The 144,179-nt window shown below is 40.5% G+C and overlaps 3 protein-coding genes across 9 annotated transcripts; 1 reads left to right on the forward strand and 2 right to left on the reverse strand.

Annotated features, from left to right (window-relative positions):
• The first annotated feature begins 33,778 nt into the window (after positions 1 to 33,778).
• On the forward strand, positions 33,779 to 92,982 carry CLINT1 (clathrin interactor 1). 6 transcript variants are annotated; one of them, XM_080671648.1, is made up of 12 exons: positions 33,779 to 33,991; positions 61,367 to 61,471; positions 61,984 to 62,080; positions 63,564 to 63,672; positions 64,646 to 64,810; positions 67,839 to 68,016; positions 71,461 to 71,707; positions 74,298 to 74,367; positions 81,068 to 81,142; positions 86,972 to 87,261; positions 89,426 to 89,576; positions 90,668 to 92,408. In XM_080671648.1, the coding sequence occupies exons 1-12, from the start codon at positions 33,951 to 33,953 to the stop codon at positions 91,012 to 91,014; spliced, it is 1,875 nt and encodes a 624-aa protein (XP_080527774.1). In that variant the 5' UTR covers positions 33,779 to 33,950; the 3' UTR covers positions 91,015 to 92,408. The 6 variants fall into 6 exon arrangements, with proteins under 6 accessions (XP_080527774.1, XP_080527773.1, XP_080527776.1 ...); XM_080671647.1 differs by having other exon boundaries at positions 89,372 to 89,576; positions 90,668 to 92,403; XM_080671651.1 differs by having other exon boundaries at positions 33,808 to 33,991; positions 61,964 to 62,080; positions 89,372 to 89,576; positions 90,668 to 92,402.
• A 22,896-nt stretch (positions 92,983 to 115,878) lies between these two features.
• Positions 115,879 to 129,816, reverse strand: LSM11 (LSM11, U7 small nuclear RNA associated). Its single transcript, XM_080673834.1, has 4 exons — positions 129,363 to 129,816; positions 123,349 to 123,488; positions 121,411 to 121,494; positions 115,879 to 120,951 (listed from the first exon to the last, which is right to left on the reverse strand). The coding sequence occupies exons 1-4, from the start codon at positions 129,805 to 129,807 to the stop codon at positions 120,541 to 120,543; spliced, it is 1,080 nt and encodes a 359-aa protein (XP_080529960.1). The 5' UTR covers positions 129,808 to 129,816; the 3' UTR covers positions 115,879 to 120,540.
• Positions 129,817 to 132,068: 2,252 nt separating this feature from the next.
• Positions 132,069 to 139,773, reverse strand: THG1L (tRNA-histidine guanylyltransferase 1 like). 2 transcript variants are annotated; one of them, XM_080673486.1, is made up of 6 exons: positions 139,579 to 139,773; positions 138,215 to 138,391; positions 136,736 to 136,905; positions 135,678 to 135,766; positions 134,335 to 134,442; positions 132,069 to 133,296 (listed from the first exon to the last, which is right to left on the reverse strand). In XM_080673486.1, the coding sequence occupies exons 1-6, from the start codon at positions 139,767 to 139,769 to the stop codon at positions 133,135 to 133,137; spliced, it is 897 nt and encodes a 298-aa protein (XP_080529612.1). In that variant the 5' UTR covers positions 139,770 to 139,773; the 3' UTR covers positions 132,069 to 133,134. The 2 variants fall into 2 exon arrangements, with proteins under 2 accessions (XP_080529612.1, XP_080529613.1); XM_080673487.1 differs by having other exon boundaries at positions 136,736 to 136,810; positions 139,579 to 139,701.
• Between the last annotated feature and the right edge of the window lie 4,406 nt (positions 139,774 to 144,179).

Genomic DNA, 144,179 nt, shown 5'->3' on the forward strand with positions numbered 1-144,179 from the left:
ATCTCTGCCGTTCCAGCCTCCTTGGTCCTCACAGTGTACACCATGGACCAGCGCTGGGCATTAGCAGGTCACACAGCTACCTTCAAAGGTGGTCATAGGAGTGCCAGGAAGCCAGGCTTGTCCAAGGACATCTCGCGGAGCCTTCCTTTTATCCTCATGGCCTCAGACGTCCAGTGTGAAATGTCCAGTTAGGCAACATCGTCCCCACTTGGGCGACTACAGACAGGCTCCTTTATTACACGAGAGGTGAAGGAACACCATTTCCCTTACAGTAAGCCTTTAGTTCACAAAGTTGATTAGATTGGTGCATTGAAAAGGGTGCCAACCGAGAGAGCTGGGCCAGAGGACAGGGAAGTTTTCATGGGATTGGAGGGAGAAAACATTTTATGGAATGAAAAGCAGGCAGTTCTGCGTAAACAAATTATTGGGGGAAGAACAAGGGCTTGATATCCCAAATTTAGAAGGTAAGATGCCCAAGACTGTATGTAGGGCAGGGATATATAGGAAAGTCAACTTCTCCACATCCCTTCTTGTAGCCCAAGTGCTGCCTCCCCCAACCGGAAGGCAGCAGCTGTCTGGCTGGACATGCATATTCACGCACTCACACTGCAGCAGAGAGAGCCACGTGAGTGTTTTAAATCTAAGTTTTCTGCTTCTGTCATGAGCTTGGAAACTTTTGCAACCAAATTACGGAAGGCACGACATTTGAGGGGAGAAATCATTACCTTCCTTGGCAATAGCGCAATAAACCTTTGTTTGCACGGTCTGTTGGGTAACTGATATTTTTAAAAGGGGGGCAGGGAAAGGTGATCTATGTGGGGCTTCTAACAGGCTCCTGTGATGGGTCAGTTTGTGTGGGAAAAGAACCTAAGGATAGGAAGAGCAATATTAAATGCAGACCAGGACAGCACAGACTTTCAAAGTACCTCAATGTATAGTCATTACTTTAGGTTACCTGAAGCACCTGAAGGATCAAGTATAATTTTTATTGATTTCCATAGATGCCATTAACATTTGGCATCGAACTCTCCCATACCTGCACACCTAGGAATAAAAAGAAATAGGAGAAAGGATAGGCAGATAGATCAAGATAACAACCCTCTCCTACTGAATCTCAGTGATTTGAGAGATAAAGCTTTATTTTTCACTAGAACAAGGGCTTGATATCCCAAATTTAGAAGGTAAGATGCCCAAGACTGTATGTAGGGTCCCTCGGCCTGGCCTGCAGGATCGGGCCGAAACCGGCTCTGACATCCCCTGAAGGGTCCCGGGTTGCGAGAGGGCACAGGCCAGGCCCAGGGGCTGGGGAGGGATGTGAGAGGTTGGCCAGCCAGGGAGGGACCGCGTGGGGGCTCCAGGGCATGTCTGGCCCATTTTGCTCAGTCCCGATTGGCCAGACCCCAGCAGTAAGCTAACCTACTGGTCAGAGCATCTGCCCCCTGGTGGTCAGTGCACATCATAGCAAGCGGTTGAGCGGCCTTAGCATATCATTAGCATATTACACTTTGATTGGTTGAACAGCAGACCGGACAACTAGACACTTAGCATATTAGGCTTTTATTATATAGGATTCCCATCACAGTCCAATGTGGGACATAGTCACTCAGGTATCGATGTCCCTCCAGTGGATTCTCTCTTTGGTCAAGATGGGAGAAGGAGGGAGCACAAAGAAGGCTTTCCTGGGCTTAATCAGCTCAGCCCAGAAACGACTCATATCATGTCAAGTCACATTCCATTGGTGAGAATTAGTCGTGGCCCAGACAATGCCAGGAGCCAGAGAAACATAGTCCAGTGGGTGCAGAAGAGAAAATGGATTGGTGAGCATCTAGTTTCTACCATAGCAAGTGACATTACTTTTAGCATGTAGTCAGTTACACATTTGGTTTTTCCCTTCGTTCAAATGGAAAACAATACAAAATAAATAATATTACAGGAATAAACCTGTGTTCCACGTACTCTCAACTGTAAGCCTACTTTTGCCTACCCTGTATATAACGTAGGTATGGCTATGGGTTGAGCTCCAATTCACATGAATCAGACACATCGTCTTTCCCTGGATAGCACTTCCTTGCAGGTTTGCTGTCACTTGTTATTTCCTGACCATGGCAGACATAGCTAATTAATCATGACATTCTTCCTTACAACTCCAATCACAGCCTCACAACCCTTCCCAGTACAGAACTACAGGCAGTTAGGACCAATTGATCAGTGTCAACATACAAAACCAAACCTATTTTCATCCCTGATTTTTCCCCAATCCTTACATCTTAGAGACAAGGAAACTGAAAGTTAGGGAAGTAGAATAACTTCATGCATTCCTTGACAAAGTTATATTTTTCCCCCTACTGTATTCTAGACATTATGTTAAGCTCAGACAAGTCTACTTCAAACAAGATTCTGCCTTCAGGAACTTAATGGGGAGTGGGAAGTCAGATGAGAAGGCAGGCGGTTATGATACGGTGTGACAAGTGCTAAGAAAGGGGCAGGGGCAGAATGCTATGGAAGAACATGGCACAGACAGCTAACCTAGTCTTGATAAGGGTTAGGCAAATCTTGTTGGAGGAAAAACCATCTATGCTGGTCATGAAAAATGAATAGACTTTAGCAAAGCAGAGAGGGAGGCTGGAAGATAAGAACATTTCAGGCAGAGGAACCAGCCTGTGCAAAGACCAAGTGGTGAAAATGAGGATGACATTCAGAAAACGGTAAGAAAATTAGTCTGACTGGAGCCCACAGTGCAGAAAGACAGAACTAAGGGTGTATCAATTAGCTGTTGCTGTGTAACAAACCACTCCAAAACTCAGTGGCTTAAAACAATAACAGACTCATCATTGCTCATGAGTCTATGGGTCAGCTGAGCAGTTCTAGTCTCTGCTAGGCTCACTCACGTTTCGACAGTTGGCTGAGAGCTGGGCAGGTAGCTCTTGCTCGCATGTCTGGGCATTAGCTAGATGTAGACTGGTTTAGGATGCCCTGGCTGTGACAGCTGGGCTTTCCTCCAAATAGCCTCTCATCCTCCAGCAGGCTCGCCTGGCCTTGTCCACATGGCAGTGGCAGTGTTCCAACCGAGAGAGCAGAAGCACTCCAGGCCTCAGAACGGGCACAGTACCACTTCCAGTGCATCCAGTCAGCCAGAGCAAGTCACAAGGACAGCCCAGAGTCAAGAAGTGAGGAAACAGACTCCTCCTCTTGATGGGAGAAGCTACACAATCCTTCTGCGAAGCATGTGGATACAGGAAAGAAGAATTTAGACTTTTTTTATTATTATTATTAACCTGCCTCCAAAGGAGAGCAGTGGCAAGAAGTAAACCTGCAAAGATGGAAAGGTCCAGGTTGCAAAACATAAAGTCTAGTTTTCCAAACAAGTGTTTGGAGGGGCAATGGAGAGCCAAGGAAGAGTGACACAGTCAGACATGAATTCTAGAAAGATGTTGCTTTAACCCAAAAGATTTGATAAAGGCTCAGATCAGGGCACGAGAGAGAGAGACTGGGCAAGAGATAACTGCAGGTATTACTTATTGTGGTGAAAAAGAGGGAAGCATCTAAGGTTGCATCGCTGTTGAGTAGCAGAGCTAAGATTAAGGCCGGGTCTTCGACACCCCAATTTGATGTTATCACCATTTCTCCCCACCTCCCCCGCTCCGGGGTACAGTATTTTAAGGTCAGGATTTTTCACCCCTCCCCTACTAAGTTTCAGTGTTTCCTCGGCTGCTTTCTGAATCCATCACCAGGAAACAGGGACACCAAGGCCATTCCAAGAAATAAATCTCATTGTGATATGAAGCCCTGCTTATCACAGCTACCCTTCAGCGATAGGAAGCCTTTAGAGACAGAGAATCAACGATAGACCCTAATAACTAGCATGTCTGCCTGGTGTGGCTTGGGAAATCATTAACCATTGTTAGATAAAGAAATCACGGCTATTGCTTACCCAATTACTTACGTGAGAAGCAGCTCAGTTGCAAATCAACATCTGCCATGAGCAGCATCCACCTTTTTGACTTTCAAGGTAGGACCCATATTTGAAACCAGTTTGTTTTCTCTGCCCACAGCACCTTAATCCTTTGGCAGGTCTCTCCCAGCCAGCAGTCTGCAGGCCTCAGTTCTAGTGAATGACTTCTCCAGAGGTCCTCACAAGTGAATCCCATGTATGCCAAACAAATATTGCCTATATTTTGTCTGGTCATTGCAAACACTCCCTCCAAATCTGATAACATCTACCTCATTTTGTAGTTCATGGTGATGAACAGAAACGACTTCTGTTTATTTATAGTGGATGCTTGCCCCTAAATTTTGTACACTGACCTTTTCTACCAAGGGGCTCAACACATTTTGTGAATGTTGCTTCATTTAATATTACACCTTTGAAGCTAGGTACAAGTCATCTGTCTTTACTCCTTTTTTTGGGGGGGTGGGGTGTCCAGGGAGGTAGTCAATCTAACAAATATGTCCTCCCTAATTCCACCCGTTCCTAGTATTGCACAGCCTTTTGCAGCAACTCCCAAAAAGAGGTAGAATCTGTTTCCTCACCTCGAGTCTGGTTTGTCCTCATTACTTGCTTGAACCAATAGAATTTGGTATACGTGACCCTAGGCAACTCAGTAGGCCTTGCAGCTTCTGGGGTGGCTCTCCTGGACCTGCTGCCATGTTAATGACTGACAGCCTGCCACACTAGCCTGCTGGATGATTAAACAAGAGTATGTGGACTGAGTCCCCAGTACATAGTAGGTGTTACAGTGGATGTTAGTTTCCTGCCTCACTTTCTATGGTAATCAGTTTCTATCGAGGTAAGACTTGAATTAAATGAGCGATTTTTGCCCATTTCTTGTTAAGAATAGCAGAACAGTTTTCCCCCTCTTCCTCGATCAGAAATGTACTGAGAGCCTGGTGTGATGGTGGACAGTTGAAGTGTCTCAAATATAATTATCATCTGGAGGACAGCCGCAGAGCTCTTCAAAAACCCAGTGCCCCTTACTGAGAGAAAGGGTACGCTTTGTAATCTGTTCTCAGGCAATGAGCACGCAGAGTACTTTGAGTTCCGAATACTAAGTATAGTTCAAAAATCCAACTCATTGGAAAGCGGAAAGGAAAATCACAGTTTTTACAACAAAGCCACTCTTCAGGTTCTCGGAATCACTTGAAAAGACCGATTTTACTGTCTGCCTGCCAACACAGAGGTTTTTGTCCTACGGCTGCTAACCAAATAGGTCTTCGCGGGTCACCAGGCCTCAGAAGCAGAGAGATTGGGCTGCTGGGGCAGGAAAAACCAGTTCAACTGGTGGAGGGCAGCGCAGCAGGTGGCAACTTGCTCCTTCCTTGGAGTCCTTTTGAAGTTTACAAGGAGAAAGAGGTGTGGCGGGTGAATGGGGGCATAGAGAGGGCGGTGTGACCTTCTCTTGCCAAGACTCTGTGTGTGACTGCAGCAGCAGCAGCAGCAGCAGCAGCAGAGGGGACAACAGTCCAAAATCTGGATGGCCATTAATAGAAAAAGATAGGGTGCCTGCTAAAACATCCTGACCACCATCGGGAAATGCAGTAAATCAGGGTCACCATCTTTCTAAGGCACCCTTCCAAGACTGACACGTGCTCTTCTATTTCCGGAGACTGTGCCAGGATATAGGTTCTGTGGGTACTGGGGACTGAGTAGAGAAGGAAGGGAGAAGTCAATATCCCTGCAATCCGGTATTTTAGCTGGGGCGGTAGGGTGGGGAAGGTTATTCTTATGCCATATGAGTCAACACTTGCCAATACTTGCAATGAATTGAAGTCTGTTTGAAAGTTATTTTAATGAGTAGAAACTGTGACTCAGTACTCCAGATTTGAGCAGTGTCACCTGTTTTTAGGTTTCTAAACCACATAAAACCCACCTTCCAGCCCCAAGCAATGAGGTCAGTGAGAAGATTCGCATGCATCATTTGAGTAGCGTCCTCTCTCTGCCTTGGTTTGAAGAAGGTTGTCATCACAGCAGTGGAATAGGGGAAAGAACCCAAAACTCAAGCTTGCCTGCCCTTCTTTGGATATGAATGGAAAATTTACCTGCTCACTCTTTTGCTCTGAGTTTATCACAATGAATACAGCAAAGCATGAGCTGAAAAACTATTAACAACAATCTGCCTGGTTCAGAACCATGGTCATTTCTCTGTCCTCCCACTTTTGGTAAATAACCTTTATTGATAGTATAACAATGCAAAGTCACTTACACAACTTGTTCATGCTTTCTTGTCCAAGATAAGCTGGTCTCTAAGGCAGTGAATTCCCACAGAGTCATCACCAAATGCTTACTTTTCAATATAATTACAATATGATGCACACGAGGTAGTTATTTATGATGATCTCTTCTAACAATAATTATCATCATCATTATCCTATATTACCATTAATTGGGAGCTTATTTTGTAATAAGCACTATTTTAAGAGCTGTACATGCATTACCTCATTTTATCCTCAGAACAATGCATTATTGTCCCCATTTTCCAGCTGTAAAAATTAAAGCTCAGAAACATTAAATTGCACCCATCACCAGCTAATACATATAAGAACTGGAGTCAAGAACACTTTATCTGACTTGAAAGCCCAAGCTTTGAACCTCTTTCTACCACATCCTGGGTATGTCCAAGAGTGGCTTACTAAGGCCCCATGATCTAGCTAGCCCCTACCTACCTCACCAGACCTATGTAGTGCTATACATTACATTCCAGGTCCATCAAAGAGCTTAAACACCCTGATCTTTTATAGATAAGAGAGAATCATTGATTGCTGCCTCCTACATGCCTCAACTGGGGATCGAGCCTGCAACCCGGGCATGTGCCCCGACCAGGAATCAAACCATGATCTCCTCCTGGTTCATAGGTTGACACTCAATCACTGAGACACACCAGCCAGGCCAGAGAAGTTATTTTAATAAGTTCTTATTTAAAACATATATGCTTACATAGACATTGTGTGTGTGTGTGTGTGTGTGTGTGTGTGTGTGTGTGTGTGTGTGTAGTGCTTATAATCTGGCCACTTAGTATATATATATTAGAGGCCCGGTGCATGAATGTGTGCATGGGTGGGGTCTGGCCAGCCTGGCCAGGGGGAGGGGACATGGGTGGTTGGCCGGCCTGCCTGATAGTCGAAGTCCTGGTTGAGGGGACAATTTGCATATTAGCCTTTTATTATATAGGATATACACTGAGGGGCCAGATTATTATGCGTTCAGAGATCATAATAATCTGGCCACTCAGTGTATATTTAAAACAGAATGCTACCTCCTGGGAAAAGAGGGAACAGGATAGAAGGGATAAGGTGAGAAACCAGACATCTGAATATAATTTGATTTGTATATTTGACTTTCAACCATATAAATGTTTAAATGATTAAGAAAAATAAAAACACTCCCCATGAAACAAAAAAATAACAGTGTATTGAAAGGAATTCTTTCACATGACATTAAAACATAGTATTTTGACTGTATAATGTCCAGTGGAGAAAAAGAACAGCAAAAACTATCCTAAATTATTTTTATTTCTTAAAATTGTTATTTATTGATTAGAGAGAGAGAGAGAGAGAAACATTTATTTGTTGTTCCACTCATTTATTCATTCATGGGTTGCTTCTTGTATGTCCCCTGACCAGGGATTGAACCCACAACCTTGGTGTATCAGGACGGCACTCTAACAAACTGAGCTGGGCCAAGGCCATCCTAAGCTATTTTTAGTAATCATACTATTAGTAATATTGCTATATTCTGAAACTATTACACTCAAAGCAAATAAGTATTAATGTTGTTAAGAACCAAAATTTTCAGAATAAGAGAAAATAAATAAAAATATTAAAATCAAAGAATTTAATATGCTATAATAATAAATTTTGAATTATTATGAACTCATAATGTCTTTTCATTTATAACAAATTTTTTTAAAAGGCTCTCCAAGCGCCGAAACCGGTTTGGCTCAGTGGATAGAGTGTCGGCCTGTGGACTGAAGGGTCCCGGGTTCTATTCTGGTCAAGGGCATGTACCTTGGTTGCGGGCACATCCCCAGTGGGAGGTGTGCAGGAGGCAGCTGATCGATGTTTCTTTCTCATAGATGTTTCTAACTCTCTCTCCCTCTCCCTTCCTCTCTGTAAAATATCAATAAAATACATTTTTTTAAAAAAAGGCTCTCCAAGCTCTGTCCACTGAGAAGTCCTAGAAACAATAATAAACCCAATAGTAATAAACACTGCTCATCTTCAGATCATGGTCTCCAAATACCATTTCCTTGGAGAAATGGCTGACTCTAGGTTGAGGCTGAAAATGTAAAAGATAGCCTGGATATCTTGTCATAATAAAAAGCAAGGAAGCAATTAAAGAATTCGGGTGTGGTGTCAAAAGGAGCCATAATGAGAAACCACTCCCTGACCAAAGCTGAGATAATCTGAACATTAATAAGAATGACAACTTATTTTGAAGTTTGTATATGTTTGAAGTTTGCTGTAATTGAGTCAAACAAGTCAAAATGCTCCATGAGTCCATTACAAAAAAAAACCAACTGGGCTGTTGTGGCTCAGTTGGTTGGAGCATCGTACCATACACCAAAAGGTTGCAGGTTGGATTCCCAGTCAGGGCACATACTCAGTTGAATGAAGAAATTATAATAAAATTGGAACAAGGCCCTTTTTGCAAACCCCAAATGAAATAAATCTAGGCAGTGCTCATCAATGGCAGCTAATATTACCATAGAGACAACCCCACACTACGTGCCTCCTGCTGGGAATCTCCAATACCACCTGTGTTAGTTTCCTGGGGATGCCAAAACAAAGCACCCAGGCTGATGGCTAAAACAACAGAAATTCATTTTCTCAGAGTTCTGGAGACCTATTTATGAGATGTTGAGAAATCTAAACATGGAATAACTGCATTTTTTACATTATTAAAGAATTTTGTGGTTATGCTTTTAAAGCAGTCCTGTCCTTTAGAGATGCATATTGAAATATTTACAGATGGGTGGTATGACATCAGGGATTTGTTTTAAAATAATCCTATGGGGACGTAGACAGAGAGAGTATAGATGAAACATTGGTGGCAATGAGTTAATGATCATATCTGGCTGATGAGTACATTGGGCTTTATAATACCACCCTCTCTACTTTGGGGATATGTTTGGAGTTTGCTGTAATAAAAAAAAACACATAAATATGTAAATGAATGAATGAATGGGGGCGGGGAGATCATGCCATGCATCCCACTAGGCAAGAGCAAAACTACTGAGTTGAAAATAGGGAAGACTAATGTACTAAGGGGTGTAATAGGAAATCAAATTTGGCTGACAAATAATTGTACCTACCTCCTGCAGGGCACCAGCTAGATTCCAGGACAGGCTCTAGGCAACATTATCCATCTGTATATATAGTCACAAATTTCTACTGCTTTTCATCTTCTTAACATCCCTGGAGTAGTGGGGAAATTGAGTCATTGTACAAATAGGGAACCCAAGACTCAGAGATGCCTGACACCACAAGCTGCTAAGGACCTGAGACAAACCAGCACCCGGGACTTGGGTCTACACTTGTGTGTCCTTTCCATGAGCTCACTCTGACTCTGGAGTCAAAAGGGAAAGAAAATAAGGCCGAAACTTGAGTCAAGGAAGAGTGACCTCGATCTGGAAATAAGCCTTCAGTGTTCTTTCTTTGTTCTTTAAGGAACTTGTTTTAGGAGTTTGCTTTGTCCTCTATAATGTTCTTTATTTAAAACACACACACACACACACACACACACACACACACACACACACACACACACACACACCACTTGAAATGGCCCTTATCCAACAGAAGTGCTTGCAGTACCATTTCTTCTGCAGGTTCATTTTTACAGTAAAGGATACCAATCCTCTTCTTTATCCCCATGATGTCACAGGTTGAGGTATAACACTGACATGAAAATATGAAAGATAGGGAGATGGTGCGAGAAATGTGTGTGCATTCTTTACCCTCTGCTTGAATGTCTCGGTAATCTTCCACAGTAAAATGAAACTCCTCGGTGTGATTCCCATGAACAAAGTATCTCTAACTAAAGGGCATCCGTCTTTTTCATTTGGAGAGGATGTTTGGGCTCTGTGTTTTGTTTTGTTTTTATTTTCACTATGCTCTTTTTAACAATGTGGGGAAGCAGACTCCATTTTAGAGAGATTTCCATTGAGAGAGATGAAAGTGAAAGTTTCAGCCCACAAAGCTGGAGCTGGCTGGCCTGCGATGCTACAGGTATTGCTCAAGCTACTGGAATGTCCGTTTCTCTGTCTGACCAGAATTTCACCTCCCTCGTGACTATAAGGGAAAGAGCTGAGGTGGAGGTGGACACTAATGATTTGTCCCTCCAGAACCAACCTCTGGCATTGCTCCTTCAAGCTACTGTTCTCTGGCCACGTCCCTCTCTGCCAGGGTGGAGGGAGGGGGCTGGGGAGAGGGGACTTTATGAATCCGCCTCAGGCTCAAAGAATTCTGGGGAGAGGGGTGCAAAAGGGCCTTTGGTCTGGCCACTCATTCCTGAAAGGACTAAAGTTTGTCTTTAAAGTGATTTGCAAATGTGTTTATGTAGAAAGATAGAAGGACGGCTGACAGGCCTGGAAGATATTGATGTCTGCCTTGCAGCTCAGGCCTGTCTCCTATCCCTGAGCTAGTGTCTGTAGTATGCAAATTGTGTGCTGTGTATTTACACCGTGAAGAGCAAACATTTATTGCTGGTGTTTCTGTGTGTATTGTAAAGCATCAAATTGTTATATATAAATGTTTAAAGCATACCACAATCCTTTGCAATCATATTTTGTAATTTCATTTTTTTAATATACTGGTAGCCTCAAAAAATGGAAGTGGCGCCCTAACCGGTTTGGCTCAGTGGATAGAGCGTCCACCTGCGGACTGAAAGGTCCCAGGTTCGATTCCGGTCAAGGGCATGTACCTTGGTTGCGTGCACATCCCCAGTAGGGGGTGTGCAGGAGGCAGCTGATCGATGTTTCTCTCTCATCGATGTTTCTAACTCTCTATCCCTCTCCCTTCCTTTCTGTGAAAAATCAATAAAATATATTTTTTTTAAAAATGGAAGTGGCTCTGGCCTCTCTGGCTGTCTGAGAGGCATTGAGAAGAGGAAGAGGAGAAGGTATAGTAATAACAGTCACAGCAACAGTAACATATACTGAGTACTTTTTAATGCTAGACACTGCCAAGTGTCCTAATTTAATTCACAATAATTAGCACATTAATTAATGTATGCTAATTCACTTAATATTCACCAATGAGGTAGGTATTTTACAGGTAAGGAAACTGAGGCACAGCTGATAAGTAGCTGTGTATCAAACTTTACTCAAGGGTTGGAAGAAGCAAAAGAGAATTAGAGAATGAGAGTGTGAGGGAAATAATATAAAGTATTTCACCTCTTTCATTTCAAAGATATCAAGTTATACTACAAAGCCACTGTAATCAAATCACCCTGGTACTGGCATAAGACAGGCATATGGATTAATGAAACAGAACAGAGAACTCAGAAATCGACCCAAGGCAGGAGCATACAATGGAGTAAAGACAGTCTCTTTAATAAATGGCACCAGGATCACTGGATAGGTTCATGCAAAAAACTGAAACTTGACCACCAACTTACACCATACATAAGAATAACTCAAAATGGATAAAAGACTTAAATGTAAGTCGTGGAACCATAAAGATCCTAGAAGAAAACATAGGCAGCAAAATATCAGACATCTCACAGAATAGAATTTTCACTGATACACCGTATAGGGCAAGAGAAACAAAGGAAAAAATAAGCAAATGGGACTATATCAAATAGAAAGCTTCTGCACAGCAAAAGAAACCACAGCAAAATGAAAAGGGAACCCACTGGATGGGAGAAGATATCTGCCAATGATACATCGATAAGGGGTTAATTTCCAAAATACATAAAGTACTCATATAACTCAACAAAAGGAAGACAAACAATCCAATAACAAAAAAATGGGCAGAAGACTTGAATGACACTTCTCCAAAGAGGACATACAAATGGCCAAGAAACATATGAAAAAATACTCAAGTCACTAATCATCAGAGAGATGCAAATTAAAATGACAATGAGGTACCACCTGACACCTGCCAGAATGGCTACCTTCAATAAATCAACAAGTGCTGGTGTGGATGTGGAGGAAAGGGAACCCTAGTACACTGCTGGTGGGAATGCAGACTGGTGCAGCCATTATGGAAAACAGTGTGGAGTTTCTTCAAAAAAGTAAAAATGGAACTGCCATTTGACTCAGTGACCCCACTTCTAGAAATATATCCTAAGAAGCCTGAAACACCAAAAAAAGAATATGTGCACCCCTATATTCATAGCAGCATTATTTACAATAGCTAGGATGTGGAAACAGCCCAAGTGCCCATCAGTAAATGAGTGGATAAAAAACTGTGGTACATTTACACAATAGAATACTGTGCAGCTGTAAAAAAAAATATTGCTCTTGCTGGATTGGCTTAGTGGTTAGAGTGTTGGCCTGTGGGCTAAAGGGTTTCGGGTTTGATTCCTGGTCAATGGCAGGTACCTCGGTTGTAGGTTTGATCCCCAGCCCAGTCGGGACAAGTACAAGAGGCAACCAATTGATGTGTCTCACTCACATGGATGTATCTCTCTCTCTCTCTCTTTCTCCCCCCATCCCCTTCCGCCTTCCTTTCACTCTCTCTAAGGATCGATGGAGGGAATATCCTTGAGTGAGGATTAAAAACATACACACAAAAAAAATCTATTTGAAAACTTTGTGGTGAAAGGGAAAAGCACCTAAAAGTTAAATCCCTTATAACCTTGACTGAGGATCCCTGATGATGATGCCTTACAGATCCTAATCTTGTTTCTGGATCCTCATCCTACATAATAAAAGCCTAGGTGGCATCATGCCCTCGTGCGACATCATCACAAGATGGCCACCACAATATGGCCGGCAGGGGAAGGCAGTTGTGGGCGATCAGGCTGGCAGGGGAGGGCAGTTGTGGGCAACCAGGCCAGCAGGGGAGGGCAGTTGGGGGTGACCAGCCTGGCAGGGGAGGGCAGTTGGAGGTGACCAGGCCTGCAGGGGAGGGCAGTTGGGTGCCATCAGGCTGGCAGGGGAGGCAAGTTGGGGGTGAGATCAGGCCGGCAGAGGAGGGCAACTGGGGGCGATCGGGCCTGCAGGGGAGGGCAGTTTGGGGCAATCGGGCCGGCAGGGGAGGGCAGTTCGGGGCAATTGGGCCGGCAGGGGAGCAGTTAGGCATCAATTAGGCTGGCAGGGGAGCAGTTAGGGGGCGATCAGGCAGGCAGGCAGGTGAGCAGTTGGGAGCCAGCAATCCTGAACTGTGAGAGGGCGGGATCGGGCCTAAACAGGCAGTCGGACATCCCTCGAGTGGTCCCAGATTGGAGAGGGTGCAGGCCGGACTGAAGGACACCCCCACCCCATGCACAAATTTCATGCACCAGGCCTCTAGTCCTATCTAATAAAAGAGTAATATGCAAATTAACCATCACTCCGCTACAAAAATGGCGGCGCCCATAGCCACAAGATGGCGGTGCCCAGTCCTCTTAGCCCCGCCGGAGTCCCCCAGTCCGCCCAGCAGCGGCAGTCCGGGGTGTCCGGCTGGGAGGCGCCCACCCCCCATGCAGCGATCCCCGCCCAGCAGTGGCAGCCCAGGGTGTCCGGCTGGGAGGCACCAGTGCCCAGCACGATCCCCGGCCACAGCCTGGGCTGGGGTCTCAGGCCAGCAGGGCCTTGCACCCAAGCCTCGCGATCCCCCGGCCATGGCGGCAGCCTGGGCTGGGGTTTCAGGCCAGCAGAGCCGCGCACCCCCGCCACACGATCTTCTGCCACAGCCTGGGCTGGGGTCTCAGGCCGGCAGGGCCTTGCACCCAAGCCACGCAATCCCCCGGCTGTGGCGGCAACCTGGGCTGGGGTCTCAGCCTGGCCGGGGTGCACCCGCTGTGGCGCGATCCCTGGCCAGCAGCAGCAGTCCAGGGTGTCCTGCTGGGAGGCACCAGCGCCCGGCACAATCTTCTGCCACAGCCTGGGCTGGGGTCTCAGGCCAGCAGGACCTCGCACCCAAGCCACACAATCCCCCGGCCATGGCGGCAGCCTGGACTAGGGTCTCAGCCTGGCCGGTCTGAGGAGGCAGCCTGAGCTGGGGTCTCAGCCTGGCCGGGGAGCACACCCCCAGTGGCGCCATCCCCGGCCAGGGGCGGCAGCCTGGGCTTGGTGGGGCACGTACCCCCAATGGCGCCATCCCCAGCCAGGCTCATATGGCAGCCTGGTTGGGGCGCACACCCCCCGCGGTGCCATCCCCGGCCAGGCATGGCAGCCTGGGGTCTCAACCATTGAGTCACACCAGCCAGGCAGATATGGAGGAATCTTAAATGTTTCTCTTTTTTAAATATATATTTTATTGATTTTTTACAGAGAGGAAGGGAAAGGGATAGAGAGTTAGAAACATCTATGAGAAAGAAACATCGATCAGCTGCCTCCTGCACACTCCCCACTGGGTATGTGCCCCCAACCAAGGTACATGCCCTTGACCAGAATCGAAGCTGGGACCCTTGACTCTGCAGGCCGATGCTCCATCCACTGAACCAAACCAGTTAGGGCTGTCCAATATGCTAAAGAAAAAACCCTATCTAATAAAGAGGGAATATGCAGGGGAGGGCATTTGGGGGTGACCGGGTTGTCAGGGGAGGGCAGTTGGGGATGATCAGGCTGGCAGGGGAGCAGTTAGGCATCGATCAGGCTGGCAGGGGAGTGGTTAGGGGGTGATCAGGCTATCAGGCAGAAGTGGTTAGGGGCAATCAGGCAGGCAGGTGAGCAGTTGGGAGCCAGCAGTCCTAGATTGTGAAAGGGATGTCCGACTGCCTGAATTGGGCCTAAACAGGCAGTCAAACATCTCCCGAGGGGGTCCCAGATTGGAGAGGGTGCAGGTTGGGCTGAGGGACAACCCCCCCCCCCCGCAGTGCATGAATTTTGTGCACCGGGCCTCTAGTATTCTCATATGAGAGTACTGCCGTCCTCTCTACTGCTCTCTGGAAAATTCCAGCCTTCCGAGGGCTGTTCTTGCTCCAGGCGTATCTATTCCCCAACCAGGTCATGTGTTCACTATGGGTAAAAAAATCTCAAAGTCTGAATAACTCTCAGAAATTTTGGGGGGATGGTGGGTAGTAGGGGAGAGGATTGTTGGTGTTCTAGGTGTCTGGTCCTCTTTGATGTCTCTCTGACATAGTAGGTGAAAGTTAAAGATCTTCATTCAATCTCAGCCTGTCAATAACTGTTGGATCTACTTGTATCTTCCCAAGATTAACATTAACTGTCAGAGGAAGTTAAGTCTAAACCAACTCACAGGGATGTAGAGAATCATCCCTAAATACTTCATAATTTGCAAATGTATCTTTCTCAACAATGGAGTTAGTACTTTGAATTACTATGGTTTGTTTACTTGGTTCACTGTCTCCCTGCTCTAAAACTGGATTCCTTTGGGCAAACCACCATCCTCCCTGTAAGTGCCTGGGGAGAATGGGAGGTGGGTGGGTGAGGGTCTGAAGGCTTAGGTCTTCTAGCTTCCAACAGTGTAAATAAGGTCGTCGGAGACAATTTTTGAAAACACACTTCCACTACTTTCTAAGTGATCAGTAAAGGACTGTGGTTGGTATTCTTTGGTCACATCTTATCCCCGCACCAGAAGTATTTATTGAGAGTCTCCTGAGGGCCCAGTTGTTATTAAACACTGTTAAATACTTTCTTTGAGCCAAGTACCAGGGCTTGGCCCTTACCCAGCTAAGTGATGGGAAATCTTATGTTAATGTTTTATTATGGTAAACATTGCTTGGGGCTGGCCTCAAGCAGAGGGATAGACTGGTACTATAAACAATTCAAAGGCAGTTTTTAGAATGTAAACTCCATGAATTGCTTGTAATGCCCAGAATAACAAGTTAAGATTTCCAAAGCACTTTTACACTTACCACATTGTTTCAATATCACAATAACACAGAAAGGTCATTAGACTTGGCATTATTACCTACACTCAATAGACAAGGAAATTGAGAGTTTAAGTGATCGGTCAAGGTCACGCAGCTAGCTAATAAATCACAGAGTAAAGCTTTCTTTTGGACATCCTAGTCCAACTCTTGCCAAAGATTTGAAGTTTGACCTCCTTATATCTGTAAAGCAGTTCAGTTGTTCCCCCTAATGTGTAGCTCTATAGTTTAATCCTGGTGACGGTTAATTTTATGTGTCAACAAGACTGGGCTAAGTGACGCCCAGATAGCTGGTAAAACACTGTTTCTGGGTGTGTCTATGAGGGTGTTTCCAAAGATTATCATTTGAATTGATGAACTGGATAAAGCATATGGCCCTCCCCAATATGGGTGGGCACCATCCAATCAGTTGAGGGCCTAAATAGAACAAAATGAGCTGGGACAGCCATCTTCTGTCCTCAGATATCAGCACCCTCGGTTCTCCAGCCTTTGGATTTGGACTGGGACTTCCACCATCCCCTATGCCACTTCCCTTGGTGTGCTCAGCGTTGTGTTAAGAATACAAATTTGAGGTCCTGGAATAATCTCTGAAACAAAAAGTGCTTAAATGGCAGGAGACAAAGGCTCTTGATGTAAACTGGGTGCCAGCAATAATTGTAATCATTATTAATGACACTTCTGAGAGTTATCATCAATGGAATTCAACAAGGTACCAAAACAGTTAATTAATTGGGGAAAGAATAATCTTTTCAACAAATGGGCTGGGACAACTGAATAACCACACGCAAAGAATAAAGTTGGGTCTCTACCTCACACCATATACAAAAATTAACTCCAAGTGGATCAAAGACCTGAATGTAAGAGCTGAAACTATAAAACTATTAGAAGAAAATATAGTATAGAGGTAAATCTTCGTGGCCTTGGATTAGGCCATGGGTGGGGAACCTTTTTTCTTCCAAGGACCATTTGGATATTTATAGCATCATTCACAGGCCTGCTATGTTTATCAACTTAAAAATTAGCCTGCTATGTTTGGTCAAATATTTAATTAACTCACCCCCAAAGCCTTGGCAGGGCCAGACCAACCCCTGCATTAGGCAATAGTTTCTTAGATTAAACACCAATAGTACAAGTAACAACAACAACAAACAACCCACAGAATGGTAGAAAATACATGCAAATCATATATCTGATAAAGGACTTTTATCCAGAATATATCAAGAATTTTTACAACTCAACAATAAAGACACAAATAATTCCATTTAAAGGACTTGAAAAGACAATTCTAAAAAAAACAAAAAACTACACACATACACATGGCAAATAACTGTAAGCATATAAAAAGATGTTCAACATCATTATCAGAGAAATCAAAACCACAATGAGGTACCACTTCATCCTTACACAGATGGCTATGATCAAGTGCAAATAAAAATGTGGAGAAATTGGAAACTTCGCACGAAGGTGGCAATGTGAAATGGTGCAGCCACCTTGGAAAACACTTTGGTAGTTCCTCTAAAAGTTAACCATAGAATTACCATATGACGCATTAATCCCATTCCTAGGTATATACTCAAGAGAACTGAAAACAATTGTCTACACAAATGTTTGTACACAAACGTTCATAGCAGCATTATTCAAAGTCACCAAAACATAGAAGGAATGTACATCATTCAAATGTATATAAACTGATGCATGGATAAACAAAATACTGTAAATCCATACAATGGAATAATACTCAGTCATAAAAGAGAAATGAATTACTGATATGTGCTACAAGAAGATAAACCTTGAAACATCATGCTTACTGTAAGAAGCCAGACACAAAAGGCCACATATTTTACGATTCCATTTATATGAAATGTCCACAATAGGAAAATCCATAGAGACAGAAAGTACATTAGTGGTTGCCAGGGGATGGGAGGAGACGGGAAAAGAAAATAAGTGCTAATGAATTCAGGTTTTGTGGGAGATGATGATAACGTCCTGGAACTGGTGGGATGGTTGCAAACCTTGTGACTATACTAACAATCATTAAATTCACACTATAAAAGAGTGAATATTATGGTATGTATTATCTCTCTCTCTTTTTTAAAAGAATAACCCCCAGCTTCTCACAGGTGCTGCATTAAGGAAAACAAATAAATCATCTACTTCAGTGCCCCTAAGCCCATCATCAGGGAGCCAAGTGAGAAAAGAACAATGCTTAGAAAATCATCAGGGAGCTCAGATTGGTTGCTATGACTGTAAAGTATTCTAGTAACGTTCCATGGAAGTCTCCACAGAATCTGTATTCATGCTTTATACCATGAAGAGACGCAAAGTGAAACCGGCCTTAGGACCAAGCAGGTCTCTTTCTCATTAACCTCCATCTTGCCATCTGTCAGGTGCTTCCTCTGTGGTATCAGAAAGAAAGAAAGTCAAGCATATAACTGGTTCTCATGGAATTAAACTCAATTCAATTCAACACATTGAGCACCTGGGATATGCCAGGCACTTGCTAGAGCCAGGGACGCAGCTGGGATCAGGGTGGACACTCCCCTCCCTAGAAGAAATTTATAATCTAAGATGACAAATGGATAATAAAAAATATGCTGGTTCTTCCTCAATGGCCAACCCACCCCCAATCCATTCTATGGACTTTTCTACCTGCTTTGCATTCTGGAGAGATAGGGTTGGCCTCTGTGAACTGCATCACCCAGGCTCCCTTGTAATGGCAGGAAGTTAGGCAGCAGGAAGAGAGAGATCAGGGTATTTATTCTGCTGCTCTCTCCCTGCCTCAGCCCCATAGTTCTGGCAGTGGATTTCAAATACCACATCTCCTGTAGGCCAGACATTCCTCCATAGCACCAGATCTCATTGGAAATTCTTTTCTCCCACTGTCTTTTCATACTGAGGCATGTGTGGCAGATTATCTGCCAAGATGGCTACAAATGATTCATGTCAACTCTATAGTGAAGCTGGACTTGCCGTGAGCCTTGTTCTGACCAGCGGGCTATAGCAATTGTGATGCTCTGTCAATTCTGTGACAAGTCCTTAAGAGGTCCAGCAGCTTCCACTTTGGCTTTCTTGGGGTCTATCCACCTGTGAAGTGCTCAGACTAAATTGTTAAATAATGAGAGACCACATGGAGCAGGCGTCCTCAAACTACAGCCCACGGGCCACATGCGGCCCGCCGAGGACATTTATCCGGCCCGCCGGGTGCCGCTGCCTGTCCTGCTTAGCAGCCGACTCGTTCCGAGCCTGCAGTGCGCATAGGAATTTGTTCATAGGTTTGTTTTTTTAAACTATAGTCCGGCCCTCCAACGGTCTGAGGGACAGTGCACTGGCCCCCTGTTTAAAAAGTTTGAGGACCCCTGGTCATGGAGAGAAAGAGAGAGAATCCTACCCCACCCCTCGCCATCCCAGCCACCCAAGCAGAGGCACCAGATGTGAGAGTGAACCCATTTTGGATCTTCATCCAGCTCCTGTTGAGTTGCCACAGTCGACTCCATCAAGTACAGAGTGGAGATAACCCACTCCTACCAAGCCCTGACCAAAGTGAAGAGTTTTGAACAAATAAACGGGAATGCTTTTCTAAGTCACTAAGTTTTGGGGTAGTTTGTTCCACAGCAATAAATAACTGAAACTGAATGGCCCCTCATCACTGCTAGTGCAGTTGCCCTATTAATACCTTTAACCCTGACCTTGCCACCATCAGTGGCCAGTTCACTTCATTCTCTTCATTTAAGCCCTTTTGAGTGCTGTTTTCTGTTTTGAGTTCTGCTTAATACAACAACTAAATAAACAAGACAAGTGCAGATTCTTGTTGGTACCATGATGAAAATGAACAGGCTGCTATGAGAGGAGATAACAGAATAGGGAATTCTTCCTATTGGGCTGAATATTTGACGTCAAAGAAAAACAAACAAGAGGAATAGCTCTCTCCCTGCCATGCCTGCCTTACATCTCTCAACATACTTAAAAGTGCAGTTTTGAGGGGTATGAGCCATACTGATCAAGAAGAAACAGGACCGAAAGGTGGGAGAGATGTTAGAAGAGCCTGTGGTAGGAAGCATGAAAGCATAGATTTACCTCAGAAGTACTTGGAAATGAAGGAAACATGGTTTTATCAATCCAACTGGCAAAAATGCAAAAGAGCAATAACTTCTAGCACTGATGAGGATGTGACAAAATGGCCTTTCAATGTGTTGCTTGGTAAGAGTAAGAACTGCTATAATCTATTTGGTATACATTCTGCCTATATCCAATTAAATAAAAATAAAAAAACACATATCCTTCCCTGTTCCCACTTTTTAAAAAAAATATATTTTTATTGATTTCAAAGAAGAAGGGAAAGGGAGAGAGAGATAGAAACATCAACGATGAGAGAAAACCATTGATCGGTTGCCTCCTGCATGCCCCACACTGGGGATCAAGCCCACAACCCAGGCATGTGCCCCCAACTGGAATCAAACCTGGGACCCCTCTATCCACTGAGCCAAACCAGCTAGGGCCCTATTCCCACTTTTGAGAATCTAAACACCATATGTAAAGATAGGTGTACAGAGATTGGTTTTATTGTAATACTGTTTACAGTGGCAAAAAAATTAAGTAGAAACAACCTGGCTGCCCATCAGTAGAAAAATGATTCAATAAGTTATGGTGTATTTACAGTAAGGAATTACACCAATTCCAAAAAGAATGCGTTCGATCTGTATTTATTGAACTTGAGGACTATCCGTAATATATATTAAGCAGACATTTTAAAAAGCAGACATCATGTCCAGCATAATCCTAAAGCAAAACCTACAAAAGCGCACATGTATTTGTTTATATTTGTATGAGCATGGAGAGAGTGTGGAAAAGTACACACTGAGCTTTTAACAGGATTACCATAGTGGGGTGGAAATAAATAAAAAAGTACTAACTTTTCTTTATGCATTTTTGGATTGTTTACTTGTTGAAATGAATATATATTACTTTTATTTTCATTTCTCCTGTTCCCACCCACCCCCACCCCCTTCTACCTCAGGCAACAATGTTTCTAATTTATTTCACCTTAAGTTAATTTTGCCTGTTCTAGAATTTTATATAAATGGAGATAGAACTTCTGTGTCTGGCTTCTTTTGCTCACTATTATGTCTAGGGGATACATCCAGGTTGTTGCATATATTACTACTTCATTTCTTTTTATTGCCGAAACATATTTCATTCAAACAATGTACCACAATTTGTTTGACCACAACCTGTGAATAAAGGTGCTATGAACATTCTTGCCTAAGAATTTTGACACAGATTTCAAACTGAATTTATGGGTCAAAGGGTAGACATGTGAAATATATGTATACATATTTTACTTTTGTAGTAAAAAACTAACAAAAACATTTCAAAGAAAAAATTTTGAAGAAAGAGAATGAATCTGTATTTAAGAAGATAATAATACTTTCTTTTTCTCCAGTCCCTCCTCTCAGTAGGTATTTGTCAGATCTTAGGCTTCCTAGGCCAAGCCAGCGACCCACCACTTTTCAAGGTGAATCATCAAAGATGGGGAAATTCTAAAGTTATGCCTCCAAAGAGGAACTAGATTTAAATATCACCCACCAGAAGGTGTAGATTCAAGTGCTAGTTCAAGAGAACTGCTAACACACAGGAAAAGTAGCTCCCACAGACAGAAACCACTTGCAAACAAAACGTATGACACTCCTTTTCGATAATAACAAGCGGTCACTGGAGTAGATACTTAGCATTAAAGAGAAGAAGAAAAGAGTAGGTTCTGAAAGTAGTCAAACCAACACGTAAAGAAAGAGAGTAGCAGAAGTAACCTCACCGCAAGGGAAGGTTTATAAATAAATTGTGAAGCAAACCTTGGTAAATTCCAAATCTAAACTGAAAGTCCAAGACTCTATGAAAATCCAATCAGTATCACAAAGACCTATTCTTATGAAAAATTGGCTGGAATATATATATATATATATATATATATATATATATATATATATATTAAAGATTTTTATTTATTTCAGAGAGGAAGGGAGAGGGAGAGAGAGATAGAAACATCAATGATGAGAGAGAATCATTGACTGGCTGCCTCCTGTACACCCCCACATTGGGGATCAAGCCCACAATCTGGGCATGTGCCCTGACTGGGAATCAAACCATGACCTCCTGGTTCATAGGTTGACGCTTAAACGCTGAGCTATGCCAGCTGGGCTATTTTTTTTATTATTAATTAATTAATTAATTTTTTAATCCTCACCCGAGGATATGTTTTTACTGATCTGATTTTGGAGGGAGAGGGAGAGAGAGAGAAACATTGATCAGTTGTCTCCTATATGCAACCCAAACGGGGACTGAACCCGCAACCTAGGTATGTGCCCTGACAGGGAATCAAACCCAGGACCCTTTGATGCATGGGATGATGCTCCAACCAATTGAGCCACACTGGCCTGGTGGAAATATACATCATTTTTAACTATTAAGAAAAAAAGAAATGATTAGTATGTAGAGAACAAAAAAGAAAAGAAAACAAACAAAAAGTATTGCCATTCTGTCAATGAGAAATTTTAGGGTTACCTACCATGGCCCCCACCACACTTTTTTCTTAGAATTGGCTAACCCACAGGAGGGCAACAGTATCAGTCTTCCTTCTAGGATACAGCTGTTTGGACCAGGGATAGACTCCTGATAGGTCAAGTCTGGGTTCTTCTAGTAAGTGCCATGGGAAGCCACTGAAGCATTTTTTAAAATATATTTTTATTGACTTTAGAGAGAAAGGGAGAGGGAGAAATAGAAACAATCAATGATGAGAAAATTATCAATCAGTTGCCTCATGCATGCCCCCCACCAGGGATCAAGCCCACAACCTGGGCATGTGCCCTTGACCAGAATTGAACCCAGGACCCTTCGGTCCGCAGGCCGATGCTCTATTCACTGAGCCAAACCAGCCAGAGCTCACTGAAGTATTTTGTGCAAGTAGTAACATGGCCTCGTTTATGATTCAGAAAGATCTTGGAAGAAGAAATTAGGAAGCATTTGCAGTACCTGAGATGAGAGATTGACAGTGAAGGAGAGAAGTAAGTCCCGGCTACACCTACAATCCAGGGAGAAGAACACAGGTTTCTGAAGGAGCCTAAAATGCTAGAAGAACTGAAATACTGTGGGGGGGGGGGGGGGAGGGAGGGTCAGGAAAGCTAAGAGAGAAGGGAGTTTTGAGAAGGAAGAAGTTCTCAACTGTGGCTTGAGAAGCAATGAAGAGGAGCCTGTGTGTGAGGAAGACAGCCTTCTGTAAGGGGAGCAGAGAAATGGGGCTCCCGGTGGAAGATGAAGTGACAAGGAAGTGGCTACTGCATGTTTGGAGCTTCTTGTTGCACTTCAGATAAAACTCTAAAAGGCCATATCCTTAACTTGACATACAGTCCCTCCGTGTTGCAGGACCCCTCGTATCAGTCAGGGTCCCAGCAAGCAAACACTGGCACACTCAGAGGTTAGCTGAAGGGAGCAAGACGAAGGGGCAAGTTTTAGCAGTGCAGGCAGGGTGAGGAGGCTAACCACATTTGGGAACCACCTAGGGGTTACCATCGGAGTGAAGAGAGCTCGAGCTATGGAAGGAGGACCCTCTGACACCAGCAGTGGTCACAGAGGGACTCGGTTACTGCCAAAACCATGTTCCTGAAGCAGGGAGACAGGGGAAAGAAATATCACGACTTGTCTCTCTTCTGCCTCTGATCCCACCTCCCAACACTGACTGAGCCCACAGGAAGCTAGAGACCATGAGAATGCAGGTAATGGAGTCCATGGAGGTCAGGAGGAAACAGAGCAAGGTTCATCTCTTATGATCCTCCCCCTCTCCCTCCAGGCTCACTGGGCCACCTCTCAGATCCTGGAACATGCTGAGCTACATCTTATCTCAGGCCTTGGCACAGTCTGGTCTCTCTATCTGGAATGCTCTTTCCCTCTCTACCGCATTGACTCAAAATTATCTTTCCATCTTCACCTTAAATGTCACTTTCCCAGAGAGGTCCTTCCTGGCCCTTGCTCCTACTTAACCTGAACAAAACACCACTGTTATAGTCTCTCACAGCATCCCATTCTTGTCTTCCACTGCATTCATCATATTTGCAGGAATAGATTTATCAAGGTGTTATTTGTTTAAAATCCATCTCCTCCCTCAGACTGACAACTTCATGAGAAACATATGTAAAACTTTCAACAATAAAGAATTTAAAAAAAACTTCCTGAGAACAGGAATTGTGTCTGTTTTTCACAGTATACTTCTTGACAATGGGGTAAGTCATCAAATACATTTTTTAAAATAAATCTTTATTCAGATTATTACAATTGTTTCTCCTTTTTCCCCCCATAGCTCCCCTCCACCCGGTTCCCACCCCACCTTCTGCCCTTACCTCCCCCCTACTGTCCTCATCCATGGGTTTATGATTTTTGTCCAGTCTCTTCCTGAACCCCCCCATACCCCTTTCCCCCTGAGAATTATCAGTCCACTCCCTTTCTATGCCCCTGATTCTATTATATTCACCAGATTATTCTGTTCCTCAGGTTTTTAATTCACTTGATTTTTAGGTTCACTTGTTGATAGATATGTATTTGTTGTTCATAATTTTTATCTTTACTTTTTTCTTCTTCCTCTTCTTTAAGAATACCTTTCAGCATTTCATATAATACTGGTTTGGTGGTGATGAATTCCTTTAGCTTTTTCTTATCTGTGAAGCTCTTTATCTGCCCTTCAATTCTGAATGATAGCTTTGCTGGGTAGAGTAATCTTGGTTGTAGGTTCTTGCTATTCATCACTTTGAATATTTCTTGCCACTCCCATCTGGCATGCATAGTTTCTGTTGAGAAATCAGCTGACAGTCATATGGGTGCTCCCTTGTAGGTAACTAACTGTTTTTCTCTTGCTGCTTTTAATATTCTCTCTTTGTCTTTAGCTCTTGGCATTTTAATTATGATGTGTCTTGGTGTGGTCCTCTTTGGATTCCTTTTGTTTGGGGTTCTGTGCACTTCCTGGACTTGTAAGTCTATTTCTTTCACCAGGTGGGGGAAGTTTTCTGTCATTATTTCTTCAAATAGGTTTTCAGTATCTTACTCTCTCTCTTCTTCTGGCACCCCCATAATTCTGATGTTGGTATGCTTGAAGTTGTCCCAGAGTCTTCTTACACTATCTTCAACTTTTTGGATTTTTTTTTCTTTTTGCTTTTTCGGTTGAGTGTTTTTTGCTTCTTTGTATTTCAATTCTTTGACTTGATTCTTGTGTTCCTTTAGTCTGTTGTTGGTTCTCTGTATAATATTTTTTATTTCAGTCAGTGTATGTTTAATTTCTAGTTGGTCCTTTTTCATTATCTTCGAGGGTCTCGTTATATTTATCGGCCTTTTCTAGGATATTCTTGAAAAGCCTTATAACCGTGGTTTTGAATTCTATATCCAGTCATTTGTTTTCCTCCATTTCTTTTGTTTGTGATCTGTTTCTTTGACGCCGCATTTTCACTGCTTCCCTGAGTTGGTAGGGTAGATTTGTGTGCTAGGTTTCCTATATGGCCCAGTGGATCGGCCTCCCCAGTTAACCTGAGGTGGACACTCTTGGTGCACCCCTTTGTGGACTGTGTGTACAGCCTTGTTGTAGTTAAGTCTTGATTGTTGTTGGTATCACTGGGAGGAATTGACCTCCAGGCCAGTTGGCTGTAAGGATCAGCTGTGTCTATGCTGGGAGAAGTTCGGTGTTGGAGACAGCCTTATAGGATTAGACTTGCCAAACTGCAATAGCCTCTGTGCTCAGCTTGGATGAGGTGGAGTCTCAGGGCAGAGCAGACAGTCTTGGCTTCCAGTCAGCCTTGTCCTTGCGCTCGTGCGCGCCTGCAGACCTTTGCCTTCCCCGGCTCCCGAGTCTCTGCCCGAGAGTCCAGATTCCCCCCACAAGAGCGTGGGTCCCCAGGGGCTCGCCTGGAACTGGGGTTCAGTGCAGTCATAACCGGGGCTCAGTGCAGTCAGGAGCTTCAGACTCCCTTCTGCTAGGGAAAGCCTGTGGCAACCTCCACAGCCTTTGTGCACACTGGCATGCACGCGCCTGCAGACCTCTGCCTTCCCCAGCTCCCGAGTCTCTGCCCGAGAGTCCAGATTTCCCCCCCCCTCCGTAAGAGCGCGGGTCCCCAGGGGCTCACCTGGAACTGGGGTTCAGTGCAGTCAGAATTGGGGTTCAGTGCAGTCAGGAGCTTTGGTCTCCCTTCTGCTAGGGAAAGCCTGTGGCAACCTCCACAGCCTTTGTGCACACTGGCGTGCGCGCCTCCAGAACCCTGCCTGCCAGGGCTCCCCCGGGTTTCCCCCGGGTCTTCGAGTCTCTGGGTGCCTTTCTCTCTACCTGACAGTCCAGACTCCCCCTGTATGAGCCTGGGTCCACGGGGTTTCGCCCGGGACTGGGGTTCTGTGCAGTCAGAATTGAGGTTCAGTGCAGTTGGGGGCTTACTTCCCCCTTCCGCCAGAGAAAGTCAGCCAGGCTCTCAGCCGCCCTTCCCTCTGCGCTCACAAAGACCCTTTGCCGTACCTCCAATTCTCTGTGAGCTTTTCTCTTTCCTTCTAGTTGTAGAATTTTCACTCAGCCAGCTTTCCTGTGGTTCTGGATGGTGTCCGTTCTGTCTTTTAGTTGTAGTTTTGAAATTGTTGTGCGAGGCAGCAGTTTAGGTGCTTACCTATGCTGCCATCTTGGTTTCTCCCATCAAATACATATTTATTGAAAGATCTGACGCACCTGTTCTAACAGCCTCTCCCACATTGCCCATGCTTTCTGATTATGAACAGTTTAGCAATGGAACTAGAACTTATTTAATCAGTCCTTGTTACATGTCAAGCACTGTACTAGACATTTAATGTATGTCATCTCATTCATGCCTCACAACAACCCTATGAGTCAAGGACTCTTATCAGCCTCATTTTCTCTAAAAAGGTGCAAAGTCCTGAGAGGTGAATTAACTTAGTCAAGGCCCCACAGCTATACGGTATGAACCAAGGTCCTGATGATAACACAGCCAATGCTCTGACCTCTACCCAAGACTGCCCTGGCTCCTTAAAGATCTCCCTGTGGTTTTTGTCTGTCTATTTATGTCTATCTTCCATAGTAGACTTCAAGCTTCTTGACTGACAATAGATTTTAGTCATCTATTTCACTCCACTTCACATTGAATGTTGACTCCTTCCCACCAGGAAAGCATGCCTTTTGCTGACTGACACCCCTGCCCTCCCCTTCACCAACTCTTTAGCCACATTCATTGTATTTATTAAAGAGCAGAGGTCTGTCCATCAGACTTCTGATGCCCACTGAAGCGAGCTTTCCCTCGAGCATAATTCTTTTAATGAACCGATAGACTTCAAAGACCAGCAGAACCTCCATGTGAACTCTGGACACCTGTGGGCTTTCCCAGGACACTTGACTTTATCCAGAAAGACCCTGCTCCAGGAACCAGCCAGCCCATGTTCTCTGACATCCTCCCCATTCACTCCTGAATCTGCCTTGACAACACAGGGTCAGTTCCCACGGTCACACGCTGCCTAGTTGCTTCACTGATGGCACCTTGGCTTCCTGTGAATAGAGTTTCAGAGACCTGGACAGTAGGAGCAGCAAGTCTTCTCTGAGCTCGCCTGTGGCCAGGAAACAGAAGGAGAGAGCATCCCAGGAGGCAGGAAATGATTCCAAGAGCACTTTTGCCTCCATCTCACCTCCTGCCAGCACCTGCACATTCTTGCAGAAGGACTGCAAATTTGTTAGCCCTTTAGAGCACCTACCAGGCTTTCTGAATAGGTCCACCTGAGCCCTACTGACAGCCCTGAAAGGAGACTGAAGTTCAGCCAAGAAGAGCCTCACTGTGAGCAGAACAGAGTTAGTGAGGGCAAGCCCTTCTACCAGCTTCCCTGCTGCACAGTGCTGCAATACCGCTCACCTTTTTCCTTCTTTGTTGCTTTCTTTTATTTTCTGTTATCCTTTTATTTTGTTACGTTTTCTCTTTTGCTCTCTACAACCCAATTTTTGTGGAATTTGGACCTTAAAAATAAAAAGTTTAGCGATACAGCAAAAAAGACCTTGGATCACCCTATCCAGAGCATGCCCAGCCCTGGCAAAATCACTGAAGAGGTTTAAAAACAAAACAAAACAGATAAAACCCTGCCAGCACTGCTAAAACAGATTCCTAGCCCCCACCTTAGACCTATGGTAGTAAACAACTGTTGCTTTTGTCTGCCAGAGTATGGCTTTCTTTGTAGTTTTTTCAGAGAACCCATCTTTCCCCATTCCAGGTACAGCTACCAAATCTGTAACACATGCCTCCCTACTGGTGACTGGCCCATAGGTAGGCACATGATCAAAAGTGGGCCAATGAGAGTCTTTCTCTGTGATAGTTGACTCAGTGGCTGAAATCAAAGTATCTTTTCTCACATGGTTGCCTAATTGGAAAAATGGTACCTATTCCCCACAAGGTGGTGTCCCTGTTACCTGCCAAGTAGGAGAATCCTATCTGCAATAAGGAAAAATGAGAAATAGAGAGTTCTGACATTTGCTAAGTTCCTGAGGCAAATTCTATCTCTGAACTCTCCCCATTCCCCTTTGTCAATAAACTCCCCTGCTTTGCTTAAAGCTAGTTTTTATTTCTGTCACTTGGAAATAAAATTGCCCCTAATCGCTTTTGCCTGCTAGCCTGATCGTCCCCAACTGCCGTCCCCTGCCAGCCCAATTGCCCCCAACTGCCCTCCCCTGCTGGCCTGGTCACCCCCAACTGCCCTCCCTGCTGGCCTGATCTCACCCCCCAAATTCCCTCCCCTGCTGGCCTGATAGCTCCCAACTGCCCTCCCCTGCTGGCCTGGTTGCTCCTAACTGCCCTCCCCTGCAGGCCTGGTCACCCCTAACTGCCCTCTCCTGCAGGCCTGGTCTCCCCAACTGCCCTCCCCTGCCTGCCCGATTGCCCCCAACTGCCCTCCCCTGCTGGCCTGGTCACCCCCAACTGCCCTCCCTGCTGGCCTGATCTCACCCCCCAAATTCCCTCCCCTGCTGGCCTGATAGCTCCCAACTGCCCTCCCCTGCTGGCCTGGTTGCTCCTAACTGCCCTCCCCTGCAGGCCTGGTCACCCCTAACCGCCCTCTCCTGCAGGCCTGGTCTCCCCAACTGCCCTCCCCTGCCTGCCCGATTGCCCCCAACTGCCCTCCCTTGCCAGCCTGGTCGCCCACAACTGCCCTACCCTGCCAGCCATCTTGTGGTGGCCATCTTGTGGCAGCCATCTTATGATGACATGAGGGCGGCCATCTTGTGGTGGCCATCTTGTGATGACATCACACGTGACGCCACCTAGGATTATTATTACTAGGAGGAGTAAGAGTAATAGGAGCAGTATCGCATTTACTAAGTGTTTATTTTGTGTTAGGTACCATTCTAAGTTCTAAGTTCTTTTTATACATTACCTTATTGAATTGTCTGAAAAAGCCTTTCAGGTGGGTTTCTAGTATCCCCCATTATGATGAGAAACCTGAACCCAGAGAAGTCAAATAATTTTCCCATTGTCACACAACTAGTAAGTAGCAAAATTAAAATTTAAACCCAGAATCTGCTGCAGAGTTCTAGTTCACAACCACTATGCTTTGTTGGTTTAATTAACGTATCCAGGGTGGCCAAGCTACTGAACGGCAGATGCAGAATTTGGGCCTAGGTTGGTCTGAGTCCAGGATTTGTGCTCCTTAACCACTACCTTCTACTTCCTCTCTGGGAATGATTGGCAGGCAGTTCATGGTAGTCCACATTAATGGTCCCCCTAGGGCCATGGTCGGCAAACCGTGGCTCACGAGCCACATGCAGCTCTTTGGCCCCTTGAGTGTGGCTCTTCCACAAAATACCATGGCCTGGGCGAGTCTATTTTGAAGAAGTGGCGTTAGAAGAAGTTTAAGTTTAAAAAATTTGGCTCTCAAAAGAAATTTCAATCGTTGTACTGTTGATATTTGGCTCTATTGACTAATAAGTTTGCTGACCAATGCCCTAGGGAAACAAGGGCAGTGGTCGGCAAACTAGGGCAGTGGTCGGCAAACTCATCAGTCAACAGAGCCAAATATCAACAGTACAACGATTGAAATTTCTTTTGAGAGCCAAATTTTTTAAACTTAAACTTCTTCTAACACCACTTCTTCAAAATAGACTCGCCCAGGCCGTGGTATTTTGTGGAAGAGCCAGACTCAATGGGCCAAAGAGCCGCATGTGGCTCACAAGCCGCGGTTTGCCAACCACTGCCCTAGGGTTATGCAATATAGTATCTGCATGTATTTCGTAGCAATTCTCTTATTATGAGTGAAAACGGAGTCCCCTGACTTTTAGAGAATATAAACAATAATATAAATGGAGCTACTTTAAAATGGAGCCAGAGCTGCCATGCCAGAGGAACTGCCTGGCACATTTAATACCTCAAACCTGGAATGTTAAAAACAGGGCAAAAATCACTTTTAGACTGGGCCTACGCAACCTTGTTTCCCAAAGTACTATTTGCAAAGCTAACAAGAAAGCAGTTATTGTGACTACTGGACTGAAAATTTAAAAACATGGTTTAGAATTAACATCTCTATATTATCTTATGTGCACCAATAGAAATGCCTTCCTTTATTTGGACTTCTGCCTGAATGAATGATTCCCAGCTAGTTATTCTTTGATCTCAAACAAACACTTGCTGGCCTTTCCTTTTGAAAGTCCTTTTTATTTTTAGGTTAGCAAGAGGAGCAGTCAGGTGTAATCAAAAACAAGATTCTGGGGGGTAATGGGGGAATAAGGACACATATGTAATACCTTAATCAATAAAGAAATTAAAAAAAAACAACACAAGACTCATTGAGCCAAATACTGAAACCAAGTACAAGTGCTTGCCTGTTGTGTCAGTTTGGGTATTGCAGGAAGCAGAAGCCAAGATGGAAGTAAGTATAAGAGATTTATTGAGGGAAACACCTATGAAGGATTAAGGGAAAAGGGAACAAGAGTAGATGGGGAGAGCCTCAGACCACAAGGAAGTTCTGACACCTGTCAAGGGAGAAAGGGAAGGCAGGAAGCCTGGGTAGGATGAAGCTCTGAGGAAATCTGGGCCAGGTTGATGGGGAGTCCAGGACAATGCTTGCTTAAGAGAGGAGTCTGGCCTTGGGCAGAAATGGTCCAGCTCCAGCACACCTTGCTTAGTCATTGCCTGGTTGTAGCCCAGTGATAACATGGACTTGGTATAAATGCTGTGCCTCATTCCCAAGAAGTGGCTGCCGGGAGCTGTTGGCCATCCCCACTCCTCACACTGATTCTATTGAAAAGTGAGCTGGGCGGTGCTTTCCCAGGCATGCCACACCTGTGTGCTATGAATTAAACTTCCCTGAAGGAAACACCAAGGAGCCAACCACGTGAGATCAGCAGTCAGTGTCTATAACTGCCCTTCATATATAAACAACACAGCCCAGTACAATTGCTTTCAAACCTTGCATTGGTTTGGGCTTATTAAAAGTGTCAGTTCATTGAGTGAAAGATATGTTTTCCTGAAGAGAGATGGGTGAGGAATTTGCCCATTTATTTTTCTACCATGGCCACATTTAAATTGCTACAAAGAAGTTACTGTGGAAACTGCTCCCAAACTTGTAAGATAAAAGGTGAAAATGGAATCCTTTGTTGACATACAAATTAATAACTTTGTGACCACTTTTTAACAAACTCTCATTGTCTGGTTCTTCTGAACCCATTAGGGGCTCTCTTGAATGAAAGGTGGACAGGCAAGTTTTTTTGGTGTTACATGCTAGGTAGCCCTGGACAATCGTGAGAACACCACAAGTGACAATCCTGGAATAAGTCTAGGCACTTCCAAACTTGGTGTTGGAACAAGGAAAGTAGACGATGACATTGTAGTCTCTGGTTAAATCTGGTGAAGCTGATTGCAAATTGTTATGACTTGCAAACAGGCCCAGGCTAGGAAGGTGGTTATTTTTATGCCGTATCCATTCTGCTGGTGTACCCTCACCCGATTGTTTGAAGGTTAACTTGCTGAGCTCTTATTTATGCAAAGTAGTTTCCCTTACCTCCTCTTGCCACATTCTATCCTTTGAATCTTAGGCTGGATAGTCCTTTCAACAGGAAACACAAACTTCTCATTTGAAAGGCCAGTTTCTCTACCTATCCCTGCTCATCTTTACCTGCCACTTCTACCCACCTCCCCAACTCACTTCGTCTGCTCAAGGACTCCTTCTATCTTGACAAAGCTCTGAGATAGCTTTGTCCTGATTTCTGCTTTTGGTGCTTTTCTGCCTGGCAATGCTTTCAACTTGCTTCTCTCAGGCCTTAATCCCAAAGCCTTATTGAAACACTTTTCAAAGCTGCTTCCAGTAATTAAGTGGATACAACAAGAAGAGGTGACTTGACCTGAGGAACGAGGGGTCAGAAATGTTGAGTTCCTGATTTGGGATCCTTGTTACCTAGCTTTCTGACTAGCAGCATTTCACTTCTCCTTTGTGAATCAGTCTTTGTCGGTTACCTTCACCAGGAATTGTTTTATTGCAGATCTGTCTTGTATGGTCAGCTCCTTTATATCATTCAAGTTTCAGCTTAAATATAATGTCCTCAAATAGGCCTTAAGTATTTCCTAGTGTCATTTTCCTCTAACATCATTCTCTGTAGCATTATCATCTGTCTTCTTCAAGCACTTTCTATCTGCAAGTGTCTTTTTTTAAAAAAAGATTTTAAATTGATTTTTAGAGAGAAATAAGGGGGCGGGGGAGAGAAAGAGAGGGATATGAGAGGGAAACATGATTGGTTGTCTCCTGTATGCCCCCTACTGGGGATGGAGCCTGCAACCCAGGCATGTGCCCTGACCAGGAATCGAACCAGCAACCTTTCAGTACACAGGACAACACCCAGCCACACTGGCCAGGGCTATCTGCAATTGTTTTTATGTTTCCTTGATTATTTTGTTTCCTCCTAAGAGCTTTAAGACCCAAGAGAGCTGGGGCTTGTCTGTCTTGTCCCCATCTATATTCCCCACTCCTGGCACATAGAAGATGCTCAATAAATATGTGTAGAACGAAAAGAACTGTAAAATTTAAGCAGTTGGACCAAACGAACTTTAAGGGTATTTACAGCTTTAAGATGAACATTGTCAAAAATATGTAAGTGAAAAATGAAGTGACAACAACCATTGCAATAAAATACTGAATACAGTGTGTGTGTCCACTTGTGCTGCCAAGTTCTTGGGTGTGTCATAGTACTGGTTTTCTATCGTTTGCCATGGAGTGTGAAGTGAGTTTCTGAGCTTTATAAAAAAGTATCTAACAAGTATAGCAGGTAGCTGTCTAAACAGTAAACCACCGTTATTATAGAATTAGAGTGGAATCGTCTTAGATTACAACTTCTTCAATTTACAGGGATGGAAACTAAGGCCCAGAGAAGGAAGCATGTTTGGACACTTGGAACCAAATACAATGCTGCTTGTCAGTGAGGAACACATACACCACTCCCACTTCCGTATAATCATTATTAATAGCATAGCAATACTTCATGGTTGAACCAGTGGTTCTGCAACTTGAGCGTGGAGAATGTGTTAAAGCACAGATTGCTGCCCCCCCCCCCGCCCTCGCCCCCGCCCCGGAGTTTCTGATTCTGTAGGGTCGGAGGGGTGCGGAAACCCAGAAAGTTTAAGATCAATTGTACCAACCTTAACACACCTACTCTCAATTTAAAGGCTCCGCGTGGCGCGCAGAGAACTACTAATCCCGGCGTGCCTCGCGCACAGTGGGCGGAACGTCGGGCACTTCCGCCCCACCCAGCGCCGCTGCCCCGCGTCTCGACGTGTCACCGGCAGCGCCGCGGCTGGGGCTGGAGCTGGAGCCGACTGGGGAGTTCTAGGCGGCGGCAGCGGCGCGACCGGCCTGGATCTGCCCCGGCGCGGAAGTGTCCCGGGGTCCGTGGGGAGCTGGAGAGGGCGGCGCGGCCCGGCCCGCGCGCGGCACGATGTTGAACATGTGGAAGGTGCGGGAACTGGTGGACAAAGCGTGAGTATCGGGGGCAGTTGTGGCCAGGCCCACGCGGGGGAGGGGAAAGGTGAGGGGAGCTGGCCCTGTGCACGGCGACCCGTGTCACGCCCCCCCGCCCGGCCCGGCCATCATGGCGGCGGCCCGCTCGCTCCGGGGCCCAGTCCTCGTCCCGATCGGCGAGGCTGGGAAGGGACTCTTCCTCCTGGCCCCCTCCGCTCCTGTCCAGGCCTTCTTCCCGATTCCTACCCCCGCCCTCCCAGGCACAGACCCTTTGGTCAGGGAAGGGGGCGGGACTGGCGGAGCGTGGTCACTGCCCCGGCGGAGGACTGCCTTGGCCCCAGGCTGTGCGCTTTGCCTCCGGGGCAGCAGGGGAGGCTTGAGGGTGGGGGACGCAGTGCACTGGCCCTGTGTCCCACGGGTGTGGTACAGAGTCCTTACGCCTGGTCGGGATAGATCCTTTACCTTGCTGGGTTTCTTTTGCTTCCTAATGAACCTGCAGTTGGAGTGGGTGATAGGTGTAACAAGTGGCCATTGTGGTCAGGCTGGAGTTAAAATCAAGAGGAGACTCATCCTTCCTTTTCTAACACTAGTGAAAGTAGATCACCACATGACTTCTTGTGATTCTTTTCCTGTTTCAACACTACAGTTTTGGAGGGCCCCTTGTTTCATTACGTTTAATTAACGAGTCATTAAGAGATTTCCCCTAAAAAAAGAAAACAACCCAGGTTTATATCTTGTTGATCTGCTTTAACTTCCCTGACAGGTAAAATGACTAATACTTGGTTGATTTCCAGTAAGACTTAAATGATAACTTTAGTACCTTACTACACTAAGAAAACTTGAACACTTAGATCGATTATATCAGTTATAACAGGGCTTAAGTCAGGCCTTCTAGGCAGGAAATAAAGTTAAAGAATTTAACCAGTCTCTTCCTTTTGGGTATGCAGTTCATTTGTGTCACCCATCCCATCTAAAATTAGGAAGTGTAGGTGGCAAACTGTTAGGCTTTCCTGACTCCAGAAAAAATAATTCACGTTGGCTGTGATAATACATCACATAGAACTTAAAGTTTGACCATATTTTCAAATTTTCTATGCTACCAAGAAGGCAGTAGATCGCCTAAGGAGCGTAGTTTTTAAGAGTTGGTTCAAACGCTCTAACCCTGGCAAATTAATTCACCTCAAGTGCCCCAGTGTTGTCAGGTGCAGTATGAAAATAAGGATAGATTCTTATCTTAGAATGCTAGAATTAAGGTCTAAGAATTTAGATAACACAATATGTTTAGATCAGTATACTTTTGATAACTATAGCAACTGTTCTGCATTGAGAGTGAGATAAACTTCATTAAGAGATAAATAAGCCCTATGTTTGAAAAGTGATTTGCTTTAATAATTTTCATTTATCAACTATTCATTTGACCATTAAATGGGCTTATTTTGCTGTTTATGTACTTGCTTTCCAAAGATAAAATACTGTTTCTTTTCCAGATCCAGGTTCATTGGTTGTTTTTTCATATGTGGTGTAAAGACTAGGGTACTAGCTTAGACAGTTTTTAAAATTCCAGAAGTTTCTAGGAAGGAGGACAGGGAAAAAGCCCCACTAAAAAATACCTTGTTATCTTAGAGGATTAAATTTATGGTACTCAAAAAATTTGAAGAGGCTGTACATTTCTCAGGAGATAGAAATCAAGACAATATTCCTGCTGCTGGTATTCATTTCATTGTATGTCTTCATCACCTGCCTTACTAATCGTCCAGTGCTTTAGGTTAAATTTGCCACATAAGCAGTTACCAAGTCATCCAATAGAAGAGCTGTTGTTGAAAAATAACTTCTACCTTTGTAAGACCCAAATTAGAATGGAGACTTGAACCAAGTTATTCAAGAACTTGTAAGAATGTTGCCACCAGGGACTTTTGAAAGCTTTTGTGGATGTCTGACACATGATATTAAGATTAGAACATGAGGTTATTTTATTGATGAATACTGGGGATTTAATTTTCATCTTTCCCTGGCAGGAGAGAAGAAATTCTTCCCCAGAAATGTAAGCATCTTACAGAACCAATACCTGTGGCACTGTGTCCAGTTAGACTGTTCACCTTAAAATGCTATTAATGGAGGTGAAATGGATCCATAGAATGGCTGCTCTGATTAGCAAGGAGATAAGGTGATCAGGAAACTTGCAGATGAGGAAACAATGAAGTGATTAAGGACTGCTCCGAGAAGTCAGATTCTTAAAATGAGGACTTATCATAGAAAGGACATTGGTTTGGGGTTTGAAGCTTGGGGCACTCAGTTCAGATTCTGTCACTGGCTTTTAAATTAGTTATATGTATGATTTGAGGCAGAATCACATGAATCTCCAAACCTTGTTTTCCTTATCTGAAAAATGAGGGATTGGCTTAGAGTAGGACTTTTTTCAACTTTGCTGGCTATTTGGAGACATGAATTTCCACCACAAGAAAAAACTGGAACTAGTATTTCATAATAGAAGATAAATTTTGGAAAGTCATTATCCTCCTGAGACAGTTTTGGCTAAAAAAGGATATTTTTTAAAAAAGAGTGGTAATCAATAAATATTCTATTTAAATGCTTTATGCAATAAATAAGTGCAACCTATGACTCAGGAAAACTAGGACTTTTATTTAGTGTATATCCTTACCCAATGAGGTTTACTTCAGGAAGAAAAATATATTCTTTCAAATAGGTTTCCTGGAGCTACTGTTTGATCCAGTATGGTGGCAGTTCTTAAGTATAATGATATATTTCAAATACTGGCTTTTGAGACCTTTAAGACTTACAGAAGGTGTGGAGATATTTTCCACGATTGTGGCACCTCCTGGTGGTACTAAATAGTTCTGTTTTGCAGAACATTGTAGAACTGAGGAAAAGCAGATAACGCTATAAGTCAGCAGAGCTTGGAGTGCCAGTTTCCTCCCACTTGTACTCAAGTTGCACAAAAGGCAGCTGTGGCAGGAAAGGATAAGTGGCACCACTCCCACCAGCCAGGATTAGCTTGACCATTGCTATCCTGTGGCCTGCCTCCCTTTATTTGAGGTTGTAATAAAATTGGATACTTTTATATTTTGTCACGCCATACATGATATAAATTGAAAGTTGCTGCAGTTCTGTTTTGTGTTGTTTTTTCCCCCCAAATTTTGGAAACAGGGTGACATGGTATAGTGGTAGATCAAAACTGCTACTTTTTGTTCAAGCCTGGCTTATCCTTCTGTTTCATCTCAGGGGTGATATTAATTAACTAGAGGCCCGGTGCACGAATTCATGCATGGGTAGGGTCTCTTGGGGTGGCTTGCAGGGATGGGGCCCCAGCTCGTGCCCCTAGGCTCGCAGCTCCAGCTCACACCCCCAGCCTCGTAGCCCTGCAACCCAGCCTGACACCCCACCGTGGCCTGGCACTGCCCCCCTCACCTGTTCCACCATCCCGCCTGCAGGATGATTAGTTGGAGCTGGGCCCCCACCCAACTCCCTCAGTGCCTGGGAGCTGGGCAGCGGCCCTGCCCCATTGGACCCCCGCTCGCACCTACCTTGGCCTAGCTCTACCTGCTCACCTGCTCCACCATTCTGCCACAGTCCAGCTCTCATTGGAGCCCACTGGGGTCAGCAGCGCCTCCACTGCCGCCTGCCATGTTCAGTGCCACCGCCTGGTGGTCATAGCAAGCGGTCAAACTCCCAGTCGAACAGTTTGCATATCAGGCTTTTATTATATAGGACTAGAAGCCTGATGCACAGAATTCATGCAAGGGGCTAGGCCCTCGCAGCTTGGCCCTTGCAGCCGTGGCGGCTTGCCTTGGCCCTCATAGCCCCAGCTTCGTCCGGAAGGTCATCCAGCTGACCGGTCTAATTAGCATGTTACGCTTTTATTACTATAGATGGTAAATCTATTTCTACAGTGGCTCTTATTCTTCTTATGATAGTGCAGTGGTCGGCAAACTCATTAGTCAACAGAGCGGCAAACCTCGGCTCAGGAGACACATGTGGCTCTCGAGCCGCAGTTTGCCGACCACTGTGATAACGATTTCAACAGTGCTGGCCAAGGTCCTAAGGCAGTGGTCGGCAAACTGCAGCTCGGCTCGTGACATGGTTTTCTGCTCAGTTGACTAATGAGTTTGCCGACCATTGACCTAGACTCTCGATTCCAATAATTGCAGGCTGTTGTTGTTCCCTGTGATTAAGCCCCTATCCCAGTGGTCGGAAAACTCATTAGTCAACAGAGTGGCAAACCGCGGCTTTCGAGCCACATGTGGCTCACGAGCCGCAGTTTGCCGACCACTGTGCTAATGCAACTGCCACAGATAGTCCATTTTAAGTTATTCTCTTAAGCATAGTTTGCATTTTCTGCCGGTAAGTTGTTTTTTTTTGGTGTTATGTGCAAGTTTTTAGTTCTTAAGTGTTAAATAATGTAATAGAGCTGTAGAAACTACTATTCTCATCAGGCTGACCCCAGAGGGAGAACCTTTTGCTTTTACAGAAAACTAGAGGCCCAGTGCACGAATTCGTGCATGGGCCGGCTCGGGGGAGGGGCCAAGGGCAGTTGGCTGGCCAGCCCCTCCCCTTATTGGGGTGGGGGGTCGGTGGGGGAGGGAACGCAGGTGGTTGGCAGGCTGGCCCCACCCCCTAGTCAAACTCTGGTCGAACTTCCAGTCAAGGTGACAATTTGCATATTAGCCTTTTATCATATAGGATAGTTCATTCAATTATTTCAACAGATAGTACATTTACTATTTATTGGATTAGTACTGTATTTTGTGAACTTGCAAAGTAAAATATCTGCCTTAAAGAAACTTGCCACTACAGCCCTAACTGGTTTGCTCAGTGGTTTGACTGTCTGCCCAAGGACTCAAGGGTCAAGGATTCAATTCTGGTCAAGGGCATGTATGCCCAGGTCGGGAGTCTGGGTGCATGCAGGAGGCAACCAGTCGATATGTCTCTTTCACATCAATGTTTCTCTCTCTCTTTCTCTCCCCCTCTCACTCTCTCTAAATATCAGTGGGAAAAATATCCTTCAGTGACGATTAACAAAAGAAGCTTGACACTACAAATGTGCCACACCTTGAACTTATCAATTGTTTTGCTTTTCTTTCAGTTTTCCCTCTTATTTTTCCTATCTTATCACTAAATCTCTGTTCAGTTTGCTTCTTAGAACTTGAAAGCAAAGATGATTGTCAGCTTTCTGTCTTCCCATATCAACTTTTCTTTGAACCAGTTGTAAATAATTGTTATTGCTGAAACAATAATTTAATTATCCTTCCTCTTTTCTAGTAACTGAACAGAAGTAGATAAGAATTTAATTCCAAAGAAAGATTAGTTTAATTTATCTTCTGACAGCATTTCTTAGGAGTGATTTTCTGTAGTTTAAATTAATCTATTTAGTACTGTGTCAAGATGCTTTTAAAAAGCACTTAACTGCCTTGGTTTTCCTGAACCCCCTTTAGTGTTAGTTTACAAATAGTTTTTCATATGTTTACTGATATATCCACTGAAAGTACTTGGCTTTCTTAAGTACTTCTTAGTAGTACTCCTAGTTTTTACAGTATGGCTTTCAGTTAAAACTTTTTCTATGCTCTTGTGTTATTTTCTTATTTCAATATTTAATTTCTTTTAAGAAGAATATAGGCAGCTTAAATAACATTTTTTAATCTTGAAGAAATTTTGTTTTATCTTTTATATTTAGATCTAGACTTCATATCCAGTTGGAATTTATGTTTGTTAGCTTTTATTATGCAAAATTTCAAATATATCAGAAAATGGAAGGATTATCTGTGTACACATGAATAGCTTCAACAGTTTGGGCAATCATGCTTCATCTGTACTTCTACCTAGCACCCCCACTCGATATTATTCTGAAGCAAATCTCAGACACCTATCATTTCATCTATAAATGTATCAATCTCTAAAAGGTAAGGAGCCATCTTTTTAAAAAAATTATAACCACAATCTATTTATATAAAAGCCTGAGTGACTGAACGACCGAACAACTGTTTGACTGGTCACTATGACGTGCACTGACCACCAGGGGCCAGACGCTCAATGACCACCAGGGTGGGAATGCACCCTGGTCGTCAGTGCATTCCCACAGCGGCAGCGCCGCTCAGCTGACTGACAGGTGGCAGACGCCAGGCTCATGGCTGGTGAGCACAGCTGTGGCAGTGTGAGCCTCTCCTGTATCCGTAGCAGCACAGGTGCAGCGGGGCCGGGATGAGCAGGAGTGGTGCAGCTCCTGGCTGGACTCGGACCTCTCCCCAGCCGCCTGCCTCTTCGAGCACTATTACATCCCCCAGGGGGTCCTGGATTGCGAGAAGGCGCAGGCCAGGCTGAGGGACCCCACCAGTACACGAATTTGTGCACTGGGCTCTAGTACCATTATAAAATCTTTAAAAAACGATGATTACTTAATATCAAATGTTCAGTCAGTATTCATTTTTTAATTGCCTTATAATTCCTTTTGTGATGTTTCTGGCTAATGGATATATCTCTTGATTCTCTTGATCTGTAGGTTCTGCCTCTACTGTTCTTCCCTCTTGAAGTTTATTTGTTGAAAAAACATGGTTATTTGCATTGCCCTTGGTCTACATTTTGCCATCTGGACCTCCATGGGCTTATTTAAAATGTTTCTCTAACCTCGGTATTTCCTATAAATTGGTTATTGTCTCTAGTTATTTTGATCAAATTCAAGTTCCAATTTTTGGAGAACAAAACTACCTCATAAATTCAAAGTACATTTTTAGTGCTTGTAATGAGTCTTATATACAAAGTTAACTCTTTTCAGCCTCAGCTGACATTTCTTAACATTTGCAACAACATATTTAACTGTTTAAACTTCTTGTTTTTTACTTCATATGAGCTTTCCTTGTTTAGCCTAATCATGTGTTTGTCCATTTTTATGGTAATTTCCTAGCCATACATACTCTCCTACTATACATAGGCACCTCCAGGTGTATTTAATAGATCTGGGAAATGGTTTGTGATTCAGAGATCAGAACTGGATTGAAATTGTATCACATCCAGTAGTAGTAGGTCCACTAAGAAACAGCACTGGAACAGTATCTCTCAATGTCTTTATCTATAAAAAGGAAATATTTATTTTACAGAGTTCATGTGAGGATTAAATGCATGTGAAACATGTGGCATACTACTACAAGAAGAACTGTGTCCTGATCCATAGATCATTATTTTCAGTGGGTACTCTTCACTTGAGTAGACATCTTAACCTACATATAGGAAAACTCAATAAATATCTCTGTTGTGTGTGCCCTGTGGTTGTGTTTACCAAATCATAAATGCTTTTACTTTAACATTGTAATGCTTTTACTTTAACATTGTAAAGCACATTACAGAAATTACTCCTTTGAAAGACATATTGAGGAATAAAGTCTTTGGAAAGATGTATTGCTCCATCTGTTCATTTTTGTTTAGTTTGTTTTGTATTTCCTCAAGATTTTTAAGATACTGCTAATGTAAACACCTTTAAAATGTAAAAAGATTTATTTTTTGAAGGGAAATTGAAGTTGACAATTTATCCTTAATGAGACTGAACAATATCAAGAAAAAGAACCCTCTAAAATATTATATCAAATTCATGATTTCTGACAATAGGTGAGCAGTATATACAAAGAAAGCACATTGCAGAAAGGGCTTTCCAATTATTCAACCCAATCTCTCCAACCAGCAAGAAATTCTTTTGGCTTACTAGAGCTCTTTAGCCTGAAAATTAAATACAGGTAAAAGAACATGGCGTGTTGGAACCAATTTATAGCTATTTATGAGTTGTGGATAGATTTGGCTAATGAATGATTAAATACGAATGATTTTGTTACTGTAGAGCAATAGATAGTCTTTTATACTTAAAAAAAGTCTAGTTAGCCAATTATTTTAGAATGTCTCCTTTTTGTATATGAATTTTGTTTAGTTTCTAAATTCTTAGTCTTTAATTCTAATATATTTTTTTATAACTTCCATACAAAAACATTATGTGGTAAATGTGTATGCATGCTTTTAAAATGTTTCACTCAGCCTAGCTGGTGTGGCTAAGTGATTGAACAAAGACTGTTATTCCTTAGATTAGTTCTAATTTTAGTGGCTATTTTATCATATCTGTAAAAACTAGAATTGGGATGGATCTATGATGCAGATTAAACTTATGCTATACTCACTTTTTAATACCTTGGATATTTGATCTGCTTGTCCCTTGGATATTTAATCTGCTTGTGGAGCCAGTTTAACATAGGATGCCTCTTGAAAACATCACACTGTCCTTTCTTTAAAAAAAAAAAAAATGGATTTACTAAAAAAAAGTAAATAACCTGTGCAAGTGACCTTACGCAACTGTCAGCAATAAGAAAGACTGTTTCACAATTAAACTTACATATAAAGCAATGTGAGTCTGAAGCTGCTTTAAGTACAGAGTAAGAGTGTTTTGGGTTGTTGAACAGTAATAATGTTCCCATTTTAAAAAAATAGACCTTGGGAGCTTAGGCTTTTAAATTTTATTAGAAATTGCATTTGAGGAACTGGCACTTGAATTGATAATGATATACAGTTGAATTTGTAATGAATGGAATTTGCAAAACAACTTTAAAAATATATTTTTTAATTGGTTTCAGAGAGAGGAAGGAAGGGAGAGGAAGAGAGGGATAGAAACATCAATGATGAGAGAGAATCACTGATGGGCTGCCTCCTGCACACCCACTTCTGGGGATTGAGCCCACAAGCAGTCCAGGGCATGTTCCCTGATCAGGAATTGAACCGTGACCTCCTGGTTCAACCACTGAGCCATATTAGCCAGGCGCAAAATAACTTTAAAATACTTTATGCTAAATATTTGGCTAAGCCCTAAGTGGTTTGGCTCAGTGGATAGAGTGTCAGCCTGCAGACTGAAGGGTCCCAGCTTCGATTCCGGTCAAGGGTATGTGCCTTGGTTGCGGGCACATACCCGGTGGGGAGTGTGCAGGAGGCAGCTGATCGATGTTTCTCATCGATGTTTCTAACTCTCTATCCCTCTCCCTTCCTCTCTGTAAAAAAATCAATAAAATATATTTTATTTTATTTTTTTTTTCTTAAAATATATTTTATTGATTTTTTACAGAGAGGAAGGGAGAAGAATAGAGTGTTAGAAACATCGATGAGAGAGAAACATCGATCAGCTGCCTAATGCACACCTCCTACTGGGGATGTGCCTGCAACCAAGGTACATGCCCTTGACCGGAATCGAACCTGGGACCCTTGAGTCAGCAGGCCGACGCTCTATCCACTGAGCCAAACCGGTTAGGGCTAAAATATATTTTAAATAAATAAATATTTGGCTAAAAGTTTTTCTAGCAAGTGGAAATTGGTGTCCTGGTAATGTAGAGTAATAAAAATGCTGTTACTATTATATCTAAACTAGAGGCTTGGTGCACAAAATTTGTGCACTGGGAGGAGTCCCTCAGCCTGGCCTGCGCCCTGTCGCATTCTGGGACCCCTCGGGGCATGTCTGCCTGCCGGGGATCAGCCTAAGCTGGCAGGCGGACATCCCTCTCGCAGTCCAGGATCCCTCTCGTAGTCCAGGACCCCTCGCTCCTTACCGCCTGCCTGCTCGCTGCTCCTTACCACTGGGCTCGTTGCTCCCTAGCGCTGCCTCAAAGGCGGGAGAGGCTCCTGCCACTGCCGCTGCACTCACCAGCTATGAGCCCGGCTTCTGGCTGAACCGTGCTTCCCCTGTGGGAGCGCACTGACCACCAGGGGGCAGCTCCTGTGTTGAGCATCTGCCATGGTCCAAAAAATATTAAATGGAGTTTAGATGTTCACTCTGCGTCTAAACTCTTCGATGCTTTAATGGAGGAATGATTGCACTTGAGAAAACTAGTTGTTGCCTAGTAAAATAAATGTTCTCCAAATTGTAAAGTCAAGAAAATGACAGTTCAAAATGAAAACGAAATAAACCAACCAGTCCTTTTCAAGATTAACTTTGCTCCAAGTTATATGTATTTCTTAAGCAGATTAAAAAAAATTTTTTTATTCAGGTAAGAGTCATGTAACATAAAATTAATCATTTTAAAGTATTAAATTCAGTGGCATTGAGTCTATCTCACTATGCAATGAGATTTTTGAATAACTTTTTATTTGAAATTAAAGTTTTAAAAATAATAAAGAGAACACCTATATACCCTATATCTAGATTCACCAATTTTTAAGATTTTTCCATATTTGCCATTCTCTTTTCCTTCTGCATTCTTTGTCTACACACCCACACACACTTTTCTGATCCATTTGAAAATTGTGGTTACAAGACCCCTTTCTTTGCCTCAAAGACTTCTGTGCGCACTTACTAAGAACAAGGATTATTCCCTTAACATAGCACAGTATCAGATTTAAAATTGAAACAATAATTTTATCTCTGTAGTCCATATTCTGATTTTGTCACTTATTCCACTCTATTACAGTATAGGATTTTGTCCAGGTCTATGTATTCTATTTAATTGTCATGATTATTTAGTCTCCTTTAATGAAGAGTTCCTTAATTTTTTTAAAAAAATCTTTCATAACATTGGTATTTTTGAGGATCACAGGCCAGTTATTTTATAGAATATTCCTCAATTTAGGTTTAACTGATGTTTCTCAGCTTATGTATCCTGAGCTGGAACATTACATTAAGTAATCTTGTGTCCTTTTCTGTAGGAAAACAATGTCTATATGTCCTTTCTTAGTCATTTTAATTGTGAATACTCAGTCAAGTTATTATATGGTCCCTCCACTTACAGTTTTTCTCATTGCAACTGATAAGCAATCTGTGGGGAGATATTCTGAGAGACCTCTCCTAATCAAACCCTAGAAACATCTACTATTGTTTCTTGCTTGAGCTAATCTTCACTGTAATGGTTACAAGTGGTAATTCCCCATGTCTAAACAACATTTATCTAACAGGTAGTTTCTCTGTAAGGCACAGCACAGCCTTCTTATGCTTAGAAACACTAGACAGCGCTTCAGCACTAGGGTTGGGGGCATATTAAACAGTGAAATCACCAAGAAAAAGCACAATGCAAAACATGGCACTAAATAGACCAGGGAAGGGACACTCATTTATAATATGAGAACAGAAAGAAGGCGGAATATCACCTTTGGGATCCAACCTCAGCTGGGAATGTGTATGAGGGACGACTCAAATTTTTTGCTGCTCTATACATGTTCACAGTGACCATGAAAGCACTGAATGTTAATTTGGGAGTTAAAATACATTTTAGTGAGCAAGCAAATTTGCAAATATGGAATGAAGTTTAAAAGATTTTTAAACCCCAGGGGAAAATGGGTACAAAACATAAAACAGATGAGACTTAAGACAGAAAACTAAGATCAACAGTAAAGATCAAAGAGATTTTTTAAAAATCTTACCTAATAAAAGAGTAATATGCAAATTAACCACCACTCTGCTACACCCACAAGCCACGCCCACCAGCCAATCAGGAGCGAATATGCAAATAAATCCAACCAAGATGGCTACAGCCACAGAGAGCAGGAGGGAGGCTTGGGTTTCCCTGGCAATGGAGGAAGCCAAGCTTTCCGCCTGCCCTTGCCGGCCCAGGCCTCCACTCAAGGCTACAAAGTTTCAATGATAGAAGATACATAAACCCAAACAGAAATGGCGGCAGCCACAGAGCTGGAAAGAGCAGGAGGCTAGGGTTGCCCCGGGCGATGGAGGAAGCCAAGCTTTCCACACACCCTGGCTGGCCCAGGCCTCCACTTAAGGCTACGAAGTTTCAATTATAGAAGATACATAAATCCCCCCAAAAATGGCTGCCACCACAGAGCAAGCAGAAGGCTTGGCTCCGCTCCAGGTTACAAAATTTCAATTGTAGAAGATAAATAAACCCCAGATCCCAAGGCCTCCGCTTGGGTCGCCAGGGGGCGTGGCCGGCCTGCAAACCACCACAGGCCCCTCGCCCAGGCCACCCCATGCCCCAAGGGAACCCCCACCCTGATCCGGGACATCCTTCAGGGCAAACCAGCTGGCCCCCACCCGTGCACCAGGCCTCTATCCTATCTAATAAAAGAATAATATGCAAACTGACCATCACTCCAACACACAAGGTGGCTGCCCTCATGTGGTCAAAGATCCTGCCCCCATGTGGACACAAGATGGCCAGCAGGGCAGGGCAGTTGGGAGGGACCAGGCCTGTAAGGGAGGGCAGTTGGGGGTGATCAAGCCTGCAGGGGAGGGCAGTTAGGGGTAACCAAGCTGGCAGAGGAGGGAAGTTGGGGGCAACCAGGCCTGCAGGGAAAGGCAGTTGGGAGGGACCCAGGCCTGCAGGGGAGAGCAGTTAGGGGTGACCAGGCTGGCAGGGGAGGGCAGTTAGGGGAAAACAGGCTGACAGGGGAGCAGTTAGGCATCAATCAGGCTGGCAGGGGAGTGGTTAGGGGGTGATCAGGCTGGCAGGCAGAAGCGGTTAAGGGCAATCAGGAAGGCAGGCAGGCGAGCAGTTGGGAGCCAGCAGTCCCGGGCCTAAACGGGCAGTCAGACATCCCTTGAGGGGTCCCAGATTGGAGAGGGTGCAGGCTGGGCTGAGGGACAACCCCCCCCCCCCCCAGTGCACGAATTTCGTGCACCGGGCCTCTAGTATCTATATAAAAGCTTAATATTCAGTGTCCCCTCAGGAATTCAACCAACTGGGAGTTCAATCGCTCACTATGATGTGCACTGACCACCAGGGGGTGGCGCGGAACAAAGGAAGGCCCTGGCCGGCAGCCAGCAGCTGCTAGGGACCCTACCCATGCACAAATTTCGTGGACTGGGCCTCTAGTGATAAAAATAAATGAGATGTAAAGGAAAATAAAAAGCAGAAAGCCAGCCAACAGAAAAATAAAAGATTAAAGGAAAAGTTATTAGGTAAAAAAGAAAAAAATATACAGGGGTTGGCAAAAGTAGGTTTACAGTTGTGAATACCCAAAATAGTTTATTTTTGTACTAGAGGCCCGGTGCACAAAATTTGTGCACAGGTGTGGTCCCTAGGCCTGGCCAGTGATTGAAGCACGAGCATCTGACATGGAAGGGCAGGTCCCAGCTGACCTCTGGGCCCCTGTGTGTCCCCCTCTGCCTGAGTCACGGCGCCTGAGTCTGCACGCAGAGATGCAGTGAGTGTGGCCGGACGCTGTGGGCCGGGGCGCAGAGTGGACCTCTGGGCCGCCCAGCAGCACCGCACGGACCAGCTCCTGCGCAAACCCACGGGAAGCCCAACCACCCCTGCGGTCCCAGCAGCTGCAGCCAGGCTCATCGGGAAGAGGCCGCGTGGGTTCCCAGCACCTGAGCGCGGGGGCTTTCGCGACACACGAGCCCTGGTATCCCAGGGGAGGCTAGCAGGGGGAGTGAGAGTGAGCTCGGCGGACACTCAGCATTCTCACCACACCTCTGTCCCCATCATCCCCGCCCACAGGTAGCCGGTGAGAAGTCGCAGCACATTGCTGACACCCACCATGTTCTGCGCCATCCCCTGGTGGTCAGCACACATCATAGCAAGAGGTCAAACTCCCAGTTTCCCCGTCGAATGACCACCTGAGGGGACAATTTGCATATTAGGCTTTTATTATATAGGATTGTTATTTATTAACTTTTGTATTATTTATTTGTATTGCAACTGTTGACCTACTTTTGCCCATTCCTGTACTGAATACTAAAAACCAAAATGGTGAGATGAAAGGTATAAACTACCTTTTTCGAAGTTTGAAAAACAAGGCAATTTTTAAAAATAGTATATCTATCTATCAAAATAGATTTCTGGGGACACTTACAAAATCTCCAGGGAAAAGATGTGTTGTCCCCAAAGTTTTAGTCTCATAGTGTACATTAGAATAGTAAAATCTCTGGAATTGTTGCAGAAATAAAGTTGCCTTTGTTTTTCTGTAACCTTTCCCAAAACTCACCATGCAGTCCTTTTCTCACATGACACTTGTTAATATCTACCAGAGTATTTTTCACAAAAGGACAGAATACTGTTTTAGGAGAAAATAAAAATGAAAATCTTAAAAGTTATAGAGATACATGACAGAAAATAGAAATAAATCAGTTGGAAATAGAAAACAGTTTTGGCTTGGGGCTGGCATTCCTGGGGAATAGTCTTCTGTTCTGGCAGCCCTGTTCTGCTGCTAGCCGAGGGGCAGAGAGCAAATGACACTACCTTCTGGCCCTCCCTCCAAAGTTGTCTTTTCAGAAAGCTTTTATCTGTGCAGACAGGGCACTGATATAACACACAGGCTGCTGAGCCAGGGAGTAGAAGCTGATCCTCAGCAGAATTAAATCAGCCCAGCCATAGGATACTTCCTTAGCAAGTCAAGGGGAGTTTTATACAAAAGTGCTGTTTTTCTTTCCTTTTTTTTAAAAAAGGAAATTTTTTTTCATTGTATAAATGGTTTTTATTCCATTTAGGCTTCGTCCATATACACATGTGTTTTTATATGGTTGATAGTGGTTAGTGCTCGTACAGTTTTGTGTTGTGATAGCTCTTTTTATATGACCATGAAAAGGAAAAGCATTTCCTAGTCATGGCTGCCTCTGCCTGTTCACTTGCTGCAATGTTCCAAGCACCATTCCTGTCACATTTTGGAAGCAGCTTTTATCCTGCTTCCCTGAACTATACAGGTCTTCTCTTTTGCCAGGCATACAACACTTTATCCCCTCTCCCAATCTTACTGCCTGCCACCAAAGTGCTTCTGAAAAATAACTCCTTAGCATCATGGGACTAGCTTATGTTGGGATAGCTTCTTGTGAGCCTGTCATCTGCTGCCCAGGTCATGATAGCAGCAGGACCTGTAGTAGAGGGGAGAGGAAGGACTTCCACATAAATCATCTTGGCCTTGGACATTCAGACATTTCCTAGTATTAATGATTTGTGTTCTTCCAGATGAAACAGTACAGAAACTGGGTATCATGACCCTTCCAAAACCTTTTTTGTTCAGCTAGATACTGCCTGGAGTGAGTTAACAGACCTTATTTTTGGCATTTTGAAAGTTCAGAATTCTGCCCCTTTGGATATTCCTAAATTGTAAATACAAAATTCATGCTAGATAATTTCCCTTCTTATTAGAATAGTTTTAGTCTTTGTTTTTGGCATAATCTGCTCTGGTATGTGCAACCCCAGTGGTTGACATCAGTGAGTTAGTTTAGTGAATCCAAAGAAGTTAGATACATTTTATCAGTCTATGGCAGTGGTTCTCAACCTTTCTAATGCCGTGACCCTTTAATACAGTTCCTCACCTTGTGGTGACCCCCAACCATAAAATTATTCGTTGCTACTTCATAACTGTAATTTTGCTACTGTTATGAATTGTAATGTAAATATCTTGTGTTTTCCGATGGTCTTAGGCTCTACAGAAGCGGTTCTCAACCTGTGGGTCATGACCCACAGGTTGAAAACCGCTAGCAGGGTCGCCTAAGACCATCGGAAAACACAGATTTTTAAGCATAAAATAGCAGTTTTGTGCTGAGTCTTGTATTAATAGACTAGAGGCCCGTTGCACGAAAATTCGTGCACTGTTGTGGGGGGGTCCCTCAGCCCAGCCTTCCCCCTCTCACAGTCCAAGAGCCCTCAGGGGATGTCCCAAGGGGAGCAGGCCTAAGCTGCAGTCTGGCCTCCTCTGCGGGAGGCCACCGGGATGATCAGGGGAAGGCACTGCCCTCATCATCCCGCTGCTGCTGGCCCTCGGCCCTCGCAGCCACCAAGGTGTTTTCATCAACATGGACTCCAGTCCCTTCACCACAAAAAAATGACAACTTTTTTTTTTTTAATTTTTTTAAAAATATATTTTATTGATATTTCACAGAGAGGAAGGGAGAGGGATAGAGAGCTAGAAACATCGATGAGAGAGAAACATCGATCAGCCGCCTCCTGCACACCTCCCACTGAGGATGTGCCCGCAACCAAGGTACATGCCCTTGACCGGAATCGAACCCGGGACCTTTCAGTCCGCAGGCCAATGCTCTATCCACTGAGCCAAACCGGTTTCGGCAACAACTTTCTTTAGGCATTTTCAAGATGTCTCTTTCATAGGATATGACCTCCCTCCCTCCCTGAGGATATTTTCCCATTGATTTTTAGAGAGCATGGAATAGAGAGGGAAAGACAAAAAGAAACATCAATGTGAGAGGGACACATCGATTGGTTGCCTTCTGCATGAGCCCTGACCTGGGCCCGCTGCTCAGCAGCTGCGGGGGCTGCTGATCAGGCACTGCCTCTCTCTCCGGGCCTCACAGCAGCCCCCACGGCTGCTGATCATACCCTGCCTCTCTTGCCGGGCGTTGCAGCAGCCGCATTGGCTGCTGATCAGGCCCTCCCCTGGCACAGATGCGCGGAGTCCCCTGCCGCGGCCCTGACCCCAGGCTGGGCTGTGGCGGAGGCCTGTGTACTTCCGCACGCCTCAGGACCTCCGGCACAGGCGCATGGAGGCCCCCACTGCGGCCCCGCCCCCAACGCTGCAAGTCCCTGCCCACCCACGCCTGCTGCGCTTGCAGCCTACTGATCAATCATTAGTGTGACGGCATCCTGGACAATTTGCATATTCCTCTATTAGTATAGATGCTTTGTCCTGTCTCTTAGTGATAACTCATTGCTAGCTCTTTGGCCATTTGTTTGTCATAAAGTCATTTCTGTCTTGCTGTATATTTATGTCTTCAAAATCTTCATTTTAGTTTCTACTTTGTGGGTCAGATAGGTTGCTAGTACTGTAAAGTTCTGCAACAATGAATGAGATGTGGGTAAGTATTATGCCAGTCTAAGGGGTCATATAAAGAATATCTTCAAACTAAAAATAGTATCTACTGGCAGAAAAATAACCATGTGTGCTAAATGCTTTACACATATAATTTCATTTCATCTCTAAATACATAGGAACTATCTTTCAGAAGAAGAAACTGAGACACAGAGTGGGTCATTTGTCCAGGGATCAGAGACAATATCCGGGCCCTATTAATTTCCTCATAAATTATTAATCAGTATTAACGTGCTTTTACATAAAATTAGCCATAAAAGATGAAGCAGATTATGAAAATACATAAATGTGCAATATTTTCCTCTGGCATGGCCTTGGATTTTAGAACAGTTCCTATAGTCAAGGTCCATTTTAATTTCTGAAAATGGGTTATTTTACTTGGTATTGCTAACCACTTAAGTAGTAAGGAAAGGGAAGTAGTTGTACTGTTTCTTCCTCTTACAGGTCATGATTTAGTTGTGTACATCAGGATGTTTTTCTTGGCTTATTTTATTCATAGCGTTTTCCTTGCACATCTGTTATATAAACTATAAAACTTACTTCCTTGAAAACTTGCCAGTTCAAGTCACACTTAATAGTGATCAAGAGGTCAGTATCTTTTGGGAAACAGAATTAAATGACAGACTTTGAGGGGCAGAAATCCAACTACCATCCTGGTTTAAGTATTTTTTTGTTTTGTTTTAGATCCATTCTTATATTTTTTGAGTCATTGAAATAATTATATGTGGTTGCTAGTGTTTCCCAAAAGACTTCATGTTAGACTATAAACATTTAATGACCTTTTATGTAAAATGAGGTATCTTAGTTACTGCCTCTATATGTTTTTATCTTTTCAGTGGTCAATTTACATATACATTCTACTATGGTACATAGTTTGCCATTTGAAACTAAATATGGGTTGTTGACTTCTTAATGATTATTCATTTTATGTAATCCTTTTCTTTTTAAAATCTTTTTATTGATTTCAGAGAGGAAGGGAGAGGGAGAGAGAGATAGAATATCAATGATGAGAATCATTGATTGGCTGCCTTCTGCACGCCCCCTACTAGGGATCGAGCCCGCAACCCGGGCATGTGCCCTGACTGGGAATCGAACCGTGACCTCCTGGTTCATAGGTCGATGCTCAACCACTGAGCCACGCCTGCCGGGCTGTAATCCTTCTTGAACTTGAATTCTACATAAACCATAAAATAATGATTTTCTGTGTTTTCTTGGGAAATCCATATATATAAAAGCCAAGCAACCAGAACGGCGGAATGACTGAAATGACCGGTCACTATGACGCGCACTGCAGCGGCCAACCGCCCAATGGGGGCCCCAGTCACCCCTCACCATCTTCCTGCAGCCCCTCCCCCGGGCCAGCCCCTGATTGGCCCCTGCAACCCTATTGGGGGCGGGGCTGGCCAGGCAACCTCCTGCAGCCCCTCCCCTGGCTGGCCCAGCCCTGATTGGTCCCCATGGGGCGAGCTGGCCGGACCCCATCTGTGCACAAATTCGTGCACCGGGCCTCTAGTAAATTCATTAGATTTATCCTTTAGTTACATTTTAGGACAATTTTGTACTTAATTGATGAACATATCAGTTTTTGTGACTCTCAGAAGTTTTATATGTGTCTGGTTAGTTTGGACCCGTGCAAACTGATATTGAATTAGTACTGGAAGTTTTCCTAGAATGTTAGATGAACTCTTCTGTAAGCAATGGACTGAGTACTTATTTCTTTAATGCACAATTTGAAATTGTGGGGATTTGGAATGTTGGTTTTTAAGCTTGAAATATTTAGATAAAGATATCATTTGGAATACTGATAATCTACAACGGCTATTTTTAAAGATTAGAAGAGAAAGTATGTTATAAATAGGTTAATGTTAGTTACTGTAAAAGTTCTTAAATTTTTTTACGTTACATTTACTATGAAACTGTTCTCCTTTCTAAAATACAGTAGATTCTCGATAGATTTTTCTGTTCAAAGTTTTGACTTTTTAAAACAGATCTAGAAAATTCATAAAAGAAAATAATATATAACTTTGTTATGATCCAGATTTGACTTGCAGGTGTAGAAACAGGCCACCTCGCTAAGCTGGTCACAGGCATCTACCTCACAGCTTTGTTGTGCTCCAGTTCTGGGACTGTGGTGAGAATTGAACTTCTTTGTGAAAAACAAAGAAAGCCAACCTCCAGTACTAGTAGTGAGCCTGGCAGAGCCTAAGAAAATGATGATTCACAGATAGAAAATAGAAGCTTTACATATACTTAGAGAGGAGCACCAGGTTTGGTGGTACCTTGGGTTAATGACACAGTCAAATCTATACAAAGTCAATAAAAGTTTATGAAAAGTGCTCTCCATGCAAAAGTTCTTACCTGAAAAATCAAACTTGGTGAATTTAAACATTGGTTTCCCTGTGCTGAATAAGTCTAGTTCGCACAGAATACTTTAACTCTTGTTCTAATATGGGAGATTGGAGTCTGTACAAACATTTTCATTTTCATAACTTTGAAGATACACAAAGGTGTTTAGGTAGTCTTTCAAGAATGTTAGGGGCTTATTTTTATAGTTATTTTCTACCTGCAAAGTAGTGTTGGTGTTTAATTTGCTCCCACCCCCCCACCCCCCACAAAGCCCTGAAAAATAAGTACTTTTATAGAAAAGAGTTTTATAGAATTTATCTTTCTACTTTCTGTGACACAAGTACAGTCTAAAATTTTTATCTTTCTGTAACACAAGTACAGTCTAAAATTTTGAGTTTAGATTACAGGTATATATCTGTCAACAATGTTCAGTAATAGGAAAACATCAAGAATGATTAAAATTCTGTAGTTTACTTCTCCACCCCCACGATAATACTGGACTGAATTATTACTGAAGTTGAAGCTCATCATTGGTCTGAATGGATCTAAGAATTTGGTAGTAGAATTAATGTGAGAATGGCTTTTGGCTTAGAAAAGAGTATACAGTCCTTCATTTTTTTACTGCTTAAAACAATTGGGTATTTCAAAAACAGTTAACATCAGCTAGGGGTAGTTTTCTATTGTCTTATATCATTACTAGAGGTCCGGTGCATGAAATTCGTGCGGGGGTTGGGGGGTCCAATCAGCCCAGCCTGCACTCTCTCCAATCCGGGATCCCTCTCACAATCCAGGACTGCTGGCTCCTAACTGCTCACCTGCCTGATCACCCCCAACATCCCCCGCCCCCCCCGCCACTGGCCTGGTCGTCCCTAACTTCCCCCCTGCCGCCTGGTTTCCCCTTACTGCCCCCCTGCCGGCCTGGTCTCCCCCAACTACCCCCCCCCTCCAGCCTGGTCGCCCCTCACTGCCCCCCCTGCCGGCCTGGTCACCCCTAACTGCCCCCCCGCCGGCCAGGTCACCCCATGCAGCCTGCTGTTCAGTCATTTGGTAGCCCCTCTCTGCCCCCCCCCCCCCTGCTGGCCTGGTCACCCCACGCAGCCCGCTGCTCAGTCGTTTGGTCGTTCCTCACTAACCCCCCTGCCGGCCTGGTCACCCCACGCAGCCCGCTGCTCAGTCGTTTGGTTGTCTCTCACTAACCCCCCTGCTGGCCTGGTCGCCCCATGCAGCCCACTGCTCAGTCGTTTGCTCGTCCCTCAGTAACCCCCCTGCCGACCTGGTAACCCCATGCAGCCTGTTCGGTCATCCATTCGGTTGTTTCGGTTGCGACAGTCACTTAGGCTTCTATATATAGAGATGGGAGGGAACAATTGACGCGGTGTTTTGAACATTAATACAACATCTGTGGTTTTAATGTCATGTAGGCAGGTAGCTTAAGTTTGACTTAGGCAGTTTTTCTGCCTGTACTATGTTTTTAAAATGTTTTACGTATCTAGTCATTGTGTCTAACTTGCTCTTTGAGTATCTATACTTATTCTTGATCTTTAAAAAGGACCATGGGACTCCCCTCCTCCCTCAACAAAACCTGGCAGTAAGTAAACTGCTCTAAAGTGTTTATTTGTATTTAGTTTTGTTTTGTTTTTTGACTGATAGCTAAAAGGATGAGGTACATTATTTTCGGTGTAAATTCATGTTTCAGCATTTGGAATTTCAATGTTCTCTTTTGAAAAGTGAAGAGGCAAACAGAAGGTGCATAATCCTTTATGTAAATAGGTGAAGTCATAAATAGTATGCACATGAGATTCCCACATATAGGATATATGATTTTTAAGTAATCAGATTACTCTTTTCTGAAATCGTGTTACAGCAGGAGAATGGATAAGAAAGCCTCATACTTTAGATATCTTTAATTTCAGTTTTCCCCATTTTCTTCGCCCTACTTTTTTTTTAAATTTTATTGTTTAAGATTTTATAAAGAGGACATACGTCTCTTCCCCCCCCCCCAACTGATCTCCCCCCCGGCCTCCCCTACCCCCCAGCACTTGCCCTCGTCCCCTGCTCCCAGTGTCTTGCATCTGTTGGTTGTGTTTACATGCATGCATACAAGTCTTTCAGTTGATCTCTTGCCCTACTTTTAAGAGGAAGAGGGTACATTGGTTTCCTCCTTTACAGTTGAATAGTTTGTATTTAATATTTACTAAAGCCAAAGAAAATATAATTTCCATGACTTAGAATGTATTTTTTTAGGTCTTTTTAAATATTAAATCAGCATTTAGTTCTTTTAGTAGCACAGTTTGTGATGTTATCTTATATATTAGTTAGTAGGCTTTTCATGTAGGTCAGCTAATATTAGTAACTCTGATTTTAGGGCATAATGGCACAATAGAAAATGGGCTTTGGAATTAGAAAACCTAACAAAGTTTGAACATCTATCCACTTACCAATCATGTGATCCTGAGTGAGTTTCTTAACTCCTTAACTAAGGAGTTGTTACAAATATAATATTTTCCCCTCTCCTCATTTTTTTTTTTTTTTTTTTTTTTTAAGAAGAGCGGGCTGAGGAAACACTGTAGTTCTTGTCTTAGGATGGTGGCAATTTTATAACTAAGCTACTATATAATCAAATATGATAACATTTGCTTCAGTAGCATTGATTCTTCTATTGAACCACTGCTTGTGTTAAGATATTTTCCATTGTTTTGTGTTGCATTTTCAGATCAAGAAAATACTTTTTTTTTTTTTTTGATGGGTAGCAAATATCCAGCCAAGAGGATGAATCAGCTTTTCCACCTCCCTCACACCATTTCTATACAGCCTCACATTTTCTGCTAACAATGAAAATTATGTTAGTTCAGTTTGGGAGTACTGGAGTTCTTATTGTTGACCATAAATTTGATATTCTTTACAGAACTATAATAACATATAACTTGGTTTTAAAATATGAGTATTGAATCTATAAAATGTTCAGCTTGCAAATAAGGATAACAAGGTGAAGACCCTTTCCTGATGAAAAATGAGTATCACAGGGTCCATTATCAAGTTTTTAGAGCGGGAATTCTTAAAACTACTTCCCTAATGTTCTGGCTATAAAGATTTTTAAAGAAATAAAGGGTGTCCCCCAAAAATGCATACACATTTTAACAGCTAATAGCTCAATTTTGAAAATGAAATGTATTTTAATAAATACTGCCTTTATAATTACTCGAAGTGTGTATACATTTTTGGGGGATACCCTATATAACAAATTTTCCTGGCTTGAATGATTTGTTACCTCAGAAAACTTTCTTCATTGGTCATTTTGTGGATGTTTTATTATTTTTAAAAGTTTTTTTTTTTAAAGATTGATACTTTACAGGGAGCATAATAATTTTACCTAAATCATAAAAGAATCATCTGACTCTTTGTGGCATTGAGATTAAAAGTAGCTTTTAAATAGAGGTTTTATTTTTAGGAATCATTCTTCCCTAATATATAGTTTTTAAAAATCATTTTTAATTTCAATAGTAGGTACTTAAATTATTTCCTGGAGTTTTACATACATAGAACTTGATTTGTATACATATTTTAGTACATATACATATATTTTAGTTAGTAGTTTCCTGCACTTATTAGCCTGACAAAAACAAAACATTGGAAGTATAAATAATACTTATATGGTCTATCATGATGCTTATTTCCCTTTACATAGTTAAAGTGTAGCTACTAATACATTACTTGATTTATTTTTTAATGATATTTCATTTTCCTTTGATTACAATATAATGTTCATGGGGTAATTTTGGAAAATTCAGCAAAGTTGTAAGAAAGACATACTATTATTTAAAACCATTATTTTGAGTTGTCTTTGTCTTTTGCTGCCTATGTTTTCTGTGTCTATGAACCTCTGTTTATTAAGTGTGGATGTAAGTATGCATGCATACAATAAAATAGAAGTTTAAAGATCCAAAAGAAAATACTGCTAAATATTTTCCTGACCTTGGAGTAAATGAAGTATTTATAATAAATTTAAAACAAAAAGAAAAAACCATATTAAAAATGTAGTCACATTTGAATCCATCTTTAAAAAATAAGTAAAATTAAAAAGGCAAGCTGGAAAAAATACTTCTTACTACATCATTCCGTTTTAATTTCCTTATTCCTTTGTTAGTAGTTAGTACTGGATTACACTTATACTTCCCTTTTCCTCTTGTGTATAGTTTTGTTTTAATAAAGCCTTTTCTTGAGTTGACAAAAAAAAATATAAATGACTATACACGTTTCTTACCATTTTATTGATTATTCTTAATGCCGATTAGAAGCATTGACCATCTGTAAGTAAAAGCCCATTTTAGCTTATACTTTCAACCAATTTTTGCCTCTAAAACCAGGACTCAAACTGTTGTCAAGTAACTTGATATTTTATCATTAGTGAGTGGTGAAATTAGCAGAAAATGGGGAATAAAGAGGAAGGCTAAAGTGAACATTAATAATTTACAGATTGAGGAATCAACGCTCAACTAATTGAACTTGGTCTAAGTTCACACTGCCATGAAGCATGTGTGTAGAGCTTGAGGATGGTAAGTTTTAGCAGTTGGCATTAAAGATCCAGTGAGTGAGTGGTGCTGGGTTGTGTGAAGTTAAGTATACTCACTGGGGACTCTTAGTTTTGTCCTGCCTATTTACTAGGGTTTGTGAGGAATAAAAGTAAACTGTAAAAGAACTGTGGAAGCAATTAGCAGTTTTACAAATATAAGTAATAATAATTTTAATTGTGGATTTTATCCTTGTAAAAAGCAATTGTTCAGTATTGCTTAAAGGTAAAATCTTCAGGACATGATTAGCTTATATTCTTTACTGGTAATCTATCTATATATATAAAAGGCTAATATGCTAAGTGTCTCTCCTACCATCCAACCGGTTGCTATGACACACACTGACCACCAGGGGGCAGACACTCAGTGCAGGAGCTGCCGAGCTGCAGTGACTTGGCAGCTGCGGTTCTCGGGTGATGCATCCCAAAACCAGAGAGGAGGGAGCCCAATTCTTCGTGGGGTCGTGTGATTACCTTCGGCCGTGGGTTATGTTGTTGCTGGGGCACTGTCGGCCCCGAATCTGGTTTACTGCACACTTGTGTTTGCGTTCCACACCCTATTTGACAGCAGCTTTGCAGAGTGCCCTCTCGCACTCCAGGACCCCTCGGGGGATGTTGGAGAGCCAGTTTCGGACCAATCCCCGCAGGCCAGGCCAAGGGACCCCACCTGCCGGAGGGACCCTGCTCACTTGCAGACACTGGGGAGGGACTGTGGGAGGTTGGCTCCAGGGCGTGTTGGGCCTATCTCACCCAGTCCCGCCTCACCGGCCACCTTCTAATTAATCTCTTTTCAATGTGCACGAATCCGTGCACCGGGTCACTAGTTTCTTACAATTTTGTTTGTGGAATAGATCGAAGACCTTTGTCTGAATGTTATGTTTTTAAAAATTGATGATCGAGCCCCCTCTAGTGTCTGAAATATCCATTTTAAAACATTTGTGTCAATCATGGGAAGTTTTAGGGAATAAATTAGCTGCTTTTTCCTTTCACATCTGGACATAATTTTTTTTTTAACTTTTCTTTTTGGAGGGAGGGAGGGGTTTTCCTTTTTTTAAAAGGTCACCGGAATTATGGGTAGGGTGAGTATTGAGAGCAGTAGAAAACTTGGGAAAGGAAAGATCAAAATGCTATTTCTACCTTTTTAGAAATAGTTATTTTTGAATGACCTGGAATAAGGCCAAACTATACAGTGTTTTTTTGTTTTAGTTTACATTTGTTTCTGAATTGAGTCTTAAAAATACTTTGTTTTGAAATTCTTCATGATTAGATCTCATCTTAAGAGAATTCTTTCCAGTTTCTGAAAGCAAGTTTTAGTGGAAAATGACTTTAAAATAAAGCCTGCTTCTCTTCATGGAAGTGTTCTCATTTTGTTATTTTTTGTTATTATCGTTGCCATATCTTTCTGTGGATATACTTTATAACGATATTGTACGTCTATTTTAATGGCAAGTTGTCATTTTACATAGTTCCCATTGTTTTTTGAACCAATGAAATAAGGATATTCTTAAAATATTGGCTCTCTGCCACCTCTCCTAAACACACAATATTCAAACCCACAGGCCTTCAGCTAAGAATTTTGTGAAGGGTTATGGAAACAGGACCTTTCTCATTTGACCCATGGGCTTTTGTAGCTTGAACAAGGAAAGTAGTGTTCTGAAAGCAACAGCATTTATGAAGGCTCTAGTGAAAATATTTCGGGAGTATGGACTAAGAGATTAACTTCTTTAATCTTGTTCTCAAACAAATTAAACAATGCAAACAGATTTCAAGTGCATTCTTGGTAATGAAATGCTTGGATGAACTATAATCCTAATTGCTATTGTTCATTCCCACAGCTGCATTTTGACACTTTTAACTGCCTAAGCCACACATTCTTCAGCCAGTAGGACAAACAAAAGCATTCTGAAATCAATTATTTTGTGGCATCTTAAATTGCAAATCTGTCATTGGCTGCCTTGATTTTATTTTGGTTCCATTGTTGACAAAATTAGGAAAAAAAATATGATTATTCCCTTTATACATAAAATTATTGTCAACAGAATCATTAGTGGTTTTTATGTAAATTCACTCATAAATAGTATTAAATTTTAAAGGAGGCAGTGGAGATTGTGTATTTTATTTTACAATACACAATAACTTATGTATTGTAAAATAAATAATTTGTATTTACTTTATCACACTAATTAATATTTTCCAAGATTTAAAAGAAAATAATAGTGTTTTGCTTTTCTTCCTTAGTAGAACAGTATTTTGAATGTAAATTAGAAGTCAGGTATATTCTGTGATTTGGCAAGTCATAATTATATGTATAATGGTTCCTTTAAAATTTGACCCAAAACTGTTTATAACTAGTCTATTCCTTCAAAATAAATTGAAGTGTTTTCAGTAAATCTGAAGTTTATATTTCTTTATGTTTGAGAAAGATTCGGTTGCCAATTTTAATCAAACCTTTCTTATTTTAAAAGCAAAATTGTTTGATGGCTGAAAAACTATACAGCAAAAGTTGGATCTATTTAAGTAATAAATAGAAAACCAAATTCTGATTTCTCATTATTTCTAAGACTTAATTTTAAGTGGGAGATTTGAATTACCATATTCATTGTCATCTATTGTAACAATTGTTTAGTAACAATTGGAGCTTTAGATGTCAAATTAATGGTGGTATAGTGTGTCACATTTTCAAAGTATTTCTTTACTCCTCAGCATTTCTTTAAATTCTTAAATCCATATAAGCATGTGAAATTGCTTTAAATATCAAGCAGTTTTGCCATCTGATGTTTTAAATTTAAGGTACTCTTTAAAGTTAATCATTTTTTGTAAAAATATTTAATATTTTAAAATTCTAATAGGTGATTATTATCTTTAAGAATAAAAGCATAATAGCTAACATATTAAGCACTTCCTATGTGTCAGACACTTTGCTAATAATTAAGTACCATTTGATATGCTTCCCTTTGAATTAGTAATCTTATTTATCCTAATTTTGCATTTGAGTTAGCTGAGTTAGAATTAAAATAATTTTGTCAAAGGTTACAAAGTGATTGGAATGAGATCTTTCTGATTCTTAGAAGCCATGTTCTTGACCACTACTGAAGTCTAAGTGAAAGTTAAATGATTATCATACACTCTCCTGATGGAATATTCTGTAGCCATTAAAAGTGTGGGTTACAGTGACTATATAGTGAGGTTCAAAATGTATATGATAAGTGAAAAAGATTAAGTGTTTACAGTTAAATGTTCAAAGTGATTCTAAACATTTTTTGGAATGTTATCTCTTATTTGTTACTGCTTTTTAAAAAATAAAAATAATGTTCAGTTGTTATATAATTTTGTCAATTAATTTCCAGAATTTCTGTAAGCCAGAAATTTCAGACTGCATGTAAACTAGTTCGAGTCAGGAAACTGACAACTTTAGTTTATAATAAACTCTATCATGTTCAATTTTCTTTTTAATTTGACCCAAAATCATTTTTTACTGGACTTATGCCAGTTCTAATATAATCTATTATCAGTATCCTTGAAGAGCAATGGAATAGTAAAATCTTCTTAAAGATAACTTAAACGTGCTATATAGTGTCCTCAGGGTAGCTTGTGCATAGGAGATATTTTCTTTTCCACCCTATAGAGGTATCTCATTAGGACGCCCAGTAGTGTCATTATTAAGTTTTCATGTATTTCTCACATTTTGATGCTAATCTTTGTGCGTATGTGCGTGCATTTTTTTTCCTTTGCAGCACCAATGTGGTTATGAATTATTCAGAGATTGAGTCTAAGGTTCGAGAAGCAACGAATGATGATCCTTGGGGACCTTCTGGGCAACTCATGGGAGAGATTGCCAAGTAAGTTATAATTTGACTCAGCAGTGCAGAAAGAATCCAAGTATCTTTACACAGAAATGTGAAATTTGCTTTCAGTTTTAAATCGTTTAGCTGCCAGATAGAAATTTTGCATAATCATTCAAATATTAATGGAGGAAGTTTTTTTTACACCGGGTCCATTCCCTTTAAAAATTAGATCAAAAAAGTATAGCAAAAATTTTTGTCAATGAAGTTTAAAGACTTACTGTAACTTACCATGTAAAAGTTTGACATGTGTATAAAATAACTTGAAATAAACTTATGAAAATTTAAAGACTTGTAAAATATAATATTAGTTATTGGGGTTTATAAATGCACCACTAGATATTATACAAAATACAGGAAAAACACTTTTAAGGAAGCATATCATTAAATTTTTTTAATTAAGCTTATTAATTTTTTTAAGGCTCTTTAGGAAAACATAGCAACTTAGAACAAGCCTGCCATCTACTGTCAAAATTAACATATTGCAAGGAAAATTATTCTCTTTTCAGGGCCACATTTATGTATGAACAATTTCCAGAACTTATGAATATGCTTTGGTCACGAATGTTAAAAGACAACAAAAAAAATTGGAGAAGAGTTTATAAGGTATGGGCATTAGTCTGTTTTTATTACTTAACATGTTTAAAAAGAATGCTTGAAATTTTAAGGTGTATATTCATAAGTGACATTAAATCCTAGAATATCCTAAAACAAGTATTTGTGTTCTGTTTTCTAGTTACCATGAACAACTATTCTTAAAATGTTTAAAAATAATGTTAATACTACTTCTAAATGTTAAATGTTTTTATTTTATAGGTTAAAATTTTTCCAACTAAAAACATGCATATCAGAAGTAATGAATCAATAGTAGTATGCATATTTAGTGTATGAGCAATTAAGATGAAAACTATAGTCTAATATGGTTTGTCATCTCTACATAAAATTTTGCCTAATCTATAACAGTATTATTACAGTATTCTGCACCAAAAATGTTAGTTTAAAATAAAGTTAGAGAATCTGTTTTGATCTAATATAATCTAGAATAGTAAAACAAGATAGTCATCTCTTCTTCCTTTTCCACCATATTTTCTTGCTACTTGGAATAGTTCTAATATGCTTTCTAAAATGGTGTGTAATATTTATATTTGAAACTTTGAAAACAACATTTCTGGCTTTCAGGATTGGAAAACAATGTTTTAGTTACATATTTTGTATGCTGTTTGTTTCTAAAAACATTCACTGTTATTTCCTCAACTTGTACAGTAGTTGTGATAAAATAGTTAAAATTTCTGTGAATTAAATTTTTTAGAGTTTAAAATAATCCTGTGCAAACTACTTTTTAGGGGGCATATCTGTAATACTCTCAACAGTAAAGAAAAAATAAAAACACAAAATAATAAAAAAGTAAATCAATAATAGTTCCTGGTGGAGGGTTTTTACCACTCAATTTTGCGAACTTAGGTAAATTTTTATAGATCTTATCTTTATGTGAGGTTTGTTCCAAGCAAAGTTAAGATCAAAATGCACAATTCACTTCTTTTAGTGTAATTGTGCAGCATTCACCACTATTTAATACCAGAACATTTTTTATCACCTTAAAAAGAAACCTCATAAACGTTTTTTCTCTTTATTTGTTGGCAGCAAATGTTTGAAACAAAAGCCACATTATTAACCCCAAAATTAAATTTTATCTGTGGAAAAATCTGTGGGATCTTATAATTAATAGTTGTTCTCTTTAAACTTATGCTCTAACAAATCACACTTCCATGTGATGAAAAGTAAAAACTGAGCCAGCTTTCTAAAAGTTTAATATTCATTTATATCATACATTCAAATATTTCTTAACATCCGAATTTTATTTTTCATCTTCTGACACATGGTATTCAGTAGATAGTGCGTGGTATAAGGGGAACTGCAAATTGACACTATTACGCTTTAGACTGTATATAGTTTAATACACGTAAAGAGTTTCCACTCCCCTCACGAAGATTATTTATTGGCTAATGTTGGGATTATTTTCTTTAACCATTTACCAAAGCTCTACCAGTATTTATTTTGTTAAACTATTTGGTGCTTCTTATTTTTACAGTCATTGCTGCTCCTAGCTTACCTCATAAGGAATGGATCAGAGCGTGTTGTTACAAGTGCCAGAGAACACATTTATGATTTGCGATCCCTGGAAAATTACCACTTTGTAGGTGAGCAATAGAAAAACCTTATAAGCAAATTAAAACAGTAGTTGGAGTTGTCAGTCACCTGAACCAGCTTAGAAGCTTCTCCGCTCTAATTAGAATGTGACTGTTGCTCGTTGTGTGACGAGTGCAGAATCCAAGACGTGGGGCCCTAGAGTATTAATTAGTGAAGACAAGAACTTGCAGAAAAGACTGGCTAATAACAACAGAACCAACACAACATGAGTGTTCGGGTTTATATTAAAATATGCACTGGAGACTGGTCCCCTGTGGTGTCCATAAAGGAATAGCTTTAATCAGATGGGAAGAAAAGGTTAGAGCTCCAAAACACACACATCTGTTTGAAGCTGGGGGTTTTTTCCTCCCACCAAATAATATTTACTGTGCAAAGGCAGCAAGGCCAGAGTGTGTTCTGAATGTGAAAGAGGATACAGAATGAACTACATTTCATTTTGTAGTGTACCCCAGTTGAAAGCACTTTTAAAATTCAGTTTTTCAGCTACACTAAATTCTGGTAATTAGTGTTTTCAAACTTGTATTGGGAAAACCAAGGAATTGGGGGTGGGTACTTTTCAGTCATTAATTGTGAGTTTTAATGACTGAAGTGAGTGTTGCTTTTTGTTTTGTTAAAATCCCATCGAAAAAGAAAATAACATTTATGGATATAAGTCCATTTCATATGGTCATTATTAGTAATCCTTCTTAGTGGATCTTTAATTGATCTTGCATAGCGTTATCTCTGGTCCTTTATAGTTCACCTTTACAGGCTCTTACAAACCAAAATTGCATCTCAAACCTTAGAATTTGCTGATGAGGAAATGACAAATTTTAACAACACATTTTGCCTCTTTTTATTAATTTTAAAATATTGAAGTTAGTTTCTTATGTTGAAATTTTCATGCCTGTTTTTTGTGCTAAAGAATTCGATACAGATTAACTGAATTCTTAAGGTTTTGTTTCTCCCTTACCATCCTCACAGATGAGCATGGCAAGGATCAAGGTATAAATATTCGCCAGAAGGTGAAAGAATTGGTTGAATTTGCCCAGGATGACGACAGGCTTCGTGAAGAGCGAAAGAAAGCAAAGAAGAACAAAGACAAATATGTTGGGGTTTCCTCAGACAGTGTTGGAGGATTCAGATACAGTGAGTATCAAAAACAGACTGGCACCTAAATATCAATTTAGCTTCTTGGGTATATTTAAGAATCACTGAAATATGGAAGACCAAAATGCTATTTTTTTTTTTTAGGAATACATAGAATACTAAAATATATGTAATAGTCATTTCAACTCCTATTACATGAATTTTAGGAATCTTTCTCTTTATTTTTTACTTGGGTGGGTTCAAGAATAATATTTTAACCATTAATTGTTAATTAAATGACTGCAATAAAACTATATATCCTGCTCTCTTGGGATTATCATTCTTTAAAAAACGGATTTCTCTAATTCACCATTTAGCGCATAAAAATATGAATTTTGATGAGGTGATCTTCCTAATTTGAAACCAATTTAGCTGTTTTGGGCCAAAAATAGATACTAAACTTCATATAAGTTAGTTCAGCCTCGGTCTTTTCCCTTCATTAGGTAGTGCATTAATTTGACATAAAAAAGGTGACTGGCAATACCATCAATTTTCATCTAGGCCTATCGTTGTATTGTTCCTAACACATTTCAGAGCAGCTAGAACATTCATCTCCTGTGTTTATTTTATTTATTATTATCATTATTATTATTATTTTTATCCTCACCCGAGGATATGTTTATTGATTTTAGAGAAAGAGGGAGGGAAGAGGAGAGGGAAAGAGAAACATTGATGTGAGAGAGAGAAACATCAACCTGTTGCCTCCTGTATGCACCCTGACTGAGGTTTGAATCCCCAACCAAGGTATATTCCCTGACCAGGAATCGAACGTGCAACCTTTTGGTGTACGGGACAACACTCCAACCGAGCTACCCAGCCAGAGCTCCCGTGTTTATTTTTAATGTAATCATATAGTTTGCCTAAAATAGATCACTAGGTGCTTGAAACAGATACAGAAAGTAGATCTTTCAGAGCATGTCTCTTTGGACTTGGCTCTACTGGAGCTCTGGTCTCCCCTGGTCATTTTGTGGACACAGTGCTATGTATACTTAACTGCATATTGGGGCTCTCCGATTCTCCCCACCCATATCTGAATTGTTTATATTTGGATTATACTGAGAAGTCATAACTCATCATTGGAACTGTGTGAAAACTTTCTTGTCTTGTGATTACCTACTAGTATAAAAGAATATTTTCACTCCTTTGCAACTCTGCTTTCTTGCCCACAAGAAAAAATACTGGACTTAATTTGCTGTTAGAGGATGTTTCTAACAGCAGAAAAATTTCTTTATGTCTCAGCATCAAAAGGGAATTCGTGAATCGGGAAAAAATACTTATATTAAATAAATCATGTAAAGATGTTTTGGAGTTTTTATTTGTTTAGGGGAATAAGAAATTTTTAAATTATTTGCCTAAGTAATTTATTTTGTTCTTTATCTTTTTCAAACTAGCTGTAGCAATTTAATGTGTTTTTTAGTAGAAATTGCTCTTTGCAACTTATTTCCTCATTCTACTTGCTTAGAATCCTGTTTTTTTTTAACCAGCACAATGTAAAATTAAATTTAGAAAATTGAATAAGTTTTCAGAATCAGTCACAGTGAACTAATAATTACAGTATTTGCAGTGGAGATAGAGTTGTACATTCTATTTGCATCACATTCTTTTATAAATTATTTCAGAGACCTAACTAATCAACTTTAGCTATTTTATATGTGTGTTGTTGTTTTTTTCATTTTGACATCAGATAATGTTCTGCCAATATCCAGTATCTTTGGCACACACTTAGTATGACATCTACCACAATAACCAGTTTAGTTTTCATCTACTTTGATTTTTCTGGTAAAAATTTTTTTTCAGTCTGGTTTATCACATTGTCATTGAAATGTACATTATTAGAAAAACCACCATTTTAATAAAACCATCCTGGTTTAAATTTAATAAGCTTTATTTGTTCATGTTTTGTTCACGTTGGTGGTCACTTTCAAATTAGTAGACATATTTTAAAATCCTCAAGCTTTTACAGAAAATTTTGATTGCAGTTTTAGCAGACAACTCAGTAAATGGTTTTATTCAATCTCCAAAGGACATATATGCCATCAGAACTTGTTAACCAAAGTTCAAAACAAAAGCTCTCTTAGCCACATTTGAATTATTTTATTTCTCATTGCTCTTCCCCTTTTTCTCCAACCTGTCTTAATTTTCAGTGTTTTCTTCTCTTTAACCTCCTGACTTCTCTGTACCTTCTTTTCTTGCCTCTTAAGTTGAGTTTGGATATGGACAGGGAAATGGAAAAGTTCCCTTTAATGTTCATAATTCCTTTGGACCCCAAGGTCAAGGACGAAAACAGATCTTGACATTTTGGGGGTTTTTTTGTTCACTGCCATGATCTATTCCCTTCACTCTCAAATTCACACTGAGGCTCCCTAGGTTTTGCCAGTCCCAGCATATGTTTGTTCTGAACTGCTTGAGCATACTTCATGATTCCAGTCTGTGTAGCTTTTGGTAGAATATATTTTTCTTGTTACTGTAATTAAAAGATGCTTTCTCATGTCGTGAAGTCCATTGAGTTATATGTCTAGTTTGATACTAAGGAATGACATTTATGAGTCTTTTCAGCACATTGGGATATGTAGCATCCTATAGTTTGTGCTTTAGGAGACTTTGCCATCCAGTACTTTTCTAGTAATTGAAAAATCCTTGAGAGACAGGAATGAACTATAATTCATTAGTGACTTTTGTGAAAACAGAAAGATTTCCATTTCTCCTTTGCTTATATAGCCTGTGGTGGTTCTTGTGTTTTCCTCTACTCCTTCCAGCAGCCTTTAAGAACTTCCTGACAGTGCTGTGCTATGCATTAAGGTCATGCAAGTTTTCATAAATAAAAGCTTTTGAATCTGCATTCCTGCCACCTAATGACTGGCAGTACATGCTGTGCCTTGCTGTAATTGTGTTGATTCAGCACTGTGGGAGCTTTCTGTTTTCCTTTGAAAACTATTTTATTATGAGGAAAAGCTTCAGAAACAAGAACTGTAGATACCTTCTGAATTTAATATCCTTAGAGTTGCTTCTCTTTTTAATGCTTATATAGGTGAAAGATATGATCCTGAGCCCAAATCAAAATGGGATGAGGAGTGGGATAAAAACAAAAGTGCTTTTCCATTCAGTGATAAATTAGGTGAACTGAGTGATAAAATTGGAAGCACAATTGATGACACCATCAGCAAGTTCCGGAGGAAAGACAGAGAAGACTCTCCAGAAAGATGCAGGTATTAACACTTTGTATTCTGGGTCACTTGGAGAGGGTGCTAAAGTTATGCAGCTGGTTTTGTTTTTGTTTTGTTTTGGGTGTTATCATTATTTGAGGTCCAGCTTTTTTCCCCTAATATATTTAAGGGAATATATGTAAAAAATATATAATATGTAATATATAATATATATTATATATAACATATATAACATATATATTAAATATATAAAAGTTTTAGGTACCTGGGAAAATTGTGCATAAAGTACAAAGTTGCCATATTAACACACATAAAATTTCTTCTATCATTAACATCTCATATTAATATGGTTCATTTATTAATAATTGGTAACCAAAATTGATATATTGTTATTAACTGTGTTTGCATTAGGGTTCACTGTGTTGTACAGTTGACAAATGTATAATATCCACCATTAGAGAACCATATAGAATAGTTATGCCCTAAAAATGCCCTATGCAAAAATATGGAATGATTTATGAATTTGCATGTCATCCTTGCACATGGGTCATGCTAACCTTTTCTGTATTATCCCAATACTAGTATGTTTGTTGCTGATGACTGGCTGTGCAGCTGTTTTTAAAATGCAAGGTCAAACATTATTTTAAATTAGTATTAACACACTTTGCATATTGTCTATGTCCATTTATTTCTAAAGTTATCACATTTCCTACATGTTTTTATTCAGGCTATTTATTGGAATTACTTTTTTGCCAATAAGAACTTTCAGAGCTTATTTTTCATTTGGGCATCAGATTATCCAGAGATTAAGATATTGCTGAAGGATAACAAAATTTATTATTTTAAATTTAAAACTAGGGTTTGAAATTTGACTCCTCCTGTGACATTTCATTATGATTCTGTGCCAGTGTGTACCAGAAAAAAAATTCCAAATGGATTTTTGGACTAAATGTTTTTAAATATAGACCTATATTTTCACAAACTACATTTCTAATAGTAGGGCATTTTTATTTAGATTTATATAGAGCAATACTTGGAATAGCATTAATTTTTTTTCTACTTACCAATATAGCTATAATCTAGTTTTCCTTCTAGTTAAAAGAGCAATGTATGTTGAGCACTTCACTTGCAAAGCAAGTTTTACAAAATTTTTTATCACTTGTGCCCCTTAGTGTTTCTGATAGGCTAAAGAAAGGGTTTTTACCTTTACTGTATAGAAGTAAAACCTGAGGTCCATTAAGGCTGTGTGGAACTTGCTTAAAATAACAATTAGTGGTGGAAGCCTTCAAGTGACTTCTTATAACTAAGTACTATCTCTTTTTTTCCTTAAAACATATTAATAATTCAGATTTAGGGGTCATCAAAAGAGGAAATATAATTTTGAAACTAGGGATTTTTTAATATTTGTTTAGTGTTTCCATATATATTTAATCCCTGGAATTCCTGTCTTTTTCAACACTGTTTCTAGAATATCATCTTTGAAGAGCTAGAATTTATTTTTAGTGCTTTGAATATATATATCTATTTTATAACTACATTTCTAGCTCTTTAATACTGAAATAGTTACATATGGTAATAAATACTAAACTTGGGGAAACGGTGCCTACTTCAAATATTCTATGCAATTTTTCTCTCATTAATATTCTTGTGGCCTGTGTGTTTACATTTTTATTTTGGTTTAGAAAACACAGTGGCCATATATTCTGTTGCTATTTCCTGAAGAAGTGTGGGAATTAGGTAGATAAGTTGGCTAGACATCTATGTATTCTTGTGTTATTACTTTCCTTTGCCCTTCCATTCCCACATTCTCAGTTTTTCTTTCTGGGCTTTCGTCGTCTTATTCTTTTTTTTTCTTTTTCTACCTTGATTTTTTTTTTTTTTCTATGTTGACTCTAAGACAGGATCTGCTAGAGTTCCTAAATCTTTTATATAGAGTATCCAAGTTTAAGAGTGAAAGTACAGTGTGTATTACTTATCATAGTAATTAAAGGGCACACCAAGGACTTTACATCCTGGAATATTTTGAAGGAAAAGAGTAGATTTTTGGACAAAGTTGCATGTGACCTCTCTGGCATATTACTAGAATTTCAAACTTCTTGGTTCATTATTAGATTCAGGAATTTTTGAACATAGATCAGATCTGAGGCTTCCATTTCATTGTGTGCTAGTCAGGTTTATGTTATCAACTTATAAAGAAATTACCTTGTATTGAAATAAAATTGGACCTCAGAAAGGTAAGAAATTTCTGTTTTACCTATAGGACTGATGGTGGGGATCTTTAGGTCATTTGTGCTGAGAAATTATATAGTAATTGATAAGGGCTTTTAAACACTTAATCAGAATTTGTAGATTCCCTAAAATGCTTATAGATAAAAAGTGCATTTAATCCCTTCACTGTGTGTGGGAAGCCATTCTTCTTGAACCTTGATTTACACAGATTTGGAATGAAACCATTCAAATGTGTTAATTAGAAATTGTGTTAGATTAGTCTGAGTTTAAATTACATTAGTAATAATAGTCATAGTTTTAAAGAGAATTTTCAGTATTTTATTTCAGGGTATTTTAAAATTAATATTTATAAACCACCTACTCTAAAATTAATATAGGTAATGGAGTATACTTTAGATAATTTCACTCTGTGTTCTACCTGCACCAAAGGAAACCACAAAAACCCCAATGCTTTATTACTGGAAAAAGGACTAGCGCTGGCATTTTTTTTAATCCATGGCATATGAAAAACTCAGTTTTTTTTACTCATTTTGTATTTTTTCTTCTACACTGTTAAAAAATTCTTTTTGAATGTGCCTGAAAAAACATTTCAAAACATTTTAAATATATTTGTTTTCTGTGAAGCAATGTATTTGATCTGCTGATACTATAGTAAAAAAGAGCACAGTTGTTGTAAAGTGTATTACCTTATATTTCTTTGCATTTATAGATTAGTGTTTAATCATTTGAATTTAAATATGATAATATTTAAAACATATCCATGGAAATTGAAATATTTTATTATGTATTGCATTAGTATAGGAGGTTCAATGACAGAATTATGTTATATAAATGGAACTGTAGTCACACACAATCCATTTCAAGAAAATGGTCATCAGTTGCAGATGTTGGAACTCTTAGGATCTCCTCTGTTGATTCCGATATGATAATCTGTTATTTTTAATTAAGATTTAAATCTATAATAAGCACTTGATTTATTTCAGACATTTTTTGTTTGTACACATTTATGTAAATACATTTTTATAGCAGTGTTTTAGACTTATCTAGGGAATTGGTTGGGTTCCTACTTTCCCTCCCCAACACATCCATGTCATTATTCAGATAGCTTAGATAATATTCTGTTGATCCCTGTCAAATAGTCAAAGTATGGAATTTTAGAGTTACTGTATTTGAAATTCTCTAGCTCAAATCACCGAGGACTCCATTTTAAAATAATCCCTAGTCTTATTATTTTGCTTTATTTTTAATATCTTTTAGCGACAGTGACGAGGAAAAGAAAGCAAGAAGAGGCAGATCTCCCAAAGGTGAATTCAAAGATGAAGAGGAGACTGTGACGACAAAGCATATCCATATCACACAAGCCACAGAGACCACCACAACCAGGCACAAGCGCACAGCAAATCCTTCCAAAACCATTGATCTTGGAGCGGCAGCACATTACACAGGGGACAAAGCAAGTCCAGATCAGAATGCTTCAACTCATATGCCTCAGTCTTCAGTTAAGGTGGGAATGGCACGAATTGACATATTACACACAGTTTTATTCTTATAAATTACTTTTAGAATTACTGCATTAGTAGGCTTAGGCATTTCCAGGCAATCATATTAATTATAGATCATTTGGCATGTATTACTCAGAGTCATTCATTAATAATAAGAAATCTCTTGGGGGAAAGAAATCTGTCTAATTCCTGAATGAATGTCTGCACTTTCTATGAAAGTAAAAATGACACTCTTGGTTCACTTGGGAAAGGTTGGAATCAGAATATAGTACATCTGTTTTCGTCTAGTTACACCTCTGGTTACCAAGTACAACGAGATTCACTAAGGAAAACATGGGAATATTTGGAAGTTGTAAGAAAGGGCAAAAGAGGACCAAGTAGATATATAGGGGAAATGGTCTCATTTAATACAGAGATGGCGCCTTTAAATGGGAAGATTATTTACTTGGTGGTCACTATTGATCCATAGTAGCACTGACTCTTGTACCTTCCTCATTTGTTTTTCATTCACTACAGAAATGGATGTCTACCTACTAGATACCTGGCCACACCTAGTCCTTTATTTTTGTTTTTATTTTTACTTTCATTTTTGGAGGGGGCCTTCCGGTAAAAACCAGAAGACCTGCTGGACAAATTAAAAGAGCTGTAAGCACTCACAGCTAGTCTCTTAGACAGAAATCTGCCAAAGCGGGAGATTTATCTCAAAAAAGCTAAATTGTTGTTTTGTCACTCTCCCCCCTACTAGTGTTTGCTCATCTTGTATCTTTGCATCAGAAGTAGCTAAAAGCTAAGGGAAACATTTTTCTAATGCATCCTGCAAATAGTAGATGACTAAAAATAAAGTAGTTCTACTTATTGTCAAGAACAAGTACTATGTATGCCCTAGCCCAGTGGTCGGCAAACTCATTAGTCAACAGAGCCAAATATCAACAGTACAACGATTGAAATTTCTTGTGAGAGCCAAATTTTTTAAACTTAAACTTCTTCTAACGCCACTTCTTCAAAATAGACTCGCCCAGGCTGTGGTATTTTGTGGAAGAGCCACACTCAAGGGGCCAAAGAGCCACATGTGGCTCGCGAGCCGCAGTTTGCTGACCATGGCCCTAGCCGGTTTGGCTTAGTGGATAGAGCTTTGGCCTGCAGACCAAAGAGTCCCAGGTTCTATTATGGTCAGGGGCACATACCTTGGTTGCAGGCTCCTCTCCAGGCCTGGGTCCTGGTCAGGGCTCATGCAGTAGACAACCAATCAATGTATTTCTCTCACATCAATGTTTCTCTCTGTCTTTCCCTCTCTTTTCCACTCTTCCCTAAAAGTCAATGGAAAAATATCCTCAGGTGTGGATTAAAAAAACAAAAAGAAGAACAAGTACTATGTCAACTTTTGCCAAATATCTTCTAGTATATAATTTCACTCATATTTGCTCTTTTCAAGTTTTGATGAAAACCTCAAAATTACAACTCAACTTTAGTTGTAGTTAAAGAGGGGAAATGGCTGTTATTTCTTTCTGGTCTTAGATTTCCCCTCTTGTGGATATAGTTATTTTACTGATGATGACGGTACAGGATCTAGTGAATAGTTAAAACCCAAATACATGATGGTTATTATGTTGAGAATTCATTTAAGGTTACATGAAGAAAATTATCCCAACTGTATAGTTTTTAAACAATAAATCGAGATTTTTATATTTTATAGGATTTTGTCTGAATATGTCACTCTGCCATAAATATTTTATATTTTTTATTTGTTTTTACTACAAAAAAGTTTAGAAGGTCAAAGTTCTTAAAAAGTTTCTAAACTATTGTAGATCTCTTTCAATCTCAAAGCCTTTTTGAACCATGATACAATATTTTAATCTTCAAAGCTCAAATTAACAAGCCTAGGAACTCACGTTGTTTCTGTATTGCCTAGCAATTCTGTTCTCATGTAGCGTGTATGTATTGAATGTATAGCATATGCTTCATAGTACTTGGCACTATGGGGAAGAGAAAAATCATATTACAACTCCAGCCCCAATATTTAGTTTGGGAACTAAATATGAAATAATTAAATATCAAAGTATATAAAACAAAATAGAATTGTACTGACTTACATAGTATGCAAACAATAACTGTTGCTAAAGTTCACAGAATCATAGAATTTTAGAGCTTGATAGGATGTTGGCCTCTAATCCAGTGGATCCCAGACATTCTTAAGCATTGGAATTATCAAGGGAGCTTTGTAAGACTGTACAGGCCAAGATTCCAACCTAGGCAGTTATGACTCAATATATTGAGATGAGGCTAGACATATGTACTTCTTAATGCTTCTCATGATTCTGATATGTAGCGTTAAAATTTGAGTAGAAAGTATATGTTCCAGAGTGAAATGTAATAAGAAAAAATGAGTTAGGGAAAAGAGGAATGTGGATGTTACAGAAACTCTCTCTCCATAAGGATTTCAGAGTCACATCTGTTTTTTCAAGAAAACTAAATCTACCCCTATTAAGATAATTACAGGTATTTGTGTCTAAGTTGGAAATTAGAGTACAGCAGATTTAGAAAAAATAATAGAAATTAGCTTTCTAAGCTTATTAATTGTCTGTGTATTTTCAGACTTCAATGCCTAGTAGCAAGTCATCCGGTGACCTTGTTGATCTGTTTGATGGCCCCAGCCAATCAACAGGTAAGCTTCCACATTGGCTTTTTATTTTTTAGAAACCTTGGTTTAAGAGTAGTTTTTAAAAATGTCAAATAAAAGGTGGAATGAAAAATAAATTTTTTTGTTGTGGATTTATTTTTAATATGAAATTAGTGAGCTTTGAGCATTATTTGGGGGGAACTGTCTAGTTGCCTGAAATAAGGAAGAAGGGTCCTTAAATATTTGATCGATAATTTAGTAATCTCCTTAATTTCTTTACCACTGACTATTTGGGGTCCTTTGCTTTCTTCATAAGCAAAATGTACTGCTCTGCTTGTGTTACTATCTTTTGCTGAATCTTCAGGCTCTGAATGTCAGCCATGTCTAGAATTCATTCATTTATTCAACAAGTATTTGTTGTACCAGACACAGGTCTGGGTGCTAGAGGAATATAATGCTTAGGAAAACAGAGTTCTTGCCTTCTTGGGAAGATCAAGTGGTGGAAATGCAGTAATTGTTAATCAAGAGTCACAAGTAGTTACTTAGTTACAAACATGCTTAAAGAAAATTGAGATTTTAGGTTGCATTCAGTGATTATGGAATTCTAATAAACTTAATAAACTCCTGTGCAACAAGTCAAACAGCTTAAGAAATAAACTTTCTCTTTAAAGACAATTTTCCCCAACCTGTTTAAATTTCATTTCACATTAAATTGTAGATGGCAAGATTGGTATATAAATAATGTGCAAAAATAAGTTGATTGTTCCTAGTTGTCTGTAATGATTTTCTAAAACTGGATTAAAATTTACATTAGTGTTTAAGTGGAAGTCTGATGGAAATCACTTCATTAATAGTGTAGTACATATAATTAATATAAAGGCTCCTGTTATTTTCTTCTTGCCTACTGTCATAAAATTCTTGGACTGGGAGTGAACTCATAGTGTGTCTGGTTCAACCTAGTTTCTGAAATTCTTTAATTCCCATTCCCTTTTTTCTGTAACTATAAAATGTTTCTAAAATTATCCTTTAAACTCTATTGAACTGTAATGTGCAAGGTTACAAACAATTGCATTAGTTTGTTTTTTTTAACAATTTATGTGCTTTTTGTATGTTTAAGATTTTAATTGTAGTATTAACTGGCAGCTGGCATGAAGCCCTATAATAAAGACATAGAATATCAACTATTTTGGACTTCAAGGCATGAAATATTAAAGAGCCCCTTTCATGCATTTGTCTAAAGTTTTAATGGAGCAATCAGAGAAGAAATAACTAGGAAGGTCAGATGAGTGAATGTAACTTTTTCCCTCTGTGATTGCTTTGAACAGAGAGAATTATTATATACAAACATGCTTGCTTTGCTTGACAAGAAAACCTTGTGTGGTTTTTCTTCTCCAGTGCAAATAGTAGATTGATTATTTAATGGAAATAGCAATTCATATTAATATAGTAATAGAGACAAATGAAACCTGGAAGGTTTATCTTAATATTCTCTTAAAAAAACAATTGCATGTGGGAAGTCATCTCCTATTTGAAATAGTATGTTTAACCAATTTGTGCAGACTTCCCCAATCAGTACATAAATTTTGTTACCCAAAATATCTATCTATTTTAGTACTATATTTGAATTGAATTCAGCAGTGAAAAAATTGGACATTAAATCTTTAGCACCTATATACACATGAGGAAGTCTAAGAATCTACCATGTTAGCATTGCTATTTGGTATGCCATTGGGTGTCATTTACCAGATGTGCCTATGCTTTTAATGGTACCATCATGCACATAAAATGGACACAAACTATAAACCTAAGCAGATATGGCATCTGTAGTGCTCACCAGATAAATATCTCCTCTGAGAAAATGTTTAGATTTTCTCTTTTTATATGTTATATCCTTATTGTTAACAACTTCAAAAATATGTATGTGGTAAAATCATTGTAGGATATTTACCAGGTTTAAAAATATACATGTGAAATCCATTCATCAAGATTTACTTGAGCCCGGCCAGTGTTGCTCAGTGGTTAGGTGTTGACCTATGAACCAGGAGGTCACGGTTCGATTCTCGGTCAGGGCACATGCTCGGGTTTCGGGCTCAGTCCCCAGTGGGGGTGTGCTGGGGGCGTCCGATCAGTGATTTTCTCTCATCATTAATGTTTCTATCTCTCCCTCTTCCTTTCCTCTCTGAAATCAATAAAAATGTTTTTAAAATTTAAAAAAAAAATACTTACTTGAGACTATCTTTATAAATGTCCCACTGTGGTGATGTTCTTTTAAAATCTGTATTCAAATAATATTTTGGTGGCTTTTATATATAGGACATTTCTAAGTAAACATTTTTAAATGAATAATATTTTAAAGTTTTTAGAAAATAAGCCAATTAGAAATAGAATGCCCAAAACCATTCCATTTCATTTTTTAAGTATATCTCACTTTAAAAGTTCAAGTTGTCTCCTTTGTCCCTTTGTAATTAAGGAATTTAGGTCATCGTTAACATACTATTAAATAAGTTATTTCTAGTACAATAAATAATGTTGAAGAGAAAATACACCATAGTTGGTAGACATTACATGACTTGCATATGTTTTTATTTCTTTTTTTTAAGTTAACTTTTTTTAAAGATTAAAGTATATCAAGTCCAAAATGTTCATTACATTTACATTTGAACTTATTACCAGTATCTACTAATCTCTAAAGTTCGTTGAGGATATTTACATAAGTATGAGCCACGTTGTTACATCCTTAATACATCAATTTATATATTAGAATTTCCTGGAAGTTTTCTCTAGTTTAAGCCAAATTTACAAAAATAAAAAATTTTAATATATTTTCACTATAAAAGTAATGCTAGAAATTTCACTAGAAATTTGATGGAAAACAAGTGATTCACTGTACAGTTAACTATTAATTTTAGTGAATACTCTTTTTTAAATACATTTTTTGTATATTCAATATATCTTAGCATTTATTGTGTGGCAAATCTTTTGTCCATTTTTTAATTGGGGTGTTTATTCTTAAATGGTTTTTTAAAAAATTTCTTACATTAATTTGTCATATTTACATTTTCTTGTCATTAAAAAAATTTTGTTTTAGAATTCTTTATGCAGAAGTTCGTTTTTCTAATGCAATCTACATTAAATTTTTTTGTTAAAGGAAATTTCATTTGTAGTTCAGCTATATTTTTCCTGTTCTCACAGTATTGCTTTGGAAAATACATGTTCCCAGCTGGTGACTGTAAATAACCTCCTTGCTACTCTGAAAAGGCAGATGGAAATGGTTCATTTATAATGACAGCTCTCATGTGGGAATCTTGAAGGATAGCTCTTGGTGTGAAATTTAGCAGTCTTCCACATGCAGCATTTTTTGATAGACTCTTTTATTTAAATTCCCTTAGATAGAAGTTATCTGGGGAAATGCTTAAGTATAGAAAATTTCTGTTGAATTTAAGGCATTGGTATAAATAACACCATGCATATAGGTATGGATGGTCCCTTCTAGGAGAAAGACTTTTCCTAAATGAAATAAAGAAATCTTTAAATTTTAAGGTAGTTTTCAGAGTTGAAGATCAGATTGTGTAAAAACACAAGTAGAATCATAATCTCTGGCACTTTAGAAGATAAATGATAATCTTTTCAAGGAAGGGTGGCTTCTGTCTATAAAATAGTTAAGTGTGTATGTTTCCATTCTTTTTTTAAAATTTTTATTTAATGATTTTAGAGAGAGAAAGAAAGGAACAACTGGGTTACGGGCACATCCCCAGTAGGAGGTGTGCAGGAGGCAGCTGATCAGTGTTTCTCTCTCATCGATGTTTACATATGTATACATTCATTGGTTTTTGTATGTGCCCTGACCAGGGATTGAACCCACAACCTTGGCATGTTGGGACAACTCTGTAATCAGTTTAGCTACCCAGCCAGGCCATGTTTCCATTCTTTACTCCCAGTGTTCTTAATTAGTCATGTTGAAATCAAATTCCTTTATAGTATGGATAGAGAGGAGTAATATTTGCTAGAGTTATGCTATAAAAATAGTATAGTTTCAGTTTAGGTGTTAGAGGGTAGAACAGTAGAATAACCAAGGTAGGTAATTATCTAAAATATTACATTCAGGATGTGACAAAAATAAATATCTTACCCAATTTGAAGTTGTAATCTACAGTACTCAGTGCTTTTATCTGCAACATGAATTTTCTTTGTAGCCCAGACTGAATAGGATTTGAAGATTCCTTTCTTGTTTGGCATAATAAATTACATATTGATGCTTATTCACTGCTTGGATGAAGCAAATTAAAATAATCCCCAATTTTCAAATCCCTTAATGTAATAGTAAATGATTATCCTTTTGTTACCTAACAGTAAGTATACTTTGATCAATATTTTGAACATGAAGGAACATTACAGAAGACAACTTATGAATATTAAGCAGCAACTGTTTGCAACATTCATTTCCCTGCTATTTTTTTATTAATATATGTGCCTGTTTAAGTAGTTTAAAAATCATAAGTCATTGATCTTTTGTGCCCCTTGTCACATTTTATAATGACATATGTACCTATAAAGAGAAAAACAAGTCACTGTGATATTATTCTTTGGACAAAGCAAAAGTAGATGTATGAGCTGTAGTGTTGATAGGAGTAGAGAACCTTGGCCTTGGTGGGATGGGAGTTAGTTCATGCTGAGTGAGGATATATGTGAATATATGCATCTGTAATGTGGTGAAAGAATGAAGAATTAGTTATGCTTGCTGATAGTTGACTTCAATAAATGTGCATTAAAAAGAAATAATAAACACACATGTATCCGAAATTGATTTGTTCCTTTTATTACTGCTGGCCATTTATTAAGAAGGGGAGATGGTTCTAGTTTAATTAACCCAGTTGAGTGTAGCAGATGGGGCAGAATGTCTTGCAGCGATAAGACAATTCAGAAATGGCACCAGATGTTGGAAGCTGTCCCTGGTGGTGTTTGAGTGCAGCCCAGATGTTCCAGTCCCACCTGGCTAGTTTCTAAGCACTGCAGGCTAAGCAGCTGTGATGTAACCTGTATAATGTTCACATAACACTAAAAGCACCATAATTGAACTACTCTAAACTTCTAAGTTTGTGACTCTTAAGAGGTGAAATCTTTAAGGACAAACAAAAATAAGGACAACTATTTAAGGTTTTAGATCCTTTGGCTATTGCTATTTAAGTGATAATTGGAGAGAAATGGGATATTAAAATTTAATTTAATGTTACTGTTCAAATTGTAGATAAAAGTAAATATTCTTACCCAAGTAGTGTTTACAAATATGTAGTGTCTGATTGTATGAGAATGTGATGTTATGCACAGAGATTGATTTGGATCTCACCCTTTTAAAAACACCAATTTAGAAGTAGCAAAAAGCGGTTACTTTTTCTTATAATAAAAATGCAAATATTTGCTTGCTCATGGACTAAACAAAGTTTTTTCCCTTACTTTTATTTTTTAAAATGTCAAACCTACATAAAATTTGCCATATTTTTTTAAAAATATTTTTTATTGCTTTTTCACAGAGAGGAAGGGAGAGGGATAGAGAGTTAGAAACATCGATGAGAGAGAAACACTGATCAGCTGCCTCCTGCACACCTCCTACTGGGCATGTGCCCGCAACCCAGGTACATGCCCTTGACCAGAATTGAACCTGGGACCTTTCAGTCCGCAAGCCGACGCTCTATCCACTGAGCCAAACCAGTTAGGGCAAATTTGCCATATTTTATTTGCCATATTTTATCTTTCTCTCCTTAGTTCTTTTGTTGTTGTTTTATTGTGTACCATGCAAGGGAAAATTGCAAACATCATGATATTTTGCCCCTAAAATATTTCAGCACATATCTTGTTACAAGAAGGGAATTCTCCTTTTTAATCACAATATAATTACCATACTTGGGAAATTTAACATTAAAACAGTATTAGTGTCTAATAATATACAGGCCATATTCAAATTTCCCTGGTGTCTCAATTGTCATTTCAGGATAGCACTTTTTAAAAATGCAGAGTCCAATCAAGGATCATGTATTTCATTTACTTGTCGTGTTTCTTTAGGCTCCTTTCATTTAGCGCGGTCCCAGTCCTTTTGTCTTTTATGATGTTGACATTTTCTGAAGTCTTAAGAGTTGTTTTACAGAATGTCCTCAATTTGTATTTATCTTACTCATTCCTCATCATTAGATTCAGATTTAATATTTTTAGCAGGGATTTTCTACATGTGTGATGATCGACTTTTCAGTTCCTTACAGTAATGAGCCCATGAATACTATTTTGTCTGATTATTAAGTCTGATCACATCAGTTGTTATCCATCCAACTTCTCCACTGTAAAAGTAGCTTCTCCCCGTGGTATTTACTAAATAATCTGTGGGGTGGTATTTCGAGATTATGTGACTATCATATTTCCCAGCAACATTTTACCCAGGTTTTAGCATTCATTGAAGATTCTTATAAATACCACAGTTGGCTGGATAAACTGCATGCCCACATTATGTTCATGAAATATAAGCGAGTAGGGTCAATTATCCTACTAGACACAGAACTGAGGAATGTAAGAGTCTGTGGTAGCTTAAAGAGAACATGGTGACATGAAAACCTAGATCAACAAACTAGTTTTTATGGTGGGTCTGGGCCCTCTAATAGTGGGTGTGTTTTAAGTGTGGTGCTAAAATGGCTTCCTGAAATTACTATCAATTGTTCTGTGGTTCTAACAGTTTAACTTTTTCCTCATACTAAATTTCTAGGAGGATCAGCTGATTTATTTGGCGGATTTGCTGACTTTGGCTCAGCTGCTGCGTCAGGCAATTTCCCTTCCCAAGGTATGATCCGATTTGATTGGCCAGAAATCTAGGGTCTGTGAAAAGGTTATCAAAACAAAACAACTCCCTCCCTCCCACATCAGCTTCTTTTTGGCATTTCTTTCCCTCTTATATTTCTAATTCCTAGTGAATTTATTCAAAGATATATTATTGGGCCAATGTCTTAATTGTGCCAAAGGAATTAATTTGCTTACAAACCATTCAGGTACACCTAAATAAAATTGTTCTTATTCATAAATAACTCCTTTTTAGATTTTTTATTTTTGGGGGGGCGGGTAGGAAGTATGAATAAGAATAAATCTCATTTTAGCAGCAAGGGCATTGTGGTTTATGTTTAGCTTGTGATTTTCATGAATGAAATTCAGGGACCTTAGGTTTGGGCCGACTATCTTACTAAAATTCCTTTCTTTATAATCTGGATATCTTAAGAGCAAAGAGCATTTCTATGAAAGATAATTGAACTTCATTTTGACAAATCCTTAAATAGTGAGCAATTGGATGTCAGGAAAAATTTCTTTATTCCATGTTAGGTCAAAAGTAAAAAAATGCCCTAGACTTACTGTGGTGATCATTTCATAGTACATACAAATATTGAATCACTATGTTGTATACTTAAAACAAATATAATGATATATAAGCATGAGTTGCAATTTTAGAAAGTTGGAGGCTCATAGGCTTTCCCAAAGTTAAATGGTTACCACAGTATATGGCAGAGGTAGAAAGATAAAAATATTAATTAAAAAAGGGAAAAAAGAAAAAAGATCTTAATCCTTGATGTTTAAGCCTCTATTCTTCTTGGGCGTTGGCTTTTTTGCCTTTTTTTTTTTTTTTTTTGCCTTTTTAAAAAATGAAATATAATTGACATAAAAATTTTAGCTATAAAAATCTTAACCCCTTAGGTGAGGCAGGGAGGAAAGATGTAATTTAACTGAATTAGTCTTATTACTCATTTCTAGTAGAGTTATCTTTTTTTATAATAAGTGGGTTAAAATTTGTATTTAGTAATGTCTGGTTTAGGTTTGTAAGGATTTAGGAAGAAAGAGCCATAAGTTTTAATGTGGTTTGGGATTATTTTGACAGCCTACCTGTGTAAATTGCAAGTATTTCCCAGAAAGCAGAATTATGGAGTAATTAAACTGCTTCTTCTAGAAGTGTGGGTATGCCTTCTAAGGGTTCATATCTTGCTTTAGGCAAATCAAAGTGGAAGATAAACATTGCCCTAATTTTATAGACTGCCTGTGTAATTCTCAAGTTCTTATGTATATAAAGTTGCCTGCTATGCAAATAATTCAAATATATTACTGTTATTAAGTGATACATCTCTTCATCTGTATGAATGTGATTAATATAACTTGATCACCGTTACGCAAGGGGCTGAAATGGTTGCAACAATGATTAATCTTTCTGAACAATATATGCCCTGCTAGAAATATCTTCCTCCCATGATTAATCATCTCAGGTAAAGTTTTCAGATGGGGCAACACATTTTGCCCCAGTTTCCATTCTATTTGTTTTATATATCAAGCAAATAGAAAATCAGCATAAAGTATACTTTATCCAAGTCTTAAGTTAGTTTTAATTGTTTAATATGTAGAATTAGTAGTAAAACCTTAGTTGAGTCTCTTTTGTAAAGAAGATCAGAGACATGTTTTGTTTTTTTAATATATTTTATTGATTTTTTTACAGAGAGGAAGGGAGAGGGATAGAGAGTTAGAAACATCGATGAGAGAGAAACATCCATCAGCTGCCTCCTGCACACCTCCTACTGGGGATGTGCCCGCAACCAAGGTACATGCCCTTGACCGGAATCGAACCTGGGACCCTTCAGTCCACAGGCCGACGCTCTATCCACTGAGCCAAACCGGTTAGGACAGAGACATGTTTTAATAAAATCCTGATATAATGAATATTAGCCCAGTTCTTGTATTGAATTGTTGGTAGAGCTTAGGGTTTCTAAGTGAATTACTTTCTCTTTTGAGGTGCTTACATTTTAATATGGTAATCCTATATAATAAAAGGGTAATATGCAAATAGACCAAACAGCAGAACAACCAATCAAAGCGTAATATGCTAATGATATGCTAAGGGTGCTCAACTGCTAGCTATGATGTGCACTGACCACCAGGGGGCATGTGCGGAACATGGTGGGCATGGGCCGCTGCGGGATGGTGGAGCAGGTGGGGGAGGGGGGACGCCAGACCAAGGAGGGGCGCCGGTGGCTGTCATCGGGGCAAACCTCTGATGGTTACTGAAAATTCTTTGCTCCCGCGTGCTACGGTCCCGCCTGGCGCTCATACCTGCTGCCAGGGCCAGCCCCAGTCGCTCCTCAGGGCTTCTCCACCTCCCCCTGCTCCTGAGGGGTGATCAGGGCAGCAGCCCCCACTCACACCTGCTGCCGGTGCTGGCTCTAATTGCTCCATGCCGGCAGCAGGTGCAAGCGTGGCTGGCGCCGTCAGCGAATGGGAATGGCGGCAGCAGGAGCAGGGCTGCTGGCAGACCGGGGACCAGGGGCCAGCGGGAGGGGCCGGGCAGGGGCACAAAGGATGGGGGATAGGCTAGGGCAGTGGTCGGCAAACCATGGCTCGCAAGCCGCGGTTTGCCGCTCTGTTGACTAATGAGTTTGCCGACCACTGTCATATACTACCCTTTACCTCTTTGCACACTATATGCCACAATTGCCTAATCCTCACAGCTTCCAACTACACAGTAACATTTAATCTAGTCCAGTGGTCGACAAACTCATTAGTCAACAGAGCAGCAAACCGAGGCTCACGAGCCGCATGTGGCTCGCGAGCTGCGGTTTGCCAACCTCTGGGCTAGGGACCCTACTCATGCATGAATTTCGTGCACTGGGCCTCTAGTAAAGAATATAATATTAAAGACTGAATGTTGTTCTCTTGATATTTAGCATAATAAGACACAGTATTGCCGTGATTGGATTACCTTTTCACCTAAACAATGTATTTCCAAGTTGTAAGTGAACATGGAGTACAAAGAGATGATGTTAATTAACTTAGAAATACAAACTGTTTGCTTTCAGATGACAGTTTATATGTTGCTCTTTTTTAAAATTTGTTGTTCCATTTATTGATGCATTCATTGGTTGATTCTGGGTTTTGTTCTGTTTTTAGCTCTTTCTTCACTTTGCTTTTTCAACTTCCATGAATTCATATTTGTCCCTTTCTTAAAGAAAGGTTTATTTACTTAGACTTTTATGTAACCTGGTTGAAAACTTTTTAAGGTATCACTTGTCTTTATATTCATTGTGTTCAAAATAGTTAATATTATGTATGAAGAATTTATAAAGCTTGACTTACACTCTTATATAGCACACCTGAAGGAAAGAGTGTGATGTCTTGGCTCTCCCCTGTCTTTTCACAATTAATCCAAAGTAAATATAACAAACCTTTTACTTAATCTTCACAGCTTATGGTTGTGTTTGTTTGTTTAAGTGAGGCATAGAGAGGTTTAAGTAGCTTGCTCAGGGTTTCACAGCTAGTAAGATACAAAATCCATATTTTTAAACACCAGTCTTTTAACTTACCAATTTTTATATTATTGAATGCATTAAATCTTAAACTTATAGTTATACTTTGAAGTGTAGTGACCGTTATCTTTCTTTTTTTAAATATTAGCATGAGTTCCCCTCTGAAGACTATAACCCACATTTTATTTAAATAAATAGATTGAACAGTTCTATTTGAAGCAAGCAGTGTACTGAGGTGATACACACACACACACACACACACACACACACTAGAGGCCCGGTGCACGAAATATGTGCATGGGGGGGAGGGTCCCCTCAGCCCAGCCTGCACCCTCTCCAATCCAGGACCCCTTGGGGGACATCCCTCTCACAATCCTGGACCACTGGCTCCTAATAGCTCACCTGCCTGGTCACCCCTTACTGTCCCCCCTGCCAGCCTGGTCACCCCCAACTGCCTCCTTCTGCCGACTTGGTCACCCCAACTGCTGCCCCCCCCCACCCCCCCCGCCGGCGTAGTTGCCCCTCACTGCCCCCCCCTCCCCCCGCTGGCCTAAAAGCCCCTCCTGCCGGACTGGTCGCCTCCAACTGTCCCCCCACCCCCGCTGGCCTGGTTGCCCCTAACTGCCCCTCTGCCGGCCTGGTCACCCCATGCAGCCTGCTTGTTCAGTCATTTGGTCGTCCTTCACTAACCCCCTTGCCGGCCTGGTCGTAGGCAGCCATCTTGTGAGGGTGTGAGTCAATTTGCATATTACCTCTTTATTATATAGGCCAGCCTTGGGCAAACTACAGCCCATGGGCCGGATCCGGCTGTTCTATCCGGTTCTCTTGGTCTCCCCTCTGCTCCTTTACTTTGAATTTATATTAGTTCACACAAACACTCCATCCATGCTTTTGTTCCGGCCCTCCGGTCCAGTTTAAGAACCCATTGTGGCCCTCGAGTCAAAAAGTTTGCCCATCCCTGATATAGGCTATTATGGCTACCTACAGCCTTTGTATTATCAATGGAGCATAGCTAAATGGGTGAGAACTTACAGAAATTTACTAACCCTATTCTTAATTTTATTTTTTTTCTCCATGCTTTTCTGCTTTTGTTTCATAAATTTAGTCTCATGAATTTGGGTTTTATTTACATGAGATGGTATAAATTGTAATTTGATTTTTCTTTGAACTTTTCTAAATAATGAATGAATGAAATGAGTATCTCTTTGCATAAAGATTCTGGATCTCCCAGCAAAAAGTTAACCAGTTTACAGGTTTTTCTTGCTTTTTTGGGGTCTCAGGCTAGTTCATATTTGTTTAACTGAAACCATATTTGATTTTGCAAACTAAGGTTGAAGGGAAGTTGTGATTATACTTTCTACTAGAGGCCCAGTGCACGATACATGCACCGGTGGGGTCCCTTGGCCTGGCCTGCGCCCTCTCACAATCCAGGACCCCTCGGGGGGATGTCGGACTGCCGGTTTCAGCCCAATCCCCGCAGGCCAGGCCAAGGGACCCGAGGGACCCCACCAGTGAACAAATCTGTACACCAGGCTAGTTTTGGCCCGATCCCCACAGGCCAGGCCGAAGGACCCCACTGGTGCACAAATCCGTGCACTGGGCCTCTACTATGCATTTAAGATCTTTGGTTAATCTCTTCCCACCCCTCCCTCTAAGATTCATCAGTCTGTTCCATGTTTCCATATCTGTGCATTGAACATCTGCCCCCTGGTGGTCAGTGCGCATCATAGCTAACAGTCGAACAGTCTAGGCTTTTACAGTAGGTCCTCAGGTTATGTCAGAGATCTGTTCCTAAGGTGCGACGTAACTCGATTTTTGCCGTAAGTTCGGAACCCACCTACATAAGCATCTACGTCACTCACATGGAGCACATGCACAGCAGTAATGAAGTGAAACAGTAAAAATAATTTAAAAGAAAGATAATAATTCCTGACCTTTACTTGTGGTAAATAAATAATAAAACATAAAGCACATATGTACATACGTTGAAATGACAGAACTTTCTTTTTTTTATAAATGGGAGATGGCGACGTAACCACGAAACGATGTACATCGAGTCTGACGTAACCCGAGGACTGCCTTGTATATATATAGATGTGTCACCTCTGACCTGCTAAGAGATGGATTTTACTTCATAGGAGTTTTATTTTTTTCTTTGTTACCTTGTTAACACTCGTGGAATATTCATGAGAAAAAACAATGTCCAGATGGAGGTGGTGGTACCTGCAGACGTTAATTTGGATGGACACAGATCATCTCTAATTTGTTTCAGTTTGTAGATTGTTATATTTGTACTGGCCACTTCAGAAAGTTTCTTACTCTTATCGTTCTCTCTTTCTCAGTAACTACAAGTGGGAATGGAGAGTTTGGTGATTGGAGTGCCTTCAACCAAGCCCCATCAGGCCCTGTTGCTTCCAGTGGTGAGCTCTTTGGCAGTGCCTCACAGCCAGCTGTAGAACTTGTCAGTGGCTCACAACCAGCTTTAGGTCCATCTCCAGCTGCCTCAAATTCTTCAGACCTATTTGATCTTATGGGCTCATCCCAGGCAACCATGACATCTTCTCAGAGTATGAATTTCTCTATGATGAGCACTAATACTGTAGGGCTGGGTTTGCCCATGTCAAGATCACAGGTGAGTTGTCTGCCTCCCCTGGAAATTGTGATTCAGAATCTTTGAGATGCTCTAACTAATTTAATAGTAGATTAGCATAAAACAAAAATGAGCAAGTAATGTATAGATAGCTTTTGCACATTGCATTTATCTTGCACACACTCTTCCTTGGTATAGTCATTTGAGTTCTGGAGGGCAAGCTTTCTCAATCATCTGTAGTCCATGCAAAGCCAAGCATGGTGCCTTGCACAATGATGGCACTTGTTGAAAATTTATTGAATTAATTTTAAAAATTGTATTTAATAGTTTTGAAAAATAGTTTTTAAGGATAAGGAATAGATAACTAGCATACCTCGTAGATATTGCAGGCTTGGTTCCACACCACCACAATAAAGTGAATAGCACAATAAAGCAAGTCACATGAATTTTTGGTTTTCCAGTGCACTTGAAATTTATGTTTGTGCTATATTGTAGTCTATTAAGTGTGTAATACCTTAATATCTAAATATATATATACCTTAATTTAAAAATACTTTATTGCTAACCATTGCCTGAGCCTTCATTCAACAAGTCGTAATCTTTTTGTTGACAAAAGTTATCTGCAAAATGCAATAAAAAGAGGTATACCTGTATTGGCTTCACCCATGGCCAACACTCACTCAGTAAAATCTCTGATTGAGTTCTTCAAGTGTCACTTATTGGTTGCAAACAATCACTGCTGATAAAGATAATCATTCCCTAAAAGGATCAGTGTTGTTTCATGTTCTGGGCCTGCTCTACATTATATAATGTTTATATAGGCTCTTCTTTCAACTCTCATTTTCATTAAGGAAAATTAAAATTGGGAGCTTTTTAATTCACTAACCTAATACTAACTTAGAATTTGGACAAGTGTAGGGTTGGAATATATATGTCTTAAGTTGTACCAAGAACTTACTATTTTTGATTGAACCTATTCAGAATATTTGTGTATGATGTTAATTACTCTTTTTTGTTGTTGTTGTTGTTGTTAATGCTAATGCTCACCCAAGGATATTTTTTCTGTTGGTTTTTAAAGAGAGTGGAAGGGAGGGGGAGAGATAGAGAGAGAAACATCAAAGTGAGAGGGACACATAGATAGGTTGCCTTCTGCACGCACCTGCTGGGGATTGAACCTGCAACCCAGGTATTTGCCCTTGACCAGGAATCTAACCCGTGACCTTTAGGTCCCAGGGCCAACGCTCTTAACCACTGAGTAACACTGGCCAGGGCTAATTACTCATTTTAATGTGTGGATTCTCCTCTTTTGGGTGTTAGGATGAATGAAGAGAAGAAAGAAGCAGAAGGTGACTACTCTTTATAACAGAAATTAGATCTAACATTAAGAAAATGGACATGAAAGCCACACTAATACCATTAAATTGAACTATGCACCACTGAACAAGCCCAAGCCACTTTATTTTCCAGTTTCTTTTTTACGATATAAGCATAAAGCCAATCTTCTTATTTGCAACTTTAGTTGCAGCTGTGTTGTGATTCTTTCCATTGGTACATTTTAAATTATGCTTCCTATTGCTATTCCTTTCCCTTTTTCTGTTCTTTTCACAGTTATCCTTAGTAACTACCGAACACCTTTGCTTCTCTCTCCTGAACTTCTTTCTCCTGAATTGGTCCACAAATATCAAGCTCCACTAGTGTTGCTCACTTTAGTCAATGGACATGGATATGGAGCAGGGAAATATCATCAGGATATATGAAATATAATTTGGTGTTTTGATTGTTTTGCTTTTTATAACATTAGAAATCATATCTTGAATTCCATTTTGTAAGAATATTCTTCTTATACTAGTATATTTCCTTAAAGCTATACTAACCTGGGATGGTGGCTTTTAGACTTTGGGTAATGGGAAGATAATTATTAGTGTAAATATGTTGTTTGTTTTCACCCCAAATATGATTTGGACTTCTAACTTTTGGGGAAGTTAGTGATTCAGGGTATTGAAGACTTAGTATAGAACATTTGTGGTTCTTTTTAGTTTCAAGAGTTTATTACAAAGTTTTGTATATATTTGGAGTTACTGTGATCCAACTGCCATCTGTTAATCTTTATAGAGTGGATGCTTAATTTTTAGAGCATTTTTCTATTTTCCAGCCTTTGCAAAATGTTAGCACAGTGCTGCAGAAGCCTAATCCTCTCTATAATCAGAATACAGATATGGTCCAGAAGTCAGTCAGCAAAACCCTGCCCTCTACTTGGTCTGACCCCAGTGTAAACATCAGCCTAGACAACTTGCTACCTGGTATGCAGCCTTCCAAACCCCAGCAGCCATCGCTCAATACAATGATTCAACAACAGAGTAAGTTGCCCCAAGACTTCCCATTTCTTTGTGTACATGTAATCTTTTGCCCTGATGCCAGGATTGCTTCAAGCCATGCATAAAAGTACATAACACAAACTGTGTGTGCACTTGAGATTATTTTCAAATAATACTTGTTATCCCTCCTGACACATTGAATTACTTTGTATTCTACTCTTGACATGATAAAACTTATTGTATTTTGGTGAGTGTTGGGGGCCTTATCACTAAAATAAAAATAGTTGTGGTAGAAAATTTTTTTAGTATAGGCAAATATGACAAGGATACAAAAATCATCTGCACTCCATAATCCATGGATAATCACCAGTAATTCATACTTTTTTCCATCTTTTCTGACTATGCAGAGGTGGGCAAAAGGAGGTTTACAGTATGTATGGAAAAAACATGAAGTTTGTGATTATAATGATACAAGAATAAACTGTGTTTTGTGTACTCATAACTGTAAACCTACTTTTGACTACCCCTGTACTTTTAATACTTGAGATCGTTCTGTCTGTATTTTGTTTCTTGCAGTTCTCATTCAACATAATTAACATTTTTTCCTATATTGAATATTAAGAAAAAAAATTTTAGATCTTTATAGTTATCCATCATATCAGTGTACAGTTCCTCTATTATTGGTTATTTCTATTGTTTCCAGCTTTTTGCTATTAAAAGAACTCCATAATTTTGTTTGTGCTTGTGATTTTTTTTTTCCTTAATATAATATTCTAAAAATAGAGTGAGTCACAGGATTTAAACTTTTTTTAGGCTTTTGATACACAGTAGCTCCTGACAACTTATTTGGTTGGATTCCACAATAGATTTTGTGGAAATGCTTTTAAAGTGCCTTCTGTTTTCCCCCAGGCCACTCTTACTGTTTCCACATCTTTGGGATACCAAAGCTAACAGCCACTGAATATTTCTCAAGAGTAAACAATGCAAGTTAATTGACTTCTCTTGTAAAATCACTAAAAGAATTTTATTGGGGCTTACAGATAATGATGGTCAGGAAGATTGCATTATTTTTCTGCTCTATGAATCTGAGAATTCAGTGTGGTAAAGTTCTTTTGTCTCTTTTCTTCTGGTAGATATGCAGCAACCTATGAATGTGATGACCCAAAGTTTTGGAGCTGTGAACCTCAGTTCTCCATCAAACATGCTTCCTGTCCGGCCCCAAACTAGCCCTTTGATGGGGGGACCCATGCCTATGAGCATGCCCAATGTGATGACTGGCACCATGGGAATGGCCCCTCTTGGAAATACTCCAATGATTAGCCCGAGCATGATGGGCATGAACATGAACATAGGGATGTCAACTGCTGGGATGGGCCTGACGGGCACAGTGGGAATGGGCATGCCCAACTTAGCTATGACTTCTGGAACTGTGCAACCCAAGCAAGATGCCTTTGCAAATTTCGCCAACTTTAGCAAATAAGAGATTGTAAAGGAGCAGATTGAATGAAGGATTTTTAGTGGTGCAGATAGGTGATGTTGGGATGGAAAATGCTAATCAATTCCCCTCTTATCAGTTAATTAAAATAAACCTATGTAAAGAACCAAAAAGGATGTTTTATAATAGTGAAATATCTAGTATTTCAAATTGCCAGGCAAGGGCAGTTCAGATGAGGCAGTCAAACCATTTCCCCAGTGAGAATTGACCAATGGGGTAGTGAGACCATTGAAAAAAAGCCTTTATAAAATTGAAGAACCCATTTTAACATAATTTGCGGGAGGACTGCAATAGGGCTGAATAAATATGTTTGAATCTCTAATTTTATACTTTTCTTTTCCTGAGGAACTTGATTTTTCTGTCCCTGAATCACCTTATCATAATTGGATCTGTTCCTTTTACTACCACTCTTGAGCCCATATATTAAATCATTAAAGTTGGATGATCAGTTTTTTATAAAAAAATATATTTTTATCCAAAAAAGGCATACATATGTGATTATGGCTAAATCAAAGGTAACTGGAATGTATATACTTTTGCTAATGTTCCAGCAACACTGCTAGTATACTATCCAAATTTTTATTGTAACAAAACCTCTTTAAGTAATTGGTGATAGCTATGGGAATTTTCCCATATCTTCTGCTATAATCCTGTGCAGAACTAAGAAAAATATTTTTTTTCAGGACTGCTCTATTGTTTCCTTTAAAAGAAAAGAAAGAAAAAAAAAAACACACCTCCAGTATTTTTGTTTGTTTTAGCAGTTATTATTTACAATTTGCAGTGGTTAACTTGGCAAGGCTTCCTTCCGTGTTTGTCCCTGTATCCACCATTTAACAGTTAGCAACAGTCAAAAGAGAAAAAATATTTATTTTTATTTTTTTGGTCTCTTTTCAAAAAATTGGAAAGATAAAAATCCACTAAGACATTAAGTTAAATATAAATGTTAGAACTCAGCAATGTTGACTTTTAGGTTTTATACAGTATTTGTTTTGTTTTGGTTTCGAGTGTGTATAATAAGGCATTAGCAATATGATTCCAATAGAGAGAGGTTAAATATATATAATTAAAGGAGACCTGTAGCAGTCAAAGATTTTATTGATTTAATGGCAAATAAAGGAAATTAATTAAAATGTTTTTGTTTTCCTGCTGTAATTCTGCATTAAGCTCACATGAGAAATCATGATTCCAGAGTTTGGAATGCAAAATTGTTTCACCCTCAAACTTGGGAATATTTTTTAAAAATAAATACTATAATATAGGTATCACATTATTACCTCCCACTTTGTGTTGAAATTTTTTTTATTGATAAAACTTTGTTTCCATTGTATTCATAATGTTCTGTTATACATAACATTAAAATGTTCATTAAAATCAATGTCGAACTGCTTTTTCTTTCATTCTGTTAGACATTTGAGACTGGAGGAAATAATTATAATTTGGGCAAAGTAATTTTTATAAATAATTTAAAATTATTTAATGACTTCTCTATTTTTCTTATCAGACTCTACTATTAGGAATTTAAAATGAAGCAGCAAAGATACCCTGACCCGCTCCATTCTTGCTAATGTTCCATCTACAACATTTCTAATTAAGCAGAAATTCATGTACTTCTGCTAAGTGGTAATGAAAAGTGATTCATTTGCTGAATAAGAGATGAGAGAGAGTGTAATTAGGTGACTGTGGTTTTTAATCTTTCAACAATTTAGTGTGTTTAAATTAGTTTCAAAGAATAGGAGCTTTCAAGTGTTGTTACTTCAGAGCATTCAAGCCCGGCTGCTGGTGGCAGTATGGAGAATATCTTCACTGATATTTAAAACTCATAATCTTAAATGAATTTTCTAGAAAATTGAGAGTTATAGCATCACCTTTATATGGTTCTTGGAGGAAATAAATACTTTGTTTCTAAACGTTTGTGTTTAAAATTCTTTTCCTAATAAAACTAAGATTTATTTCTAAAGCATTTTCTGTACTATGCCTTCTTCCTATGTTGTGTCTGTGGACAGAAGTAAGCTCCCATCTCAAGTTATTATTGCACCTCAACATACAATTTGATATTTTACCGGTATGTTTTGTCTTAGAGCCCATGAAAGAGAAAACAAGACTTGCCTCTCTGAAGGTCCATCCAATTTAATGATTCATCTCTGAAGGGGTTACTAAGTGATACTTCAAAGAAAAGTTCTAATATTCCCAAATCATTTGGATTTGGCAAGAAAATATGTTTCTTTAATAATCTATTGATCTCCCTTTTGCCCATCCTATACCCCTTTTCCTTTTCAGCAGCTTCTCTTTGTATCTATTTTTCATTCTGCCTAATATTTTGAAGGGTGGAGAGTGAAATAGTTACAGTTCTAGCAATTTACATATAAGGAGTTCCCACTGCCACTCCAGATTCATTTTTCTCTGATGCAATCTTCAGGTACTTTAAAAGTTTCCTTTATTGTTTAACATAAATTGCCTGAAGGATACCCATAATACTATTGGTTTGGGGGTAGTCACTAATAAGTTGAGACCTATAATTATATTTGGAGGGAAGGGTTAATAATTTTTTTTCAAATATTTATGAAACTGTCCTTATGATAAATAGGTTCTGAAGTAAACTGGCTTTGTGTTTCAGCTCTCCTGGGAGACTGCACTGCACTGTGGAAAGAGCTGGGACTTGGAAGCAGACAGTCTAATCCCCTTTCAACCACTCACTGTCTGGGTGACACCTGATCAACTTACCTGACTTCTTTGGGCACTAATGCATTTTTTTTCTATGAATCTGGAAGTGTTGTATAATTAATTTAAATGATGAGTGAAATCTACCAGCACTGATATACATATGCTTTAAATGTTTCTCTGCCTCCTATTTTTATTTATTTACTAGTATGTATGTATTAATTTATTTTTATTTTTTAAAGTATATTTTTATTGATTTCAGAGAGGGAGAGAGACATTGAAACAATGATGAGAGAGAATCATTGATTGGCTGCCTCCTGCACAACCCCTACTGGGGATTGGGCCTGCAACCCAGGTATGTACCCTTGACCAGCATCAAACCCGAGACCCTTTAGTCCCCAGGCCAACGATCTATCCAGAGCCAAACTGGCCAAGGCTGCCTCCCATTTTTTAATCTAAACGCACTTCCATATCAAAAACTTTCTATGTGCCAATCACTGAACTAAAAACGTCATGTGCATGTCATTTAATCTACACAGCAAACCCCAAATTCATATTTCTGTTTTATTCCTAAAAGCAGTGTTTAGTGAAGAAAGCCTGACTGTTCTGCTAAATTGATTTCTAATTGAGGATTTTCCTTACATGCCTGAATTTGATTCCACTTTTTTTTTTTTTTTAACAGAAAAGGAAATTGTAAATGAGCTGGCTTGTGAATGTATTGACTCACTTTTACGTATCACATTGGTGCAGATGTGAGGGAGAGAACTATGAAAGTGAGCTCCTAATATGAGATTTGCCACCCAAATAACCCTCAGAATGGTCTCAATTTTTAGAAGCAGTAGTGAGCTCAATATTTCTAGTGACTTTTATTAACTAAGATCTTGCTATTCTTATACCCAGATAAGCAATCAGATATAAAGACTGGGGGGAAAAAAATCTATCCAAGAAAGGATTTCTGGCTTGCTTTTAACTCATTATGACTTAATTCTGTGTCTTCCTTCTTTAATACTGGCAGCATCAGTAGCATCTTTACTCTGTGCTGCTTATGAGGGGTTTGGGAGAATTATCATGAAACCAATTCAGATGTTTAGCTTTCCAGGGATTCTGGAGGGATTTGAAAGTCCTGATGGACAAATGGATTTCATTTGTGACTCTTTAAAATAATTGTCATTAGTTTTAATGAGTCCTGGACTATGAAACCCTACCTTTTTCCCATTTGATTTTTCTTAACCATACATCTTGCAGCTGTGTTCTTTAAAGGCTCCAAGCACACTCTTCATTTTATAATGAGACTAGGGGCCCAGTGCACTAAGATTTGTGCACAGGGGTGGGTCCCTCAGCCAGACCTGCACCCTCTCCAATCTGGGAGCCCTCTCCAATCCAGGAATTTCTGTCTGTCTTTGCAATCATATGAGCAAATTGCCTGAGACCCCAACCCAGTTTGGTTTGTTGCTCACAGAATAATAGAGGCTTTTTCTTTTTTTTCTTCTTTGCTTCATTGGTGGAGATTTCCTGGAAGTTTTAGGATATCTTCCCTTTAATTTTTCCTAGACACTCTGATTTTACTTATGTCTCTCACCTTTGCTTTTCCTCCATCCCTCACTGCAACAGTAACTTGCTCCAGGCTCTAGTCACTAGAGTCTAGTATCTAGCTAGGAAATCCATCTGCCGCCAGAACTATGATTCCCAGCATTCCTGGTGCTCTCTGCGCTTCTGCTTCTGGTCCTGGGGCTGCCACCAGAACTATTCCCAGAATTCCTGGTGCTCCCCGTGCTCTTGGTTTTTCCCTTCCTGCTCTGTCTCCCTCCCACGGCCTCCAGCTCTGCCAAGTCCTCCAAGCAGCCAGCTCTCCCAAGTTCCCCAAGCTGCTCCACTCTCCTCCGGCTCTCCCACTCTGCTCTCCGCCCAGCGCCTGTGTATGCAAATTAACCCGCCATCTTTGTTGGGTTAATTTGCATACTCCTGATTGGCTGGTGAGCGTAGCGGAGGTACGGTCGATCTACATGTTTCTCTTTTATTATATAGGATAAGGGGGCTCAGAACCATCTTTACATCCTTAAAAATTATCCAGGACCCCAAAGAGCTTTTGTATATATGGGTCATATCTATCCATATGGGTTATATCAGTCGATATTCAAAATAATGGGAAAACTTTAAAAATATTGATTTTACAGTAACAATCCCTTTCCTAGCAAATTACAATTTAATAAAAGATTACATTTTCCAGAATAAAAATTTGTGAAAAGAGTGGCATTATTTTTACAATTTTGAAAGTCTCTTTATTACCTGGCTTAAAATACAGCTGGCCCTAGCCGGTTTGCTCAGTGGATAGAGCGTCGGCCTGAGGACCAAAGGGTCTCGGGTTCAATTCTGGTCAAGGGCATGTACCTCTGTTGCATGCTCCTCCCTGGCCCAGGCCCTGGTCAGGGCACGTGCAAGAGGCAACCAATTGATGTGTTTCTCTCACATCGGTGTTTCTGTCTTTTCCTCTCCCATTCTCTCTGAAAATCATTGGAAAAATATCCTCAGATGGGGATTAAAAATAAAGTACACCTGGATTCTCTTATCGGTCTCGGCACTCAATCTACTGTGCTATGTTGTTTTGTGGAAGTACTAACATATGGGAAAAGTCCAGCTTTGGGGATACATGGTTGGAACCTGGCAGGTCCCCTGAATGGGTTTCAGGCTCCCCAGTGGTCCTCAGGCCTCACTTGGAAAATTGTGGCTATCGAGAATAAACAGATAAGATTATTTCCTAGTAACTATGTATCCATTTGCTTGATTTATTCTGTTTATAAGGTGATCTAGTTGATGTACAAAGAACTTAGTTTTCCCTTTCACTTCAGTCACAAGCTAAGGCCTGTCACATGAAATTGCTCTCTGAATACTGAATATTAAAAATTGGTAACACCATAGCTTTTGCTCAGTTTCTGAAATTATTCTGATACATAGTGCATATTTAAAACTAGTAAATAAGTAAATGTCTTACCCACCTTGGATTTTTTAGAAAAGCTTAGACTGAGAGACTGGGTATTGAGTGCTTGGTAAGCTTCCTTTTCTGTCCTCTGAGGGAGTAAAATGGGTCAAACCCGAAGGCCTCTCAAGCAACCTTGTAGACTGTGTTCTCTGGCAAACACTTCACGGAGGATATGGCTATAGAAAGGTTCTATCCACATTCATAATGCTCCTTATAAGCCCTAGATAAATTTGATCCCCAAGACTGGAGGAATCCAGCAAGGTTCCTATCCTTCCATGAAATGGCAGGAGCCAGCTCTGCTGGGCACCTTCCATACCTCTGCTCTCTTCATTCTCATAGCCTATGGAACCATGACCTTCCTCTGGTAGATACAGAACAGGTGTGTCAGAAATGACACAGCCTAAGTGGCTTTGAAAAGATTGTTGTGCAGGGTCCCCAAACCAGAGACTTTGCTGATTTCCAGTAACTGACCACCGATGTTAGCCTTAAGTAAGAATGTTTGACAGAGTTTTTACTTGGAAAGAGGAAGGAAATCCTAGGCAGAATTCCCTCTCATCCTAGAAGAGCTTCTTTTAAAAACTAGTGCATATAATAAGCACAGAATCAACTTTTGTTAATGAATGATACATTGAAGATCTGATCTTTCGTGTCTAGTAATTTATATACCAATTTTATTAAACTGTATTTTCTAAAACGTAGCTAAAATACTAGGTTATGGACTGGGTTCCGTTATTTCTAGATATTTTTGCATGATATTTTCACTTGTCAATTATCAAAAATTAAATCAAGCCTGGCTGGTTTGGCTCAGTGGATAGAGTGTCGGCCTGCAGACTGAAGGGTCCCAGGTTCGATTCTGGCCAAGGGCACATGCCCAAGTTGCAAGCTCGATCCCAGTGGGGGGCATGCAGGAGACAGCTGATCAGTGATTCTCTCTCATCATTGATGTTTCTACATCTCTCTCCCTCTCTAAAATTAATACAAAATATATTTCAAAAAAATTAAATCAAGGACAACAATACTAAAACAGTCATGATAAAAATGTAGAAAATCTAAACCCTTCCAGCTCGGGAATGAGACTGCCATATGGCAATGGGCCACTAAACCAGAGGACCACTACCCAAAATTTCTTTCATGTGTTTACTCATACTATGTGCCTACAGCCTGCACTACCTCAAGTTATGTGCCACGGTGACTGCAGGAGAAACCCTTAAGATCACCACATGGAAATGTGCGCATGTGTAAGTGTTCTGAAGGAGATAATCAAGGTGCTGTTACACAAGAACAGGAGGGGCCTAATCTAGACAGGGTAACTCAAGAAGGCCTCTCTGAGAAGAGAGCTTTTTTTTTTTTTTTTAAATATATTTTATTGATATTTTTACAGAGAGGAAGGGAGAGGGATAGAGAGCCAGAAACATCGACGAGAGAGAAACATCGATCAGCCGCCTCCTGCACACCTCCCACTGGGGATGTGCCCGCAACCAAGGCACATGCCCTTGACCGGAATCGAACCCGGGACCCCCCAGTCCGCAGGCCGACGCTCTATCCACTGAGCCAAACCGGTTTCGGCGGAGAAGAGAGCTTTTATGCAGAGATCTGAAGAATGATGAAGAGGAGCTAGCCATGTGAACCCAAATGGTGAAAGAACCTTATGAAGTTTAGTGGGTGTGGTTGGACCTCGATGTAAAAGGGTAGAACTGAAGAGATAGGCAAGATGATAACAACTGGTGTCGAGGGCATTGAGATAAGTAATTACTTCACTCTCCTCAAAAGTTCCTCGGAGGGTACTATGACCGCCAGAGAGAGTACATTCCAAAGGCCCCATTTGCTTTTATTGCCATGGTTGTCACAGCACTCCCTTTGAAAAAGTTGACTTAGACTTTAAAAAACTTGGATAAAAAATGGTACGGCCGAAACCGGTTTGGCTCAGTGGATAGAGCGTCGGCCTGCGGACTGAAGGGTCCCGAGTTCGATTCCTGTCAAGGGCATGTACCTTGGTTGCGGGCACATCCCCAGTGGGAGGTGTGCAGGAGGCAGCTGATCGATGTTTCTCTCTCATCGATGTTTCTAACTCTCTATCCCTCTCTCTTCCTCTCTGTAAAATATCAATAAAATATATTTTTAAAAAAATGGTATGATAATCGTTATTTAACTGTCATAATTAATACTGAAATGCATTAATAGTTCATTTTTATATAAAAGATATAAATTTTTCTAAGGGGCATTTATAAATATAAATTGAGTATTTCAAAGAATATAACATGCATTTACAGAGTGAATTCGCACTCATTTCCTCCCAGATCGTCACAATAGCCTTAAACTAAGGAGATAGAACAGTTACTATCCCCTTGTTATAGATGAGGAAACAGGCTCCAAAAGATCAAAGTAGTTAGTGAAGCCAAGAAATCCAAATCCAGTTTCATTCCACCATCCATCTTTATTCCTATGTTAATATTTCAGACCTTTTAATTTAAGATTGTACATGCCATTCAGATAAATTGTCAGCTTTTTCTTACTTATCCCTTATCTCTAACCATATCCCAGATGCCATGTATCACTCCACACATAGTAGACAGCTAGTAAATGGTTGTTAAATATGCTTTAAGTAAGCACTGAATGTTTATGAACTCCATTTGCATCTCCTAAAGGTCACCAACAGGAGATGAGCCACAGAGCACATGAAAATGGACCTCTTCTGAAGAGTAAATCTTTTGTTTGTTTTGTAGAAATGGCAATATAATTTAGAGTAAGACATTAACCAAATCTCGAAAGCAAAAAATTTCAGCAGATTTGGAATGGTATAACACAAAGGCTCCTCCAGGGATCAGACATGTTAAGGGCTGCGTAAAGGTGGATGGCCTTGGATTGCTTGATTAACCCATTTCAAAAAATGCACTGCAATGCTTTCTAAAGATTGTGTGCTTTTGGCAACTTTTTATTTAATCCTGTAATTCTTGCATTTGAGAAATAGATTTGAGATACCTAGCCACCAAACAAAAGTAGAAATAAAATTTCTAGATTTAAGTTATTCTCAAGGGAATATTTGAATTAACATCTTTAGAATGGGATTTCAAAGGGCATTTAGAAATACCTGGCAATTAGAAAACTATAGTTTGGTTGCCATAGTTAAACCATCTTATTTTTGATAGAGAAAAAATACTAACTTTAGCAAAAAATATAAGATGAAGTTGAGGCATAAGTTACACAAAGAACCATTTTTCAAGTCATCTTTTAAAGGAAAGTGAGCTGAAACCGGTTTGGCTCAGTGGATAGAGCGTCTGCCTGCGGACTGAAGGGTCCCAGGTTCGATTCCGGTCAAGGGCATGTGCCTTGGTTGCGTGCACATCCCCAGTGGGGGGTGTGCAGGAGGCGGCTGATTGATGTTTCTCTCTCATCGATGTTTCTGACTCTATCCCTCTCCCTTCCTCTCTGTAAAAAAATCAATAAAATATATTTAAAAAAATAAAAAATAAATAAAGGAAAGTGATAAGATTAGATAAAAGAAATATTAAAGTACTAGAGGCCTAGTGCACGAAATTCGTCCACGGTGGGGGTGGGGGGGGGGCGCGTTCCCCTCAGCCCGGCTTGCAGTGATGCCCTGCGCCCCGGCCGGCCTCTGACCAGAGGCCTGCCTGCCCACCCTCCCTCCCTCCACGGGCCAGGGTGCGCGGGTCGCTGCGGCAACACCACCAGCATTCAGCACCCTGGCCGCTATGGATGTCGCCATCTTTGTGATGGAGTGACAGTTAATTTGCATATTACCCTTTTATTAGATAGGATTTTTACTTTTAATTGACTTACTAGATTTATCAGTGTTATCTTTTGGACCTAATTCCTATAATAAATCAAGGAAAGGATATTGTAGCTGAAAATTTTTCAGTTGTTAAGAACTTTTCACATACTTTTAATTCCTCCAACATTATGTGTCTCTCTATATAAATATATAATAAAGGTTGGCTCTTAAGTACTGTCTCTTTACCAAAATTTTTAGGTGTCCCAAGAGTTCTGAGATTTAAATGATAAAAAGGGTGCCATAAGGTACCGCTTTAGTAATTAACTGGTTCTTTAATAAGGCCTCAATTACTCTGTTTCATGATAAGGAAAAAAAAAATGTTCCAAGACAGAGTTACATTCGACATCTGGGAACCTCCTAACAGCTGGCTACCTAATGAATATGCATCTGCTTAAGAGGCTGTAGACCATTAATAAACCAATAGATGTAAAGCAGAAACAATCTTTGTCAGCTTCAAATGAGATTGGATGCAATGTGCTGTGAAGTGTCACTGTCACATTGAATCTAGTTTGGGAGGTTAACAATCAACTGTTATCTACTTGTGTCTTTGTAGCTCTACACTTCTTCTAACACTCTTTCCAAATGGGTGGTCACGTTTTTGATGTACAACTTTTTTCTCATTGCCTGATTTGAGGCTTACAATGTCTGTGTTCCAAAATGTCTTCCATTTTGTTCCATTAAATCATATGTTTGCCAAGACTCTTTAAAACAAAGGAGACATTTCTAGATGGGAAAGGCAGAAAATATCAGGATCAAATTGGTACAAGATGGACTTCCAGTGAACGGGAAAATATTTAGAAACTTCTGTGTGTCTGCAGGTAACTTGGGAACTGCTGGGTCTTTCTGAGGAAACCCTCACTCCCCATGCAGGCAGTGATTCAGATGTTGATAATTGGGTCAAATGAGACTCTCCAATAAGTTGGACACAGCTCTTGATAAGACTCCATTTCCCCCGCCTTGGCCTTTTCGAGGACAAAGTCTAATACAACTTTAGACTTTATTCTTTAGTTATATTCCCATGCACACCATGGGAATAAGTTTTGGGTTTTTTTAATGGGAACTAAGTCCCACCCACTCCCCACAACAGGAAAATGATTATTTTTATTTTTTATTTTATTATTTTTTTAAAATATATTTTATTGATTTTTTTTACAGAGAGGAAGGAAGAGGGATAGAGAGTTAGAAACATCGATGAGAGAGAAACATCGATCAGCTGCCTCCTGCACGCCCCCCACTGGGGATATGCCCGCAACCAAGGTACATGCCCTTGACCAGAATCGAACCCGGGACCCTTGAGTCCGCAGGCCGACGCTCTATCCACTGAGCCAAACCGGTTTTGGCGAAAATGATTTTTTTAAAACAAATGTGGTATTCTATCACAAGCTGAGAATTATGGTTGTTTTGGAAAGAACGATTAGCATCAAATACATATGTAAAACTCTGTAATCTCACTTGTCACCTTGAATTCTTACACAGAGATTATTACCTTATTTGTGGGGATGTAAGATCCATTTTTCCCCAAAACTGTATAAAAATTACCACCACAACTATCACTTCACCTAACAACACAGAATGAAAACCAAAACCAAAAACTTCTAATGATGGGTTGGCTCAGTGACAAAGAAAGTGGTTTTGTGGGGAAGGAGAAGTTGCATTGTTCACGTAAATATGACAATAATGAATACAACAATCCAGTAGGAAATCATATACTTGAATATGCAATAATATACTCTAACCTTGATGGTGTGGGGAAACATTTGAAGGGATTCCAATGCCATACTCAGTCAGGCACTATCAGGCAGATGCAATCATATTTGTATCATTTTCAGTACAAGTATGATAAAAAAAATTAATTTTCTTTAAGAAAAATTTCTTAAATTGTTATGCATCTTGTACATACACCTGCATATCTTAGATGCTAGCAAAAATAAATGGCTTAAACTCAGTGATGTAAATAATAATACTTACTCACCCATCATAACAACTTTCTTTTGTTAGTCAATTCTTTTGTTTCCTTTCACCTCACCACTTTTCAAAACTCTAGGGAAGATGATAGGTTCAGTCGGTTTGAATTGGAAGTACATTCTGAGATGAGGGTGTTTTTCTCTGTCAAGGTTATATGTTATATTTTTATTGTTATATGGCAAGTACAGGTGGGTCCCAGGCCCCACACTGGGGATTTTTCCATGGGCTTAAGAGATACATCCTCAGAATTCAGCCATCAGTGCTGAGTCCATAAAATTCTTCAATAATGTTGCCATTATTTAACTTCCTGTTAGTTGTAGCTTTGTAACTCCATATTTCATATTTGAAAAAGATTTTTAACTCATTGTTGAATGGTAAAAAGGCACTTCAAAACTTTTGAAAAGATGGCTGCACCAGTTTACATTCCCACCAACAGTGCACAAGGGTTCCCTTTTCTCCATCAATACCATCCTCAGTAACACTTAACTCTTGTCTTTTTGATGACAGTAATTCTAACAGGTGTAGGTGATAGCTCACTGTGATGTTTCCTTTAATTATTTTTTAAATTTCTTCCTATTTACATTAAGTAATGTTGGCATTCCATTTATGGTAGTGATCTAAAGAACTTTTTTAATTATATGAATTTAAGTGAAATGAGAAAACTTACAAGAAAAGTGCTTCTAAAATAACAATACCATGGTCCTCTGACGGGGTAGAAATTATGATGGTAAAGGCAGCACTTGGGGAAGCCTGGTGTTTCAGATGACTGCACATCTCTGTGAAAGCTTGGACCAGTGATCCCAAGAGAAGCTCCAGGGAAGGTCAAAGGCCAGAATGTTCTGTTTAATGCATTTTTCACTCAGATTCTTATACAAGAAATGCCCAAAATGCTCTTAAGGTGGCCCTAGCAGTAAATCTGTTCCCCATCAACACAGAGGTTTCTGCAAGAAACCAAGTTTACCTCAGGTTACCTCAATTGTTCTGAGCAGGGATTTCAATGGTTTGCATCACACAGGCCCTGGAAGAATGCCAGAGGATCCTCCACGGCATGAGAAGGATGGTATATCTATTTGTATTTATTTTATCTAAAATATAGAAAAATAAAAAATTTACTGATTAATATTGAGAATGACAGTGGAATAGATATTTCATAAATATAAATATTTGTGGTGGAACACTGAACACCCATTTTATGGATGTTCAATGAAAAAGGTTTGGTTACTACCAGGTGTGAGAAAAGAGTGATTAAGTCCTAGGACATGCACTACCCTACCCGTGTGTCTGCAGACCATTTGCTCTGAGCATACTTGTTCTCTCTCACCCTGTCAATCCCTGAGAGAGGGCAGAAGACCCTGAAGAATCCACTCCTGATAAAAGATGTGTGTCCCAGAGGTCACCCGTACATGTGAATGTTCATAGGTTGTTTACAGTCCTTTGCAGACCTCAAAACCCAACCATCTTGCTCCAGTTCCAAATTTTAAAAAGGAAAGAAGACCCAGGCCATAAATAGACTGTATTCCCAAATTTAGTATGATTAATTTTTCTAGAAAAACGGTTTACAATAATTCATTTTCTTAGAAAAGATCTACTTAATACTCAGTGTGGCAGAAACAGACATGTGCGATGACAATTTACAGATTACAATGCTGTTACAATGCTAGTGATTAAATGGAACAAAAATTGAATAAGAATAATTTATTTTGTTAGAGAAATTTATTTAGATAGCGAAAACCACAAGAATGAGTAAGAGAAACTTTTGTGAAGACTTTGAAAAAACCTTCTAGTCCGTTTCAAGGACCCGAGAGATGCACAGAACTAGCTTTTTCTTGTCCAAGTTCACTGCAAAACTCACAGCTCTTCTCTTCCTTAATACTCGAGTTCCACTAGCACACTCCTTCCACTTACATTCCTGACTGGGATCCACCCTGGATGGGTGAAGAGGGAAAGGAAAAATATTCACTTGGCTCTGATGGAACTTCACCCACCAAAGTAGTTATCCATTAATGTAGATGTCTGCTTACATTTAACCTTTTCTTGTCTCATTTGGGAAGAAAAAAATGTTCTTAATACAACTCTCAGAGATAATCCAGCTTGGGCTGGGAGTTGGGTATATAGTGGGACCCATGAGTCGGAGTTGGGAGAGGCACACTTCACTGGACCACTGTTTGTTTCACAATTGACAGAGATAATGGGGGCCCTTTCTGAAGTTTTCCATTAGGCAAGAGGGTATTTATTTTCCACGTATTTGAGTAGCACCCACATCAGATTTCTTGTTGGCACTAGGTTGCTCTTTCCAAAGAACTTAGCATCCCTGGGACAATGTGGAAATTTATAAATATTTTAAAGTTTCACAACACATCATGAAGGTGCTAAAACAGACTGGAAATACATAAAACATCACTGTGACCACTTGAGAACATGGCAGTGGCAGGAAGCAGGAGGGATGAGAAGCAATGCTTTCTGCAGTTCTGAACCCACCACCACACACACGAACAACCAAATGCACGCAAGTTTGTATCGGAGTCTGACTGCAAAAAGTGGCCACACTTGCAAAAGAATAATAAAGATGGCAACATAATGATGCCACCTCCTATTTTCCCTCAGTTTCTCCTTTACCTGCTACTCTCACCCCATCCCGCCTCCCTGTCTCTCTCTCTAGTTGCCTTCCCCATTCACCTCCACTAACTTCAAGCGGACATAAAGCAGAAAACAACTGGTGACACTGGGGAAAGAACAAACTCTATGTTGTTCAAAATCCTCCTGTCCATTTGCAAATGTTGTTGCTTTCCTCGGAGAGGCCTTCTCTGAAGACAACAAATCAGAAAGAACTGCCCCAGTCACCATCCATCAGTCCTCCATTCTTCTGTTTGAATTTTTTCATGGCACTTTGCACTGCCTAAAGCTGTTGCTTTTATTTTGTTTCCATGCAATGTATGATTTCTGTTGTGTTCCCCAATAGAATGTAAACACCAAGAGAGCAAGAAACTTGTCTGTCTAGTTCACCCCCAGTGTCTCCAGTGCTTAGAATAGTGCCTGGTTTCAGAGGTGCTCAGTAAATAAATGTCAACTAAACAAATACCTTGAACTACCCAAGAAGATAACTCAGGCAGTCGACACAATGTCTATTGGTAGTAAACACTCAATAAATGGGGCTATTATGTTTTTATTATATTATTTTTGGCCAGAAAATTACTTGGCCTCTAGGATTCGATGGTGTTCTTTCCCAGCCCAGCAAAGTGATTTGGTTCCTCTCACCTCACCCTGATCCTAAAAATAAAATTCTATTCCAAGCCTAAGAACTTCATCCTACTCATCCTCAGCCCTAGTCCCAACATCTCTGTGTATTAGCAATGTGGGCTTAATGCTATGAACCACAGTCTCCTTTGAGGATTTGGGGTGAAAAGTCCCCACAGGCTTAGCCTTAGCTTTCTTTGTTCACTTTGTTTGCTTTGAAGACCTGAACGCAGTGCTGGGAAATCAATAAGCAAGGCTTGCTGCTGACCCTGTATGCGTCTCCTGATTCTCCTCTGGGAGGCTCGGCTCACTCCAACGCACTGATAAGTCGTGAAGTGCCCAACTCGGTCTGCAAATTAAGGCTCTTGTAAGTCATCAGGGAGCGCCTAGTTTAGCGTGCGGTGGATTTTCCATCGTGAGTGTCATTAGATGAACTGAAAGTACATATTACAGGTTTGCATAATGAACAAGCCTCAAGTTAGGTTTGCCGTGATAGGGTTATCAGTCATCACACAAATAAATTATTTAGGAAAGCACTTTTTATAGTGGGTTTTCATTTAAGTTTTGCCCCTTGATATATGTGTATAAAAATGACGAATCCATCGGACACTGCTATTGTACTTGTGCATCTATCACTATCAGGCCTTTTTTTGTAATTGGTTTATTAATTATAGCATCTTAATGATCTGTTTAAAATAAATAAACCATTTGCACCATTTCAAAGGTATTTTGTGAGGCTCAGCTGATATTAAAATAGCACCAGCCTTATGTGCTTTTTCAGCAAGTGACCTAATTAGTTAATAAAGTAATTGAATATTAAAAAGGATGTTGCAAGTGATTAAAATTTAAGAGCCTTCAGAATGTTATTAAAGCTATAAATCATACATCACTGTTTTAATTTGCATAGCTACAGAATTACTAATGGTCCCATGTGCACACAGGGCTTGGCAATTAGTTCTTTAACAAAATGTTGGTGATGTTGAGGTACCAAATTCTTTCAACCTTTTTTGTTAGCTACATAGAAACCTGCTTTTGCCACATTAAATATCTAACTGTTGAAATTCTGCTTGTTTCCTTTGACAGATGTAAACATTCAGTCGCTCAACCAATATTTATGAATACCTACTGTGTTTGGTGTTGATTATAATGATGAACAACACAGACACGATTCTAATAGAGTTTACATTCTGGAGTTAGTTGGGTAGAGATACTAGTCATGTACTTCTCTAAATTCATGTATAATTACAAAATGTGATAAGGAGCTATGAAGCAAAAGTATAGAATGCTCCAAGAGGATTCTGCTTGCAGAATCTGACTTCATCTGTCAGATTAGGGACCAAACACTTAATTCCAGGTGAAGGGACTCAGTAAACTGAATTCTTGTTCAAGGGACAAATGCTTGATGAATCTGACAGTGGTGTGTACAAAGGACGAGCTGAAATTGTTGGTTGTTTACCTAACAGCCACCACTCTTGTCTGGCTAGTAAAATCCCAATTCTGTTTGGGTATAGGACTAGTACTATGCTCAGGGGATGTAGGCCCAGGCCCAAGGATAAATGCTGAAACATCTAAGCCAATTATGATTCCATTGCTCTTTGCCTATTACTGGTTAAAGGTAGATGTGTTCTAAGGGACTCTAAGAGGCTTTCTGGAAGAATTTTCTACGCTAGTAACGGAAAATACAGAGGAAAAAATACCCCTTTTCGCCATGCTTTTAGATGTCATCGTGAGTGGAGGTGATACTTGGAGCTATGCAGCCATATTGAGACCATGCGGGGAGGAGGAAGGCAAAACAAACACAACAACACACACTCCCTGAACCTAAGCCTTGATATTGTTATGTTGCTGAACCAACTCTGGAAACTTCGACTGTCTTAATGTATGAAAAAATAAATTTAGCCGAAACCGGTTTGGCTCAGTGGATAGAGCATCAGCCTGTGGACTGAAGGGTCCTGGGTTCGATTCCGGTCAAGGGCATGTACCTTGGTTGCGGGCACATCCCCAGTGGGGCATGTGCAGGAGGCAGCTGATCGATGTTTCTCTCTCATCGATGTTTCTAGCTCTCTATCCCTCTCCCTTCCTCTCTGTAAAATATCAATAAAATATATTTTTAAAAAAAGAGAAAAGAAAGTTATGTTGGATATTCTGTCACCTAAAGTGTCTTCACTGAACCAGATGTGTTTAAAATAGACACTGAAAAGACAAATTAAAAGGCTTATATAACTGTCAGAGGAAGAGCAATGCTAAATTATGGTGGGGTGGAATAGGAGGAATGGAAAGTAAGGTCAAGAACAGAGCAGAGGCATTGCAGACACAGAGTCAACAGAATTTGTTAATTCATTGGTTATCCAAGGTGTTAGGTAATAGTAACTGCTATTCATTGAATATTTCCTAGACTCCCAGCATTGTTCTGAGCATTTAACATACAGTATCTCACATAATCATTTCAACAGCTCTATGAAGTACTATTGTCACCATGATTCAATCCTGTTTCAGTCATGCCTTGATTTCCTAAGTCAAAATCTCAATACATAGTCTTTGCTACCACCAGTGGGTAAAAGCAGAAGAGTTATTTCAGATTCCTTCAGAAAGCTGCTGGCTAGACTGCTGCTTCCAACATTTTTCACTTTGTAATACACATGAAAAATGATAATAGTTTAAGATCCACACTGGGGTAAACTATAGGGGACTTAGAAAAAGCTTTCATTACCCTTTCTTTATATTATATAATTATAAGAAATGAAATTCAAAATTTAGGGAAATATTAAATACCGTACTAAATTTGTATAAAATTCTAAAAAATAATCTATTTAATTTTTAATGAAAAATTTGCCTTTTTTATGAATATAGCTTTTTAATATCAGATTTTATGCTTGAAAAATCTCAATTCCTGATGAAGAGTTTTAAATCCAATCAATATTTTTCAAATTCTTGATAGTCATCACTAACTATAAGTTTTATTCACATAAATTATATTTAAAAAATCACATTTTTGAAACCATTCTGAATTTGACAACATTATGGTCATATTGAAAGAATGTAACAGTTCTTCCTTTTCTTTCATTGACAATTGCACTGTTGACATTTTTTGAGATTGTGTAAATGGACTTCAAATCTTTCAGAACTTCCTCAAAGTATTTGAAAATAATGGTAATGCTTTAATTCGTAGACTACTCATGCATAGTTAGTAGTGGCTAAGCACAGCCAGCTTGGACGCCACTGAAAGGGCATGTCAGTCACAGAAGGAAGAATCCAGTATGTTGTGAAGACAGATTTGGGGCTGTGCCTGCCAAGAAGCCCCCTGCCCCACTCCCTGCCCCTGATGAACTTCCGACTGGCTCCACTTTGGCCTTGTGCTGTGCTTCGTGCAGGGCCGGCTTCATGGATACTTAGTAGGACCCCATGCCTGGTTTAATGCTCTGCTATCATCTTGAAATGGTTTTTGAACAAGTGGCCCTGCATTTTCATTCTTCACTGGGCTCTGCAAATTATGTATGTGGTGCTGACATCTGGGGCACCTGGAACACAAACGCCTTTGGTAGCTACCCTGTGCCTTTGCACAGGATGGGCCCAGGCTTTGAGATGTCGAGCAACTTCTTAGCCGCTGTACTCAGCTCCTGGACATGGAGCAAACACTTTGGATGTCATCAGGCTTGTCAGGTTTGATGTTCCCATAACCATGGGCCACACCTTCCTAGCTTGTTCCATTTAGCCACCCCCAAGGGGCCCTGAGGAAGCCGTTGATGCTTGTAGTTAGAGGTGACTGGCCCAGAGATTCCAGCTACCCCAAAAACTGAGGCATCAGTTACATAATTCAAGATGTCATGTCTTACCATTTACCAGTCCTGTGCAAAGTTAATTCCCAGGTATGTTACCTTCTGATAAAATCTCTGTGACCAAAGATAAGTCTAATAGGTCATTGGTAATAGCTTTCAAAATGAAGAGTCAGTATTAACTTCTGAATACCCACTCAGTGCAAGAGAGCCCAGAGTTGAGGGTTATAGCTGGGAAAGACTGATCCGAAAGGTAGAGTAGGAGGAAAACATTCAGAATCCTGGCCTATTCCTTTGGCACATGAGGGTTTAAACCAGTTTTTCCCAACCATTTTGGAATTGGAATCTCTGTATCACTCTTGGTTTGATATCATAATGTTGATATCTCTATTAAAATGCCATATACAGGGTATCCCAAAAAATGTATACACACTTTGAATAATTATGAAGGCAGTGTTTATTAAAATACATTTCATTTTCAAAATGTAATAGAATCTACAGACATTGTATGTATATATTTTTGGGAAACCCTATATATTAATATATAAAGGTAGATAAATGTCTCTCTCTCTCTTTCTACACACACACACACACACACACACACACACACACACACATAAAATAAGTAAAAACAGTTCTAAGCCAGTCAGGACAGATGACTCCCAGCACAGGGGAAAGCAGCTTTTGCCAAAATACTTTTCATGGAGCAACAGATGTGCTCAGATGAACTCTGGGGACAGGGGAGGACGGGGTGAGAAGCCTTGCTGAGGCATAATTGGACTTGGCAATGGTAGGGAAGAGGCCATAATGCAAGCCTCAGATTCCTCACACAGAATACCAAATGAACTAATCACTTTCTGCCCTCAGAGGCAAAGATCACAAGTATGTATTGGTCTTAGAACAAGGCCATACAAACAGAATCCTAATAGATCATTCTTAAGTAAATAAAATTTTTATACTATTTTTTATAAATACATACATCATACTCACCAATTACACAATCTTACTGTTCCAATAAGTATTGTGCAATGAGAACATTGTAGATGTTAAAGAGCACAGAGTCCTCTACCTGCTCTTTACTGTGTGTGTGTGTGTGTTGAGAGAGAGAGAGAGAGACCAATTATTAAAGAACTCATCAGGTCCACATGTAATGGAAGAAAACTATAATTGCATTTCTGCCTGTTAATATTTAGATTTTTCTGGTCTAAGTCTTTTGGCACTTATAAAATGGTCTGGCCCTCTTGCTACCAATTAACGACTTTCTAAGGATGATGAGAAAGCTGTAAAAGTGGGATAACTCGCCCAGCTGATGTGGCTCAGCAGTTGAGCATTGACCTATGAACCCGGTGGTCACGGTTCGATTCCCGGTCAGGGCACATGCCCAGGTTTCGAGCTCAATCCCCAGTGTGGGGCTTGCAGAAGGCAGCCAATCAATGATTCTCTGTTATCATTGATGTTTCTATCTCTCTCTCCTTCTCCTTTTCTGAAATCAATAAAAAACATATATATTTTTAAAGTGGGATAACTCAAGCAGCACTGAAATAATGGGAGTGACTGCAGCAAGAATCCACAAGGTTAAGGGGAACACAAGAAGAAAAGTGGAAACTATTCATCTCACTGTTCTACACCCCAGACTTTGTTTCCACATTGCTAAAATGTCACATTCTGCCTTATGGTATATTTGAACCCAGATTTCTATGTAAGTTAATGCTCCTGGCAGGGCTCATCTCCTGACCTGGGGGCAGGGAGGAAAGACCCTTGGACCTCACACTCACAAAGACCTGACATCCAGACCTCCAAATGAGGCTACACACCCACTCACAGGTACACAGAAGGTTGAAAGCTGCCCTCATTCAACCTGAATTTATAAAATATACACTGCTTTGACATTTCTTCATTTTTAATGTGTTGAGCTCTCTGTCCACCCTGAAGAGGCCCGTGTGTGTGTATGTGTGTCTCTGCTTTTTATGTGTATTTGTCCTCCAGTGCACATTTTCATAAATGGACTGGATGTAACATGCTCAATTAATTAGGGAATATATTTTTATTACCAACACCACTATTGGTTGTATCTTGCTCTCCATAAGGAACTGGCCAACTGGGGAGAGTGGCATAAACTGGCTCATAACTGGAGGGGAACAAGGATGTTGTGAAGACTACACATCTGCTTTCGTGTTTGCTTTGTTTACTATAAAATGGATGATAATGATAAGGATGTGTAAGAAACAGTGTTAATGATAATACCAGCAGAGAGTGCAAACAAAAGCCACAACTTTTGAGCTAAAGCTAGATGTAAATTAAACCCTAGATTTGTTCAGTTTAGGTTTTATAGCTACATATTTATGGCTATTAGGAAGACATCTGTGTTAAAATTCTTATACAAGAATAATTTCATCGCTTCAAGTGTGAAACTCCCCAGTCACTGTTCCCAACTCTTCCCATTAAAGCAATTACTTTATAATACTGTTTTTACTGATGTGACCATTTTGTTACAGAACAATGTATTATATAACACATGCAGTTTATACACCTGCAACATTTATTAACACACAGTACACTGATCACTTGTGGCTCAGGAGGTGTTTACAGTTGGTACGAAGATTAACACTTTAATTTCAATAGTTGTATATTTATTTTAATGTGTAAATTTAGGGTAAATTTCCCAATTTTTTATTGATGGTAGTGATGCACCAACACTTTTAAGTGTAAGCTAAAAAGTGAGTCAATTTACACAAAAATTCTGAATAAATAAAAATGCAGTGATCTACCTAGGATAAGGCAAAAAATCATGAAGGAGCTCCGAAAATGACCCAAGTTTTGGAAACAGCCTATGCAATAAGAAAGAGAATGTAGGCTTTGGATTGGGTTTTCGATAGTGATGATGGCTACACTGAGCCATCTTGGTGAGCAATGCCACACATGTAAGGCTGCTGTCTGACGGCCCAGGAGCGTGCTTTTCCACGTGACACTAATTGGCCCACACAGGAGTGAAACCATGACCCTTCCCTCATTAGCCACATGCTCAGACCAGCTGAGCTAGCTCGCTCTGGGTCACTGGGGTCCCATGTAGGAAATTACCATTCCAGTGCCCTATGGTCCTTTTGTAACCTCAACTAATGAATGTCCCGTGGAGTCTAATGTCATTCCTGGGGGAGCACACAGCTCTCCCAGCAGTGGGGAAGTTGATGATATTCTGAAGTTTTAACCCAGGGAGAGCCAATTGAAGAAGCGGGGAGAACTCAGGCAGCCTGGAAACAATCTTTCAAACACCTGTGTGTAAGTCTAAAGGATGACAACATGCTGCTGTGTCCATTTGTTTGCCAGGCCCGGTCTCAGGACATGAAACACAAGCACAGGGAAGCGAAGAAAGCTGCTGAGCACCACACAGCAAGCTCATCACAACAGGAATTACACTAAATCTTTGCTGTCTGGACCAAGCACGTCCCATCACCAACCCCATGAGGCAGGTGTTATTGTCCCTATTTTAGAGATCCAGAAACTGAGACTCTAAAGTAACTAGTGAAAGAGCCTAGGATAGTGGGCTCTTCCCAGGATTGCCATATTCCGGGAATAAACACATCATCAAGTAGGTGGGAATTTTACAAGATAGACAACTTACCAAACCTTTCTGCCTGTGATCCCTTTTAGGTCTCAGGAGACTCTGGGTTCTTTATTTTTCTGTAGCTTTATCATATCCATAATTTAGCTTTGAGAATTGTTTAAATCAGAAAAGTTTATAGTTAAGACTGAGAGAAAGCATTCTTCCCAAGTGCTGGAACACAGTGGAAAGAAAGGGATGGCAGACTTTCTAAATGCACAGTGATAATAATTGGGAAAAACCATGAGTCACTCTGTATTTTTAACAAGACTATTGTATTGATAACCCTCCAATGCCCAAACTGGTGGGTAAAATACCATTTGGTAGCCACCCTTCCCAGGGCCACCACTGGTCCACAGCCCTGGGAGTGCCCACTGCCCTGGTCCTCTCTGGAAGCCATGAAGGCCTGAGTGCACACTCACCGCTTGTCAAAGGATCGTGCAAATCAGAAGAGACCAGGCACTTGAGCAAACCAACAAGCCATATTTTAAATTCAGCCCTCTGGTATCTGATTAGTCTAAGGCAGTGGTCGGCAAACTGCGGCTCGCGAGCCGCGGTTTGCGGCTCTGTTGACTAATGAGTTTGCCAACCACTGGGATAGGGGCTTAATCACAAGGAACAACAACAGCCTGTAATTATTAGAATCGAGAGTCTAGGTCAGTGGTCGGCAAACTCATTAGTCAACAGAGCTGCAGTTTGCCGACCACTGGTCTAAGGGGATATCTCAGCTTGTCCTTAAAATTTGCTAGTTAATACCTAAGGAATATAGTTATTTTTAAGGTGCAATTGACTAACAAAAAACTTATGAGTCAGAGATTTAGATAGAATTGCTAATTCACCATTTATTAGCAGAGAGATGTTGGCAAGTTACTTAACCTGTTTCAGTTCCTTCCCATATTAATAAGGACCAAAATCTTCCTCATGGTGGTTGTATGTAAATAATATAATCATGCATGTAACATGTTTGGCACAGGGTTGAAATGCTAAAAAATTATAATATTTCTCATTGCATGCTCTGTCTGTCCTCTTCCCTGTCACAGTGTGTTTGAGTGTAGTACAAGCTACCAAGGTCCAAAAACGCATGAGACAAAGCTCTTTATTGTAATCTTATTTTTAATTTATTCATTTGAAGATAGTATCTATTTATTATTTCACATACTGTATTTCTCTTCACCAGAGGCTGCTGGGAAATTATTTCTTGAGGTAGAGAGGGGAAGGTCTTTTGAAGGCATTGACATGAAGTGCTGAGACTTCCTGGCACTGTCCACCCACTCCTTCTGCCCCGGTGCCCAGCCTAAAACTACAGACTTTTCTGTGTCTATTATAAATTTTCCTCTGACTTGACAGCATATTTGCTTGTAGTTTTGGAGGCCCAATTCTGGTTGTGAGATCAGAAGAAAGCTGCAGCCTTTCTCAAAATGGGCTCTCAGGCATCCACACTGGGTGGATTGTTTCCAAAATTGAAACAGCCACTGAGAAATAGGGGCTTCAAGACAGCTTTACAGGGTGATCCTTGGCCAGTAGATAGGAAGAGGATGAGTGGAGTTGACAGTATTCCAAGATGAAATGAGGAAACCCATGATATGAGAATAGCAATAGACTCCCTAAAACAGTGGACACTGGGCAATCTCTTTTTTAAACACTCTTTGCCAAGCACTTTCACTGGCTAACTGCCACCAGTCAGGCTTCCTAAGTTTCACATTTGGTAAATTCAATATTGGTAAGAAACGTTTATATTGTCACTTGAGTTGATTATAGCTTGGTTTTCCTTGATTATCTCAGTCCGAATTTGTGAGCATTTAACAATTAATTGTTGCAGTGATTGGAGATTCTGGATAGGCAGGTCCTTCTGGGACTTCTAGTTTCTAGTTAAGCCGTTCTCTTTAACTCACTGCCACCTAGTGGTAATTTAGCAGACTGAAAAGAAAAAGCTTTACTTTTACCCAAGGAGAGAATATAGTTGGGCAAGAAACTTTCTTTCCTTGACAGTCCTACCTAGAAAGCATAGGGAAAGGGTGATATATGTCATTCCACTGGCCTCCATTCTGCTGCCAATATTTAACTGTCACTGTATATTTTAAATGTCAAGCTAGCTGATACTTTCGCCTTTATTTCGATTCATGAGGACATTCTCATTTAATCAGAAATCTTTGAGGTACAAAACAAACAAGCAAGACCAGAACTGGAGCATTTCTAACATCTTCAGTGGTTAGAAATTTCCTGTATGTTAGCCGAGTCCAACATAATAAGTGGGGAACTGGGTCTTGACAGTTAACTTGAGGTTTCCCTCTCTAAGAATCGAGATTTTTGTTTATCCATCTTTCCAAAGTGACTCAGCTCTGGAAGCACACTGAGGAGATCAAGTAATCAATGTGGCAAATCTTTGTGCAGTTCAACTTTCTATACACATGCACAGAGAAAAGCTGGTGGCAAATTCAGACATTTCTGGAAGCAGTGAGGATCGATTAATCAGATGTGGTAAAACAGTCAGAGGGGAGCAGTCGATGGTGACCTCAGTAGATCGTGAAGACAGTGGATTAATGCCAGTGAGCTATTACGTGGAATGAATTCACAGGGCAATTACCATTGCTTGGGGCTTAGAAGAGATAATTTGCAATGTGGGCCAAGTTTCTTTTCTAAGTATGAACGTCAAATAAACTTGGAAGAATAAAGCTACCTCAGGATAGAAATCTAGATGTATGTGCTTTGGTTAAAAAAAGAAGAAGGGGGGGAAAAAGGCACAAGGTTACAACAATGACATTGCTGGAAATGTTTTAACCAGTATCTTCACTTGGTAGCGGACTTTCCTGCCTCCTCTCCCTTCCCCCAAAATCAACAGAGACAAAGCAGCCAGTACATTAGTATAATCATATTTATTACAGCTTCCAGACTCCCATATGACACATATCTAAAGCAGAACATTGCAAACTGACGTTACTAGCAGCAATCCTCCCTAAACAGGAAGTGGTTAGCTGAACTTATTAGGAGTAATTTCAAGACAAGATTATAAGTCATGGTTTTTCTTTTAGCAGCTGGTATATGAATAGAAAAACTATAAATTCATAGAGTCATCCAGGTTTAGCCTTGTCTAAAAAAACATTAAATATTTGCAGATGGATATCCCCAGGGTAGCCCAGAAGGCTATGTCTTTAGATGTCAGTAAATCACTTTTTAAGACATCACTTACTATCTGCTTTACTGCCAGGACAATAGAAAAAGGACTGGACAGCTGCCCTAGAGCCTAGCTCACACAGAATTCAGTCATATAATCATTGTTTAAATAATATCTGTTAAACATTTTTAGATATTTTCCCCCACAGCTCAAAAAACATAACATCAGACATTTGCTCAAAGGACTAAAAATCAAAAGCAATTGCAATGTACTGGGAATAGCTTTTGTAGCTTTCCTGAGGGAGTGTTCCCATCTTTTCAGTGTTTTTAAAGGAGCACTAACTCTGGCTGCTTATCAGACTACTCTTTATTCTAAAGAAATAAAAGACCAACTGAAGGTCTCAGGTGTACTTTCGCCCCCCTCGATCTCCGAATCATCCAAAGCCATTTCTTGACAGAGAGCTTTCATTTTTATTAGAGGAGTGCAAGAGAACTTACAAACATTTGAAAAATACTGAAAACACTAAGAGTAAAGAAGGCCCAACCCTTCCTCGGAACTCAGGAAACTGTGACAGGAACTCCAAAGGCTTATCTTAAACCCATCACTCAATTTGTCAGAAAGCAATGACAGACCACCCACCTTAGCAACACAAGCCCACATAAGATTTTTTTGCTTTATAATCACTAAGAAAAGCCTTTTGGGAGTTATTGCCCTGAAAAACACAAGTTAGTGAAAAGGGGTTGAATGCATTCTGTATCTAGCACAGGAAAAGAGAAATTAAAACAGTTGGGAAACAATTATATTTATACCATGATACACTTACATAAACCTTGACCTGAACCACAGAAATCATTTCATTCATTAAAAAATACACAAAGGACTGGAAAACTTTAGGACAGCTAGCTATCTTTGAATAATTTAAATTTTTTTCTAAAGGCAAAATTTAGACAAAATTTAAAGAAGTAATTTACAGAACCTATTATATCATTATTTTACCCATGTCAGCTACTACAGGAATAGTGCAAATAATAAATATAAATATCTACTCTTCATCAAGTTAGGTTTCTATTTTTTCTCAAGGGATAAAAGCAGTACACCTACTTTCCATAAGGCTTCTGAGGATTAAGAGCAGCTCATGGCTCATGACCTAACAATTTCTAAAGGTGCTTTTAAGACTATTTCACCATGAAAACAGATGAACCCCTCTCGATTCACTAACAACTCATAGCAAGGACTCCTATCTAGACTTTAGTGTTAAAGGTTTCTAAGCTTTCTGGCTTGACATGCAACATGCACAGAGAGCAGGAAGGGTACTGCTTAGGCACTGCTAACTCTGGCTAACCATCTCACCAACGGCCCACCTCTTTCATAAGAGGTCTCTGAAAGGAAGAATAAATGCTTCCCAGATACTAAAATGAACAACCTAAAGTGCAAGTTTGCCTTGTGGTAGAGCAGAATCATCTCTCTGTACAAAGAATGGCACACGAAACTATTCTGGGTGTAATAGCATATCTTCAATTTCTCAATCCCTTGTTCTTATCTAACAAAGCTGGAAACTCCTGAGAGGACCTCAGCAAGTACACAGACAGGTATGCCCTGTGAAATGTCTGGAAAACACATTCCCATGTTTAGAGATTACTTTGAAGAACCAAATTGGATGTTCAAAAATAAGTACTATTCCTACCAAGTTTCCCAAATCCAAATCTCTGGGGAATACTAGAAACCAGTTTTGCTGACCTGCAGTGGCTTAGAGCCCCCTTCAGGTGGAAGGGCCCCCAGGTCTCTACCATTGTAGCGGTTACTGCCTCCTTTTCTCTCTTGAGGAAGACATCAGTGGTTTCCATAGCAACTTACTATAATATCCTAGATGATCACATTTTTTGAGCAACATAAACACTGTTAGGACCTATTTTTTCTTCCTTATGAAAAATTTCTCCAACAATAAAGAAAAAGGCTATGATTTTTAAAAACTGACTTCTCTAAAAAAGTATGCTTTGTGCAAAATAACACAATACTAGACAGTCCATTCATTCCAGGATCACTGTCCAAAGCAAACAAATAAATGGGCACCTAAGATATATCACAGTTTTAAATTTTTCAGAGCCAGAATTGTTAAGTTGGGCAGAAAAGCAGTAAATCAACCCTCACACGAATATATAAAAATTATATACAAACATTATGAAAACCAGCATTATGTAAAATAAATTAGGTTAGATTTAATCAGGCACTAGACTGAAACAGAAATTGATTATATTCCTTTTGATTCCAAATTTCTATTTTACTGGAAAAATCTAATATCCATTACAGCTTCTAGCTAAGGAACAAGAGGGCAGACAGATAAGACAGCCAAACAAGGAAGACTGGTAAAGAGGTAGAGGCAGGGTGCCTGATGATTAAACAAGACAACTATTAATTGCAGAACTGAAATTTTAGACACATTATTTAGAAGAGATTAGATTGGCAGAGTCCAAAGATGATGGTTCAAGTTTGTGATCTGGAACCTCTCTAAATATTTAGTACACCTGCTCTGGCTCTAAAAAACATATTTAAAATGCATTTTAAAATAAAAACAAATAAACAAAACAATTTCTACAAATTCCCTTTTAGGGATGTGTTATTTTTAGATGCTCATTCTCCCTTTGGTATTATCATACAAACCAATGAGAAGTTCAGGGGAATTCTTTCTGAAAATGATCAGAAAGGGTAGGGGCTAGTATGTAGAGGAGCAGCAAAGAAATGTTATTCTCCTCCTACTCAAGATGTTCTTCTGAAACTTCCACTGTCCTTTAGGAGAGAGGAATGGAACATGGCTAATAGTTCCTGATGATACTGCTGCCTTCCGATCACAGCAAGATCATACTTATGACACCTACAGAGATTATCTGCCTTGCTCATAAGCATTCTAACCAAACCATAGAGTTAGTAAAAATGACTCATGGTTCCTAAACATGTTTAGAGGCTTTAAAATGTCTTCCTAAAATTCTTTGCCTCAGTGCTCCTGTGAGGTAGGTGTCTGATGGGCAAAAACTGAGGCTCTCCTTTCATTATATGATGAGCCAGTGACCCATCTAGCAGAAGGACCAGGTATCTAAGTTACACAACAAATACAGCAGGGGAAATATTTCTTTTCAAGCATTTTAACTAGTTAGCTATTTCTTATTCGTACTCTGAACATGAATTATCTAAAATAAAACAAAATATAAACTAACAAAACAAAACAATTCAATATTACCTAACAGTCTGTAGCCTATTCTGCACTGTTGACTGAGAAAGCATATAGCATGATTCAAGTAGTATTGGAGAGTGCTATGGTATTTCTGCTACTGAAGCTGGCTGTGAGTAAAGTGTCCCTAAGTCAACACCTACTCTAGTTTGTAAGAACCTCTTTGGTCTGACACAAGGGAATAAAACTACTGCTGCTATCTCATGAAAACCATTCTGAAAGATATTCTACACAGGACCAGCCCTGCCTGGAAAAGGGATTCTCAGCTGTATGATGCATGTATATTACTGAGTTCATGCAAGCACTCTTTGAAGATAGACATGAAGGTCACAGTCTCTTGCCATAAAGCTTATAGGACAGGTCACAGAGAATCAATACACAGGGTACATGCACTAGCACTATGCCACACAAGTTAGAAAGACAAGAATCCACCACATGAGCATCTTATAGTTCCATCTGGTATGCCATTCACAGAAGTTATCTCTGGTAAGGGAAGACTGCTGAGGTCCCACATTCCTTTCCACAATAAGGAGAGGGATAAAATCAGGGCATTCATTGCTGGCTTCTTTAAGCATACCAATTATTCAAATTTTGCATGAATTACATAAATTGGTAGCTTTCTTAGATCTTACAGATATCCAAAGATAATAGATTACGTTTCTTGATTAAGAGAAAACGGTGTAGAGCAAAATTCAACAGTTACAAGATGTTGGTGTAGGGTTCCAGGGCAATTTATACTGCTTCTCTTAGAATCAAATTCGTGAGTATTCAGAGTACTAGCTTTAAAATGAGATCATTGTTTTTGAGGTGAGTTTCTCTCCTCCACACTTAAGAGTCCATAGAGTGAATTTAATTCATACCATAACCCCTGATTCAAATGGAAGATCATATATTTGGTCAGAGTGTCTGAAGTAGAGCATGATACCAAATCAGATGTGTGTACTCATATGCATCCTGGTATTACTGTTTTGATATTAATGCAAACAACCCACCCTCCCAAGACCTGTCTCCCTTGAGGGAGCTCATCTCCCAGAGAGCCCGAGCCTGGTTCTCTCCTCAACACATGCAGTACTAGAGGGGATCATTCCAACTCAGGGTTTCACGGGGATACTAGGATACAGCATAGCAGCAATTCATGCATTTTGTTTCTAAATACTAAAGCTCAAGTGAAGCGGAGTTGCTCACTGTGCAAGATGAACTAGCAGGACATTCTCGCCTCGAATGAAAATCTGATTTATGTGTCTAGTGAATACCTGTTGGTAATCTACTTTGGGCTTTCTCTTTTTCTTACGGGACTGGCCCCTAGAAAGGGTAGTAGCTCTGGAAAAGGTACCTCCCGCACTAGACCCTTCTGTCCGAATAGTCCTCCCTGACAGCTCTGACCTGGACTCCTCCCTTGTAGATGCCTGCAGGGAAGAAGGGACAGAGCGGGAATGTTTGCGTGAGCCCCGGTCAGTGTCTTCTCTTCCCCACACTGAGGCTACCTTCCAAGTGGATGTCTGGGAGTATCTGGACAGAGTGGAGTCTTCAACTGCAGACTTAGAATCTGCCTCCTTCTTGGAGGAATCTTGAAGTTTTAGTCGATCAAATAGCTATAAGGAAAGCAATGACAAATATTAGCCTTAAACATCCCTCTTTCAATATATAGGGGAAAAAAGACCAGATTCCTTAATTATGCTCTGTGGACAACTTGCTTTGCAATTTTTAAAAAGTTAGTAATAAATTTTCTAGTTCTACCTATAACTCAGATAAATCAGTAAGTGTGTCAAGAGAAAAGGTACCTGCTTATTTCTACTGGGTAAAACAGAAAGACTTTTAAGCCCTATAAAAGGTAACTTGCTGCTCAAATAATATGCAGGTCTGAATCAGAAACTCACTTGAGATTAAAAGAATGCATGAGAAGAGAGACTAAGGAAGACCTTGGTCTGGCATACCTGGTTGACAGCACCAGGGCTTTCCCACTATGAAACACTGCTCACTGGGCTCAGTGATCTTAATTCCTAAGCCTGAAAGCATGCTAGGTACTCAGGAAGTCAGGAGAAATTGCCTACCCTCGTGAGAGTCAATGAAGAATCCCGCTCATATGCTTTGCCTAGAACAGGCTTTCGGTAGGTCTCATCCACATCAGTAAGTGCCTAGAGAAATAGCCCAAAGGGGGGAAAATGAGGTGGAGTTAAAAATATTATTTATAGCTTTCAGAAAAAAAAATTTAAAGGCAGAACAACATCTAATTGTAGCAGGATTAAACCTAAGTGAAGCAGCTCTTGGGCAGGGAAAAAAAGGTAATACCTGGCACCCTCTGAGTAGGATTTCCAAGTGGCCTATGACCATATAAGACAAGTTTCTTCTGTGGTAAGGGGCCTTTATGGCTGCACAGAAGTTCTTAAATTTCAGTTTATAAATATCCAGGAAGCTTATTAAAGTGTGAATCCAAGGCTACTACTCTCCCAGAGATACAGATTCAATAGGTCTGGGATGAAGCCCAGGGATTTTCTGTTTTAACCAGAAACCCCAGGTGATTCTGATGCAGGTAGCTTTAGGCCATATTTTGAGAAACACTCTACTGTATCTTTTCCCTTTCCAGTTTCTATGTTTTGTGACAGCAATTAACAGAGACTGACCAGAGTTACAGACTGAATTGCTGATGAATTCTCACCATTGAGAGATCAACCGCACAGGACAGCTATTAGGATCAAATGAGATCGTGTATGAGAAGTGACTTTGAAAAGTGTTAATCACCATACAAGTATAAGCTGACAGTATTATCATTACCAGCACTATCACTACATATGTTCTCTTAAATCCTTTTCCTTCAAAGGTAAAATGATAATAATAAAAAAAATTTTCTTACATTTTAGAGGTGAGAAAACTGAGCCTCAGAGAAATTACCTTGCCTAGAGTCACACAGTTACCAAGTAGTAAAGCTAGGATTAAAACCAGGGTTTCCGATTCCATAATGGTTAAAAGCCTGGTTTCAGAAGTCAGAAAGATATATAATAAAGTTCTGGTACTTCCACTTACTAAGAGTGTGATCTGTACCAATCTTCCAAAATCTGTAGCCTCAATTCCTTCATTTGTGAAATGGAACAGTAATAGACCTACAATTCATTCATTGAGATAATATATATAAAGTTCTTAGTATAGTATCTGGCACATAACAAGTGCTTAGTACATATTAGCAACTATTATTATTATCCAAGGGAATGCATGGATGGAGATAAAGCACAAAGAAAAGTTGGAGATGAACAACCATATGGAAAAGAAACACTAGAAAGCCTGGTGGCTCCTATTTTAACCGCCCCACATTATAGTTGTGCTATAATACATCCCTACTTTCCTTCAAATATCCAGTAAACAGTAAGCCTCTAGGAGGCTAGGAGTGTGTGGTACACTCCTTCATAAGGAAACAGCATGTAAACTAACTTGCTTATTAGTATGTCTGCTCCCCTTCTATCCATATATATCTTTCAAAAAACAGTAGCGTGAAAATTTCTTTCTGAAACTTCTGTACTTAGCACTGTGCCCAAAGTGGAACATAAATATTTTTAATAGGAAATCAATATAAAATTACTAAGCAGATGAAATAATGATTGCTTAAGGCTGGGTTTCTCAATCTTGGCATTAAAAAGATTCTGCACTGGATAATTTTTTGTTGTTGGGGGGTGTCTATGTATTGGAGGACAAGCAGCAGAATCCGTGGCCTCTACCCACTAGATGCCCGTAACACCCTATCCCACAGTTGTGATAATCAAAAAAATGTCCCCTGAGGGAGAAAAAGGCAAAATCACCTCTGCTGAAAGCCACAGCCTTAAGGAAATAGAAGCAATAAGAGAAACTTTTTTTTGTTATTTCTCAAGAAAGTGTAGATTCTAGTTCTTCTGGGAAGTTATTCTGTAGGTTTCTCTGAATAAGGTTCCTCAGGATCTTTAGATTTATAAAAGATTTAATCCCCAAGAGGTTCTCCAGCACCCTAAGGAGGGTTTAATTACCATATTCCAGAACTTGTCAAATGCAACAAGGAAGCCTGTACAGACGCCCCGAAGTCCCTTGAAAGTGCGGATGTGAACATTCACCTTCACCCCCTCCCGGATACAACGATGGAGTTCACCCAGAGGGCTGCCTTCGTGCACTGCAACGAGAGAATAGTTACATCGCATGAACATATGCTCTCATTCCCAGAAGTAACAACCAAGACCACCCATCCATCTCCAGCAATACGAGGCAGCATGGTGCAGTGGCAACCTCACTGTGGGAACAGGAAGGCCCAAAGGGCAATATGGCTGTCAATGGACAACACACACTGAAATGAGATAAGATTCATAATGTGGATAAACCATCTGAATGGCTATCATCTAAAAGTTTCACCTCTCTATATCCCATAGCCCAGTGGTCAGCAAACTGCGGCTCGCGAGCCACATGCGGCTCTTTGGCCCCTTGAGTGTGGCTCTTCCACAAAATACGACGGCCTGGGCGAGTCTATTTTGAAGAAGTGGCGTTAGAAGAAGTTTAAGTTTAAAAAATTTGGCTCTCAAAAGAAATTTCAATCGTTGTACTGTTGGTATTTGGCTCTGTTGACTAATCAGTTTGCCGACCACTGCCTAGGCCAGTGGTCAGCAAATCCATTAGTCAACAGAATGGCAAACCGCGGCTCGCGAGCCGCAGTTTGCCGACCACTGCCATAGCCTATGCCATTGATTCAGATGCATCATCATTTAAAACCTTTTGGGCAAAAAAGAATTACCACATTAAATGTACATAGTAGCTAGTCTTCTCAGTTGTCTTAAGACAACTTTTTTTCAGGATAATTCTCATGAACGACATATCTAGCTTAAGCCTCCCAAAGAACCAAAAATCTTGTTCATATGTTTAAAGAAAATAAACTGTGTAACACATCTGCCCTTAAACACATGTAACCCTCCAAGAGAGAACGGCCTTTAGGCTCTCCAGTCTCAGCTACTACATGCATGAGCTCTCTAGAGCCACTAGTGTTTCAATGTGCATCACCGTCACACTGGCACTCAGAGACCTGCTTGTATTCCAAGCCTTGCTGGGGTAGAGGCACCTGCTGAGCATCTGGTTCCTATGAGACTGATGATGAACATCATTAAAAAGAGCAGCATGATAATTCATAAGAAGAATGCTGGGATTATAATTTCAGCCTTTACTGTGATGGATTCTGTTTTTCAGAGCTCGGGAGCAGGTATGAATTTTATTTCTATTACTTCATGTTAACTTACCCTTCACAATATTCTGGCTATAATATATATACATATCGTTCCAAAAGAAAAATCATATACATACACATACTCTCTCACATTCATGTATATAGTCTCTGTTTTTCCCTCCCTCCCAAATTTGCAAGGCAAAATTCTTTGGAGATTGCCATTGATAGTAAACAAATAAAAAAATCACTCTCTGTTTTATTTCTAGTGATATAAAATAGAACAGTCCTGCACTTCAGTTTGGATAACTAAGTTAGCTACTCTTTTTTTTAAATATATATATATATATATATATATATATATATATATAATTGATTTTAGAGAGGAAGGGAGATGGAGAGAGAGAGATTGAATCATCAATGATGAGAGAGAATTATCCATCAGCTGTCTCCTGTATGCCCCCTACTGGAGATCAAGCCCACAACTGGGCAAGTGCCCTGACTGGAAATCAAACTGTAATCTCCTGGTTCATAGGTCAATTCTTAACCACTGAACCATACGGCCGGGCTAGGTGGTTACTCTTGACTTCCTTATTCTTCACTCATGGATGCACTTATAAATGATGGCAGTGATAAATAAAAGAAAATACTCTTGGAAAAAAGTGACTTAACAGATAAGAAGTAGGAGCTTATAAAGATTCAGCAAGAAGGCACAGGTGGAGCAGAGTGACAGAAACAGCAGCCTTGGAAAGAAACATGAGAACCTTGGTCTGACCTTCATCATCTACCCTTCCTCTAGCAATATCCTAAAATTATTTGCACTTTTGATATTTAAGGGTGTATGTGTATATGTACATGTATCTGGATATGTGTTACAGACTGTGTTAAAGCCAGCATTGTAAACAACATTTAGGTAATTATCACTAGTTGTGTGATCTTGGTGAGTAACTTTCTACAAGTCTGAGTTTCCTCATTTATAAAATGAAGTTAGAAGATTAGTTAGCTTCTAGATTCCAGAATAAATCTCTATAATTCAATGTCTTAGAAAGTGATTACAATGCCTGCATTTACTCCCTTTGCCTATATACACACACGCTGCCCCCCCCCCACCGCCACACACCCCCATACACATATGTGTTTCCACAAAGAGAAGACAGACCATTCTTTTCCTAACTTGGAAAAAAAAAGGGTACCACTTCTCTCACACCCCCAAATCAAAAAGAAAAGACAAGCTTGTATCTTAACAACAGTCTCTTATTCTAATGGCAAATGGTGAACTCAGGTCTTCAACTCTCATATCTGTGTCTTTCTCTTGACTTTTTTTCTTTCAAAATTTAATAAGGTGTAATTCCAGGAACCATGTCTCTCCTTCTGTGATCAAAGGTGCAACACTAGCACCACCTATCGGAGCAAACTGTCAAGGCAAAAATGAGCTCTGCATTCTGAATCAGAATGCACATTCTGAATCTCTTTCCAGCAGTCTCTGTAACAAATTCCAAATAGATATGAGCTAAGCTTATAAAACTTAATATGACCAAGGGAGAGAAAAAAAGCCTCATTTTTGCAGGACTTTTTTCTTCCAAATCCTCCTCCCTTTCCATTGCCACTATGCTTGGGCCACACCCTTCCAAGTCCAGGTCATTTTTAACTCCACTCTTTACTTCTCCCTGCTCATGCAATCATAAAACTCAGACAATAGATTCTCAGTAACTAAGACCTTTCTCCCACAACCAATCACATCATCATCATCACTGTCACCATCATTATCACAAATTACTGAACCCTCAGTGAGGCCCTGCCCTGTGCTAAGTTTAACTTTATGTACATTATTTTACTTAGTCCTCACAACTAACACAGAGGCACTCTTATTTCCCCTCATTCTATAAATGTTGAAACCAAGGCTCAGAAGAGTTTAAATAATTTGCTCAAAGTTACTTCCCTAGTAAACAGCTGAGCCAACAGTCAATGTCAGGTTACATGCATCCTGACCTAGTGCTTTTAATTATGACAGTCTAACAGTGATTTTTAACATTCACCGAGAATTTCCCTATATGCTAAGGAAGATTACTGTTGTAAATGCTTTAAATGTGTTAACTAATTTAAACCTAACAACAATAGGTGGATTCTATCATTGTACTCATTTCACAGATGAGGAAATTGAGGCCCTCAAGAGTTTAAGTAACTTGCCTAAACCAGAACAGCTACAAAATGGAGGAGCCAGTATTCAGACATAGACAGTCAAACTGTGTTCCACTCTACCCCCAAATAACTTTTCTACTAGAAACTTAGCTCCTAGAAACATCTGCCCTAAAAGTGCTTTTGCTTAAGAAAATACACCATGGTTCCCACTCTCTATCATCACAAAGTCAAACAAAAAATCTTTGGTTTGGCTCTTCAACACATTCTAGCAACAAATCCCTCGCTGGATCCAAATTCCATTCTCTTTGCTTTGGACACAAATCCTCTGCCTCATATATGCACCACCCTTCACACACCAAAAACAAGCAAGCATTACAATGTGCTTTCCTCTTCCCTCTCCTGAGACTAGCATAATGGGTAAGCACATACCTGAAGTTGGACAAACCCAGGATTCTCAGCTGCAAACTAACCAGTTATGTGACCCTAGGCCAGTGGTCAGCAAACCACGGCTCGCGAGCCAAATGCGGCTCTTTGGCCCCTTGAGTGTGGCTCTTCCACAAAATACCACGTGCGGGCGCGCACGTACAGTGCGATTGAAACTTCGTGGCCCATGCTCAGAAGTCAGTTTTCAGCTCTCAAAAGAAATTTCAATCATTGTACTATTGATATTTGGCTCTGTTGACTAATGAGTTTGCCGACCACTGCCCTAGGCAATAACAGGTAATAACTGAGACTCAGTTTCTTCATCTATAAAGTTGTTTCTAAAGATAAAATGAAATATAATGCACTAAAGGGCTTAGCAAAGTGTATAGCACATATGTGCTCAATAACAGTAAGTATACTTAGCAACATTAAAATTATCACCTGACTTACAAAGGGGCATGAGGAAACTTTTGGGGTGATGGAATTATTCTGTATCATGATTGTGGTGGTGATTTCAAAACTCACTTTAAAAGGCTGTATTCTGCTATATGTAAATTACACCTCAATAGCCTGATTTTCAAATAATTACTGTTATCTGCAATCATGCCCCTCTTTAACTTCAAGACCTAAAGCTTACCTCTTATAGGAACCCTTTCTTGAATAAATCTAATCCTCACCCATGCTGGGAGGGTGGGAGGGTTGTTGGTTTGTTTCTGTTGTTGTTGTTTTTTCTTTCTGAAGGTCAGCAACTCTTTGTGATGTCCAGCCCCCTCTACCGTGTACACTCCGCTGTTTCCAGTGGCATAATTAAAATTTTAAGTGCCTAGGGCACATTCTCTGAGACCTTGACTCCAGGCATATATTTTATAGTGGGGAGTCGACAAAGGTGGTCTTAACACTGTCAGAATAATACAGCAAAGTGCTCTGTAGGTGAAGGTAAAGCCACCCACTACACAGAAGTATTTCTTTTCCTTGACAATCTTGGGAGCAAAGCAATAACTGGCAAAATGGAAACGAATGTTACGTTCTAAGTCCGAGTTGGCAAAAAATAGATGCAAAATTGGGTCCCCCAAACGGCTCTTATTTTAAGAACATGAAACTCCATCTTTGTGTTGCTGCTGGACAAGCAAGCTGGGGTGAACCCTAATTTTTGGCAGGGATGTTCTGGCATGGTGGATCATCTGACAAAGGCACCCCTAACAGCACACAGATTTTCAAGATGTTTCTCTCTTAACAAACACATTTCTAGGAATAAAACAAAATATACTTGTGCTTAGCACAACCCTCCATTCCAAAGGCAGTGAGTGACTTAATAATGTCACAATTTAGCTATCAGGGTACAGATGCTCTGAATGGCTAAGTAGGTCATTGCATTCACGGGGCAAATGTCAGAACTGCTTGCCAGATGACAAAAGATATATAACCCTGGGCTATTTTTATTCTGTTTATACGAGACCTAACTCACACATTAGCAACCTCTGCTGTTTACAGCTTTACTTGAGAGATCTATTAGGAGGATCCGGGAAATTCCCCTGAGCCATTTACACCTTCAGAACGTAAAATAACCTGTGCTTATGGTAATAAGAGCCTGACAGACACAGTCCTGCACCCAGCCTAGCAGAGTGGCTGTAATACAGTGTGTGTCTTAGTGGCATTTTGTGCCTGCTGCATTCTAGCACGAGTGATTTGGCAACGTGAGCATGTGTGTATCAAGACCCTGCAACCCTTCTCCGGCTTAGAGCACCCCAGAATGAGCCGTTACTTAATGCGGTATCTGAACAGATCTCCCCACATCCCACTGACCGACCACTCATTCCCCTAGCACTGGCTGTGCACCGCCTCCTCCGTCCGTGGTCCCCAAGACCTCTAATCGCGGCTGCAAAGCCTCCCTAAGCTGTCCGGGCCCCACCACCTCTCCAGACCCCGCCCCTCCTGCGGATCCTCTCCGCAGGCGCCTCATCACCTCGAGCTACTTCCAGGGACCCCGCCACCTCTGCAGACAGACACCCATTACCTTCGCCGACCCTCACGGCTCCTCATGGCCTCTACAGCCTTTTCCACTGCCCCACGGCTCATGCAGACCCTTCATTACTCAAGACCACCGCCCTATTTCCCACATTACTCAAGCACAACCTACCCCCGCCTCCCGGTCGCTATCTCCGCAAACCTTCCCCGAGACCCTCCCCCTAACAGGCCAAGCCCCTATCATCCGTCAAAGGCCCCCTCGGCCGTCCCCTCCGGACCGCCTGCCGGCCCCTCGTCCCCGCCCGCCGGACTCACAGGGCATTCGCGTGAGCACGTTGCGCGGCGCTCTCCTGCCCCGGCCCGGGGCGCGGCGGCTCTCCCCGTCGGCCTCGTCCCCTTCCTTCTTGACCACCATGAGGCGGCGGAGGCGCTCGATGCGCTCGGGGTCCGGGGCGGGGGCGTCCCGGCGGCGGCGGGTCCTGCTCGAGGGTCCGGCGGCAGCGGGGGCCCCTGGGGCCGGGTCCGCGCTCCGCGCCCGCCCTCGCCCGCCCCGGCAGCCGGTCCTGAGGAAGGTCTCGTAGGCGGCCACGTTGTTGAAGCAGGGCGCGTTGGGGTAGGGGATGGGGGGCAGGCACGGCGCGTACAGGGCCAGCAGCGGGTCGAAGCGGTCAGAGTTGACATCCAGGCGCGGGCTGGGCGGGCGCGCGGGGCTGCCGGCACCGGGCGACCTCGCCCCCCACTCCCGCTCCCGCTCCTCCATGTTTGAAAGGCCCGCAAGCTGAGGCCGATGGGAAGAAGGAGCGGGGCCGCCAGAGGGCGGCACTGCGCAGCCGCGGGGCGGGGTCGCACTGCGCCGGCGCAGCCGCCGGAGGGCGCACCTGTCCGTGGTCTGCTTCGCCGGGGGCGTGGCGCGCGGCTGAGGCTCGCCAGGGTCGGCCCCGCCCCCTCAGGGCCTCAGCAGGCGGGTGACAGGTTAACCTGCTTTAATGCAATTTCCCCATCTATATCATTATCTAGGATGTTTGTTAATACTCCAGATTCCCCGGGGTGGAGCCCGGAACCAGTGTGTTAACAGACTCCCCAGGCTTTTCTCTGCTCTCATGAGCTGGCGGGTAGAGGGCAAAGAATGTCCCGATTTGCTTTCACGCTGAGTACCACTGAGGGTTGGCCTACCTGGACTCAAATACTTAGCTTTTCTGGATCTTTATATTCTCATCTGAAACATAACAGAAATATTACCTACGTTCTAGAATTGTCCTAAGAATGAAGATATAGTGCATATAGAGTGCATAATAAATGCTCTATGAATGTTAGCTAATACTGGTTAAGTGCACAGTGAAATAATTTAGAGTGGATAGATCCCAGTCTTCCATTTCCTACATCCTATTCAAAAAGTAATTTGCACCAACACCAGGAACCTTAGTATTAAAGAAAATTCATTATATCACTGATTTTCTGAACATTGCTAAGCAACTGGAGGAAATGATCCAGCTCTTATAAACCAGGATGATGGAGGATTTACAAGATTGGTTGTACTTTATAACCTCTGCTCTACAAAACATTTTTTTTTATATTAAAATGATAGTCTGCACAAAAGGCCCAGGTATTAATTATTCCCTCATCCAGTAGAGGTAAGATACTCCAGTCACCTACACGCCACAAAAATCTAACTGCCGCTAGTCCCCAAAGCTATCAATATTAACTCTATACCAGCTGCTTTTTTTTTTCTTTAGATTTGGAAAGGAAGCCCAAGAGAACACTATTCTCTTAGCAAGATGAAAATGAATATAAAACTGCAATGTACATTGGAAAGCATACAATACCCGTCAAGCATGGAGCTTCTATGTAATAGCACTATAGACTTAGTTATAGCATGAGTATTAAACCTAGTATATTCATTTGCTCAAAACCTTGTGCCAAAACAAAAATCTCAAATCTGCAAACTGCTGGCAATTCAAGGAACAAATGCTTGTCTCCTTTACCTTGTAACAAAATCAAGTGATAGCCTTTGTAGTATTACATAGCACATTTCTTCAGATGGTTTTGTCTTTAAAACTTGTTATTTTAATGCCTATATATTTATTTTGATATTAAATGCAATAAATTCACCACTTACATTTCCCAGCTAAGAGCTACATTATTTTATTGCCTCATTTGGCCTGTCACAGTATACCTGTGGCCCAAAATGCAGCATATCAATGACCACAGACACCAGAAGCTTTTGGGATTATAAACCAGATTACTGAACCCCAAATTTTTGGGGGGAGGGAGGAAGGGGATATGGAATTAGCATTTTAAACAAGCATTTCAAGTAAATTTTTGCATCCATAAGTCTGTAAACCACTGCTGTGATGAAAGGTATGTGTATTCTGGCTTAGATACACAAACACATACAAAACTTAGATTCATACACTGCATTTGTATGAGAAAAATAAATGAAAATTTAGGCCAAGGGAGTTGAAACCTTTATTTTTCCTCTCAAAGAGATTTTATCAATTACTAAACATCTCCTATTCCTCTGGAGAACAAGAAGGGAAAACATGGCGTCGACAGATGGGGTATCAATTGGTGAGGGACGAAACCAGCCGTCACTCAAAAATACATTTTCTTCTTGGGTATAAATTCTGCAATGCGGGACTAGGCACTGAGACATGAGCTGCCTCTTAATTCTTAATAGAGCCAAATGACTTTCCTCTAAAATATGAAATGAGGACAAGAGGCAATGTGAGTTCTACCACCTGTCCCCACTACCTCCCCCTCAGAGGCCAAGAGCTTGGCAACATGAAATTACTACTGCAGCTCTCTGCACCTCACCCAACCCATCTCTACTGGCCATCAGCAGGTGGAGCTATTAGGACTCCTTTGACACCTGCCACCTGTAACCACAGAGTGTTGACCCCTCTGCTCTCCAACTCAAATGTCATTGTTCTGATTATACAGAGGCTACCTGAGAATCTTTTTCAGATAGTCCAACAGGTGACAAGGTGACTTTTTTTTTAATATATTTTTTATTGATTTTTTACAGAGAGGAAGGGAGAGGGATAGAGAGTCAGAAACACTGATGGGAGAGAAACATCGATTCGCTGCCTCCTGCACACTCCCTACTGAAGATGTGCCTGCAACCAAGGTACATGCCCTTGACCAGAATCAAACCTGGGACCTTTCAGTCCACGGCTGACGCTCTATCCACCGAGCCAAACCAGCCAGGGCACAAGGTGACTTTTAAGTATCTAAAGAACATGGAGTGAATGTTTCTCCTTCTTTGTTCACTCATTCTCACACATTTTCTTTCTCTCAAATATGCACTAACTAGAGTCCTAGTGCATGAAATTAGAAGGCAGCCCGGCCCCTGGTCAAACTCCGGGTAGAGGGGACAATTTGCATATTAGGCTTTTATTATATAGGATTCTTAGAAAGTGGTAATTGGTCTTGCAAATGCCTCTGGCAAGACAATGATCATGCTAATTAACTCTACAAAATCAATCCATAAATGCTTCAGAACATCCAGTCTACTCATTTGTTCAGCCAAGGATGCCAACTTGGAGACTGACACAGAGCCCTGAGCTTTCCCTGGAATTCTTGAATTCAGAATCATACTGCAGGCATCAAGCTATATTTATCTCCAGGTCTGCCAAAGATGAATGCAAGTAGATGGGTGGGAAAGGTGAGATTTAAGGTCACTGGATTCTCTAGTAAGGAATAGGTGCGCAAAAATAACCTTTGGGCTCATCTTCCATCTTAGGTGAAAAGAGTTTGGCAGGGTTTGTAAAACTTAATGCCACAATCTAAAAATGATCCATTCTGTAAGGCATAAAATAATACTCACTTTATAAAAATAGTATCACAATTCTTTTAAAAATGCACTTCTACCAAAGGAACCATGTTCCAACATTGCAAAAAAGGTGTTCCACTTAAAGCAGAACAAGATACCTCACCCCATCCATGCCTTTCTTCCCTGATCCCCTCCCAACCAGTCATGTCACCCCTGGGACACTGTTCTGGGTGGTAGGAATGCTTGGGCCACCAGAGGCCAGAAGACTTGGGGGGCCTTCCATAGTTAAGCAAAGAAGGACAGAAAAGCAAAGCGTCAGCTGTCTTCCTCTAGGATCTCTGAGTGTTCCTTCCAGAAAGCATCCCCGATGATATCACAGTGCAAGGGCACTGGCTTAGTCCTGGTTCGGGTCACTGCCATCTTTTTCCCTTCCATTTCTGCTGGCAGTTTAACTTCTTTTGTCATGACTTCATCCACCTACAGGTTAGGTTAAAATATTGACATCGTTAACTTGAGAGTGGATTTGGGAGAGAAGGGGGAGATGTGAGGGAGGTTTATTTTTTTTACTTTATATAGTAAAAAATATGAGGCATTTATCAGACCATACACACATATCTCAACATACATGAATTTCTTTACAATTAAAAATACTTTTAAAAAGAATCATTTTGCTATATTCTAAAAGAACATCTTAGGAATAAAGGAGATTTCTTGTTCCTTGTTAGCAAAAACTATAGAATTAGTGGTATTTTTGTTCTCCCACCTGCGATAGGAAATATCTAAGTGTGCCAAAGATTAAATGTGCTTTAAAAATACTAGTAAAAGAGCTGAAGTTGCTAATGGAATGACTAGCTCTCAAGGTTCCCCTTAATACTTAGAAACATTTCAGAAAAACTACTTTGGATGGAGGGAAATAAACTTAGAGAAGTCATTATGCCCAGGAGCTGGTATGAGAGGAAATATTGGCATAATTAAGGATTTAGGTAAGTGTACACTCATTACAGAATATGAAGGTGTATGAATGTCTGGGGAATCTCATGAATATTCTGCAAGTGTCAGAACCCTCATATCAACATCTCTTAGAGCCTCATATGGCAGTTGTCACAGGATGGATGGATCCTTTAATGGTCTTATCCAGTGTGGGAGAACGTACTCTTTTAAATGTTCTATGAATGCAAAAATCCTCATACCTGTACTATACCCCTTAAACGGGGTTTTACTTTATTTGAGGAGAGCTTATGACACAGAAAAATAAGTGTAACATTTCTAAAATTCTGTGTTTCTACTTACAGGGGAGATTCAAAATCACTGACAAACTGATACAGAGAGCATGGACTGACAACAACAACAAGCATTGAAATAGGAACCTCTAGCATCTCGTTTTGGAAAGGATCGAATTTGTGTTAGCAACTGCAGTCACACCAGCATACTGGTAGCAGGCAAGATACATTTGGGATGGGCACAGACTCTCTTCTTTCCTGACCTCCATTTTTTCTCGGGAAACAACAGCATTACCTTTTGCCATATCAACACGGTCCCTTTCCTATACATCAGCGGCTCATTATTATAGTTGATGTTGAATTCAGAAAACAAAATCTCATTCTTGTCTGCTGCAAGAGTCCCCTGAGAAAATAAAAACAGATATACAAAGCTTTGTATGTCTTATCTCTCCTCCCCTAACCTTACCAGTCTACCCTCTACCTAAACTTCCACAAACAAATCAAGTGGAAGTGTTTTAGCAAACATATTTTGATACTAAAAAATTTGCATAATGTTAAATCTTTACGTGTGTAAATTCATAAAATTCTCTTCTGCTAACCACTATGCTATCTCCCTGAAACTAGTACCAAATAATATTGAATGTAAGAAATTCTCTTCTGTAGCAAATAACGGCTTCACAAGTCATGAATGTGATGGGGTGACAGGAATTAATAGTGAGACCACCCATTCTGTACTAGATACTTTACTAGTATGTATACATTCTTATTTGACCTGAAAACCATCTCCATTTTAGAGATGAGAACTCTGAAGCTTAGAAAGTTTATATAAATTGCCCAAGACTATCGTTTGCTCTTATCCATCTAGAACCAAAACCTAAAGTTAGCTCTTCCAAAGTAGATAGACCTATTCATATTCCTATTACTGCTATATATAAATCTTCATCATCGTTAGTAATGACAACCATTTACTGAATAATTATAAAGTACTAGGCATTGTATTGAGTTGTTATAATACATCATCTCATTTCAGAGTTAATCATCCTACAAGCAGCACTGTCATCTAATAATAAAAGCTAGTGTTTATTAAGTACTTACAGTGTGCTTTGTGTTATCCTATGTTTTACATGCGCCATGCCACTTAATTCTCAACATAAAACTATGAGGTAGGAACTATCACTTTGCCTATTTTACCTATAAAAAACTAGGCAGAGAGGATAAAATTAAACAGAAGACTGATCTAAGTATGATTATTTGACTCCTGAAGCCTAGACTCTTTACCTGAGAAACTACAGGTGCCCAGCAGGGAATGGCAAATAGGCAACAGGCCAGATGGGACTGACAGAAAAAGGGCACATGCCCTGTCGAGACAGGGCAGCCAATACTCAGTTCCAGTCAAGCATTACCCTGTGGGAATGCAGACCCAATGTCACTGATCCCATTTTCCAGCTGAGGACACTGAGGCTCAGGGAGAAGTAGCAGCGTCACAGACCCAGCCAGCAAGTAGCAGAGTTGCTACTAATGTGATTTTTATATGCTCTCAAAACAAAGCTGTAGAGAGCTGGAAAAGAATGCAAAATATCATGGGAGAGCCTACAGAAAACTGTCCCATTAAGCATTAGTTCAGTAAGATCTCTGTACCTGTAATCTCCCTTGAGCTTGTGCTGGTGTTAGTCCAGACTGCTGTACGAGTGCCCAGAAAACTGTGTTATAAAGATTATTGATATGACCTGTGAGGAGAACAAAGTAGCACTGTTTATACATACATAATCTTTATTCAGCTTTAAAGAATACTAGAACCCCACCTCTCTCCTCTTTAAAGTAAAGAAATCTCAGAGATATTTAGTGATCTGCCCAAAACCATACGTAGGAAACATGGGGGGAAGTAGGCAACCAGAAACAAACTTATTTCCTAAGTTTTTTATTATGTCATTTCAGTTAACTTGTGCACCAAGCTAGGAATACTTTCAAAGTTATGTGATTCACATTATTCATACCTCTTTTCCAGTTCTGACAAAATCAAGATACACCAAATGAAAAAAAGTCTCACAAACATTTCATCATATTCATGTAAGGCAGGAGTCACAACTCAAACCCACTGAGTAGGTCACCCCTTCCCTACCTCGGGGAACAGGGAATAGTAGACTGGCACACTGGCATGTGTGTGTGTGTGTGTGTGTGTGTGTGTGTGTGTGTGTGTAAAGGAAGCACTGCACAGGTTCTGTCCACTACTCTGTGGGAATACAGACTTAGGACTGCTAGATCTTCTGATTTAAAAAAAGCAAAAAAGCTGGAAATTGGGGGTATTGACATGAAATCTCCCAATTTTTCAATTACTTTCAACTAATTTAAAATTTTTTGAGTCCTGGCTGGTGTGGCTCAGTTGATTGAGCGTTGTCCTGTGCACCAAAAGGTCACCAGTTCGATTCCCTGTCAGAGCACATGCTCAGGTTGTGGGTTCAGCCCCTGGTCAGGGTGCATATGGGAGGCAACCGATAGATGTTTCTCTCCCTCTCCCTCTCACTCTCTGGACCTTCCTCTCTCTCTAAAAAATCAATTAAAAACATGCTAAAAAATGTTTTTTGAAATATTTCATTCCAAACAAAATACATGTGAGCCAAACCTGTACCAGATCACCCACCACCTCTAAAGTATGGAGTTGGTGGTTTAATTACATCTGCTTAATTTCTTTCACTTACAATCTGCTTGCCGCCAACTGAGGTAGTCCTTTAAGGTCTGGTTGTTAGGATACACCACAACTCTTCCATCAAAGCCTGGGGGATACAGAAGGGGCTGGTCTTCAAAGTAATCCCGCCAATAAAACACGTAGCTGGAGGCGAACTGGGAGGCCACATGAGTCATGAACTTACTTGCAAGTGTAAGGCACAGTGGGTGGAGCAAGAAAAGAGAAAATACATGACGTTAACTCAACACTCTGATAGGGCCTGTGGGTGTAACAGAGAGATTACACAAACTGGCCAGCAAACCTAGAGATAAAATATGTTGGGACAAGAAAAACTATTTTAATATTTCAGTTACATATATGAAATGTAGCCTGCCTCTCCTTCTAGTCCTTTAAGTAATTAACTAATACCAATTTTTTTTCCTGTAGGATGTAATGTGAATTTATGGTTCAAGAGGTATTTTTTTAAGTCTTGAAAGGAGGGGAACCATTGTTTTAAAAACATACCAATTTATTATATGATTTGTTTCCTTTAAGAGTATCAAAATACTCAAATATGAGGTTTGTCTATTTTGTACTGAAATTCTCCTTCATTAAAGGTTTAAGCAATACTGCAATGCCTATATAAGTGTCTGTCACTGACTAAAGCCAAGCTATGAATCACAAATATTATATTCCATGGTCTATTTTTCTAGTCTTAAATGTTCAACGCCAAATCAGTCTAGAGCAAGCGTCCTCAAACTATGGCCCGCAGGCCACATGCAGCCCGCCGAGGACATTTATCTGGCCCGCCGGGTCCCGCTGCCTGTCCTGCTTAGCAGCCGACTCGTCCCGGGCCAGCAGTGCGCATAGGAATTTGTTCATAGTTTTTTTTTAAACTATAGTCCGGCCCTCCAATCGTCTGAGGGACAGTGAACTGGCCCCCTGTTTAAAAAGTTTGAGGACCCCTGGTCTAGAGCAGTGGTTCTCAACCTTTCTAATGCCGCGACCCTTTAATACAGTTCCTCATGTTGTGGTGACCCCCAACCATAAAATTATTTTCGTTGCTACTTCATAACTGTAATTTTGCTGTTGTTATGAATCTCAGAGGTTGAGAACCGCTAGCAGGGTCGCCTAAGACAATCGGAAAACACAGATATTTACATTACGATTCATAACAGTAGCAAAATTACAGTTATGAAGTAGCAACGAAAATAATTTTATGGTTGGGGGTCACCACAACATGAGGAACTGTACTAAAAGGTCGCGGCATAAGAAAGGTTGAAAACCACTGTTCTAGAGGATAAAGTGATGGGGAATGGAGTGGAAAGAATCAGATGAAGAGGGATATGGAATGCTGAGATATCAGATAGAGGTACAACAGTCCACACAGAAATATACAAACATTCTGCAATTGCAAATACTGCAGACATATTGTGGTCTGCGAGTCTGTGTTTAAGAAAAGCAGAAACCAGATGCTGATAAATATTCTGATGAAGCTGGGCTATGTAATTACCTGGCTCTTCTTTTAAACCAATTGCTTTTCCGCTTGAACACAAAGCTGTACTCATCACTCTGTCCATATGCAATCACAATATCCTCCAGTTCTTCCATTACAGTCTGGGCACATTTGGTCATTAGGTGGAGAGCACGGATGTCATTAGGTTTTGCAAAGCTGTGCTTCTCAGAAAACCTTCATAAAAGAAAGAAAAGAGGGGGAGGAACATGAATGTAAGAGAGCTTGTCATGAACACTAAGGATCAAAGAGGCTGTTCAAAGAGGAAGGTACTGAAATAGTACTGTGAGTCCAAACACTCCACTAGCCACAACCTAATCAATTCCCTTAAGATTTCAGGTTTTTCTTGTCCTGACCAACAGAGAAAAGTGGACATAATTGCTAAGCCTCAATTCCCTCTTCTATAAAACTAGAGGCCTAGTGCACAAAATTCATGCATGGGTAGGGTCCCTAGGCCTGGCCGGTGATCAGGGCCAATCTGTGGGCAACTGGCGGGGTGATCGGGGCCCCTGCTGGCACCCGGCTTGCCTGCTCGCTGGTCCCACCCCCCACCGCTGGTGGCCTCCCTCTGTGGGGCAACCAGCAGGGTAATTGGGGGGGGCCCACTGGCACCCGAGTTGGCTGGCCTGGGGCCTGCAGGCTGGGGGCAGCTCCTGTGTTGAGCGTCTGCCCCTGGGGTGGTCAGTGCGCATCATAGCACCTGGTCGTTCCAACAGTTGTTCCGCTGTTCAGTTCATTTGCATATTAGTTTTTATTATATAGGATGGGGATAGTCTTTACTTTATAGAATTGTCCTGACGATTAGGGGAAGATAACAAATGTAATTATGCCTGGCTCCATAGAAGTGTTCAATAAATGTTAATTATAACAATCATTATTATAATAGCTCTTTAAAATATTGATTTGTTATATTTCTGCCTTTTTTCTGACTTTATTTCCTCCTGAGCCCAGACCATGTGGCCTGTTACTGACAGTGAAAGAACACACTGTAAGAGTTGCCCAAAGCAAGGCCTAAATGGGCCTCTGAACAGTCAGCACTCTTAACAAAATGGCTGGACAATTGGCTGAAGAGCTAAAGTACTGTGCCCGAGAGTGACTTTTTCCCCACAAGGTCCTTACGAACAGGTCTATGCTCGCATAAAACCCAGCCCGGCTTCTAATCAGGGAGCACCCAGTCCCACTGAACTACCCAGACAGCTTGCTTCCAAGCTCATCTTAGCCAGCACACAGAATGATGCTCAATGCCGCGAGCTCATTGGCTGCCGCGTTACCTCGGTAACAATGAGCCGGCGCCCCCGATAGCTGGAGTAGGATTTACCCGGAAGCGCCGACGGGCCGCGCGGCCCGGAGCTGAGCTCACTCACCGATGGAAATTCCTGCCATCCAGCCGCACCACCACCCAGCAGTGGGGCAGGCAGGTGTCGTCAGTCTCGAAGTCCCGCACATACTCGAACTTGCTCTTTGCCATGGTCGCCCCCAATTTCAGGCACCGTTTCAGAGTGACGGAAGTGGAAGCCAAGCAATCGCAAACCTTCACGTTACATGTGGTCCACATTCCCGCCTCCACCCCGCCACTCGGAGGGTAAAAAAAAAAAAGAGAACCCCGCCCCGGAAGTCCTATGTCTTTTTTGTGGCCGCTCTAGCCCCAGTGGAGGTCGTCATCTTTCTCGCCTCTCCTTGTAGTTCTCAAACCACTTCCGGGCCTGGAAGGAGGGTTTCAGCCTTCCCTTTGCATGACCCAGCGTTGCTGGCTTTCTCCCATCCTACAGCAAATCACTCTGACGAAGTTTATAAAAATTTTCATCTAAGTTTAAAGTTTTGTGATTTTTTCTTTCTAATTAGCATTTATTTATTTGTTGTAGAAAATGTAAAATGTACAGAAAAATATAATTAAGCAAATTGATACTATCTTCCCTCTCCATGGCAAAGTGTGGAGTTTCCTTCCAGTCTCTTTTCTCTTTGTACACAGGGAACACACAAAATTGTAATTAAAAATAATGACAATTAAATCCTATTATTTGTATTTTGTTTTATGATTTATATAGCTCTTTTGAATTCATTACTTACATTATTGTTTTTATACTCAAGAAAATTATTCAAACAATATAAAATGATATACTAGTATGGTGAAAAGTCTCTTGCTAATTCCTAACTCCCTGCTTTTAGGCAATTACTTTTACCAGTTTCTTGTATCCCCATCCAGGGAAAGATATAGATAGATAGATGATCTAGATGAGTACATATTACATATAAATAAAATCTATAATAATAAAAGCATAATATGCTAATTAGACCAGACAGCCAAACAACCTTCCAGATGTCCTTCTGGACGAAGCCAGGGCTGCGAGGAGCTGCAAGGGCCAGCCGAGGCAGCCAGGGCTGTGAAGGCTGACCCCCTTGCACTAATTTCGTGCATTGGGCCTCGTGTGTGTGTGTGTGTGTGTGTGTGTGTGTGTGTGTGTGTCAAAGCAACAAGATTACTTCCTTCCCTCCCCATATGTCTTCCACCACCTCCAGCACCCACTCTGCCCCCAGGACAAGTAGTGACAGGTTGGGAGAGCCTTCAAGAGCAGGCAAGAAGGGAGGACTGCTTCCTCACTTGCCAGTTGGGAAGATGCAGAGTTTTCCTGGTGCTGCCACTGTAGGAGGGAAAGAGAGTCACTGGAAGATCCTGATAGGCATCATCTTCCTATTTTCTTCAAGTTTGGGGGTGTATGTGAATGTAGAGACAACTGACTACATCATACTTGGAGGTTTCTGGAGCAGTCTAAGCCAGTAGATGAGAAGGAGCAGCAATGTGATGTGCTGAGCAAAGGATAGAGATACCTCACTGCAGTTTTCCCCAGCCTTTGAGGCCTGGAAAATATCATCACCATTAGTCCCATAAAAAGGAGCTCACAAGTTACAGGGGGAGGCAGAAGCCAGGAGCTGCCTATGAAGTCACCCCTCCTGAAGAGGGTTTTGAGACAGAGCTGGAAGAGTCAAAAGGAGCTACTCCTCTTCAAGGGATCCAAGAAAGATCAGCTCATGCTAAGAATGGCCTCAACACAACCATGCACCATGCCAAAGCAGGAAGAGAGATGATGTTCCACCACCAGGTTGAAAGCCAATTACATAAGGAGGACTCTGCCTCCCTTACACCCAGTCCACCCCTCAATGGAACAGGAATTAAGCCTTGAAAAGAGTGGGATGACTTCAGAACCAGACCATGTTTGCCACCTCCATCCCAGGTTGTTGGAGTCTGGGCAGAGTAAAAGAGCAGACCCAGGGCCTCCCACTCCAAGTACCTTTAGTAATAAGCCTGGCCTGTGCTGGGGCCAGGGAGGGAGTAACAAATACAAATACTGTATGATTCTGGATACTCAATGAAGTACTTATAGTAGTCAAATTCACAAAGAAAGTAGAATGATGGTTGCTAGTGGGTAAAGGTAGTGGGGAAGGGTGAATTGTTGTTTAATGGGTGTAGAATTTCAATTTTGTAAAAGATGAAGAGTTCTAGAGATTGGTTGCACAACAATACAAATGTACTTTACTGAACTGTACAATTAAAATTGTTAAGATGGTAAATTGTATGTTATATGTATTTTATAATCCTATCTAATAAAAGAGTAATATGCAAATTAACCATCACTCCGTTACACCCACAAGTCACGCCCACCAGCCACACCCACCAGTCAATCAGGAGTGTGTATGCAAATTAACCCAACCAAGATGGCTGCGGCCACAGAGAGAGCAGGAGGGAGGCTTGGGTTTCCCCGGCGATGGAGGAAGCCAAGCTTTCCGCACACCCTGGCCAGCCCAGGCCTCCACTCCAGGCAACAAAGTTTCAATTATAGAAGATAAATAAATCCCAACAAAAATGGCGGCAGCCACAGAGCTGGAGAGAGCAGGAGGCTAGGGTTGCCCCCGGTGATGGAGGAAGCCAAGCTTTCCACACACCCTGGCCAGTCCAGGCCTCTCCACTCCAGGCTACAAAGTTTCAATTGTAGAAGATAAATAAATCCCAGATACCAGGGCCTCTGCTTGGGTCACCGGGGGGCGTGGCCGGCCTGCAAACTACCACAGGCCCCTCGCCCAGGCCGCCTCACACCCCAAGGGAACCCCCACCCTGATCCGGGACACCCTTCAGGGCAAACCAGCTGGCCCTCACCCATGCACCAGGCCTCTATTCTATCTAATAAAAGAGTAATATGCAGATTGACCATCACTCCAACACACAAGATGGCTTCCCCCATGTGGTCAAAGATCCTGCCCCCATGTGGGCACAAGATGGCTGCGACAAGATGGCCAGCAGGCGAGGGCAGCTGGGAGGGATGAGGCCTGCAAGGGAGGGCAGTTGTGGGCGATCAGGCCTGCAGGGGAGGGCAGTTGGGAGGGACCAGGCCTGCAAGGGAGGGCAGTTGGGGGTGACCAGGCCTGCAGGGGAGGGCAGTTAGGGGTGACCAGGCCGGCAGAGGAGGGAAGTTGGGGGTGACTGGGCCTTCAGGGAAGGGCAGTTGGGAGGGACCCAGGCCTGCAGGGGAGAGCAGTTGGGGGGGATCAGGCCCGCAGGGAAGGGCAGTTAGGGGAAAACAGGCCGGCAGGGGAGCAGTTAGGCATCAATCAGGCTGGCAGGGGAGTGGTTAGGGGGTGATCAGGCTGGCAGGCAGAAGCGGTTAGGAGCAATCAGGAAGGCAGGCAGGCGAGCAGTTGGGAGCCAGCAGTCCTGGATTGGAAAGGGTGCAGGCTGGGCTGAGGGACACCCCCCCCCTGCCGTGCACGAATTTCATGCACCAGGCCTCTAGTTAAAAATAAAAAGATTCCATATACAACAGATATTTATGACCTCCCTGGAAATTGGCCTATATTTTTTAAAAAATTTATATTACTTAGGAGATCACTTACCCACTGAGGCTGACAGAAAGAAAAGTAAGTATTTTTGGTATGGAAGTCATATTTCAATTTGCCCTGATGCTGACTCATTTCATTTGTACTAAGAGCTGCATTACATAAATGAAATTAATGGTGCAAGGGATAAGAAGAGGGAATAATTTGACTCTAAAATCTCCCTCCCCACTCTAAATCACTCTAATCAAATTTCTGGCTGGAAGTAATGTACAGTATTGCTTCCAGGAATGGACTGCCTAGTTCTGGCATGGTTTTGAAGTTGTAGTTTTGCCTGCCCAGCATCCCTTTTCTGACTCCTGGCAGTGACACCCCAACTGTCCTTTCCCCACCCTCAGATCATTTGGTTTATGTGGGATAAACTCATCTCACCTTTGCTCCAAGGTGAGCACATGACCAAGACCACTGTGTGTCTCACTGTGAATCATAAAAAGGCCCCCCTCTCCCACATAGTCATGCACCAGCCAAAGAATTGGTAAGTATGCCCTGCACTGGATTTCAGTCCCTGCTTTATCTTCTTTGCATTGAAAGCTTGCACAAACAATGGTGGCCTCCCAATTACTGAGATCTGGCCAGTCCAGTTCAGAGCTATGCACCTGATCCAAGCCAGGTCAATGAGACAGTCTGGCACTCTGCAAGACTGGGGAAAAGTCTCTCTTCTGTTAGAATTACTACACCGGTGGCTACATTGCCTCCAAGAGGGAAGATCTGGGCTATGCAAAGAAAAAAACCTGAGAGATTCAGAAAAGTATTTCTGATGACACTGAGCATTGTCCTGGAGCCAGCACTACTCCTAGACTCCTACAAGTTCCAGGAGGGCAGGAACCTCGCTTAATATTTTTCAAAGCTGTATCCCCTGTGCCTAGAACAGTGCCTAGCACATGGAGCAATCAAATAATATTACTTGAGAGATTTTGACAATAAATTCCCTTTTTGTTTATGAAATTGGGTCTTTAGAAGTCTCAATTCATTGGGGTAAAAGTAAATAATAACTTCATTTTTCTGCATAACTGCTCTCTCGTGTTCTCCTTTCTTTCTGGTTAGCAATTCTCATGAAGAATTTTGGCCAGCTCTAGCTGGT

This window comes from Plecotus auritus (genome assembly GCF_963455305.1).
Source record: "Plecotus auritus genome assembly, chromosome: 6".
Classification (NCBI taxonomy): Eukaryota; Metazoa; Chordata; class Mammalia; order Chiroptera; family Vespertilionidae; genus Plecotus; species Plecotus auritus.

Bases quoted from the DNA above. Each gene is read 5' to 3' on its own strand.
- CLINT1 (XM_080671647.1), top strand. From the start codon at position 33,951: ATGTTGAACATGTGGAAGGTGCGGGAACTGGTGGACAAAGC. The intron at 63,673-64,645 runs GTGAGCAATAGA...CCATCCTCACAG, and splicing joins GGAAAATTACCACTTTGTAG to ATGAGCATGGCAAGGATCAA. The intron at 64,811-67,838 runs GTGAGTATCAAA...ATGCTTATATAG, and splicing joins TGTTGGAGGATTCAGATACA to GTGAAAGATATGATCCTGAG.
- LSM11 (XM_080673834.1), bottom strand. From the start codon at position 129,807: ATGGAGGAGCGGGAGCGGGAGTGGGGGGCGAGGTCGCCCGGTGCCGGC. The intron at 121,495-123,348 runs GTAATTAAACCC...CTATTTCTCTAG, and splicing joins TTGACAAGTTCTGGAATATG to GCACTTACTGATGTGGATGA. The intron at 120,952-121,410 runs GTAGGCAATTTC...CTTTCCTTATAG, and splicing joins CTTCATTGACTCTCACGAGG to CTATTTGATCGACTAAAACT.
- THG1L (XM_080673486.1), bottom strand. From the start codon at position 139,769: ATGTGGACCACATGTAACGTGAAGGTTTGCGATTGCTTGGCTTCCACT. The intron at 136,906-138,214 runs GTAATTACATAG...TACACTTGCAAG, and splicing joins TGGTTTAAAAGAAGAGCCAG to TAAGTTCATGACTCATGTGG. The intron at 133,297-134,334 runs GTAATGCTGTTG...CCTAACCTGTAG, and splicing joins CCGTGTTGATATGGCAAAAG to GTGGATGAAGTCATGACAAA.